Raw genomic sequence first — 144,179 nt, forward strand, 5'->3', positions numbered from 1 at the left:
GCTGTTGTTTTGGACCCCCCCAAAAAGGTTGGGGTTTAGATCAAGTTTTGTAGTATATTTTTTGATACACAAAGATTCTCATTGCTAACTGAAAGTAAGCATCGCTGGTACTCTGAAAATACAAGGTATTTGGGGTACTTTTTAAGAAAACATTTTATGAATGTTTGTGGACTGTGCTCTTTTGACCAATTTAAGTGAATGCAGCTACCCTGGGAAGTTGAAGGCTTGGTTTAAAAAAAATAACGTAATGCCTGAAAGTACAAGTTCATACAAAGGGAGTCTGTTCCATTGTCTGCCCCTTTAAGAAGAGAAATTGGTCCAGACTTCTGTTCAGGAGATATAGCGCTGAGGCATATTTGTGTAGCTATTGTACAAGCATGAATAAAAGGCTGTTTTCTAAATGGTGATGAGATGCCTTTTTAAAGCACATGAAGACGTTTGTTTTGTTGAGTTGTACCCAATGCAAAACGACGTCAGGTAGAAGCAAACAGAAGTGAGCATCAGCCACATTTCAGACGTGAATACGTGGTGCTCGGCAGCAACAGCTGTGCCCTGATGAAAAAAGTTGATGAAAAAATGGCCAGCATTTGCAAAGAGAGGGGAAAAAAAAAAGTTATCACCCCAGCAAGAATTGTTGGAGACCAGATGTTAAAATCCAGTACGGTCTGTTTATTTCAGAAGAGCGTGTTGTAAAAAATGTTAATCAGGTGTTTTAATGCAGTTTGGGTTGTTCTACTTGACTGTTTTAGAGACTGATGTTATTGGTATTAAATCATAAAGTCAGCCTGTTACAGATCCATACAGAAGTAATAGCTATCAATACAGGGTGAAATTATCAAAACCAGTAGGAGGGTACTATGACTTTCACTTGCATATAGCATGTTGTAAATACAGACGTAACACAGAAGAAAATAAAGAGAAAAATTGTAATCAGGAATCAATATGAAATCATCCTCCCACATATTGGCAGGAATGTTTCTTCGAAAACTATAGTGGGAGCTAATGGAGAAAAACATCCTGGGAGAACCAAGCAGCACCCTAACCTGCACACGTAACACTTCGGTCAAGGGAAAACATGCTAAGTTCAATTTCGTACCGCACAGCTGTACCAACATAAATCTAAAGTAATCCCGATTAAATAGCGGCTTAAACTCGTGTAACTACAGACACAACTCGGGGCAAGATTCAGGCCTCCCAAGCTCCCGCCGGACTGGAGAGCACGATGAGCCACGTGGCACCAGGGAAGGCTCTTCGGTTATCGTTTCTCTTCAGAAGAAAAATGCTTTGGGACGCAACCGTCTGGGCTGGTGGCAGGTAACGGGGTTCTTTTGGACAATGGGGAAGCGCCAAGTCACAGCCCAGGCAAGAGATTGTAAGCATACAAGATCTGTGCTCAGAAAAGGTGGGGCTGGAAGCCTTTGCTCCCGATGTTGGAGGGCATGGGGGACCCCAGCCCAGGCAGCCTGTCCTGCTGGGACCCCGCGTTTCTAAAGTCACGGTGCCTGGGCAGGCACCTCCCAGGGGTCCCCTCCTCTGAGACAGCGATGCTGTGGTTAATAACATGAGCTTTTCAACGCTTCAGCGCCATTTCAGCCCAGCTCTATCCTTAGACCACGCACAGAAGTGCTGATACTAAACCAGTAGGAACGCTTGTGTTCGAAATGCCAGAACCTTTGACTGCTCGCAGTAAAGAGAAATCCGAACTAAGTCTGCATTAAAATGGAAAGCAAAACACAGCGAGCCTGACTGCACCATCTATTCAAAACATCAGAGATAGCAAACAGCGGATGAACATATTTTTAGATGCTTTCCATTTCATAAGGTCAAAGAACTTCACGAATAAAGGGGTCCGACAATATTTTTTGCTTTAGTGTTGATACGAGAATTTTACAAACCACGGCGTGTGGAGAGATAGGGTCAAAAGCTAGCATCTTTTACAGCAGGGTGAATCCTAGCATTGCTCTGGCTATAGGGACGATGTCGCAAAGGAGAGAGCAGAGCCCTGCCCAGCCCTGAGCGACTTACCCTCTGCCACGCAGCAGTGGGGCTGCGCGCATTAAAGTCGGTTCCAGGGAGTTGATGTAAGCGCTGGATCAAACGATATGCAAGCAGACAGCAGAGCGCCAAAGGTACGGCGGTGTCCTGACAGAAATCCTTTGGTGGAAGTTTAAGGAAGCATGCGACACTATATTTTATCTTCTGCTTGGACTTCAGAAAAACAGAGGATTTTGTGACTGCCGAACCAGTGTTTTACCTCTTCTGCTCCTGGATGTTTTTTCCTTTTAACCTTGTGCTGCTATTTCAAAAGATATTCAAAGCAGATGATTTTACAGCTGCTCCTGACTGAGCATAGCCTAACAAATTTACCTTAACACAATATAATATAGTTTACCGAAACCTCAAGCAGATACAGACATCTGCCATACATAGGACACCTTTCCCGTAAAATGTTGCCGACGCTATACCTGAAATACTAATTTTCAGTAATATTCACCTATCCCCTTTCATGTTTCGAAGGTGTCAAGATGCTCACACCTGTTAAATGTTATTTAAAATGATTTTTCGTTAGGTTTTCAGTGGTCTTCATTCCAGAGAGAAAATTAGATTGTAGTAAATAAGATGGCAAATGAAGAGGTACTGGGTATTGAAAATAGTTTTTTTTTCTCAGTCAGGTCATACAGCTAGCAACTCAGCATTCAGAACAGCGCGTACGTGCGTGTATGGGTGAGCACCTGACGCGCCTGTCAATACGTTCAGCATATTGACCACAAGCCTCCCCGCCATTCTGTTCTGATGAAAACGTCCAAGGACAAAGCCGTCTGCAGCGGTCCAAATTCCCTCAATGCCTTGAGCACATCTCTAGTGGGTCGTGTCCTGTTACTGGTTTTATCACCTCTGAGCTCCAGAGCAGGTCTGGCGTGCGTGGCCCCGATGCGGAAATGGTTAATACGCTACAGATGCCATGATCGTGCAGTCCATGACCAATGCAACCGGTAAGAAACGACGTGTCATCTCCAGTGACTCCAGGCATCGCACGCCGCAACAGAATTCCAGGTAGCCCCGGTTGCTGTGCTTGGAAACAGCTACGTGGTAATACCGGCACGCCACTCTTAGCTGTGACCTTGAACTCCCAGATTCGTTCCATGAGAGACCTTTCCTTCCGCTAGCTGATCTTTGCTATTAACGCCGTGAGAAAAAAATGTTGGTGAATGAACAGCAACAACAGAAAAAATCTCAGCTGAATTAAATTATTATTTGTAAGACATTCTGAGATATTGATCTGCTTGACTTATAAGTAATTCATGCAGTTTAGTGCTGAACAAAAGGTACAATTTTAAGAAAATGTGCTGTAGGGCATAACTTGTAGAATAATTAAAAACTTAAAATTACTTCTTTTGACTTAACACCTTCACTTTCACTTCAAAATAATGGTACATGACTCAATAGTATAATGACAAGAGGTTTATGAATAAAATTAGGAACAGGTTTTTTGCGTTAGGCCTGTGAGAATTTCTCTTGTATAATCGGATCGATACTTTGCTTCTCCCTTTGACTTTCATATACTGCGGATCATTTAAAATAAGTAGACATAAAAGGAATAAAGAAAAGGCCGGTCCATTTATATATTCAAACACAGCTATGCTTAGAAAAATTTAGATTCAGTTACTTCTCTCATAAAATACAAGCTTTTTCTTTAAAAATGTGAGCATGACAGTCTGTTAAAGGTCTTCCTTTTTACACTGCCATCCATCCAAATTCTTGTGTTGGATTTAACTGTATTTATAATGCCATAAATATGGGTAGGAAGGGGGGAGTGGTGAAAGAGGAAGATTGATAGGAAATGACCTTAATAAGCTTTACAGATTGTTTAATCTCAGGAAAAAAAAAATAAGTTAGAAGCTAAAGATCCATTAGAAATACGCCTAATTTGTGGTTTAACCCTGTGTTTGACATTTAACTTGGTTTTACCGATTCCATAATCCTTCTGGTCTTTGAGCCAAAATATCTTTTAATTAAAAAGCTATAAATGTGCCCCTCTGGCCATCTCTTAAATCTGCAATCCTCTTAAATTTCCCCTCAAAAGCCTAATCCCCTTAGTTCCTTAGAGAAAAACCCTGGCTCGGCAAGGCTGTGGCACGGCGCCCAGCAGCGCTGAGCAGCCTGGCCGGACTCTGCGCCGGGCACGCAGGAGCCTCCTGCTCCTCACCCGAAACAGCTCCGTGAGTCAGGAAGAGCGTAAAGGGGTATGCGGAGGGTCCTTCTCCGGCTCACCGGGTCTAACGCCACCGCTCTCTGCTCAGCGCACGGAGGGGCGTCCCACCGAAACCGATGGCAGGTCCCCGCTGGCACGGTGGGATCCAGGGTCTCACCTGAGGCGTTGCAGAAGCCTGAGCAGAGCAAGACTGCTGGTTTTTGCGCGGCTCAAACAGCGCCATAACTCTCCGCCACCCGGCCTGGACCCTGGCGCGACTGCTAAACATCAGTATGCCACTCAGGCAGGGGAACAGGCCAGGTTGCTAAATTTCTGGTGTGTCAAACAATGAGTCCTTTCTCTCCAGCATCATCTTTTTAGTAACCATTATACCAGCCAGATCCTTCATATAGACCAACAGATAAATCTTGAATAGCTGAGTCTTTGGATTTTTAATTTCCAGCACATACTTTTAGTATCAATAGGAAATAAAACCAGCCACATTAATTCCGAACTGTAGTTCAAAAGAACTGAGACAAAAAGTAATATCTAAGAGATATGCAAGGGAAAACTGGATTTTCCTGTCTTTGAAGAAAACACATTTGTACTTAACAGGGGAAGAAAAAAAAAAACGGGTTTATATGCTGTGCCAAATTATTGTTCTGTCGCAAAATTAAAAATCAAGATTAGAAGCCAACCATATTTCTCAAACATGACATGTTCTCTACACCATATGCTCTGAAGAGAGATTCATTTAATTGTTTGGAACACGTCCATATAGTTGTCAAATTCCAGGACTCCACCCAAAGTCATGTAATAGGTTTCTTCAAGGTGCATGGCACCACATTATGCTGTTTTCCAGATCTGAATTACATTCCTCAACGTAAAAGACATTGACAGCATCTCAGTCTGATAATAAATATCCAACCTCAGAAGGCAATGAGAGCCAGATCAGTGCTTCAGTGCTAAAAATGACAACACAGAATAAGGTCCTTAAATCATCCATATTAAATATAGAGAATTAGATACCTGCGAGGGGTGTTTACACTAGCCAGCCTGCTGGAACACCAAACCCAGCCAGACTAAGGGAAATTGCGAGTCAAAAAGCGATAACTAAATTACATGTTACAGAACCCAAATTATCTCCTTGGGAAGCAGTTATCCACATCCAAGCAGGCTGCCCGATATCCAAAACTGGACAACCAAAGTCTAAGCAAAACACCAGCCGCATGCAGCAAAAATTTCTCTCTGCTCTTAGAAGCATCCTAGCCTGCTCTAGGATGGAGGGGAAGTGGAGAACAAGCTGAGTTATAGCAGCGTACTGTGTGTTTCTGGGCCAGTTACACTTTGGAGTCTGCTTCCAGTACTGAGATACAAAAGTTGTTTTTTAGGAATACAGTTCATTGTTCACAAATCTACTGTACACTGCGAAGTGAAAAACCTGTTTCAGAATTACCTGTGAAGTTTGGGAAGAACTGCAGAATCCATCCTGTACAAGAAGAGTCAGCCATTACTGTATGCAATCGCTGAAATAACAGAAACCATCAGCAAATGTTTAGCTAGAGATGGTAGCAGACTGAGAAACAGTCGGCAAGGGAGCAGGAGGAAAAGCACGTCAGGTCTCAAAGTCAAAGGCACCATAAGCTGGGCTCTGGTACCCATCAGGACAGGCTGCAGAACCCTCGAGTCCTGCCATGGCTGAGCATTCACAAGGGGAGAAGCACCAGCTGTCCAGCACCTCCCTCAACGGCGGAAAAGACCGTGCTGTAGTTATACTTCAGGAATTAAGTATTATGTAGTAGCATTATTAAGTATTACATAGTTTACTTTGGGTTTCTTTTCCCCTACAATAAAATGTAGTTTAATACCCAAATGCATGCTTGCTTGCTGCGCCTGTATTAATAAAGTAGCGTGGCAGAACCGGAGGGTGGAGCAGTTGATGCCGAGAACCCCACGTCCGTGAGGTATCCTTCTGCTCCGGGGGTTTTACTTCGGACAAGCGATAGCCTGGTTCCGTGGGGCTGGCATTCATGAAGCGTTGGGGCACACAGGTGGGTGCCGGGAGCACGGCTGTGAGTTTGCTTCCGCTCAAAAAGAAACCAACTCAAATGCTGCGAGCTCATTCTTCAAAGTAATCCACAATGCAGTCAGCGTGGACTGTTTTGAGGTAAAATGCTAATGCAGGCTCATCCTGAGAACTACAAAACTTATAAATGTTATTCTTTCCAGTGTTTCTGGGTGAGGATGTCCCACCAGAGTTTTACTAGCATGCCTTTTAAATTTGAAACCATTGTTCTTGCCACCCATCAAGACCTAGCAGAAGAGCAACACTTATCAAAATCATGTCTTTCATAAAACGTTAACAGAAAATATTTGTGAGGGATGGAAAAGGACCAGTGTTTATTTTGGCCAGGCTGCTCACTGAATAACAAACAGCATCTGGCTGAAACAAGAACCTCCCCAGCCTCGGGAAGGGCTGACCACCTTTGTTTTGGAAAGAGAAAAAAAAAAAAAAAGTAGGAATAATTATAAAGTGCAACACAAATAAAAACTGTTCTTACTCAGTAGCAAACGTTTTTACAGAAAGTGGAATAAAACCGAGTTCAAGCTCTCTCCTGTCTAAACGCGGCTGAAGCCCCCCTCTGCCCTGTTCTTCCCCTTGGGGATGCTCAAGTGCCCCGGCTCCTGAGCCCTTCCTTACCTGACCAACATTTGACGCCGTCTTTCCCCGGCACGCGAGGACCCCACTTCAACAGGAAAGGCACGAAATACCCAGTGGGTGCAGCGGGTCGCTCCCGGCTGCAGTCGAGTCCTCTCGGGCAGGGGAGGGCCAGGCTGCCGCTCCGTGGGAAGCATCCCGTGCCAGTCCAGCCGCAGGCTGCGATGGTTGACCTCGGGGCTGATGGCTGCACACCCTAGGCGTAGAAGATTCTAGCTGTCTCTTTAATTGCTGATAAGAAAACCTGACCGGAGCTGGGCTGGTTTCTGCAATTCCTTTAGGGATTGTCTGGGTAATATGGATGTATAACCACTAAAACCTGCAACCAAATGCACAGTCATCATTCTTTTGTCTCCTTACCTTAGATAACAACATTATTTGGATGCAAGAATACAGTTTAAAGAAAATAACAGTGTTTTTAAAAGCCTTGTATCAATCCCTAGCGCTCATGCTCCCTTTATCAAAGAATATTAAATATTCAGTTTTGTTCTGAGTTAGGCTGAAGGGAGACATACTGATTTCAGTTTTAGACTTCTCTTTATATATTCGTGGACATTGATGTTCTTTTGAAATCTAACAGCGTATATACTATGTTAATTTACTTTATGTTAGGCTTAATTTGATAGCACTAGGTGCTAATGAAAAAATTCTCAAAAGAAACCCATGAGTCTTTCTAAAAATGTGTTTCTGTACATCAACATCCTGATATTTACTGGCATTTTTTCTGACAGAAAAGCACGGGATTTAACTGCGTGCCTTCTGTACTTTCTGCATGATTCTGCTTCTTTGATCAAACCTCTATTTGCGTTGTAAATAGTTTACAGATAAACACCTCAGAGGATACTTTTTTTCTGTGCCTAAATGGAAATGACCTTCTCTGAATTACAGACCAATACCTTTCCTCTTTTCTTTGCTCATTGTATGAAAGCTCTTAAAAGCATTATAAATCGTTAAAAGCTAATGGGTCCCATCTAGTTTTTTACCTTCAACACAGCTCTAAAAATGGAAGTTAAATTATATTTTCTACTTATGATTGGCAGTTGAACTGCATTCATCTCTCGCTGTATCTTCTTATATCTGTTCTTCCAATAAATTGCAACATCCACCTTTCACTACATTCAATATTTCTAGACATAATACATACATATTTATGTTTATCTTAAAAGGCTATGATTTGGAATGCTCCTGACATTACCATAAGTAACTTCTTCACTGTAAAATATCATACTAGTACCTAGCGTACATCAAACTAAAACCTACGTGGATCCTCAAAAGGGAAGTTAGATGTGAAGCAACTGTTGGTCATCATTGCATTACAGTTGAGTAAGAGATAGACTTTACAACTGTAGACAAGGGCTTCCAAAGACCAGCTTGTTCTAGAACTGGTGGTCAACTACTAGAGTATATGTACTTCTGCATATACACAGGAAACCTAGAAAGGAAAGTGTCAATCAATCACACTGGTCATTTATATTTGTAGTCAACATTTATGCGTATTCAAATGGCCTAACCCATTACTTTTCACTGTATTAAGTGCTGCAGCACTATAGGATTCTGTTCTCTGTCCAAACTAGCATGGTTTTTATAGGTATCTCTTGAGGAAGTTCTACATCTATATACACTGAACTCCCGTGACATCACAGAGAATGAAGGCAACCAAAGACGTCATTCGGCCCGTCGTGCTAATTCGTTTACAATGACAACACCGAGACAGAAGAGGAAGCTGGAAGAGAGATGCGCGTCTTCAGCTGCCTGTCTACACAAACATATTTCTCTTTGGCATCACTAGTGCTCTGACCACATGTATGGATTTGTTTAGACTCAAACCTGAAGACAGACAAAACCATTTTCGGCAGATTTAGTATCTCGCCTCAGAGAGAAGACAGTTACTGTAAATCACTGGCTAGGGGACTGATGTTATAATCTTGCTCTGACTTAGACAAAATTATCTATATCTGTATCTGAACGATCTGAATGAGCTTGTCAGTGTATTATCTGGGGATAAGAGATGGAAATTGCCACAACCTCCATAAACGGCGGTGGTTTTTGGATGTCGCACAATCTGAACAAACTATTTCCCTCCTCTCTCGCTGTCCCAGAAATGCTCTTACTGAAACATTATTCTTAGGACAAAATACATTAAAAATCTAAACCACATTTATCACATAACATTGTATGTCATAAATACTGATTCTAAAGGAACTGAAAGAGCACAGAGGTTTTGATCTGTAGCTCTCTCTGTAGGGGTCTCTGCTAGGAGGTTCTCACACACAACGAAAATCTTCCATTTTAAGCTGTTTGGGCTGAGAAATACATCATCTACTGCATAAACAGTGGCCAGCACTCTGCAAATACAACCAAAACCTGATAAAAATATATAATATAATAAATAGAACTGCCCACACTGTGCAAGAATTGCAGTTCTCTTTGGCTAGGGCTGTCCAGAAGAGGTATGCTCACAGAAGCATGTTGTGGCAGACCGGGGCCTCTTAATCTCTTTTTACGTTCTGAGCCCCAGGAAGCATATGTGCTGATTTTGTGGTAGCTTGGACAACTGAAATGATTCAAGGATTAGAAGATATGACAGAGGAAGAGCAAGCAAAGGAACTTAATTTACACAGCTTAGAGAAAAAGAGATTAAGGGGATATAAAACTGTATAAATATCTTCAAGGATTCAAGGAAATAATATCAAGGCAGGAAAAGGATTTTGTATGTTACCTAAGAAAGGTTAATAAATTTACTATTCCAAAACTATAAATAGAAAGTTTTGGTTAGAGAGCAGAACAAAAATGGCTAAAGCGATTAACAAATGCAATGGTCAAGCAGAGAAAACAAGTGAGGCAGCTGCACCGCAACCATAAGAAAACGGCACAACGTAAAGATTGCTTGCAACCGTGCAATTAAAAGAGCCTTCAAAGGGCAGGGAATTGATGGTAAATCCCAGTTCTTATTCTGTTAAGATGTTTAGGAGCAAGGCCTTCTGAACCTAAGAAAGTTTTTGTGGCTCGCTGTGGAATTGTTTTTCTTCACGTGAGATACGGAGAAGCCCAGAAGTGCCAACTGTTACAGTTTTAATCGTGTTTTGCAGTATCTAGCGTTTCTTCTTGAATTTTATGTATGTGAAGACCTGGCAGCCTCTTTTGCCATTTCACCTTTCTGAGCAAAAAGTAGGAAAATACTGTCTGAGCACTTTGGAAGGACTTCCAGAACTGAAATAAAATTAGAAACACAAAACCAAAACCATTTCTTATTCAAATTCTGCCTACGCTATAATTCTTGAACACATTAGATTAGCCGTGTTGGAAAAGCTAATGAATGATCCTAAATGCAATTTTTCCCTGTGTAAATCCTTGAAAACAGTTAAGTGTTCATGAAAATAATAGTGTTCTTAACAAAAGGACTTAAGTCAGCCACAAAGGAAATCAGATGGATGTCTAGGTTGTTTTTTCCCCCTACCCCATCATCTCCCTATTAACTTTTGAAACTATGTGCTAATTCCAACTACACTTCCCAGAGAGGTAGTTCTTCAGTAGGAACTAAGTTTCACTAAGTTCAGCAGTAACGAGCAGCCAAGTAGAGAAGAGAGACTCAAACAAATACCCTCACCGTGCAAAAAGCAGACAAATAAATGCAGCATTATCTGCTCTGCTCAGCGCACCAGGTAGCCGATCAACAGGGACAGGGTGGCTGGTTATCCCCAGGCAGCTCAGAGCTGCCAGGCAGTGGGGTCCAGGGATGGGGGAACTGGCTGATGGGGAGACAGTGAAGACGGTATTTTGTGGAAGCTTGGATGCATTGTGGATGAGGACAGAGAGGAAGAGAGGACTTGAAACGTGCAGGGAACAAGACTTGAAAAGTTTCGCTGGCCGCAGAATGAATCTTTTTTGGTAGAAACTAGGTCGCATATAGAATCACAGAATGGTTTGGGTTGGAAAGGACCTCAAAGCCCATCTAGTTCCCGCCCCTCTGCCATGGGCAGGGACACCCTCCACTAGAAAACGTTGCCCAAAGGCCCATCCAACCTGGCCTTGAACACTGCCAGGGATGGGGCCTCCACAACCTCTCTGGGCAACCTGTTCCAGTGCCTCACCACTCTAACAGTAAAGAATTTCTTTCTAACACCTAATCTAAATCTACCCTCCTTCAGCTTGAACCCATTACCCCTTGTCCTGTCACTACACTCCCTGACAAACAGTCCCTCTCCATCTTTCCTGTAGGCCCCTTCAGGTGCTGGAAGGCCGCAATTAGATCTTCCCGGAGCCGCCTTTTCTCCAGGCTGAACAACCCCAGCTCTCTCAGCCTGTCCTAAAAATAAGTTTTTCTCCCTTGTTTCTGTTACGTACTGAGCCTTTATGTAAAGCCTCTGGAGTGTATATTCTTTAATCTAAAACCTTCTAACCCACCTTAAAAAATTAAGGGCCTGTATTATATTGATTCTTCTGTTTAATTCCATGTTTTGAATAATACATCACAGAAGTGGCAAAGCTTTTATGATATGTTGGTGTCATACATCATAACTAGCATCACTGCTCTAGTGATGTATTATCCACACAGTGGCACTAACCAGAAAGATAAATGCTGGTGTATGGACAGCTACGTACGTCTCTTGAGAAATAGGGATAAAGACAGATTAATTTATACACACGCTAAAACCCAGAAATAAACAAAATGTCTATCTGGTACAGATTGCATACTCCTTTCAGCAGGATGTATATACATCTCTACAAAAGAAGAATCTAGAAAGCCATATATTTGTTTTCAAGCCAAATATTCTGCGAATAAATCTTGATTCTCCTGAGTGAAAGGAGCTCTGGCAGGAGGGTACAACACTGAGCACCCTTCCCTTGCTGACAGGAGAAGCTGAATCAAGGATGGATCATTCCACGTGTTTTTCAGCACCTCAGCCTTTCTTCAAGAATCAATCCCTTATCTTTAAGTGTTTTCAGGCTCATGATATCTATGGTATCCACAGAAGCCTCCTTCTGCCAGCTTTCTTACACGCTGTATTGGTGCCATAGATAATTTCTGTACAATACGTTACGCTGTTCTGCCTTTGATTTTCTGTTTCTCTCGCAGGAAGAATAGAGCTGCGTTACTCTCTCATTCACGTTGCAAAAACTAAAGGCCATTATTTGCCTGTAAACATACTATTTTGTTTCAGCTGCCTGCCACCTTTGCTGAGCTCCTTGACAGTCCTGCACAGAAAGGTGTTTTGCAAAAGGGTTTCTCACTTGGGAACATTCACAGACCGTTCTGCTTGTCTGGGAAATAATTTGTGTTCCCAGCCTCGATAACCGTGAATTCGGGAGGCGCCGCTACGCAGAACAGCCACAACACACTGAGGTAATGGAGGAGACCCCTACCCCCTACTGCCCACCCCACCAGTGCCTGCTGCGGAACCCCCCACGCGAAACCCCCGAGAGATGGTTCGAACTAGTGCTGTCATTTTATCTGGTTCTTCTTTGTGTTGCAAAACAAACAAAAGAATGGGATTTGGGAAGGGAAAGATTCATTTTTATGACATTTGAGACTTGTCAGATAAAATAACTGCAATACATTTCCCCTTCCCACCTATGTAAATAAGTGTGCACGTGGTACACTAGATAATATTTAATTACCTCATAAACCACAATGGTTATTCCAGATTCTGTGGTCTGTGAGTGAATCGTATTAATTAGGGCAGGATGAATCAGCTCAGAACTAATGGACTTGACACCGTGCCCATCCTCTGAGCAGAACCAAACCCAAAGCTTTTCTGAGGCTTAATGTGCTTTGTTTGCCTTTATTAATTAATCAATCAGTACTAGACATGAAAATACCTCAAGAAAGATTTAAATTTTTCTAAATTATTCAAAACTTAGTCACTACTGTAAGTAGCTGTTATAGGACAAGAACATCAGTTCTTGTGAGATTTCTAGCCTGATTTTCTGCATTTGTGCCTGAGGATAATGTTATTCTCTTGGCTTCTAGCTTGTCACCTTCCCGTGAAATCACCAAAAATACTTAGGAAATGCAAAAGAGAACCAGCTATATGGAGGGGAGGGGGAAAGAAATTGCTCGTACACAAGCACATCCTTCAGCCAACTTCCGACTACTGAAATATCACCCTGTTGGAGTAAAATTAGTGGTAACAATTGATTTATCAATTGCTACTGTGCAGTATGTAATGCTAACAAGTTGGTCTGTCAAGTCCCTTAGCAACATTAAATCAGTCAGTCAGATGGTACGAGCGATAAGACGAGGCATATGATAATGGAATTTTCCAGATTTGTTACACTTGCTGGGTTTTATCTCGCTTTGTAGCACAACCCCTTCCTTCCCGCGCGGTTTCAACAACACGTCCCCTCGCTACCTGGCGGTCTGGAAAAGGCTCCATAACTGCTTTCTTGCCTGGCAAGTGGGAAGTGACGATGTGGTGGGATACTGTAGATCAATTAAACAGATGACAAAGGCAGCCTTTGGTGGCCGCACGCCTCTGTTGTAGGTTTAATAGTGTATGTACTGGCAAATTTGCCAGGTGCTTTGTATAAAACAATCAGCATGCAGAAGTTGTAAGACCATATTCTCATGCTTAATTACAGCAACTGTAGCTTCGGCACAGGTTAAACACGCTGGCTTTCAATTTCCAGTATTAATCAGAAGAAAACAATGAAATTCAGTCCAGTAGGCTTTCAATTCCCTGTCCTCGTATTGTGGTTTCATCATTCTCTCCTCTGAAAAGGTTTTATTCAGCCTCTGCCTTTTATATCAAGTCCTGTGAATCATCTGAAATAAAATACAAGCCTGATAATTTGTTATAAAGCTGAGACTGCATGTACATCATCGGTCCTGTTGCAAAATTATTTTGTAAAAATGGCTGCTGATGTTGGTTAGTTTTGTATTTGTTATTTTTTCCTTCTTTTTACGCTTTTGTATATCTGTCCCCAGAAGATCATAAAATTATTTTAATTAGGGATGTCAACTTCTGCCTGAGAAGCTGAGGGGGTAATTACATCATTTATATGCAAAATGGGTAATTTTCTCCCTGCTCTTCACCATTCTCTTCTTTCCATTTATTCCCCCGTATCTCCACTCTTCAGAGTTGAGCTATTTAATTTTATTTTGGTCCATCTGGAATATCTCTGCCACTCTTCCATTCAGTCTCAGCCACAAAAGTAGGAGTTACCTTCACTCTAAATCTTCACAGCTCTTTTTCTCTATGTACTCCTGGCTCCATTTAATATCCTTAGAGAGTTTAAGGTCCACCACAGACACGCAGAAGTGGCTTCCGACCTCTTGTGCATCAGTAACGTTTTACTACATATTATTAAAGAAAGGAAAATTACAGAGAAACCAGACCTGAATATGAAGGTTTATAAAAGAAAAGAATAGTGTGTGGAAAGGGAATGACATTTAGAAAGAACAGATCTAATAAATTTCAAAATGTCCTTAACAAACAAGACAAAAAAACCAACAAATGGGTGAGAACTGCACAGCAACTAAAATCACCGTTGACTGGAAAAGCAAAGAGTGAAGGGGCTCAAGCTGGAAGCAAGCGCTCCTCCCAAACAGGCAGTGCAATGCTAACTGCCGATGCCGGCGTTTTTCTGGCACCAAGTCCTTCTGAAGCTCTTAATTTCCTCTTATTTTTTGGAGTTGATTCATGCAGAGGAGGTAAACTTTGAAACTTCTCACTCAAGCTAAAAGAGACAATAATGTAGATTAAAACGGCACATATGAAAATGTGCCCTTAGAATGGAAAACACGCAGAAATGTGAAATCACTGAATTTTTCAGATTTAAGAACAAGTCTTTAAATCTGGGAGGAATTAGTTCCTAGTAAGAAACCAAAGACTCATGGGCATCTAGGACAAAATACCTAGGCTACTGAAAGATTCACTACTACTATATGAGTGAAGTCTGACTTTACCATAGTATCGCTCAATCCACACTGCCAGTGCTTTCATACTTCTAATCTCACAGAGAATCTTAATATGACACGAAAAGAGTCATTAAGAAATGTGGACAACTTCTGGTACGTAAGGAAAAAATAATTAAAAAAATAATTAATTAAAAAAAAAAAAAAAGAAAAACAAAACCCAGGAACTTCATTGAACTGTTTCTTTTCCAGAGTTTGCAAAGACCAGCATAATACAATATGGACAAAAAGGACGATCATTTGTTCAGAGGATTTTTTTCACAGAAGCAAGGGACGCAGCTATAACAGAAGATGATTTTGCTATTAGTCTGGAAGCAAATGTATATTTAAACCTTCAAGTTAGTTGGATCCTGAGGAAAGCTCAGAAAACCAGCACCCGAGAATATGCAAAGAAGAAAACTACAGCACTATGTAGGTGAACCAAAAGTGCTAATTCCTTTTATGGGAAGATGAAAATAAATGTTAGCTAAACAAATAACACATGATACTGAGGAGAAAAGTACTCTTGGGTGGAAGATATAGCCCATATGCTTGGTTTCATAATTGTACCCTTAACGATCAAGCAGAGGATCAGAAGAGAGATGGGAACATTGGAGAACATCTTTTAATGCATAAGGAATTTTTTAATAGAGTTTCTCAACTATCGCGCTGTAAGTGCCTCCTGGAGATGGGCCTAGATGCTAATGCAGAAGCTGGACAAGCTCCCACCTCAGGAAGTCACGAGGAGAGAGGAACAACCAGCACTGGTCTCTTCAGAAAGTGGAAAAAAGAAAAAAAATTGTATCTTCTCACTCATGTGCTGATCTCGGGCATCAGGAAGAGAAAGAAGATAACATATACTGTAGTTGAATGCTTCTTTTGTACCAGAGGGGCCCTAATTACGTTACCGTAGATTCAAAAATGCCTGAAGTAATTTTTTTTCAGACTACAACTTGGGTTATTCCCGATATCCCTGTTTTTCTGCTACAGATGTTTTAGCAGAATATCACAGAGCTGTTCAAGTGCTGGATTTAGACCTAGGTATAAACTGTACTAGTGAGTGAATTTTACTGTGACCTTTCCTATGGAAAAATTTATATCATACAGTTTTTCTAGTCTCTTGAAGAAATCATTATCATAAGCAAGAGGTGAAGGAGATGTAATCAGTTCTCTATTGAGCAGACAGTACAATTACTCAGCAGACTTTGGTAAAAAAAAAAAAAAAAGAATATAAGATCTACATATAAGGTATTTTGAGAAACAATAGAAAAGCTTGAATGGAAGTTTTAACAAGTCCAGGAAAGAGCTAGACTGCAGGTCTAAACCTCTTTTAAAAAAAGGAAATTGTCTTAAATTTTCATTTTCTTAAAAAGCAAAACCATGCTGAGAAGAAGTTAATATAGTCAAGTAGAGTAGTGAACTGAAATCATCATAAATATGCCTACCTTGGGCAAAGAAAGCATGTAAAACTCTTCCAAATGGTGAAACATATAAAGAAATAAGAATCTAATCCAGCAACTCAGCCCCAAAATCTTAAAGAGGTCTTGTGCTGAGATATCCCGGTAATTAAAGATTCTCACTATTAATTATCCATGAAATCATTACTTATTGCCCACGGTGGCCCTGCACCCTCGTTTACTCAATTCACCCCTCCAGTAGTGTGGCAAATATCCCAAAAAGTCTCAGCCTTCTTGCAAGCGAATAAAAGGCTATTATCGTCGTTAACCCACTGATCACAAAGAGGGAACTCTCAGTTGTTAATTGGTGCTGTAACACCGCCTCAGACCAACACTGCAAACCACCCTTGAGGTGCCTCGCCGGGAAGCTCCCGGGGCCGGTGGCTTAGTCACGCCTGACGGGGCCACCACCGCGGCCACCGGTGCGGGCACGGAGAATAGATGCGACAGCCTGGTGCCAGGCAGCTTGGTTCCCAAACGATCCCTGAACACTTCCCCTACCTACGCTGTGACCACCTTGAGGGCAAATGAGGAGATTCTTCTTTCAGTTTTATGTGCTGATTATTTATAAGGTGATGACTATTAAGAACAATTTCATTAAACCGTGCTCTGCTGAAATTGCGGCAAGATGTTGTTATTTTGTAGGATTCAAGTTTATTTAAACACCCTGCTCCTGCGTTCCAGCTGGCTGCTCGTACAGAACCATAACTAAGATTTGCACACTTTACAGCGCCTGGACTAAGAGACCCAGGGTGTTTTGTTGATTTGCTACGGTTTTAAACAAAACATGGTATCACCATCGGCAAACCTCTCAGGGGTTTTCTGATACTGGTCTCTCCGAGCTGATCTGGGCATGCCCCTACTTCAGGGACTGTCCTGTCAGGGAAGCATCAAGCTACCTGATTTTCCTTACCGGCGGGAGAAGGTAGCAGGGAGGCACTTCTAAAAATTTCCATTTTAGTTTCACAAAACCTACGTTCCTCTGTTGTCCCGTGTCTTTGCTCTGAGGTAGGACCGGTGCTGGCTATCACCAGGGACTCTGTCTTCAAAAACCATCCTTCTCTACTGACACTGCTACGTTACACCCATTACCGTGGTATCTGGTGCTGCGGGAGCCAGCTGGACTATTCACTGCACAATTATTTGTGCAAGTCTGACACTGCAAACACAATCGGTCGTTGTGCAAATGAAGGCTGTAATTCAGCAGAGCGCTTAAGTATGTATGTAGGTGCAGAAAATTCTGGCACATTTTTGCAGGCAATATTCTGAAAATCTGGTCCATTATAGGAAATGGGAAGCTCACAATTTGTGTCTGTTCAAACATTTCAGTGCAACCTCATTGATATACGTGCTATGCATGCCACAGGAAAAGAAAAAAAATACGTAACAAATAATCAAACAAATGGGAAAAATCAGAATACTCTTTTACCTTATTTCTAACTATTTCTGTGTTCAAACTACTTTGTTCAGTCTCAAAGCCGTAAAAATTAAGAATAAATTTACAAAAAGCATTGAAAAAATGAAGAAATACTGGTATCCTTTCAAGCTGAAATTACAACTTTTTTCTTAGCTTCATACCCTGAACTGCTGCTCAAACACAACTGTCTTTTCAGAAAGAAAAGTTTGTAGGTTTAATAAAGGATGATAACCCAAATTAACTTACATTTTCCTTTGCTGTACTCAGAGAAACTAAAATAGAACAAACCCAAGAATATGACTCCTTTGCCGGGTTCACATCATTTATCTCTAACTCGTTTCCTAGACTTTAGAATCAGAGATAATATGTCTAATATTTCCATCACCCCTGCCCTGAGTAATAAAAAACTGTTCTGCTACTCAGCTCGGATTCTAATTATCCCGTCTCCAAGGTTAATTTCAATGTGGAGCTGTAAATAGATTAATACACTGTGTTCAAATAAAGAAAACATTTACAGAAAAATCACCATATGGACCCTATTTAGACAGATGATCTAATTATCATAATGCCCAATGAACTGATGCAGGAAAGGTTTTAGAGCAGGATGCTTCTTTCTGGACTTTGCCCTCCCATCTTGTACTACAGTAGAGGTGAAGTTGTTCTCGGAAACCCTGCGACCGATACGTTCTCGCTGTACGTGACAAAATTTGTCGTTGGTAATGTGTAAGAGGTGTCCTTTACCTACAAATGAGCTCTAAGTCCCAAGGAAAGTCGCATTAAATAACGAGAAAAATAAGATTGCTAATGAAGACTGAAGAGGTAACTCTGTGAAAGAAGTTGCTTTAAGAAAGAAGGAAGGAGAATGATTATAATATTACAAGTGACAGCCAGATGTACGTCAATATGCCTAGTTTTAAACTAACCACTTTAAAATCTGCCCCTAAATTGTGTTTGCACTTCTTTTCAGGCTTTCTCGCCCCTCTTTGTATTCTTCTAGAATTTACTTATGGCTTAGCCTTCTTACACGGACAACACATGACAGGTAGCCAGTTATTTTTAGTATGAGGCTAAATTATGGACATCTCTGGGAAACACAATCATTCACAATCTTTACAATTCAAAAGCTGTTTTTATCACCACAATGTGTACAAATCATAAGAAAACCTCCTAGTGTAGCCAATGACATAACCTTAAAGCAGAGAAGATTAACATGTAAACATCCACAGTGTCCTTATCCTTACAATACCTGTTCACGATACCCCACAACATCTGTGCGCAAGCAGCTTAACCATCATTAAAGTGCAGTGATATATCATGGCTAAGAGAGATCTAAGATTCAATTTGAATAATAATAAGGCATTTACTCCCTATTAGAAAGGACACAGCGATTACTTACTCAACCACCTATGTATACAGATCAGCAGCGTAAGCAGAGCCTAGAGCTTTCTGGAGGGTTGTTCTCAACAGTAACGTGGGGTTAAGCCTTTAGGGAGCCTGCCAGACTTTCTGAGCTTGGAGTTCAGTTTATATCATCTAATGTCGCTTAGTGGTTGCTGGACTACCAAAGCACTTCAGCTGGAATACATGAACCATGAGTGCAATAACATTAGGTGAAGAGGAGAAATTTCATCTATCTTAAGTTACTTCCATTTGCCAATGACCAAAGTCTGTGGCTGATTGCAAGTTCAAGTTCTTAGCTAAGTTGGTTCTTGCCTTTTGGCTCCAAATTCTTTGCTTTTATTGTGGATCGCAATGTTTAGCTAATTACAGCCCTGCCCCCAAATTTGCTGTTCTAGAGAATATTTCTGACTACAAAACGTGGAAGATTTTAAGAGCTATAAAATAGCTTTCAATAACAACCAACACATATTCTCTTAATTGCTGTAAATTCTCATTTTTAACAGTCCATATTACCCCACAACTATATAAGGTACCCACCTTAGCAGTAACAGGCAAAGAGTTTCAGTCAGAAGCAGAACCTCCTTGACTTCGGGAGCACTTGAGTATGAGTGGAGACCTGTGGGTGGAAAGATCTGTCCGCAGGAGAACAAGCTTTTAAGTTAGATAAAGATTCTGCAGAGGTAATTAAATGAATCATCGTGAACAATATACTCACCTCTCGCTAGGAATTGCCAAGATAAAGATGTAAAATGAGTACCCATTTTTTGTTTATTGTAATTCTTTTCAATATCATTGGCAATCTTGGAAGGCAACCTGGGACAACGTATGATTAAAACTTTATATTTTAGTAATGACTTCAGTTGTTTAAAAAGCAGAAGACACTGCAGTTAATGATTTTATAGGAAGTTAGAATACATTACAGTATTTTATATTATGAATTGTATATTTGAAAAAGCATTGAATGTGAGAGTAGAGCTATCTTCAGCTCACAGCTTGGACCTTTGGGGTTAGTTCAAGGCTCTCAGTGACGTGAATGGTGCCCATGTCACTGATTTCCATGAGAGCTGGACCAGAATCTATAGCTGTGATTCATTGCAGCACCTTAGCTCATAAGCAGGACAGCACAGTTCAATGACTCCACTCATTTGCTTAATGTTAAGCACACGCTCAAGTGTTTTCTTGGATTAGTGCCTGTGGGCAGAGTGGCTCTACATGAGCTGTATCCATCAAAAGAGAATGAAAGAAAGCACGTAGAATTAATGGTGGGAAGGGCACAGCTGCCTGCTTTATACATGGAACCTATCTGCATGCCCATGAAAGATATTAAGATTAAGACATATGACAAAGAGCAGTCAAATTTCCATCACAGAGCAAAAGTGACTAACATAATACAATAAAGCTTTTACCACAGAAGATGGGATTTCCCACCGCTTCGGAATTTTAGGCTATACCACCTTTGCCACGGGTGGTCTTAGCAAATAGCATGGGTGGGTGTGCAGGAGAAAAAAATGTGCTTTCTCTATGTTAACAGATGCTTCAATTTCTTAAGCATTTCTTTTCCTACAATATACAATTATGGAAGAAAAATATAACATCTCTACGATTTTGTAACAAGCCTGTTTCAAATGCACAACCGGGGTTTTTTAAACATGTAAATATTAATGCTGCAGTAGAAGCATTGGCAGATGAAAATATTTACAAGAAATGTTATTAACCATGGTCACTATATTATAAGCTTTAGTTTTAATTTACATCCGTAACTAGTGTTTTTGTAAGGAAAACAGTTTATTGGTTGGACTAGTCATTTGTTTTTAAAGTAACGTACAGAGGTGCTTTGAGACGTTCAGATTTTATATAATAACTAAAAAGGGAACAAAACATTGGCAAGAGATGCACAAAATTGCTTTCATCTTTTGTTTCCATGTTTGCCAGCTTTGCAGAGATCATTGTACCAAAATGCTATTTCACATGTTAAGATGATTCACAGTAGGGAAGCACTTTCTTATATTATTTTCATCAAAAGGAGCTTATATTTCTTTTGCCCATCTGAATATTACCATTAGGCTGCTAATTTACACTTCGGTAAAAAGGGTCAGGAGTATTCAATTTTTTGATGACTTGATATTAGCTTGAAAGAGAATTTTTAATAACTCTTATAATTTGCCACTGTAGTTTCACTATCCAGTGCCTTTGAATTATATATGTTTTATAAAACAAAACTCTGGAAGAATTAATATTTCAAGGCGTTAAGTCTTTCAGATTTAAGAATAGCCTTTATTACTGTCACCAAAATGGAGGGTCTCCTATCTCAGTGATAGCACCTTGGTATACTCGGCATTCAATGCTTATTGCAAATAGAAATGAAAGCAATAATGCTTTTTACATCAGCATTCAAAAGTATACAGACCCTGTTTAGGGTAAGGTGTCCTTCAGCACTGTTTCTCCTCCCAGAATAAACTCAAACTCTTAACGGAGTTAGCAGCAGCAAGAAATAAGACAACGATCGTTTTCCAGGAGACTGTAAAATATTCCCGCCAAGTACTACAAGCGATATAAGAATCGGTTTGTTCAATTTGGATACCGTCTCAGGAAGAAACCTATTTGATCAGAGGCTTTTATAAAGTAAGGATCAAATCATCTCAGTTGATGAATTGATTGATGATGACAGTTGGTCATCTGTAGTCCAGCTCAAGCAAACAGAGGAGATTGGTAAATATTTGCTGCGTGTTAAGGGAATTGCATTGCACAAAAGTGCCGTATGTGCTTACAGCGAGGATAATGAGAATAAAGTACCATTTTTTCTATCGTATTGACATCAGGTCAGATCTTTCACCCTTGTAAATTGTCCTAGTTGCGCTGCCCATAATGAAGGTATGGACAATTTGCAACTAGTGAAGATGATGTGGCCCATAAATTCGTTAATCCTGAAGAACGTTTATAGTCCAAATGGGGGCAATATCATAATAGGGAATTGACAGGCCTTCTGTTTGTTTTGCTCAGGTAATTAATTATAGAAGAGTTGTAAGACAACAGTCTTCTGCCCTTTTCAATGTTCTTTCACGTGTGAAGAGCTTAATGATATAGTTAAATATAACTTCTATTGCATCTAACGCTCATTTATATTGTTAAGTGACATGAAAGATTCTCTGTTTAGGGTTCACGGAGGTTTTACAAGGCTTGGGTGGGTTCTGCCATGAGTTTTCTTGTCCTTCATCTAAAAACTGAAGGAGAATGAGGGTGAAAGAAGAAAATAAAAAGTGATGCTTAATCAAAACCACAGGATTAATTCCCAGGCAGATGTCTTTACTAGTTGAGACGTAATTATAGGAAGATGAACCCAGCCACAAAAGTGAAAGAAGCTCCTGAGGTACACAAAAGGTATTTCTGTCACCAGAAACAAAGATGCTGCTTAAGCACAGGCAGCAGGAGCTCGGCACAATTTGGAAGTGTAAAGATCACGGCAGCTCGTGCCCTGCCAGCTCCCTCCCCACACGGACTATATCCGCACTGAAGAGTCCTGCGCTATTTCTACATACGGACCAGCGTCTTTTCTCCTTCCACGTCTGGGGGCTAAGGATGAACCCCACACAGAGAAGGGAGGAGGGGACAGAAGTGCCAGACGCTGCTGCGGCAGCCTGAGGCGGATGGCCAGGCGCGGGAGGCACGCGGGGGCCAGGCTGGTTCCAGTCCTGTGGCAACACAAATCCCGGTCACTCCGAGGAGGAAGCTGCACGTCTCTGAGCTAACACGGCCACCCTGGCGATAGCTCCAGTTCTCGATATCCTGCTGTACAGCTGGTTATTTGACAATATCTCCGGCCAGCGGTCAAAGTGAGGAGGATTTCTTCCCCTGTCCATTTCTAAATGTTTTTTATATCTGGATCAGCTGAAATGCTTTTTCCTTTTGCAAATGATTCACTAAAAATGATAAGGGCTGCCAAAGCCTCCAGGCTAGAACTCCTGTTAGTTTTAAAACTGGTTTAGCTCACTTTTTTTTTTTTTTTTTTTTTAAAGTGGGAGATGGCAGGGCATGGCTAGGTGTGCCTGTGTATATCTGCCTAACATGATCGTTATTGTTCTGTGTCTGGTTCTCCAGTGGTTCATTTAAACGACCCCTTCAGCTCCATCCCAGCGGCTCATTTCTCACAATCTTTGCTTTCCTTCCCTGATTCACCTGTCAATATCTTCAGCTCTTTCTTGCTGTAGCCTTGACCAACTCCCTGTGTTAGTCATCTTCCCTCACCACCCACTTGCCCCGATGCACAGATTAACCCCCTGACCCAAATCCTCGTGTATGGCCCACAGAGAAACGGTGGCACGTATCGACTGTTGGATATGAGTCACTTCTTTAATCTTGCCCCCAGATCTGTACTTCTCTTGTGCTGGTCACTGAATCCCTTTGCAGTCCTCTGTTAAGACATTATACGCAATTAAAAAGGGGATGGCATTATTTGGATTCTCTAGACAGTGACTGCAGGTGCCTTGGTTTCTTTTATTAGGCTGAACCACTCGGTGCTGAAGTGGGACAAATCAGCCAAGAGTGCACCTGACTGGCGTGCCACTGTCAATAACCTTACGGCTCAAGAGGAAATCGTTCTGGTGAGGATGACGGTATTCAGAAAGATAAATACTTTCTGGAAGGAGCGCTAGACAGTAGCTGGAGCTTATACTGATGTGTTAGGGGAGACGCACAGACAAATTTCATCTCGTTTCTAAACTTGCACAAGGTGCACAAAGCCGTATTTGCACTCCGTGCTCTCAGCGTATCTAACGTGTCCCTCTGCGCACCTCCCGAGGCACCGGGAATGGAAACCTGGGAGGAGACACCCAGAGCTGAGCAAAATGAAGATACATGCCTCACGTACCTAATGCCATTAATGTCTTGTCCTTGATTCCTGGCAATGGCAATTCACCGGGATTAGCACATGTAAGACCAGAAACCCTTATGAATGTGTCCCCACCTGGTAGCGTATCAAGACAGCATCACAAAAGCTTTTTTTTTGGAAATGACAAGCCCAGAGCAGAAACCACTGTAAAAAAAGACTCCTCGAAAGCATGGAGCTTGTTATACAGTATGTTATCTATTTAAGTAAGAAGTTTAGTGACTGTTTTGGAAGAAGTAAGGAATGCCTGTGCTTGATGGCATGCATTAACCAATTTATTTGCATTTGTGTATTGAGATAAATGGCAGAAGAAAGATCTACAGGAATTTATACCCAGCGGTATAAATGACCCTGAGATGGTCTTATAGAACCAAAGACAACTGGAGCCAGAAAGACATTAGTCTATCTGATGGAGGTAGTCGATTAAAAAATGTGTTGTATTTAAAACGCTATGTCTGACAAATACACTTGGATCAAACGACTGTGTAAAAACCTCATCTCAGATTGCTGAAAGCATCCAAAATAAATATTGCTGGATGAGGGTTAAACTGCATCTTACCTGACATGTAGTAAACCCTTTTTTACTCTTAATCTTATTTGACACTTTACAACTTTTCCGGCCCCGTACTCCCTGACTTCTCCAAATTCCAGCTTTGTCAAGAGGCAGCCCTGCTGCAATCCCAGATCTGCCTCAAATCTCTGCCGGTCCCATTTGTTTCCTCTATTGCGTATTACGCCTGCTTCTTTACAGGGTGAATTTGGCAGGGGATAATCTTGTTAGCCTGCAGACAATCCTATTTCCTGGGTACGGTCTCTTCAGTACAGTCTTACCAATGACCCTGTTAAGGATCACCTCACACTCACCTTTGGTCCATTTTGTTAAGTGAATCATATAAAGTCTACAGCTCCCCTCTGGAGAGCAATAATGGCTTTACCAGCCAGCGGCTGAAATATTTCACTAAACTACTCTCAAACCTTTGAACCCCATCTTACAATAAGCCATTGTTATAAATACTAATTAAGTAATATATTTTGAGGGAAGGAGTTGGAAATAGGTACGAGTAAAACAAGAATTACCACAAAAGCAAAAGATGAATGGTCAATTTACCTGCAGCAGGAGGTGATGCTCGATGTTCCATTAAGAGACATTAAACTTCTTGGCTAATTATACGAAGCAGGTGAAGGAGGAAATTTCTTAGTGAGCTCAATGGGACATTGATTAAGCCAAAATCCTAAGATCTCCATCCCCAGTGCAGGTGAAGTGTTTAATTTTAAGGAAAAAGAGTGACTGTTTTATTCAGCTGGACTCCACAAAAGCTTCAGTAGATCAGAGTGAAAGTATTCACCTGGTTAAAACTTCAAATTGGAATATAATTTATTTCAGCCTTGTCTTTAATACATAGTAAAAAAAATAAAATACCAAAAGCACTTTTCTGTTACAAACTATGACATCGAACTCTTCTACACATGCTGAGAGACGTCATGTTGCTTTGTTTAATCTTAAAAACTCTCATTTTTTTATTGTTTGAATTTATATACAATCTCTACTCTGTATTTTACTTTGAAGGTCTTAAACAGATACTAGAAATATAATGGCTCTTTGGCCACATTTGGCCACTGCGCAAACACTTAAAAATATGTCTAGAAGTCTAGTAGATAGCACTATAGGGAGCTCCGGATATTCCAGTTTTCTAACATTATGTTTAACTCTGGTACATGAAATCAAGTGTTATGACCTTCAGAAACTGAATAACCGAATGAAAGCAAGAGCAGGCATTATATCTTTAAGTATAGAAGAATATTTCTGGAGTTTTTAACTTTATCTATCATTAATTATGTGCAAATTTCAGGAAAACATTTTGTTTCCTAAATTTGAAGTACTTATTTCAAATTCAAGACCTTAAATTATTCTATTGTGAATAGTAGGAGAGGTGAAGGATGAAAGTTTCGTCTGCTTTGGAGTGACTTTCTTTTCCACATTTTAAATTGCAGATGAAAACCCAAACACTACAGATACGTACCTGGCCTAAAGCATGAGCGGAAAGCTTTTACAACTGAAAACCAAATGAACACAAGTTCATTTTGTGAGATAAAATGTCAAAGGGGTGAATTCTATCCTGTAGAAGCAACGGTGCGCTCGTGATAAAGGAGTTCGTACTGTCAACAGGTTTTCACCAAATGGATTCCCAAATGCTACAGTAGTATCAATAAATGCACGACACCAGTGGGAGCGATGTCCGTTTTAGGATAAGTCGTACATTAAATAATGATTATTTTTGTCTTCTAGACTTCTCTTAAATGATGGGTATGAGTAAGTTTATAACTCAAATGTTTGAGTTCGAAGGCGGCACGCAGGCATCATCTGCCTCTCGTAAATGGTGACACAGCATTATGCTCTACAAAAAGATTGTGACTAAAATAGCATGAGAACCTAACCTGCAGAAAAGCAGCAGAAAGCAATCTAACGTGACAGAAATACTAATATTTTTTGAGGGAGACTTCCAGAACAGAATGACTTTGATGATTCTGTCTCTGTCTTTATTAGATGAAAAGAGCACATATTTCTCTGAGAGATGCATATCAATTTTATCCTTCTCCCCTGGTAATCATTCAGAATTACAATTTACACTATCCACAAAAATGTAAATAGTGGAAAGCTTTGCTGCTTGCAAAAGCAAGGATCTATAGTTTGGCATTTTATTCCAGCTTGACTTGAAAAACTCCTGGACTTTGACTTAGCAACACTCGCTGTTAAATGCTCAATAGCTGGGACTTCCTACATTAGCAAATAGAGAGTGGAGAGCGCTGCAACAGACTTGCAGAGTGAAACAAGTTGTGAGTGTGACTTACAGAAGTGAGGAAAGATGGACGACTAAATGACTTATTTTGGAGGTCGGACTGGTACAGAAAACCAGAACTAACACTTAAAGAAGCCATTACTAGCTGTGACGGTGAAAGCAAGTATTGGTGTCAGCTGAGAGGTGAAAATAAAGGACGCCATAAATGAAGAAATGCATTAGATTCAAATACTAAACCACTGAATTTATTCAATTGACTCGAATGTTGAGATTTTTGCTTTTTGAAAAAAAAAAAACCCTAACCCATAATAATAGCAATTCCCCCTTTTAAGGAGAGGAAAGTACCATCACTTACTACAATGATTGCTCTTGTTAGAGGTATTATTTGTTATAGCAGCTTTGTCTGAATGTCTTCTTACTAAGGACTGACTGATCCATAAAGATACCCGAACCATGGTAGTTCCTCTCTTTTGCTACTAAATTGTTCATTGCAGACCTCATATTCATTACAGGAGATGTAATTTTTATAGAACCCTTCCCTATTGAGGATGTTATCCTCATTACAGAAAACTGTTCTGGTAGCCATGTGGTTTAGTATTTTATGTTTTACAAATTCTAAGTATTTGCTACCACAAATGTTGCAATTTATTTATTTTCTGATTTTTTTCAGCTTGAACACATTTGGATAATCGAGTCAAGTATCTAAGTAGCCTATCAAATCTCATTAAAATCGTTGTGCCCAGTTTATATGCCAATAATGTGTCTATGGATCATATTTGCAATGGTTCGTTAAGTACGTGTCTGATTACTTATGTCATATGTGCTGCTGTTAATCTACTTCTATTTCTTTTTCATCTACTGCTATTTTAATTAGTCAATAGAAGACAAATTCAAAAACACGCCGACTCGGATGCAGAACACCTTCCAAATGATATCCAGGTTTTCATGACCTCACCCCAGAAACACCAGATAAGGTGGCAGGTATTTTAAGGGGAACTGGAAGCAACAGGGCTCCGCATAACACTGGGGTGCTGTGGGTGATGGTGGGAAAGACGAGCTAAACTAAGAGCCAGAGTCCTGACCATCACCACGGGGTTGTAGATGGATTCTGCTAAAGACTGAAATACTCCAAGTAGAAAACACAGGTCTAGCATGGACACTGGAGCATCCCTTCACGCCAGGATGCCTCTCCCTATTGTTTCCTACTCTAGCTTGCCAGACACTTGCTGCCTGAGGAAGGTAGTTAAGACTTTATGGCAAGCGCAAAAAAGTCACAGCAGCAGCGACGGTTAGTCGTGTATATATACATGATACTTCAAGAAAAATATGTGTAAGCAACTTGGGGTAAAGATAACCAAAGTAATAGTTAATAAGCACTAGGATACCGGTCCAGTCAATCTCTGACCCCAAAGAAGAGAAAAAGATCTTTACCTGTGAGCATGCCTGACAAACCAGGAGGTCAAGAGCCACCCGTGGTGGACAAAAGAGTTATGACACAGTAATAAATAAGGGAGAAAAGATCGGGATTGTAATACCGTCTGTATCTCCAGTTACCTTTCAAATGTCAAGCACGCTGACTTTTTTTGGTGGGTTTTGCTGCTTTTTAAACAATTTGGCAAAACACAAAACTGCCACCAAGGAAACGGCAACTTCATTAATAGAAGTAAAACAGGATTAAGCTTATAGATATGTGATATGTAACAAATTTTACCTTAATTGCATACAAAATGTTGAATGATAGTATTTCTATTTTGTACCTAAGAAATAAAAGGTTTGTTCACGTCGAAATTGAACATTGTAGCTTTCTTCTGAATGAAGAACAGTATTACAGGGGTTTTTTTTCCAGATCTGTGGGACTCTAGAAACAGTAAGTTATCATTACAGAAGCAATTCAATTAAAGTAATCTTTTGAGATTTAATAACTATTTTCTGTAATGATCACAACTGTGAGAGAGGAAGATACAAAGTGTTCAGTTTTATTGCAATATTTTACACTCCGTTTCACTCTGCTGCCCCACTAATTTATAAGCTATATGTTCAAGATTGAAAAAAAGAGGCAAACTCAATTATAAACTATGCAGCACAAGGGATATTCTGTTTTATATTTATTCTGGTCTAATTCCAAATATATAAAACAGGTTTTATGTTCTTAAACGTACCACACTAATCATTTAGGGCCAGGAACTGCTATTCTGTGTAAAGACAGAGACTAGATTTAGTCCTGTATTTTAACTATAGCTCTGCGTGGAAGCTGTTGCAAGATCAGCAATCCAAGCAGGCAGCCTGAAAAGAGCCCACACATGAAGACCATCCTCTGCGAGTCCCTAATACAGAGTTACGGAGCCTTTATTACAGCCAGAGGTGGACTCTGGGCTGGCAGAGTCCTGTCTCTTTGTCCACAAGGAAAGATGTATATATCCACCGTATCTGCAACTGTCTGAAGTTAGCAGCCAGTTCATATATCATCTAGTCCAGAGCCAACCACCTTCTGCACGGGCGGGAGGTATTTTTCCTCACCGCTAGGTATTTGGCACTAGAATGACTACACAGTTAGTACGGAAAATTAAATGACAGCCTCTCTACCGTTCTCAGCTTCCTATGAAGCACTGCTGTTTTGTCCTTCCCCTCTCTCCTGCTGTGCCCTTCTGTCCTCACCCTCTGACTTTACCTGTGACTCCTTATCCTCAGTACTCTGCTTCTCTACGGTTTCACTCTCCAGCCTTCACTTTCCCTCACTCCCTTGCCCAGTACCTTCCTCCATATCCTCCATCAGTACTTCTGGTATGTCAGATGGTGCCGATGAGCTGACGGACCACTTGTGCTAAACGGCCACCCCCACCAGACCAATCCCTGTATCCATCCTCAGTGGACAAGCAGGACCTGTCCTAGGCACTCCTGGAAGCACATGAAGCTGTATCACGGGACAAAAGCATCCCGCAGACTACTACCACAATACCACTACAGCAGCTAGACAGAGCCTGTGCCGCGCAGAGACCTCAGAAACAGCATCTCCCATGCCCAGAAGGGTTTCGTAACCGTTGCGGGGAAGATGGGGAGCAGGACTGAAGAGAAGAATTGAGAATTCATCCAGACAGGGGAAAAGCTCAAAAGGTTTGAATGCGGTACAGTATTTCAAAGCCAGTTCCCACATACTGGTCTGTGCAGCTGTGAGCAGGAGCAGAGGGTACAAAGTACGATGCACTCATCAGCTCCCTTCTGAGAGCAGCAACAGCAAGCAGTTCTGGGAGGGATTATCAATAAAAGCCTTTGAAGTGATCCCTACTGCCAGGAGCTCACTTAAGTGACTCACTTTCATTCCCAACATCCGAAGAAGGATAGATTAGCATTAGATGTAGATACAAGAAATTACAACGATGAATTCTGAGTGCCTGCCATGCGAGAAATAACTATAACTCAGAGAGGAGACAACAGAAAAGAAATACGAAATAAGGACTGCTCACTATCTTTTCTACTAGAAAAAATGGGAGGCGTGAAACAAATTAACATGGGGTAGGTTCAATACAAACAAAAGGAGCTATTTCATCAGGCAGCATGTATTACGCTGCAGAACTCAATTTAGTTTTCGAAGTCGGCGGAGATTCAAAAAGCAATTAGACAAACCAACACAACAGTTATCTAGGAAAGGGTGTTTAACACACTGGCATCCCCTCTGACTCCAGAAGCCTGGATGATGAGAGAATATTCTACGAGCATCACTATGTGCTTGCCTTGTCTTTAGTCTTCCCTAAGCTTCCCAAACAGTCGGCAGTTTCTGTAAGAAACAGAATGGCCGAGAAGGCCATCGATCCCACGCGCTGTTCTCGTGCTTTAAAAGTCAATGGAATTAACTCATTCTGCTTCACGCATTTGAGAGTAATGACTTTCTTATAGAGCAAAACAAGTGCCCTGAGTAGTTAATAGCGCTTTCTTGCCTCCCTATATCACATTTTCTGAATGGGCATTTTGGAGCACAAAGATAGCCTATGCGCAAATCACCCAGCCCGGCATCTGAGAAAAGCAAGCGTATAATAGAAAATCAGGGTTGGCTTGGTGTCTTTATGAGACTGCTAATTTACTTTTCACTTCAGAGCTATGATAGTGCACATTTTTGCAAAGAAATTGTATTCAGGGCTCCTTGGGCGTACTCCCAACAGAAGGATGATCTGCAAAGATACAAGAAGAATAATCCTACCATCCAGAAGAGGGCAATGCTATCAAAGCAGCTCATAGGAGGCATGGATACAATCTTCTATTGCTAGCAAAAGGATATAATCTCTTATCACTAGGAAGTAAATCTAATACAATCCTTATGACTTCTATATCATTCCCAGAACAAAAAAAAACAACAAACCAACAAAAACCCCAAAAACAAACCAAAGCAGCAGCAAGGAAATCTGAGGTTTGCAAATCTTGCTAAAGTTGTCTTTTCCCCTAGAAAATTCTTCAAACAGGTTGGTAAATAGCAAACAGTCCTTTTGAAGGACTTCAAAGGCCTTCCTTTCAAATGGGAGGGGCTGGCAATCTCCCAAAAGTAGGCTTACTACTATTGTACTGCCTTTCTTTGCTTCTAAGAGAGAAAAATCCAGTCTGCAGACTGTGCAGAAATCAAAAGGGCACTGAAAACCACAGGGAGCGACCCCAGCTAAACGGAAAACAAAAGGCATTGCATTTTGCCTCCTCACACCAAGGGCACAGAAATCTTGCTTTTGTGATCGAGCGCTGATTTATTTCAGAAGTTTCCCGAGTCACTCAGCTGGTTTTGTAAGCGTACATACAGTCCGCACAGACTCGTGTGCCACATCACGACAGCAGACAAAAGAACAAAAACGAACAGGAGAGCAAAGCAAACAAAAGCTCCGGTGCTAAATCTCGGATGCATGCTGTTTGTCTTTATCGAGTTTGTCAAATCCAGGTTCTGACGCTCTGACATGGGTACAGAATGAAACAGTGCTCCTAGTAGTGGCAATGGAAGTAACTGTGACCAGGGGCAAGGTTTTGGGTTCCCACAACAATTATTGTGCCACCGAGAATATCAATGCCTCTGAAGGACCAGGTCTTCAATCTTTTTTACTGTTCTTTAATGATTCATCTAAATAATGTATTCTGTCATTTAATATTTCATTTACTTTTGTGATCAAGTTACATAATGCATACATCAAATTGCACAGCCTGCTGATTCTTCATTGACTTATGTACATATTTTTCTAGTCAAATTGTTATGCCTACAATAGAACAATTTGCATATTTTAATAATCAGGAGGCATAATTTACTACTTTGTTTTGCATATTTTAGTTGCAAAGATCTGCGTTTTGTTGATCCATTTCTTCTTTTAGAATTTCAACTGACTGCACCTTCCGGGATGAGTTACTGTACACACATTAACTGCTAACATTTTACAAAGCTTTATTTAACGGAATGCCTATTTCAGGAGTTGGATGTCTCGTGTGCTTGCTGAGTTGCACACCTCACCAGCTGAACGTGCTTCAGCGGAGATTTCCAGTCATGACACACTTTCCCGTATTCTACTGCACAAATGCATGCTCCAGGTTAAATTGTATGTGGTTCTGGTGAAGACCAGAAGACCAGCTTCGTAAAACAAGACTGAGCTGAAAATTTAAATGCAATCTCATAAATTCATCGGATCACAAAATAGTTCTCCTTAGCGCAGTTTCATTGTGCTTATTAGAAATGGATTGCACCATCCATAAACCTATAAAAAAATCAATATACGTTTTACTTTTAGATTTTTTTTTTCTTTTTTAACATATGGACGAGCATTTGTCTTTTAAGTTCCAGTTCTTCTCTCGGAGAACACGATGCACACTAACGTGGTAAGAACAGCTAACAAAACCTCACTTGCTCGTGGCATACATCTGGAAGTCTGCTCTCTCTCGCAGACACCTTTCACTTTTAAGTGACAAACTAATACCTTTTCCCAGAACGTGAAATACAAAAAAAACTCAGGTCTGAATGTCTTAACGCCCAATACTCACCAGAAAGACCGATGCTTCTGGTTGCGATCCAGCCTCTTCCCAGGACAACTTGCGTCTTTTACTTTTTAAGACAGGTATGAAGAGTCACTGCAGTAGAAAACAGAGTTGAAAAATACATGGCTCAAGTAAACTAATTTCACATAGAACTTCAAATACAAGTATACATTTTAGTTACTAATGTTTAGATCAATAAATTTGTGTGTTTTCAAAACAAATTATTGTGCCTCAATAGCCAAGACAAAATATGCTCAACTTCATGACAAGCAAATATTTAAATTATAATTTTTGAAAAATTGTCCATCTGTTTCAAATTCAAAATCAGGTGTCATTGAGAGACAAAGCCTGGATCCAAAAAACCATTTTTTCAGTATGACTTCTTCCAAGGAGATTTCAAGCGAGTCAATCAACAGGTTGCACCACAGCAGTGGTGCTTTCAAATTTCCGAGTAGTTTATTCAGGCTAAAATCCTGATCTTTATTACACACAGTATCTAAGGGATACTTCCTAAACTGTTGAATATACATGGTGGAAAACCGTATTTCTTAGCACAAATGGAAACAGGAACAAGCGTGAGCGTGCACACAGAGTACCACCAACAGCTAGTTAATAGTATTCTCCATGGCCCCCTCAAATGGCTGCTCAGCAAAAAGGATTCACCGCTAGGCAAGGCAGCAGTGAATGCAACGCTTCGCTGCGTGACAAGCCTCCTTAGTACATCTTCATCTAATAAATAATTTTAGGTTAAGCAACACCTTCCACCCCTCAAAAGATAACTGCAAAGCCTGGATTAGCAACTTCTTGAGATCAGAGAGAAAAGGCTCTGATTGACTTCTGTAACGCATCTTGAAGCGCCTCTGGTTTTCTTTTCACGTTCTGAATGGAGAGCCTGGAAACCTCTCCGCTCTTACCTTAACGCGGGACCAGACAACACCTAATGACGACAGCGCCTCTTTTCTTCCTGTGCAAGTACAATGCCCTGTACAATAGAAAAGAGTAATTTAAAAAGAAGGCAAACTGAAAAATAACACCTCGACTATTCTTCCACGTTCCTCAAATATTGCACAAACTCTCTCACGCTCTGAATCAACCTTGCTCCAGCCAAATCCTTCCTTTGCTCCAAACCCCTGGAAGCGGCCGCGGCTGGTTTGTGCATTTGGCAGACGGCAGTTTCGGAACTCTCAGCACAACCCATTTAGTGTATTTTCAGTCTGAACTGAACTTGGCTATGACGGTCATACAGGCTCATTCATATTTTTTAATTGTTCATAAGATTTGAACTGGGCTTTGGTAAATTTGTCAGGCCAAAATCCCTTAAAAAAAAAGTGTACATTGATATAAATTGTGTAAATATCTTCACAACACAGTTCTAGTTTACTAAATTCATCCCATTATCATTTAGACAGAATTAATTACTGTCTTTTCTTCTGTGCAATAATCCTTGTGAGCATCAGTATTTTCAAAACTTCTGAATTTTTAGGAAGTCATTCCCCTCTAAATCCCCAAAATTGTGGAATATAAGAAAATAACTGTTCTGATGGGAGCAAAGTCACAGCACGTAATTACCCAAAGGGATTTTTTTTTTTTTTTAACCAAAACTACATATTCCAATTCAAGGAAAACAGGAACTCAAAAATACGTATCAATGAACAGAGAACAACTAGTAATTCTTTCCAATTTCACAGCATCTAAGATTCAGTCACGTATTACAGCTGCAGCAGCCCAGAAGGTGCACGGTCTGGGACAAGCGCAGAGGAGCCAGCATCTAGCCCTACTTCAGCCTGTGCTGCTGGTTCTTTAACTGTCTGCATTTCCAAAATTGTTAAACAAATCTTAATAATTAAGTAGGTCTGAAAAGTTTCTTGCAGTGTAAATCACCTCCGGCTCAGAGCACACAGTCCGTGCAAAACTGAACATGCCACGCATCATCTACCAACCATATCCACTATTTGACTAAATCTTAACTGCCTTAAGTGTAAATACTCATTACTCACTACAGTAAACGAACAGAAGTTTATAGATAAAATGAACTTTGAGAGGCAGCTTTCGCTAGAATGCCAGGGATTGGACTCTTACCCTTGATTACCATGTCTTACCCATTAGTAGCCTTCCAACAGCTATGGCCCAGTAAGGCTCCAGAAGACGAAACTCCAGTAACCCACATTGGCATGCATCATAGAAATTTGAAAAGCAAAAATAAAAAAGCGAACCTGTTTAAAGGTTGTCAATATTCTCATGATTATGTCTTCACATCTATGCAATCTTTAAAGTGTCAGGGTTTTTTCCCCCATTTCTTTTATGCTTTTAACGCAAGCTTCAAGTAAAGGCAGACAACTCCTTGTGCCAATTTCAAAATCACCCAGATGAAGATTGGGTAGATGACATCACAATTCATGTTTCTGTTATTTTTAATTGGGTGATGCTCAGATGATACATGATGCTCAAGTGCCAGCCTTTTATTAATTAGGCATATCTATCTTTCCCTAAATTCCGCACACTGAGAGGGCTATTAAGTCTCTTCAACAGCCCACCACATAATTATATGGTGAGGGGAGAAAGAGTGAAAGCGTTCCATCAAGAATTACGTCCACACTCTTAAAACGCACCCCAAGTCAATAAAGGAGGAGGAGTGCTAGGAAGAGGAGGATGTGAGCCTAACAAGCCTTCCAGAAAGAAGAAATGGGATGAAGATATATTAAATGTAAATGGAATTCCATTTTTAGCATGTGGTCAGTGATGTATGAGCTCAGAACTGAACTCATACTGCGTGAAAAATAGGAATGGCTGGAAATCAGCTGCGCTACCAAATGGAAAATCTCAGAAGAAAGCACCACTATTGCTCAGCTCGGCAGATTTACATAAGGAAGAAAATATCTCTTCTTTTAGCAGCTTGCATCTATTCTGCTCAGCCTAGCTCTACGCATCAGGTGTTTCAACCTGGGTGCCAAAATCACTTGAAACAGAAAACATGGATCCTAAAACAACAAAAGGAAATGGGAAGGCTAAGGTCAAACCAGGTGCCCGACACATTTAAGTAAACCAAAGCACCGTCCAGAAATAAGAGCGTGCTTAGAGGTTAAATGTATATTTTAGTATCTCAAATAAAACAGGCTTGATTTTAAAAAAGCAGTAAGGATAATATATCTCGGTTGGAAAATTATAACCTACACGTTGACCTTTAAGTACTCAGCCTGAAAGCCTCATGTGTGCATGTTTATTATAATCTTTGTTTTAAATAGGCTGGAATCAGTTTCTAACCTTTTTTGTCACAAATTAAGATTATTTTAAACATTTACTTAAAAGGATATGTATAATTCTTTATAAAAATACACAGTATTAAGTGTTCCTTATTACCATTTCTCATTTTACTCTATGCAAGCTAATGATAATACCAGGTTTTCTCCTTTCTTTAAAGGTTACAAAACACAATGCCTAATAAATCCGCCCAGCTGTTTCATATTCAACTATATCTACATTTATCCCTATTTAAATACTAAGCTTGAAAGGTTCAAAGCAGGAATCTCTCTCAAAAGTCAATTTTAAACGGAATTACTGTCTTGGTTTTTTTTGACCCAGTGCAAAACTGACAGCTTCACTTCTCTTTGGAAAACAAAGTTGAGAATTGATTTTATCCCCTTTAGAAAAATTCTTTTTTTTCATAAGATTCATTTTTCTGGTTGAAGACAGAGCTCTCAAATGAGCGTCACTATTGCAGGCCACGGGAAGTTCGTCTGCAACATCCTGCATACTCACCTGCAGCAGAGTGGATGCAAAACATCATTTTTCATTTGAAGTAAAGGAGTGTAAAATGTGTTTACATTTAACCACATAAATCACCTGAATCATTACCTCCCCAAGATTCTACTAGAATCCAGTGTCTAAATGAAGCTTCATGCCCTTTGTTTTGCCCAGTCATAGGCCATAACGTCCTATTGTATCACCCTCATGTTCAGTTACATCATGACTTTTAATAGAGGGCGTTGAGAAGTCACATTGCCCTTGAATGAGTTAAGAGTTTATTTTAGCACCTTGGAAACGCAGAAGCTTTCAGAATACTTAGATGATGTGAGATCCATGTCCCTGTGCAGCTCTCCAACAGGAAGAGGATCATCACTTCTTGCAGCAGTCAGTAACTAAGTGGATGCTTAGTGTGCAGAAGCCCCAATGTTACCATGAGCTGAAAGGCAGCAATGGCAGCTAATCTGCACATGAAAGTGCAAGATGATTTTTTTTTTTTTTTAAATTTTCTAGGCCTTTACAGGGCTAGTTGTCATCTGACATGCTTTTCAAATTAAGAGACCAGTTTCCCTGCTGAAAATACCTCAGAGAAAGCAGGCAATACTTTAAAATTATATTTTAAAGGAGAAGAAATAAGGTACCCACATTTCAAAATTTTAGAAATGAAAACAATTGAGAAATCGGAATCCCAATTTCTGATTGTACTTACATCACTTCATACAATTATATTGTAATATATACAGAAATAAGCCTTCAAAAATATATATATATTATCTGGAATGCAAGTGAAGCCTAGCAACTTATCATACACTTTTGCTCAAAACTGCATAGAGGAGACCCTTGAAAATCACCAATGAGCTCAAATTTTTGGCAGACATCACAAAAGTAAAATTCACACTCTTTGTACATGAAATATCTGACCTCCAGGTAGTACGGCCCTTGCCTTTCATTGTAAGGATACTTACCATATTACATATAGCGCATACAGCGACTATGGGACGGTTCTGCATTTCTTATTACTTGGGTTAGTGTTAATCTGTTTCCATGAATACCAAAAGCATGCCAGCCACTATTTGTGCCCATTTGATACAGGAAATTCACTTTAAAGTGTATTGAAGACGATATACAAAACACGCTGTGTAAATATAATAAAACAGTGGGGGAAAAACGTGCTTCTAGCCGAGCCTTGCAAAGCTGTTATTACAGATGAGTATACCTCTCTGAATACCTATTGAAGTCTGTTTCCATTATATTAATTTTATATGCTAAGGTATAGAGCAAACAAAATGCCTTATTGGAGGACACCTATCTTAACATTTTTTAGGGCCTTTGATACCTCTTTTGGCCATCACTTTTGCTAACTGCACAGATTCAGAGCCCATTTTTCAGTTATAAATGGTGCTGTCAGTGTCATAAAAATGACTCCTGCTGACTCACCTGAAATAATACAAAGGAATGTTGAACAACAAAAATGTGAATACTAGAAGAAATGTTTATTTCTGAATTCTTACACTGCTTGGGAAAGAAAATCTTGATTCATGTAAGAAAGCAGAGAAGTTCAGTATTTACAACACCTTTAAACTGCTTAGCACGCATTGCTTGATGGAGAGAAAATAGAAACCAAATTTGGTGAAAGTTTGTAAAAACTGAGGAATACTCAGAACAACAAAAAAAGAGTAAGCGATGTATTGTTACATACAGAATCATTTAACTCTTGAGTCTGCAAAGGATTTACTAAGTTATTCGATGAGCAACTTGAATCACAGGTCAGGTCATTCCATCGAATCCTGTTAGTGTATACAGGTAAAGAAAAAGGTTCAAACGTACGTCAATACTCAAAACTGAAGTATTACCTTCAATACACAACCTGGTGGACAGCATTCAGATCAAGAACAATCTGAAATAGTTAACTTCAGATTTATTTCGAAATTATACTTCAGTTTACCATTGCATGAATTAAATTCTTTATCCATAAATTATAACATTAGAAATAATCTCAGCCCAGCCAGAATACACTACACCAGTAAATTATACATATTTGTAATTTATATTAAATTGTAGTTTGTTGTGCATTTCATTTGACAGATTTAATATCTGCGGCTTCTCAGTTTTCCTTTTCCTCTGCCTTTATATAATTTCATATTTGTTTTCCTAGTTCAGGTCTCTGATCTGTGGCCCATCCTTGCTTTCCTCTCTTCAATAATTAAATTGCCGCCGTCGTGACTGAATCACGACTATGCTTTTCATTAGAGCAAGCCTATTTTTTAACTTTGCTTTTGTTACAGATTCATGAAATGCCTTTTGAAATTTTTAAAGACGACACATACTTGAAGAACAGATTAAAAGCAGAGGAAAATGAACAGTAATGAGCTCATTTTCAGAGAAAAGAACTCATTAGCATGCCGCCTCTTTGATTTCTGTCACAAAGTAGTCCTGGGTGCAGTTCCTTTTGTTGCCTTCAGGAAATGTCCTGTTGTTGGGGGGGAGGGAGTGCCTTTAATAAGTATTGCTTTTAATGAAAGATCATTTTATCACTGAAGCCCCAATTTAGAGGTCAATTAGGGGAAGCAGTTCACTAGTATTTTGAATTTTCTTTTTCCTATCCTGTTTTCAGAGTCTCCTTAAAAGACTGGTGTGGTAAGTGGTTTCATCACCACCCGGGGAGGATGGGGGGGAAATGAGATGAGGCTAATGTTTCTATTCTGCATCTGCAAAAGTCATGATCTCTCAAAAATTTCATTAGTGTGTTACTTCAGATTAGCCGATTGTCTAGTGGCTAGGTTCCTTATCTCGGATAGAAGCGCAAGAGTCTCGAGTGCCCATTTGAAGTAGATCGATTTGGGGTGGCTCCTTTTTTTCATTTAGATGAGAAATTATATCTTGGATTAAGAAAGCTTTCCAATGAAAGCTGTTTCAAGACATAAGTTTCTACAAATTGACAAAAAAGAAGATTAAAAAGGAAGCAAATGGTTTCAGTGAAACATTTTCCAGCCATGATTCCCTTGTGGTGAAATATGTCCAACCAACTGTAGTCTGAAGTTTATGCCTAGACTCTGCGTTGAAGACCTTTCAGCTGTCTTTCTGTGTATCTCTGAAGATGTGTATTATCTACAGTCATCACATTTTTGTGACAGGAAAAAGTGCTGAATCTTATTTCACACTTATTTACATTGGTGAAAACCAGAAATTACCTCACTTATGGCAAAAACATGTGATGGAAATATCTCTAATTAAATTCCAGTTTTTCATAAAATAATCACATTCCTCTCATATATATTCTAAACAATAACAATATAACATACTCCCTACAAATAAGTGAATAAGAATTATATCCTGGAAACAGAGTATAAGCCAAATGTCTTTCAACTGCATGAGAAGTTTATTACTGACTTCAGTGAATTTGGAATCAAGTCCAGGTACAACAAGAAGATTCCTGGTACTGTGAGTACCAGAGTACATAGGCATCAGATGAAAAAGATTATTCTCAGGCATATGAAAACCCACCAAATTTTCCTCTCAGCTGTGCCTACACAACCTCTATTAGGCTGCTCAAACTATCACAAAATTAGTGCATCACTTCTAAAACAGCTACTTAAAACTGCTGAAAAAATTCAGATCCCAAGGACAATAATGCTGACAAATGCACACCATCTCCTCCACAAAGTAGCATATCTAAAACATGCGCTAATTGGCGTTCATGCAGTCTATTCTCTTCAGCATCTTAAATAATTATTGGATTTGCCATTTTTTCTTCTCTTAGCCAAGCTCAGTGCCTAAGAGGCATAGTGAAGACCAATTACCTTGCTTTTAGTCTTGTTTATAACCATGTATTTTACTGTGTATTCATTATTACACGCTGTTTAAAAATACCACTGAATGTATGCTCTGTATTGGTACGTGACAAATAAAAAGGTGCCATTTTTATTTTCTGGGAACACAAGTAACAGACGTTTCCAAGACCAGCTTTGTGAGTCATCACAAAGTTCTGTTTTACAAAAACTAGTATTTTACATTAACTTTGCTCACAGTATTTAACCATACAACTAAATAATTTATGAAAATCCATAAAATGGAAAATTAATGTAAAGGTCACTAGGCTATCAGAAGAAAAAAGTGACCTTTGGTGCTGGAAGTCATTGGAGATTTCTCCAACTCTGCATAGATATATTATGCAGTGCTTTACCCAAGACCTTTTAATATTAAGTGTTTGGCTTTTTTAAAAAATAAAAAGCACATATAAATGTACTTATCCATATAAATCCTTGTCCTGGTTTTGGCTGGGGTAGTGTTTTGTTCCTAGTAGCGGATATAGTGCTGTGTTTTGGATTTAGCGTGAGAATAATGTTGATAACACACTGGTAATTTGGTTGTTGCTAGGCAATGTTTACACCAAGTCAAGGACTTTTCAGCTTCTCACACCACCCCACCAGCAAGAAGACGTGGTCAGGACAGCTGACCCCAACTGGCCAAAGAGATATTCCATACCATATGACATCATGCTCTGCATATAAAGTCGGGGAAGCTGGCTGGGGGTTTAGTCTGTGGCTCAGGAACTAGCTGGACATCGGTGGTCTGCAGGTGGTGAGCAACTGTGCTGTGCATCTCTTGTTTTGTATGTTCTTTTATTATTATTCTCTTCCTTTTCTGCCCTATTAAACTGTCTTTATCTCAACTCACAAGTTATACTTTTTTTTCCCCGATTCTCTCCCCCATCCCATCGTGGTGGGGGAGGGAGCAAAAGGCTGTGCAGTTGTTTTAGCCGCCTGCCGGGTTAAACCACGACGATCCTTTATATTATTTGTAAGACTACCAAAGTGAAAGACACTGATGAACAGGACTACATATTATTTTCCAAAACAAAAATTAATTGTAAAAATTAAGTTTAGTATTTTATTAAATAGACTGAATACTGTTCTATCATTTTATCAGTCTCCAGCAGTAAGCTTACTTCAAAGGTGAAAATGGGATTTTCAGGATTTTGCCCCAACCACAACATCCTCAAAAATCAAAGGAAGGACAAATAGGATTTTATGATAGATCACATCAGATATATACTTTGTTCACTTGCTAAATACTTTCTTTTATCTTCCTCGTTCTTACTCAAAGTAGAAAGAAACATTTAGTGTAAAAAAAAAAAAACACCACAAAAAAAAAACCCAAACACTTTTTTTTTTTTTCTTCTTAAAGAAAGAACCCAAAATGAAAGTAACATCATCTGTTAGTCAGTTGAGGTCAGTGTTCCTTTACACACCAGTTTACTTCCAGTAGCTTCTCTTTGCTTACGCAGCAGAGAAAGAATACATCCTTTTGTTTCTCCACTGCCCCCATTTTAGAAGACAAGATGCCTGTGAAAACCTCCAACTATATAACTAGGGATATCTAAATAGTTCTGTAATTTTGTCTCAAATCACAATTTTGCAGGAATCCTTTGGGTTTCTATGAACAGCCAACTATAGTAAATTTTTTAACGTGTCTTTTTACATTATTCTAATGGCAGAGGTATTTGAAGAACTTTCAAAATACATTTCCAGTCTTGACACATTACATAAATAGGTATTGCGTATTAACACACTTTTACTGACAGTGATGTCACAGCAATCAAAATATGCTTTATGAAATGCTAAGATAAAACCAATATCGTACAGTTTCCTTAAAAATACAGGTGAGTCATAGAATCATAGAATGGTTTGGGTTGGAAGGGACCTCAAAGCCCATCTAGTTCCAACCCCCCTGCCGTGGGCAGGGACACCCTCCACTAGACCACATTGCCCAAAGTCTCATCCAACCTGGCCTTGAACACTTCCAGGTCCTCCTTATCTTCTACCTCATTCATTCACAGTCATTCACATTCACAGCACTTCACAGCCAAGCCGAGCAGAATCAAGGGTGTAAATTATTCCCTCAGGAAGGGAGACACTTACCCATAGCAGCTTACCCTTGCTGGTGAGAAATGGGATGGCAGCCACTGAAGAGAGGTCCTCATAATCCAGAAAACTAACTGAATACAGCTCCGCAGTGAGATGGGAAGAAAATAGGTAAGATAATGACAGTGGGTTTCCACTTCTCAATTTGCAAACTCCGTGCAGGTTTTCCAGAAGCATGGCTCCCTCTCTGACAAATTCAAGCACGTGAAAACCCTTGGGCTTTTCTAGTTATCTTCTCCTTGCTTCTCAGGAATGGCCCTGGAATTGAAAGCTGCTGAATAATAACCAAGCAGATTTAGTCAACCTTTTTGGTTTTCAATAGTTTTATGGAATTTAGAAAACAAAACAAGCATGAATGGAAGTACAGGACAGCTAAATATTCTTAGGAAGAAGGAATACTTAAAAAGATTTGTTCATTTAGAAATGTTCAGGTGACTTATTTGTGGAAAATACAGTAAATAAAAGAACTAAACTGGGTTATCAGTCTAGTTCTTAAGAACCAGCACTTCATTTTTTTCCTTATGATTTTCAAAGCGCGAGTGACCTTGTTAAAGGAGAACAAGAAAACTGCGAATGAAGTGGCTGGAATAAAACTACTGCCAGTGGTTCTTACAGGACCAAGGAGTCCTGACCTAATCTTTAATCTTTTACACAAAATGAACCTGATCTTCAACTTGCTGCCATGAATAATTCACACATTCTCCAATTCTTTATATGGAAGGAAAGTTTTCTTTTTGGAATTATTCCAGCGTGTAAAAATCGGTGAACTCAACTATACAGTAATCAAATCCTTTCAAAACTGGAAGCAAAACTTTCTTTAACCAAGACATTAGGTCAATCTGTCCATGTCAGAACTACATCAGTAAAGTTAGCGTCTTGGTACATTTCTGACTGTTATTTCAGGTTAAAAATAAAATTCATTCACCCAAAGCTGTGACAACAGGAGTAACCAGCCTCAGGGTCATGGAAACTATCTGTTAGTTTGCTGACCGCTTTCACCACGCATTTTTGCTGCACTGTATCACCGAGCCTTGCTTGGTGCTGAACATATGACAAGGTCCACTTGTGTTGCTCCAAGTGCTCTCTTCCTGTCCTTCTTTTCTCAAGTCTCTGACCTTTTTCTCGCTTGCTTGGTGCAATCAAATTTCACGTGGCCACATACAACCAGTTACATTAACATTGCTTGTGCAATTTTTTCCCTCTAAAATCGATACACAAGAAAACTGTAAAAGCTTTAGCTTGGCTGTAACATCAGCTGTTGTGCTACCACAGGTTCTAGAAAGACAAGGAAATAGCCAGGAAGTTGGGGGTTTTAAAAATGTACACTTTCTTTGGTCACTGGCTACTGAGGAAGTCCCTTTCAGCTCACTTTTTCTGCTGCACGCTCCAGCTCTGAGGGAGACTACAGGAGACGGTGGTAAACTCCCATAAGCACCAGTAGAATCAGAATTTAATTCATAGTGTATGGATCGCATATAGAATTACTGAGAGAAGCTGGCTGGCAGCATTATGATACACAACGGCCCCATTCACTGCTCAGACTCATTTTATTATGCTGCCTGGGATACTTCCTTTGAAGCCAGTGAATTGGGGAAGAGACAGAAGACAGTAGGTAGGCAGTTATGCTGTCAAAGAGCTGATAGAGTTTATTTGGCCTTGCTCGGAGCCCACGTACTTTCTAGGAACGTAAAACAGATGATGGTGGAAAGATAAAGCAAGCGCCGTTGGTACAGCGTCCCATTCGGACTTGGACAACCCACCTTCCACGTCATTTCCTTGGACGGAATTTAGGCACCTAAATATGACTGGGGAAATTTTGAAGATTTTACTGTGGATACAAGATCAGCCAAACATTCAAATTCCTGCCTTATTTTAATATATTAATACATATAAGCAGGATTCATTTCTTCCATTCGGTTCAGTAGCATGAAGTACACATTGAACAATGACCTGCAGCTTAAATGGGAAGAATGATCTGAGTGAAATCCTGGGCAATAATGACAAAATCCCAATACATTTCAGTGGGGACAAAACTTTTTTTTTTTTTAAATGTGTGCATTCATTTGGAATGCAAACAACAACAACAAAATCTATTGCACAGGATAGATCTCGATCTCTTCCTCACAAGTTCACACAACAGTTCTCTCATCACCCATAAACTCATCTGCCTACATAACTCAGGGATCACTCTGTTTTCTGTTCCCATAAGTTCTAGAAGACACTGATTTGTGGCAAGTTTAAGTTTGGATCTCTCTCCTGTCTATTCAGATTTTTCTCTAAGGAAAGGAAAACCCCTTTGTGGGGCAGAAGAAACCCCCAGCCCCCTTTTGGATTCCAAACCCAGAAACATTCTGCTGAGCAGCGTACAACAACTTCATTCCAGCTCATGGGTCTCCCTCCAGCCAGATTTTTTTTTTTTTTTTTCTCTCCACGTTTGAGGTTTCAGGCTGCAATCTTTTGTAATCCCAGCAGAGGGCAATATAATTAAACCATTTATAAAAGGCTTTTCAAGGCAATTGCTGTACGAGCTCCTCCAGCGTGCCTCAGGTTTTGTTACTGCGGTGGGTTTGGGTCCCCATGCCAAATGTTTTAATATTAAAACTGCTTTTGATCCCAGAAAGGTTCATACTGTTTATTTCTGTTTTACCGCCCAAAACGCACAGGTACATTCTCAATGCCTGAAAACATCTCTCAGGAAAATCAAGACCCAGCCCTCTTCGCTACCATTTTTTCTTGTCCTCAGCCACCCATCTGAATGTAAATGCGGTTACAGTATGCCTTACATCCATAAGAAATCTGCACATTAATATGTAGTTTTAAAGTCTCAGAGGTACCTCTCGAAATGGATTAATGGGCAAATTGGAAGCAAATCAATTGGAAGCACATGATAAATGTTATTTAATTCATTCTATGGCTTTGCTATTCACACACATTCATCTGTGCAGGCAGGCACTCACATACATATGAAATGAAACCTCACTTTCAAAGCGTAACTGCAGGGAAACCTGCACTGAGAAGGAACAGTAAAGCGTTATTTTACAGTACGCAAATTTATGGGTCACGAGAGATCATGCAACGTTTGTAAAGATCATCCCAATGATAAAGCTCTGTGGTTTTATTTACTGAAGTCTAGATACATTTAGACACTTAGGAGTTCTTAGAAAGATAACCAAAGCGCTAAGACAAGAACAGAACAGCCACCTGGCAGATTTTAGAAAATCTCACAATACAACGAACCGTATTAGAGTTTCATTATTCATGAAGGAGCAATATCCCCTACCGAGCATTATAACCAGTCAAGATAACACCAAGAACAGCTGGCAAGTCTGTCAGTGTGATTTCCCTCTCCTTGAGTGTAAAGAGACAAAAGTATGAAACAGCTGGAAAATATATTCAAAGTATGATTGGCACAGTGTCACAATAAAAGTGCCAGGTAAGCCGATTGCAAAGCAGTAGCTTTATTTATTTCTCATCTAATTTGTAACAAGACTCATATGTAGATGGAAATGGTAAATATAAAGCGATAATGCATTTCTCTGTATCTTTACATAGATTCCATAAATGCAAAAAAAAAAAAAAAATCTTGTGCTGAAAGTACTTCAGTGCAGCATTAAAAAGAATTAAAAAAAAAGTTTAAGTCTTCTCATCATTGTATTTCCTGTGTGCCTGTATGTCTGTTCATGGTTTGCGCAACAAGAGGAGATTGCAAATTCTGCCGTGAGTCAAATGTTCACAATAAAAAGGCATTCCGTGGCTGCAGAGAAAGAAGTAGCTTATGCTTATTAACATATACATAAATATATAATATATACACATATATACTGTACCCAGTACAATTCAAAGCTCAGCAGAGAGTTTGCAATGGTATTGTAATATAACCAGTAAACAGTAAAATACATCAAGAAACCAATATTTTTAGAAGACAGAAAAACCCTTTGCACAAAATGCTCTAATTTGTGAGTAGACCACAAAAATCTGAGGGTGAGCATCTTTACGTCACAGGATACGTGATACCGTACAGGAAACTGCGTGCTCCGTCTCCTTGCATTTCCAATTCATTTCCTCATCAGACTGAGAAGAAAAACTTGTGAAGAAAGAACTGATATCCCCTACTCCTATTTCACCCCTTGGCAGGTCACAGAATCTAGCATCCGCTTGCAACTGTAAAATGGCTTCTTTATTTTCATGGAGATAGCTATTATAGAAGCAAAAGTTTCTTCTGTACCCCTTTTATCTGTAGTGTTCTGCTAGCTTTTGTTCACATGAAGAAGCCAGAAAGGATTAGATGACTCGGTCCATTAGAGGTTCGCAGGGGAGGAAAAAATGTTGTCTTCCTTGTGCTGAAGAGTGACTGACAGGAAGATAAAATTACCAAAATGCTTATCAGAGTACCTCTATAAGCAACAGAAGTAATGGTGCCTGAGAGTTAAAAAGTTTTTTGACATTTAAGAAGTGAAGTTTCTATTCTTGCAGGTCTTTTAAAAGTGTAGCAGGATAAAGAAAAAAAAAAATCCCTGACAGAAAAAGAAAAACAACATTGATTTAAATCATCCTGCTTTGGGACAGGAAGATGGACTTGGTCTATAAAGATCCAGCTATATTTCTCTAATTCCCATAGATCTGTGTCTTCCAGCTGGATTCTTCTTCAGTAAGATGCTAATTGACTGAAAGGCTTTGGTTTTTTCCCGTTTCTGGGATTCTCACAGTCTCACTCACACATACAGTTATTCTAGTGTGTGTGGAAACTGAGAAGATGGCTTAGCCTGAATCAGGACACGTTTTTTAATGAACCTTTTGTAAACTCGGCATCCTTCAGACCACTACCCTTTTTAGTTAAGACTGCCATCAGTCAGCAGAGCCTCACATTTTTAAGGGTCATTCCTGTAAGAAACATGACTAATTATTTTTAGACAAAATACTTTAGATTTCAGTTGAGTTTGACCCTTTTGTTTCTAACATTGACTCTACGCTCTTGGATGCATCAAAGCTACTGTTAGATTTGGTTGCATATACACAGGCATCACAGAGGGATGATTAATGGTTTCTGTTCACGTGGCATTGCCAAAACTCCCCTTTCCTGTGCAGCGCAGCAGCAAAAAGATGATATATTGCAAGGAGTTCAGAGTTCAGAGAATGCCATCTAAATTAATTACCAGTTTGGAGAGACTGATTCATCAAGCAAACTTGAAATAATTAAATATGTAAAGCTTTGCCTAAACAAGACCTACTACAGGAGAATAAACGAATCATCAAACGCATATAAATATTTTAACATCGATAAAGTAATCTCAATTAAAAAGTCAGTATTTGCATATCTTAACCACACTGTGGCATCAGAGGTCATGACATTTGCTTCGAACGAGATCTAACTGCAGCCTAAAGGGTAGAACTGCACAGGAACAAACTGAAGAACCATCAGCTTAGCATTAACAAAACGGTAGTGTAGTTCTGATTGGTGGCAACCTGCAGCTGCTCAGAATTAATGGTTACACAGCAGTGCCCCATGCTTGCAGGAACATTGCAAAAAGCAGTGGCTCCAACTGAATTTCAGAGGCATTAAGAATGAAACTTTACCTTCCTCCTCAGAAAAGCAGCAGGGTGCACACTGTAAAAGGCCATCCCATTTTGAGCATTTTAAAAACCACTTTGTATAACAAGGCAGAAAATTCACTGGCAATTCAACGTGGACAAGGGTGAAAGGAAAAAGTGTCTTTCAAGCTGGATGCCAGAAAAAACACCCAAAAGCCCAAAACCTTGAAGAGCTAGTTAAAAGCTGAAAGACTTTCTTTTCTCCAGCTATAAAACGCTGCTCCAGACTCAGACACGTAAAAGATGGTGAGAACACCTTTGCTATTGTATTCAGTGATTTGCTTTTTTCCTGAAATAAGGTTTCACATACTTATGCTACAGTTTACTTCTTTTTATTTATTAGCCTTAAAATGTCATAATTTGTGCACTGAACAAAAATGGTATCTTACATCTGGTAACAATCACCAACAATAATGGTAAGAACTAAATATACGCCCAAATGTACTGTTCTGGTACCATGGGAAACCATACATCAACATTCAAGACAATTGAATGTTTATCTGATTTACTGCTTCATTGCAAAAGAAGATGTTTTTTCACTTGTTCAGACACAGAATTTCACTCACGTTCATTTAAGTGATCCAGAAAATATCTTTCTGTTTTCCACTCTCAAAATGGCCTAGGCATCTAGTGATTCTGTTTCATAAAACCCATTTAATTTAGAGCAGCAGATTTTGTATAGTTTCTGGTTTAACTCATCATTGCATATCATTTCCATATATTTTCATTTTAGAGAAGAATAATTTGGTCGTTCTTTCATGTTCTAGCTAATAAATATAACTTGCTAAAGTTTTATGGTTTGTGGCTTTTTGCATAAGATTGCTTGTTTCTTTTGAAAAAAAAATCTACCCTTAGTGTTATAACGATACACAGTTAGAAAAAAGACTACTACTATAGTTTTAAATAAAAACTTGCATTGTATTTTAAATGTTAGAGTTGCCAACTTTGGCTGCGTAATTACAAAGGTACGCGGTAGCATTAAAATACTCAGTTGGGAACGTTACATGAATTCAGAGCGGAAACGATGTAACCCCAGCTGTCTAAAAGCGGTCTGTCCGAGGGACCTAAGATACATCCCCCGGGTGCTGCGTACGGGGCTCACAAACTGGGTGTGTGTCTTGGTCAGCGCAGAATCCAGCACCACGTCGTCTCTTGGCCGTGCGGGAGCATTTCCCTCGGCCCCCGTCTTGACAGCTGTTCCTTGGAGGGGGTAGCCCTGGCTCACCCACTCGCCTGCTGCTCTCCTAATGCTACTGCTGACTCCTCGGAGATTTAAACCAACTCCTTCTCAGGTCTCGATTTTCTATTTTAAAGCATCGCACGAGGATGAGGTGGGAGAAGGAGTCATAGAAGAGAAACTATACAGAAGCACAACTTTCCACATGTTTGAGTATATCATCTCTTTTTAGATAGTACAAGCCAAACGGTTAAGGAAAAAATAAGGAGAAGCTCTAAACAGTTACCTGATGAGTTTCCCCAGTGGTGGAGTCCAATTCCCTTCTCCGTGTGGTCACGGCTGCTCCAAATCACAGAACTAGTCAGTCAGGCGCAGTCTCGTGTGAGGCATAGCCCTGTAAATACAATTTTTGCCATTCCTAGCAGATGGTCACAGGCTTTGTGATGACCTGACCCAACAGTGCCAGGTCCCAGGGCTCGGCTGCACTCGCCGGTGCCCCAGCCAGATTCAGCCGTGACAATGGGCAAGGGACCAGAGCCTCCTCTGCATGGTTAATAATTGTTAAAGCATTATCCGGACGGCAATAAACTCTGATTTCCATGTATACACGCACGCATATATATGGGATGTCACCTTTTGCTGACAGCAAGAGTTTGGATGTAACAGAGCACACAGTCATAAACATCAGGAGCTTTTATTCTTTTGCCCAAATGTTCTTTAAAATGGCTGATAACAGACACATTCAACCCCCTCTGAAAATAACAAAGCTTTGTTTTCCTCTCAAACAATTTTGATGTTTCTGGTAAGCAGTTTATGCTTTGAATTTCCCTTCTGCATCAATTATTCACTGGAATGAAAGAATCTACTGGAGGGAAAGAAAAGAATCCACCTCAGAGTATTCTTCCACCATCTGCTCTTTCATAGAGATGGCTGTCAAATCACCTTCACTGAAGTACTGAGTTGCACGGCAAAAGTGTCATTCATTTTTTTTAATCTTCACCTGAGATTAGAATGGGGAAATCACAGAGGGTTCATCCATAGATAACTCATCTCACGGGACTCCTCTGAGAGCACGTTTTTTCCTTCCCTTTACCAGTGCTGAAGAGCAGCACATCTGCGGCGATCGTCGTCCTTGTGACAGTTACGCGACTGAAGCCGATAAGACCACATAAATAATATCAATAGTGCTTTGGCAGTAATTCTTTTAAACATCCAAAATATGGAGAACTGGGCCAGGGCAGGCAAAGTGAAATTTGTTCTTAAAGATTAAGATTATAGGACGTTGTTCTTTTGATGTGTTTCAAAACGGACAGCTAATAAAGTATACCTCACACAGGCAGGAAAAAGATTGGGAAGACGGAAAATCTGAGGAAGAGCAACTGCTGACAGCATAAAACCGTTCAGAGTGTCTGAGACAAGGCAATAGTATATGAAACACTGAGACGATGTCATGGTGTAAACTGGAGGAATGGCATTAAATAAAATGTAGAACAGACAAGTACAAGGCAAGGAACACTTGCAGAACTATTTCAGCTGTTTAAACACATTAAATTAGATGAAGCAATTGCCTATGGCACCTAGAACAAAATGATACTTTCATAAAAATCAATGAGTGTTACCCGCTGAGTAAGAACAGGTTTCCACTAAATGGTCAAATTCATATCTAAATTATAGTTCTGTAAAACTGAAGTAACCCTAATAAGTCAAATAACCCCAATTATTGTGATTACATATATATAATTGAGTAGTAACTGACCATAAGTGTTTGATTAGCAATGATAGCTAATTGAAGATATCTCCCAACATGCAGCAGCAAAAGTTTAAAAATAAAACAAAACAATTCCGATGTTACTGAGAAAAGATTAGGGAATGACATGAAGGCACTAGTTTAATTCATTTCATGGGCCAAATCCATTCATTACTATAACTGAAAAGAGAATTACATAGGATATGAATTTATTTTTGGTTTTAGCTGTTGTTTCTTGAATTCCAACAGCATAGTTATTGCTACCATTCTAAAGAAGGCACATTGGTAAATAGATTAGCTTGCACAATATAATAAACAAGGGGAAGACAGAAGAGGAAGAGTCTTACCCCAAATCTTCCCACTCGAAAAATGAATTTCTTAGCTCCCCACCACCAATAGTCAAATCTACTGTCCTGCCCTGTGCAGTGTTGCTCGTTTGATTGCCATTCTTCTTTCCTGTTAAAGGTTGGAGAACACATAAGTGCATTCCAGACCTAATACATCACATTCCGGTAACTCAATCGCACAGTCATTTACCGTTTCACAGCCTGCATTGGCATTAAAATTCCTTTCTTATTTCTGTGACAGAGACTGTAACAAGAATAGGATTGGTAAACCAGGAAAGTGTTATGATGGTGATTGTAATAGGGAAGGGGTGGGGGTGGGGGGGGAAGTAATTTTCCCCTATTCTTATACTCTAAAGATTACACTTGTGCTCCTTGAATGATAAGCAAAGAAATCAGTGATGTTGGTAAGAAGCAGAAATGTCTGAGAATAGTAATTTATAAAGATATCAGACTCCTCTTGAACATACATACATATGTAACCAAACTGACTTTTAATTAGCATACTATATCAGAATTCTTATACAGTCAAAGTGTCAGCAATGTTAATTTTTTTCCAATGCAAATTCAAAGCAAAGCATCATCTGTGAAACTGCTGCAATGGAGCAGAAACAGGCTGGGTACTTTTTTCCCCAGTGCAATTTTCTGCCTTAATGGAGAAGCACACATTAAAAGCTGGTTCATAGCATTCCAAGATTCTTTGTAATATTCTAAGATTTATTAAAGATGATGTGGTATTTCTTATGCTTTTTGTTCCAACTTTAACAGAAATTATTTTCAGCCAAACAAGTAATTGGATTTTATCTCTATCCTGTGGCATTTCACTTGGACTAAGGTACTGAGACAACACACTAACAAAAATCAACTTCCAAGAGAATCAAAGAAGGATATATGATAGACAGCTTTGTTCCAAGTTGGACCAGCTCATGTAGCAATGAGTTTTACCTCTGTTAATGAACAATAAATGAACATTTTTCGTTGAACGCATTTGATTTCCTTAGTGGTTCTTGCTCACTTTTTCAGTTTGTAGAACTTCATACACTGCAGTTCCTCACCTGAAACACAGCAATGAATCAAATCAAGCATGACTAAATGTCTTAAATTTAAGAAACAGATCATGAACATTTGAATTACCAGCAAAGCAGTTTCATTCATTTCTAGTGAAGTTCGAAACATTCATTCTCCATTGGGTAACTGGCGATATGAGTATCACAGAGGTATCAGTTTATAAATGTTAAAAATGCAACTACTCCTGCAAGCATCTACCACTGGCTGTGATCCTGATGAAACACGAGATGTACATAAACATTTAACAAAACACCAAATTCAGTGAACATCTTTTAATTAAAAGTACTGTAGCCAGGTTTTTTAGACTTCTCTTGATGGATTCCATAACAGCTTCAAAACAGCAGGAGCCATCAGAGAATCAAACTCTATCGTATGGAGAAGATCATGATGCATCATTCATGTTTTTAAACCCTACATTCTGAAGTAGGATGCCTACAGAATTGTTTTTGTGCATGTAACTCTAATTTATGCCTGAATTAACTAGGATTCCTGAATTAAAAGCTGTTCTCCCTGTAAATCAAAGGAGCTTGATCAAATAGTACTTTCGTGACACACCTCCATGACTCCGCAGAAGCAGTTAGTACATCATCTAAAAAGGGTTTTGAGCTATTGTCACCCCACCTACACGCATACAGTCTTGCTCACGACTACTCAGATGATGGATATTAGTATAGTCTGAGGTCTAGATACACCAAGACCTGACACATACAAAGGTCTCCTCCACTTCTGCAGGAGGCATCATATTTCCTGCCGCTTTTAAGGTCTTCTAGAAGCAGCTGAGATTTTCTACAGTTCATAGCTTTCCCAGTGGCTCCCATTCCATGTTGGTGTTACTCAATGCCTTGTGAACGGAACCTCACTATCTGACACGTACTTCTTATTGATGGGCAGATGCTGAAAAGGCACATGTTCTAATGCCAAGCCTTGGAACGCTCTACCTACCTTCTTGGATCCTGTCAATTGGTTTGAAATATCATTTGGGCACTCAAAGGGGTGGGGGAGGAAATAATCTCTCTTACTTCCAATAAACGGTTCCTTGTTCCAAATCCTCTTCTCTAACAGCCGAACCATTGTACACTACGTAACCAGATAACCCTACACTCCGTACTCAGTACTATTACAGACTAACATGTTTAATCAATTGTCTTAAAGTTTAGGAATTACTGCAATGAACATAATTTGATATTATCAACTAAAACTCACTATATCCTTTTTAATATAACCTCAACCTTTAAAAGTAGAATTATTGTTTTTAATTATTTTTACTTTGTATTTCAATAACTCGTATACATATTGTCAAGGTCAGGACACAAACAAAACACTGCATAAGCAAGTCTGTAAATTAATCCTATATATAGTTACTGAAATAAATTGAAATCTGGGAATAATTTTGGAGAATTTTCAGGTGATGACATAGAAAGTTAACAACGCTGCAGACAAAATACCTAAAAAAGTTTAGGATATAGCTATAAAAAAAAAAATATCTGTTTTTTGGATTAATGCCATCTTACCAAATTAAATAATTTGGCTCTACAGTATCATAAATTGGAAGTAGATTAAATATACCTACTTTTTTTTGATTAAAATTGAAATCATCCATCAGATATCACTTAAAGCTACAAAAACTGTTATATGAACTACTCACACCTTTGCTTTTTGCAGAGTCACAATGCATAATCCTTCTTGCCACAGAAGAAGAAATAAAATAAAATATGGTGGCTTTCAAAATATGAGTTTTGAATAATCCTTAGATTTTTTTGGTCTTCTGTCACCTCCCCACAATTGCCCAGAACAATTAATTGTGAATGTGGCACCTGTAACAAGTGTGAGAGAAAGCAGAATGGACTTAGCACCAGGGAAACTTTGAAACTGTTCTAAATGATATATAAGATGGATGATCGCATTTTAACCCTCCTTGTTTCTTCCTTTTTCCTTCCTCAGATATATTCACTAGAGGTTTTTTCCAAAGCCTAGACAGACAGTATGTAATATTTCATTCCAATATCTATCATAAAAATATTTTTGATTCTGTTATACATTATGATGTGTTACGTGTACAACATGAAAGTCTTTTAGGATATATTTTCCCTCTCCTGAAGTTACGTATTACCTCTCTTAACCTTAGTAAAGTTATATGCACGTATCTGAAAGCAAATCAGAATATATGATTTTGGAAGCTCTGTAATTAGAAAATTACAGTATTTTTAAAACCCAGAGGCACCATAATTAATTACTGTTCTGTACATCTTTGAAAGTTTTATTAATTTTTTGGTTAAAAGTGAAAAAAGTCATGTTTTTTTAACACTTCAAAGCTTTGTGAGAGTATCTTAACTTTTTAAATAATTAGTTATCTCACCCAGGAATGACAAATTTTTCTAGGGCAAACATACTTTGTGCAGCAGTATGGTAAAAGTAATGTTGTACCCTTGCACATTTCAGTGCACGTGGCGGGGGGTGTGTGGGAGCAAGACATTGGAAATACAGTATTTTTGGCATGGAAGTTCAGTAATACTTTGCAGCGCTTTCTTATTCTGAAACGTTCTTTTCATGATACAATGCTAGCGAACTTAACTGGCTTACTACATCTGAATTTTGTTTGATTATTGCTACATTTGTCATTACACTTCCATTTCCACACATTTATGGGAAAACATTAGCCTTGCAGAAGTCATCCTGAAATCTGAATTGTACTAAAACGAGAAGTAAGGAGAAAACTGACTGAATGTCGGAAAGCAGGCTGCCTCCCCTTCTCTGTACGGAGTTACTCTGTTCTAACAAGACAACTTTTCATTCAACGGAACAAGTAACAGACTGATGTAGATAGGTCATCAGAAAACTTCTGTATCTTCTACTGTTTCACACTAGTCTGTCAATTTTGTCCTCTGTGATTATTTAAATCTAAAAAATAAATAAATAAATAAAAATATGTGATGAACACTTACTGGTTTGGTGAATGAACTAAAAGTTGAAACACTAAGGAGCCGGACATCTATATCCGTAAGACTGTAATTAGTGCTTTGGAGCTGTGAAGAACTGTAGTGTCTTGCCACATCAACTGACAAGGTAATGGAGAGGACAGAATAAGATAATTCATATATTATCACTAGAGCTTGTCTCCAGTACAAGATTCACTAAGCTGGAATGTATTATTTATGCTATTTTTGCAGATTATGGGTCAGTGCTTTCTGATTATATTACAAGCAGTTTAGAGAGATGCCTGATACACTCTGAAAAGAAATAAAACTGTCAGACCAGTTGCTTCTAAGGCTTTTTGACCAATATCAGACATCAAGATTGCAAATATCACTCCTCTAAATATAATTTCTTTTTTTATTATGCTGTGCAATCAAATAAACACAGGCTTTGCTTCTTCTCTTCTCAAGAGAGAGAGAAAATTGAAACATCAGAAATTTAAATCAGAAGTCTTTTAGGTTTACGCTGGCATTTTAATAATCACCTCACTGTATCTTAATGTGTCATCACAAGGGGCAATTTTTCACCTACTACACCACCTACACTATTTTAACATAAATCTCTCTTTCACATGCTTTATACTCCTCGGCCTTGTACATTTGCATCACAAGTATACGCTAATGCATTCAAAGGATTATCCAGCCTACTGTTCCACTCTGCGCGATTGTTAGAGAGTTGCTCTCCTTATCTGCCTGCACTTTATCCATGTGTCTTCTAATGCACATTCAGGGGTTAATGATGACAGCTTTGGGGAATGTAATTGGTACCTAGTGAACTACGCAAATCTACTATTAGACAGGAGTAATAATGCAAGTAGAATACCCTTGTTTGCCTAGACATAAGTTCTAATTTTGCATTAAATAGGGAATAACCCGCAAGTTTTAAGTTTCCAATAAAAATAGAACATACAGTAAGTAATTGCATTCAAAATACTAGAAACTTCCTTTTCCTAGCTTTCTTCAGTGGTGTGTGTGTGGGGGATGATTTACTTTTCCATTGAAATGGGAAGCTATAACTGTTTCTCTCTAAGCTTCTGGTAGTTTAGAGCTATTAGAAATATGATGTCACTTTTTTCCAACACTGCTCTTCTAGAACCTTCCGGTTTGTTATTTTTGCACCATTTTGACCTTCCATTTTCATCTGTGTACATTTAGCCGTGGTGTAGATTAGGCCAGCTCTTTCCTGTAAGAAGCCACAATGAGTTAGCTCACAGTGAACAGGATTTAGCCTTTTCGTCATCTTTGACAGATGATTTCTATGTAGGACCAATGGTAAGGGGAAAGTCCTTTCCCCCTGCAGGATCCTCTGTTGTTGGTTACAACTCACATGAACCCTCCAATAAAGGTTATCATTTTCTTCACACATCCAGAAGGATCATTCTCAAGTCACCTCATACAAACAACAGCGTCAAACTGCAAACGCAGGACACCATACTCTCTTGCAAAGGTTATGCGGGCTGCACCGGCTGTGCTGGAAGAACCCAAAAGTTCTGAGAAGAACACAGTTCTGTGTTTCTCACGGGACACGCAGACTGCTAGTTGTGCAAAGGGAGCTTGCAAGTGTCATGAACTATATATAGCTGCTTTTCTCAAAGAAGTTGCAAGCTTCTCCAGACACATTTCACATAGGTTAAGATTTCAACAAGACTTCACAAACACGTGTTGAGATACAGAGATAAAAAAAAACCTAAGACAGCAAGGGTAAAATTTTACGGACGCTGCTCCTCATCTACAAATACATCCTAAATGTAAGAAACTCCCCCTACAAAAATGAGGTGTTTATTACTGCAAAAGTGGTTTATATAGACAAATTTACCTTTTCTGACGTAGAGGCATTTTGTTGGAAGATTCCCAGTTGCCCATAATCTCTTCCAGCCTCCACTCACCTGTGTGAAGAATTCAGGGAAAATTAGTAGACAGTGGAAGAAAAGCTTGTTAGTTAATGAGCTTAACTTTTGAAAATGAGTAGCATGGCCTCTTTGCAAATAATTTAGAGTAAGATTTAAGAATTTTTTTCAAGGCAAAGCATTAAAAATAACCATTACATGCAGTTATTCAAATTGTGTCTAATATTAATTGCAGTTGGTAGCACAAATGGGACGTCTTCTTTCAGAAAAGGCTGCAGGACAAAGCAGTGGGATACTCAGAAAAACATGTAGGGCATGAAGACTTTATATGTTTGCTGATTTAAGTACTGAGTAACAATGACATTAACATATTTCTTCTGTAGAAGAGATGAAGCAGGATGGTCATAAGAACTGCCTGCTGACATCAACTCTTAGTAAAAAAAAAAAAATAAAACTTCAGGTACTTCCCCATTATTATGGGTATTATTTCAATATCTGTTTTGTGCTCTGGTTTTGGTTGGCGAGAGATAAACATCCTGTGATTTTATAGGCTTTAGAAGAGCCAGACAATATCCTCAGGTGGTTCTAAAGAATACATAGCAGTTCAATCAACAGTATTTTTCTCCTAGCATACTAAGTAAATATAAAAATTTATCCAAATAGACAGAGATACAAGCTCTTCTTCTGAGGATGAAGCTTTTACTTGACAAGGAAACAAGAAACTTTTCGAGTACTTACTACTTTAGCTTCTCTCTAAAGGATATTGGTTTAACAGAGAATTTACCCACAAGGTATTTTTAATGAGCTACTCAAAAGATTTTTGTGCAAGAAAAGTTTAATACAAAGGCAATTTGTCTTAGTAATTTACATCTGGTTTCTATATACTCAGGCTGAATTCACTTAAATATTTATTCAGCCTTTTATGTTTCCTTTTGGCTAGAAATAAAGTGGGTTAAACTTATCTAAAATGCAACTTTACTCAAAACCTGTATGAATACTGTATGTAAATTTTTTGGTCTGATATCTGTTCACAAACAGTTGCCCAACTTAAACACTGTGAGGGAGCACATAATAAATTAATAAATAAATATATAAGCAAAAATTATGGAATTGAGACAGAAGGAGAAGAACTGCAGTAGGAAAATCAGCCCAGAAGAGACATTCCTGGCTCCCAGGACACTGTTCAGCTGATTCTCAAAGAAAACACTTAAATTTTTAATAATAATGCAGATGCACAAATTGGGCCATCTGGAATAAAAGCAATAAGTTTATCAGCCCTTGGTTGCAACAGCTTTTTATCATGCACCATATGGAAACGATTATTCAAACCTTATACAACAAAACATCTGATACTTTAGTCATTTTGTATTCTATAAAAATACAGGCGTCTTAACATGCAGAATGTACTGTATGCTCAGTAATGCGCGCATATATATATATATATATATATTTTCACACTTTGGAGAGAGGTCAAACAGAAATGTGGTCTATGAAACACCTAAACATGCAGCTGAAATCCAAAGCATTCAAAAATACTACGTAGCATGCTCTTATAAACATTCTGGGTTTTTTTTCTTATAGAAATGTCGGAAACTTTTGATAAGAAACAGAAGAGTTCATATTTGTTCTAAGCTATCACTATAAGCACACAACTATGAAACGTAAAAGTACTGCAATTACTTGATGTACTTCAATTTTAAAAAGCTGCATTTCATTAACACACAGCAGTATCTATAGAAAAAAAAAAGTAAAGGAATCTAGAATATGTTCAAATACTATTATTCATTACTTAAATTAAAAAAGCTTCTTAAGTCATGTCCCACACTCTGGAAAAAAGATATTATGGCTGTCACCATGATTCTGTGTTGAGCCTTCCTCTTGCATTGTCCCAAATTAAATCACTGTTTGCTGCAAGACCATGATGTAACATAGAGACACAAGTCCACAAAATTTGCTTCTAAAAGTAGGGTGATCAGTACCAGAGTATAAAGAAGACTAAAAAGATGTGATCTTTATTTTTATCACTATGTAGGTTGTAACAGACAAAAAGGTGAAAATAAACATATTGACCAACATGGAAGCTTTCTATTTTATCCTGCTCTTTTGCCTACAAATTTGAAAAATGACAGCCATATACTACTGAGACAATTCAACATCTTGGTATTGCTCTGGATGGACTAAGTCCTACCAAGATCAATTGGTTAAAATACCACAGCAGTTCAGAAAACCATAGCAGACACCTAAACTTGTTTCTGCTCTAAGCTAAGAACAATTCATAGGAGTCTGACCAATACAAACAGAGAAATTTTGCCTAAGCTTTGTTTAAAAAGAGGCTCCTTCAGGTGAGGAAGGGATTTTCTGCACATACCAAAAAAAGATATCAAGCCCACAGTAGCAGAAGAATATTTTTGGAACCATTATTTATTAAACCATACATTTTAAGCAAAATCGCCAAGCTCTAAAAATTAAGAAAAAACTCAAATCATGGTGATGCATTAAGGCTTGTGTATATGCATGATAATTTAATTATGATAGATTGAAGGAGTTCCTTAGACTAAAACAAAAGTCACACAGATAATTTGCTAGCAGGCTAACATGTACAAATGCGTTTAGAATGTATGATATAGCTCGGTTCAGCTTCAAGTTTGCCCAGGGGAAATTTGTGAAATTTTGCACCTTGAAAAGAAGATAACAATTTTCCATGCACACGCACTGTGAAATCTTCAAATATAAGGTGTTGGTTTTGCTTTAAGCTTTACTTTCCATTTTAGAATTTAAAAGACAAAAAGTAATTTGTCTTTAAAATTCAGCAATCCATAAACTTGAATGGCCTAATAATTGTCATGTTAAGGGGAAAAAGTCTCCAGTTCAGTTTTCAATACAACTTGCAATAATAGTCAATCAGGAGGATTAGTTTTATGTTCAATATTATTTTAGGAAACTAATAAAGTTCAATTAACATTCTTAAACTGTTTCAGATAGAAACAGTAACATAACTGAGGTATAATCAAGATACACAGTTTAATAAAGAGCCAACAGTAAGGGTAGTTTTGTTTGATTTCTTAAAGTACATTGTTTTAATAATTTATCCTCTGGAGTTTTTCAAATTTAGAAATTTTGGATGTCATAAAAAGTAGAAATAAAATTAATCTTTATGTACCGGATTATTTTAGTCAATAGAAACAATAAGAAAGGGGCCGTCTAATCCTGTATTTTTGGTCTCATGAAGTCCTCAGTGGTTCATTTGAGTAGCACGCAGCTGAAAATATTGCTAAGACATTCTACAGTCCAACACATGCCTTGTTGTTATAAACAGTGATTACTAATACAGTGCATTTGATACTGGGCAAAACATTTGAAACTTCTTAAAACTGCAAAAAAGGTGATTATATGCAAGCAGATTGCGTATTCTAGAGAAAAGAGTACTAGTGAGTCTGAGAATATCATCAGAAGAGAGGACTAGTAACTTTTCCATATCTAGGCATGTTAGAAATCATTTACCATTTACCAAGAAGCTGATTATCATTAAGAATGAAATGAAATGAACCTAGTGCTGATCATTGAAATACTCCAATTATGTGATAAAAATGAAAATGAAACACTTTGAAAAAATACGTACAGATAGAAAAAGATTAGAGCCTGCACAAGAAAGCATATTTGACCGTTTGTTTGATATTAGATAATGAATGTCAAAGGATCAAAGATCCGAAAAGGTTTTAATGTGATTATAAAAGATTCACCTTAAATGCCACTGAAAAAAGCCAATTTCAACCTGTCCATCATCTATACCTGATTGTTAAGGGGTCTGCAGACATGTAAAAGCTCTACCTGTGTGCCTACACGTTAATATGAGCATCCAAATATAACTTTTGCGGTCTGCCCAGAAGCTGACATTTGATATTTAGACCACCACAGACCAAATCTTGAAAAAAAAAAAAAATACATACATATAATCCAGATATATTTACTTACACAAAATAATAGCTTTCTTAAACTAAATAAAATAATAAATTAAATGAAATCCCTACAAATTAAAAATAAAGATATCAATTTCATCTCTGGAGAGATGCTAACATATTTATGGCATTTAAAATACAACTGACCACATACTCAAGTTCCCCAAACCTACCTCATCAAGCTGCTCTATCAATTTTTTCTCATCCTCAGATAAGTCTTGCTTCAGGGACTTTGTTCCATGCCATTAAATATTATTGGGCACTATTTTCATCTGAATGGTTTTCAGGCAGCAGTTCCAGCTACCTGGGACTGATCAATACTCCAGTTTCAATTAAATGCTGAAGTACATTAGTCTTCCCATCTCAAACTGGGTGCTGGTCACCTGTACCTGCCTTCCTGGTCCTGATGATAACAGTGTTGCTTAGAATTTCATCCTTGCAACGCTCGTTCATGCTGATGAAGCCAAGAACAGATGATACTACTTAGCTCAGGCTAGGCACCCAACACATGCCTTTACTTCTTCTGACACCTGGGCTGGCTTAGTAAGGTGCATCAAACAATTCTTTTAGTGACCTATCTGTATGTTTTCTGACATCAGCAACTACTTCTTTTCACTGCCTTTGTCTAATTTTGTCCTTTTCTCACTCTTTCAACTGCTGTTAGAGAAACACTACAGTATTTTCCTTGTTTCTTCCAACAGGAGCCCCACCTGCTTTTGCTTCATTTCTTACCTATACATAAGGTTTTGACTAAACTTAACATACCGCATTCGCCAGCTCTGGGATATGATCATTTTATCATCCGTGCAACTCTTTGTCCCCAACGTATCCACAAAGAGAATTAATAACATCTACGAATGGCTTCCGCCTCTAATGCGGACAAAGTCCTCACCCTGGACAAGGCTACAGGTGCTTTGCACCAAGAGAAGAGCCCTTTCGCTGTGAATCCAATGCAGATGGAACACCACAGTTCTACCCTTATTTTAACTCATAGTTTGTAAAGGGAAGATATCAACTCGGTCGTCTTTCTGAGGCATTTTGTAACAGCAGAGCAAGAAGCCTTTTATGTAGTTGTATTTAATACCTGCATACTTTTGAGATATTAGTGCTTTTGTGATCAGCAGAATACAATTAATGGTCAATACAACACTTGAAACTGAAAAATTCAGGGTCCCGGAGTGAATTCATAGACATAACACAACTTTACACCTAGAGCTGAATAGATTACTGAACTTAACTATGAAAGGCAAATTAACAAACTTCGCTTTACACACTATTTTGTCTTCCAACTACAAATTGCTTACCTGAATTTTGTTCATATCCACAAAACGTCCACCGAGATTCCTGACTTCTAATATCAAATTACAACCTGCACTGGATTTGAGACTACACATTAACATGTATTGCCTTGACTGGCTAAGACTTTCCTATGTGATTGAGGTCTAACTCTAGGAAAGACTGGTTTTTTTCAGTTCATTTCTCAATGCAGATACCTTATTCATACTGCAGCCTCGCTCATCCAATTATCTAATAGTACATAGCACAGTATATTCTATTTCCTCTATTATTTAAAGCTTGCGCTGTTGTGCATTGTCTTTCGCTTATACGAGTGTAAGAGCTTTAAAAGGAGGAACTTGTATCTGTAAAAGCAGAGTGGCATTACTACAGAGATGCAGCTTAGCCCTACTTTCAGTTCCACTGTACATCATGCCGGGAGTACACAGGGTGACAAAGGACCTGAAGCTTGACCTGTGTTCACAGATATATTGATCATGATAAAATCCGATTCATCTGAGCATATTTTAAAATTGTAGGTCCTGTACGCCCATCAAAACAAACCTGGAAGGCTTCTCAGAGCGCTACATAACATTTTTAAATTACATCACATTGTGCTTTGTCCATAAAAATCTTTTCAAGGATTCATTGCTAAGTTATGTAATCCCCTTAGCTATACAGCCTAATTATTTTTCCTTTGTAAATGAATGCTAGTTCTGCCACATTCTCTTGAAAAAAAATAGGAAGTTTCATAGATATTGGCAAAGAAAAACTAGACTAATTTTTTGCCCAGATTCATCTGCCACTATGTATCTTGCCATCAGGAAAGCTCTGAAGGAGGCAACAAAAGAGATTGGGAGGAGAAAAGCAAAATAAATATTGAAATAATTACAGCCTATAAGAAATATTCTTTTTTATCGGGGGAGTTATTAGAATTGTAATGGGCTTTCTGTACAGTTATTTTTACTAAAGGTAGCATTCCTGTTTCTTCTCAATGCATTAAGAGGCTAACACTGAAATTAAGGATTAAATCTTTAACTTTTACTGAGCTACTTAAGCATTGGAGACATTTAACAGCTTTCACAAGTTGTTTGGTGTCTTATTGGGTTATGCCCTATGCAGGAATTAGCCATTATGCAGGTGTCAAATCGCAGCACAATATAATGTCTGTGTCTGGCCTGCCTAACCACAGTTATGGCTTTCAAAGCTCACGCGAGATTTTGCCTGAGTTAGCATTATCTTCTGGCGGTCCGCAACATTTTTAAGGTAAGATATCAGAAGAATAGCAAAACACAGACCCCTACTTAGCTCCATACACGTCATGAAAGAAAACAAAGAAGAAAATAGCAGTTTTATCAAGTTGACCATCATCAGAACTGCGTGCTTACAGCATAAAATATTGTTCTGTGCATATGTATATGTTATACCTTTTGTACCTAGCTGTACAATGATTCGGGTCATAAGAGCAACTGTCATAATACAGCACACCCTGCAATGGCTCACACACAATCTGTCACTACTTGCTTTATTTGTAAAGTTAATGTCGGCCAGAACCTTGGCAATATCATTTGCTTCTTTGGAGAGCGTAATATGATTTTTAACTTACGTGCGAACTCACCAGGGACAATGCAACTTTTCTCCTCAAGGACATCTCCCCCGGTAAGGTAACACTTCTCAATAAAACAGTGCAAGGTGACTAGTGGGAATACGTCAGTGACTCAGGCCTCTGCTTCTGTTTTGCTCCATTTGCGTCTGAAAAGTTATGCTGTCTTTATGTAAATACAAAGCAGGAACAAAAAATCAGAGCCAACTTCAGCAACACCGATATGTCATCAACGAAGCACAGCAAATGAAGTCATCATTGTTGGCATCCTACCTTAGCTTCAGTGAAGAAACAAACCACGACTCATTTTGTCTGGTTTTTGTTCCATTCTTTATCTCCTTGGTTCTGCACTTACCTGCAAACCAGAAGCTGACGTAGCAAGGTGCGTTAAAGTGGTAGGACAATAACAACTCTCTTCATAAAATACTATCAACATTCTTGTTGCTTTTCACTGATTTTGGGGTTTTTAATTTGTTTGGGGTTTTGGTTTGTTTAGGTTTCTTTTATTTTTTTGTGTGAGGGGAGGACTAACTTTGGCTAGAAATAATATATTAGCTAGAAGCATTCAGAAATTTTTTTTTTTTTTTTTAAAATCAAGCAGCAATCTTCATTCCTTCCCTCTAATATTTAAATCAAAAAGCTCTGCACTTACAAATACATAATTCAAAGAAGAGATTGCTAACAAGATGTAGAATGAAGGAACTTCTGTCACTAGCTCAGTTTTCAGTCCAACTTGGTGGGGGCCAAAACTCATCACAGGAGAGTCTGCGTTCAGCGAAAGGCAGAATGAGTCACGGTTTCTTTCTCCCTCTACCCCAAACGCCTTTGAAATGAGTATGTAGTGCCTATCCTATGCGAATTAAACTGATGCCTTGATAATCAAACGCATTCTCATGACTGATACAAACAGATCAGACAAAAGATTGATCTTACGCATAGACTCTCTAACCCTAAAACATAATTAAAGAGGCTCGCAGTGAAGCTGGAAGGCCCCCTCTGCTTCTCCTGATGCTGTCTTCTTGTGATTAACCATTGTCGTTCTTCAGCAAAAAGCTGTCGTGGTACCCAAGCGTAGCAATCCAGCAGCTCTCCCAAGCATTACAGGCATTCAAAATGTAGGTCAGCTTCTCTGATATTCAAGAAACATAACTTATGCAATAGGTTTTTCTATTATGTCATTGTCTGCTGTTATTATTGCAGCAACTGAAATATTTAGCACACAATTTATGCAAACTGTACTGAAAAATTAATTACACAAGACTAAAGTGTTTTCTTTCAGGCTATCTTAATGTACAGTAGAGAGAATTGAAGAGAGAGAACAAATAAAACACAGTATCATCCACAAAGTGCAAACAAAACACAGGACTAATATAAACATTAGAAGAGTCTTGACTTTACATAGTCTACGAAGCTACAGGTTTACTAAAGTCTACATTTTTCCAGAGCCGGTAGTTTGTTTCTAAAGCAAATTTTTATTCACATTTTCCATTGTTTATCTTGAAAGGTACCTACCAATGTACAGTGATAAATGTGACAAGGGCATCCAAGCAGTTCTGAATTCTGCGTTGTACTATTTGCTGTCTTTAGCAATATCAGTTTCAAGATGGAAAAAAAACCCAACCCGACAAAAAACCTCAGATAAAGCTCAATGGCATTACACTTTGTAGTAAACTTATTTACTTTCGCTCATATTCCAAGTAAACTCTTAGAAATGAGAGGCCTGGAAGATCTAGACATGTAAATCTTAAGTCTGCTTAGCACTGGTTCCACAGTTTTTTCACCCACTAATTAGTATTTCAGTAACACATTCTTTGTGTTAAGTTCTCAATTCCTTCCTCTGTGTCTTCAGCTGTGCTTGGAGAACAGCAGGAAAGGAATATCTAGAGTTACACTTGACAGTGGTGTATTTTCAGGAAATCATTGTTCAGCGGTATTATAGCGGGACTGGTATTGGTCATGATTTTCTCTGGTCACATATTCCTTAACAAGTGGAAACATCCAAGTATTTGGAATAGTTTCTTGTTATTTCAGAGTTCAAAATGGAATAATTAAATGTTTAGTGTATTAGTTTCAATTTATGAATTAAACTGATTTAGGAATATTCAAAATATAAAATTTGCATTATTAAATGTGTAGCAAGTGATCTGAACTATGTAAAATGTTAACTGAATGACGTAAAACTTTAAAATATCTGGTTATGTCCAGCTGATGACTGTAAAATTCAGAGGGAGAAACAACTACTCTGCCTATAAATTAAGAGAAAATCAGAATGGATGTTTCCTTTAATATTATCACTGAGCTCATCCTATGGTGTAAGATAACAAAATACACTCTGAATATGTCACTATTTGATCTTAAAGGTTGTGTAACAGACAATTTCAATTATTCTTCCTTATCTGACGAAAGTATTCAAAAATTGCAAGAGATTTTTCAATTTGTCAGTCTCAAATACATGGAAATGTTGAAGCATGTCACCATAGGATGGGTTTTGCTATGTGCTACAGTTGAAAATAGCTCTTTTTCTCTCTCACAGTGATTATGTCGTTTAAGAATGATAAATTTGAGGAGATGCAAATACACTCACAGTGACTGAAAATAACTTCTATTTCTTCCACAGTCTGTTTCATTTATACTTAGTCTTAAAATTAAACCTTCTATGGATCAAAACTTGTAAACATAATAAACATTAAATAATAACTTTTGTTAAAGACGTAACGATTAATTAGCCAGTCAGATATGTAACTTCTACCAAAAAGAATTTGCAGATAATATGGAGGAAGTTATTATTCATTGTTATACATTAGCTTTCAAGTACCTGACATCAGTTATTAATTTCAGCAAACAAAACTATTTTGATTCTGCTGCTCTTACAATAAAGAGGGTCATTCCTCAGGAAACTGGAATCTCTAATGAAGATTTTAAACTTGACAAAAAGCTCAACAGAATGAGAATTACTGTAAAAGAAATATGAATACCAGGAAAATCAATGAGTGAATACGCTTCACATTGCAAAATAATTTAACGTTCTTCCGTCTAATCCTAGTCTCTCAGTTTCTCAAAGTTTGTGCAATTAATTACAACCAGTCTGCCCCAAATATCCCCACACAGTAGTTGACTAATCATTCTTGGACAATTTACAAGATTTTGCTATTACCTTTGTTAAGAATGAGCACTGACCCAAAATTATTCTCTATTCTTCATTTAAAAGAACTATGTTGATTTCAAAACCCCAAAAAGATATGGAAGCATATTAAAATTTGTAACAATGATTTAAAAATAAACAGATACTTATGACAAACAAACTGTGCGTTTTAGAACAGGAAATTATATTTAAGAAAAAAATGTAACCATTTACTGAGGGAAGCAAGGACTCTCTGAAGCATCCCTTAGAATACAGCACTGTCCGTTACACCCTACGCATTTTGGGGATTCTGCTTCTGTGCATGACAAAAGTATTGCCATCATCAGGACTGAACACTGAAAAGAGACTTACCTTTGGAGAAGAGCCTGCTTAATTAATGCTCAAAATATTTACCTCTTTTCATAGTTTACTACTTATTATAGGAACAATATTTCTCTGTGTTTTGAGGATAAATACATTAACATTTTTTGAGTAGGAACGCATCTGGTAGCAACTCGTAATAACACCATTTATTTGAATTGCCTGCCATTCAGTGATCAAAACAAGAACGCACTCATACAGCTGTTCACGAATTGTACAAGACTCCCAATATTGCTTATTCGCTGGGGTCGCGACTTATCTCCCATGCTCACTTACAGAGTAGCTACAGTATTTCTATTGTGAAGAAACTTAAAGAAAGGTACACACTCGTGTTCAGCCTCTACCCTTGGCCTGTTTTTCATGGATTCTAGCACGCTGTGAATTCAGCTACACAGTTATTTTGAAATATGAGAGCCTTCTACGCTTGTGCTTCCAGGCATCTTTTAATAGCTACAGTGTTCATCTGGAGAGGCATTATGCCGTAAACAGCCCTTTCTTCTCACCTTAACCAGACTATTGTTTAACATACACTTTTCAACCCTAACCTACCCATGAAGTTTAGTTTAATTGGATATACCTGAGCTCTTAAGAAAAAAAAAAAAAGTATTAAAAGAGAAGTGAGATTTAATTTTAAGAGTCAGGATCTAAACTTTTATGAAAAAAACCCCCAACTCTCAAAATCTAAACGTTGTGTTTTTCTAAGACTGGACTGGCAACACAGACCTCTTATTTCTGTTCCAGGCATTGCCATAGGCTCCATCAGACATACCTTATACTAACACAGTAGCTGAAAAGAAGAAATAGATTACCGTTTCTCTTTTCTACAGAAGTATTGTGAAGCTTCACTGATTGATACTTACCAAGCATTTATTTCCAATGACAGTTTCCCAGTATCTTAGCTCATAGAACTTTATTCATTATTTACCTTCATTACAATTCTTCTAAGACAAGTTTTAGTGCCATTTATAGCTATCTTTAAATGAAATCTTTAAGTATTTGTATTTTAAATACTATTAATGAATACAAAAATACAGGAATTTTTTTTCAGTGGCAACAAAAAGTTAGTAAGGGTATTTTATAGTATATTTTTCTTAATATGTTGCAGTGCAGTAATTACAGTTCTGTAGTCTGTAATTATACCTACAGCCATTCCAAGGAGTTGGACTTAATTCTGGAGACATTTAAGAGACAATGTTAAGCCTCGCAACTAAATATTGAAGTATGGAAAATAAGGTTTTTCCATACGGGTATGACATCCTATAATGTAAGGGTTGTTCGGGGAGGAAGGGGTTAGGGGTGTCTGACTTTTTCCATCATTTGTTTCTCCTTCAGATGTACCCACTAACTGGTGTCTGCTTTACAGTAGATACTCTGATAGATGTCCTTTGCAAACTCTAGTTATCTAGAAGTTAATCCTCCAGGGACAAAACTATTTCAGTGAAAAAGCCATTTATCTACTTTTAAGATACTGCTGCTTATGAGAGTTTGTTTGGTTTTCTGTTTTGTTTTTAAAGGGGGCTATTTAAAAAAATCCAAAACACCTCAAAGGCAGTATTTTAAAATATAAGACTACCAGCAAGGACTACACAAACACTTTAAAATAAGTATACAATACACTTATCATTTCTAGATAAAAAAGCATTACAGCCTTTACATTTACAGAAAAGTCTTAATTGTGTCTTTACCTGTCCTAGTCCTGAATATCGACTGTTGCTTTGTATGATGCTTATAGGATGGGAGGAGCTGGAGGCAGGCATTTGGCTATGTGGCTGCATTTCTCTTATCACTGCATTTTTTATTTTCTATAATACCTAGAAATATTAGATTTAATACCATTAGAAAAAATATTTGCATATATATATTAAAAATAGCAAAGTGTCATAAGAAATATTTTCAGACAACTACATAAGAAAACTGTATCAAATCAACAGATAGCATTCATTAGACAAAAAAAGGATGATATATTGTTTAACTGGCTACAAACATCTGATTGGATCTATGATGCACTAAATTATAAAAGTAAAAGCAGTATAGATCTTCAGCTAAATGCACCACTTTGCTACAGGCATCCGAACAAAGAAAACTGGCAGAAAAAGCTGAAGGGGAGAATATATTTTTATGGAGAGATTAATCTTTTGGTTTTGTATCCTGGTAATAGAATCTTCATATACTGCATTACCACTTTGTTTATTAGTAGCAGATGCCTATCTAATGTCACATTTGACCTTAAATTTATTGCAAATTGTACCTACTGGCTTTTATTTTTTAAAATGAAAGGCATTTTCTAAAGTTGGATTTGTACATTAACAGTTACTGAAACTATTGTTGGGGAAAAAAAGGAAAAGTTCTTATCAACACAGCCTTCCTCTGTCATCATGAGCCCAAGGAGGGGGTTTAGATTAATCTGAGCAAAACAGAACTTTTAGAATATATATTGATTTTCTTCCTTTTTAATGCTCCCATAAATCATAATCATCATGTGCCATGCCTATGTGCCCTTGATTCTGCTAGCTATAATCTAATCTTATAACTCAAGCTCTCCAGAAAAGAACATTTTTCTTATTTTTTTCTTCTTACTTATGCATTTTCCACTGCATCCCCTCCAGCTCTTCCCCCCCACTCTCCCAAGAATCTAGCTGATTGGAGTCAGGATGATAGCATCTCAAGGTCATCCAAACGGATTGATAAATAGCAAGATTGGTGTGAACTCTAGGGTGCCTACACATGTATTCAGTAGGGCTTTTACAAAAGGCGGTTAGAAATACTTTTAAAAGGCTCTCCCCAATTTTTCTTTTTATTAACATACTGAAGTCTTTGCACCCTTTACACTGAGCAAACCAATTAATCTGCACCTCAGATTGTTGTACATTATTTCTTCTGGTCTGTACTTGAGAGCACCTGTTTCAACTACACAACTCTACAAGTATTTGAGGGATGTAATCTTTTTTATTTTAATGACATTCCACCGTCCCAAAATGATGGCAATTATCAAGCCTGTTTTGGCAATATAGTGACCTTCCTCATGCTAGCATATCATTCCATAAGGAGAAAAACAAAACAGCAGTGCTCTGTCGAGAGAATTAGTCTCTCAGTAAGGTGGGGGCTAGACTCAATATTTAGCAGCCTTACTGCAGAGAATGTTTTTATACACCATACTTAGGAGTAGAAAAAAGGGAAAAGCAGGACACGCTTAACCAAGAGCAGACTGAGACCGTAACTTCATGAATCGGCACTTATCCCATGACCTAACCTGCTTTCAGAAAGAAATAAATCAAAAAATTAAATTAAAATTAAAAATAAAAATAAAATTAATCCTCCTCCTGTCCCTTCTGTGCCAAACTCCGTCCCAAAAGCCAGCGCAATCACTGGCACACGCTGCTGCTTCATCGGCCACCAGCACCGGAGCTTCATTTGCTGCCACCTGAATTAGAGTTTACCCTGACCGCACGTACACTGGGCAAGCAGCTTTGCCCTTGGATCCTGCCCCTCAGTTTATCCACTGATGTCCTTTACAGTGCTTGAGGAATCTGCCAAACCAAAGGCTTATCACTGAAACTCATCTCGATTGAATAATAGCAGTTTGACACCTTTCTTCTCACCAACTTTGAATTCTTTAATGGAAATATCATGACATTATCCAAAAGCATTCACTAGCTGAGCTGAATTAAGTAGACAGAAGCCAAAGACAGCAACCCCACAGGAATTTGAACAGAGAAAAGACTTCTAATTTATGCGGAGATTAAAGCATGACTTGCTGGCAAGTCAAATTGACCAAAACAATTAGGATTTGATTTTATTCTATTCTGCAGAGGTGCCATTACCTTTTCATCAGGCTACTGTGATGCTCAGTAGAGTATTGCTTTTTATTTTTCCCTCGGAATAACAATTGTTGCATTATGAGTTGCTTAAATATTCATTCAGGCTCGAGAGCTAGGAAAAGTACCCAGACCAAAACTAAAATCTGATGAAGCTCCTTTCATTTTTATGGTGGTGTAATCAAAGACGTGGAAGAAAAAAAAAAAAATCAACCACCTGACTGCTAAAGTAGGGCAGAGCCACAGTGCGAGCCTACACAGATCCAGAGTGAAAACAATGGAAATAGGGACATAATGAAAAATAATTATCTCTGACTTGTTCACTTTGTTGATTCATTTTCTGAAAAAGCTGAACCTGCTAGGTGAACGTCATTTTCCCGCTAATTATAGATTATTAAACTAAATGGTGTATTTTCTACTGTCCTATGTTCCAAAGTTTGTCTTCACCTTAAAAACATACCTTTGAAGATTAAAGATGCACACTTCATTTAATATTTCAGGCTCGAGTCTCCATCGCCTAATGTCTTTTGTAGCTGTCTGCTTCAGCTAAGCCTAATACGCTACCATTCAGATTCAATAGCATTTTCAACTCGCACTGTGCTGATAAAAAAAGCACCCAAAAACCTGCACAAGATGTACCAAAAAGAGAATGAGAATGCTTATGCGTAAAAAAAAAATTAATGTTCTGATAATAAAAAGCCAGGCCACAGATTCAGAAATGTTTAATTCTTGGAATACGTGAGCGGTCTCTAACACCGAACTGCTTTAATGATCAGACCAGATTCTGTGCACGTTGAGTTCTGTCTGCCAACTTCTTCCCATGATATGTTCCAATTTACACAAAATATATTTGCACATACAAGAACCATGATGAGTTACAGACAGAATTCAAACCAGTCATATATGTCACCCTCTCTTCCCAGTTTTATCTCATCACAACTACTGACAAGATCAAAAATGCAGACAGGTGGGCAATGCCAGAACATTACCGAGCACTCCACAACACATGAAAGGGGAAGCAATCTACACAGTCCCGGAGCCAATGAAGAAAATTACACTCCATTGCTTTTTCCCCTATGCTTTTTTAATTTTTCTTTTCTTTTTTACCCCCCCTCCAGAGGGGAAAGGGGAAGAGGAGGGGGAAAGGGAAGCAAAACAGAGGAGTAAAATCGGCTGATAAGAAGAGAAAAGCAGTTAAGCAGGATTCGTCTCAAGGTTGCAAGGAAGGAAAAATTTTAATCTTTCTTCCACTCACATTCTCTCCTTTCTCTTTTTCCCTGATTTTTCCTTTGTTCCTCCTCCCTCTCCTACACACAGACCACACAATCCAGCTCCAGCGTGCATCACCGACACTGCCAGCTCCCACTACCTCCCCTTTTGCCCCAGTAACCCTTCTTCCATCACTGAGTGGCCATGATGGCTCTTCTTCCAGACTCTCACTTCTCATTTTGACCTCCTTTATGCCAGGGACAGACAAGCAGAAGAGCACACAGTCGGAGGACGGTCTCACCTCAGTGCGAAGGCACTAGTTTAAACCGGGCTAGCTAAAAACCAAAACAAAACTAGCAGATAAATGCGTTCATGTAAGTCTTCCCAGTGTCATTTAAAACAGGGCTGGGGTATAGCACCTCACACCATGTATGAAACACCTGTGAGATTAAGTCATTGCTTTGTTTCAAACATTTTGAGGTTTGATTGGTCACATATTTCACTTCTCTAGTAGATAGTAAAGTTACAAACTGAAGAAAGATAAAATGGATAGGTCCATCAAAATTCAGTGTATAACCAAGGTGGGAGTACCTGTGCTATTACAGACTATTCAAGACATTAAAATGCTGACAATTCATTCAAATGACAAGGACCATAACGAGATGTGAAAATGGCAAAACATCAATCAACTCTCATGCAAAGACTGCAACTAGATGAAGGAAAGCCATTAATTTAATCTCATTTGGCCAATTTTCTCCTCTCTGAAAGGAAACCACACATCTACACAATGCCCTCACAGAACACAACAGCTAGAAGAGGGAACTAACCAAAATAAGCCTCCCAGGAAACCTCTGAAAAAGTTATCATCATATCGGATTCTTCAATTTATTCCCATGAAGCAGATCATACCTCAATTCAAATATTAAGAGCTTATATTTTCACCTAGATGTATTTAAAAAAATATAAAAATCTAAAGTATTTAAAAGGGATGACCAGATAGCAGTATTCCTTTTTCAGACCAAAAATCAGAGACAGCCTTATTGATCTGACCAAGTGTTTACACAGACTTCGTGTCAAGGCTAGAAATAGAATCCACGTCTTATTTCACAATATGAGGTAATACACATACACCAGAGACATTTTTCACCTAACATCTCCACCAGGATATTAGATTTCTAAAAAAGTATCTATATTAAAAGACCATTAAATTTGGAAATCAAACACTGAAAATTCAGGAAACAGGAGAGCTGATGTTGCCAGTGCTTGATCCTCTTCTGCATATGTTTTATGCTGTATTTTGTAATTTTAAATGAACAATAGTCTGCTATTTTTGGCCCCGAGTCATAGCTGTATAAGACAAAAAATTTAATAAATACCTACTCACAAGATGGAGCAGGTGTTCTTTTTAAAAAATGTCTGCAATAATATAATGAAAGAAAATATATGTAAAGTACATTTAAAATTATTGCTGGGGGTCACTTGAAAGCCTCCGTCACCACCCTCAGACACTCACAGAGAAGAACGTAAGCTGCTAGGAATCAGCGCTACCAGGACTGCAGGACTGAATCTGAAAGTCTCAGACATTAAACAGTTTCTGCGTGCACTTTAAAGTGTTAAAATTCAGGTTGCACCGAATTTAAATTCTGTCATTTCCTAACTTTGGAGAACTTGATTTCTCATTCTCACTTTTTTAAACATATTTGCTACTGCCATGACTTTTAAAAATGTTTAAAAAGCATTTAGACACCATGTCATATTTAATAAATTCATTTACAAAAGCCTGTAGAAGGTTAAATGAGCTGGAGACACGAGTTTGTTCAGTGTGCCTCCATAAATTAGCAAAAATCATATTTAGGATTTCAAATCCATATGGAATTTGATCCAAAACATAATAACAAAGAGATGGCCTCTTTCAGAAGACCAGTTATTTTTCCCCACTGGCAGTACATGCTGCAGGCTAGATCTTTTGTATACACATGCACACACCAGCTATTCAGCAAGTGAAACCTTTGTTTTTCCTACAGGTTGGCATTGGCATTTGCAGTCCTAGGCAGATCTTGGGCCTCTGGCAGAGCCCCCCTCCCTGCCGCCTGGGGACCGTCACACAGCGCATCACACCTGATAACCCCTGCTGCCAATAATACCGCTTCCTATGGCAGCTGCACAGGTAAGTGCAGCTTGGAAACCATAGTAGCTCTGCTTGTGGAGCACCGAGGGAACATTCCCATGATGGAAAACCCCATAATCATAATTCCCATAATCATATTCTCCTCACCCCCCCATTTCACACACTGCTGTCATCTGTTTACCCAGCATTTTCGTACTTTTATTTCTTGTAGTCCGGATCAACGGCAAAAAATTCTGAAGGGCTATGAACTATGCAGCGCTTGTTTGTGAAAAAAGCTACCGTGAGCCACTAGCCACAAAAATTAAACGGACTATACGTCATGACATTAGCATATATAACAAAGATCTGGAACTGAATGCAGCTCCAAGCCTCTTCCACTGAAATTCTTACCCATTTTTGATGGAGAGGTATTTTACACCATGCCCAGAATCTTGACTCACAACTACTATTGTGAAGAGGCTGCATAGCAGGATTGAGAATCAGTCATAGTTTGACACTCCATTTTAGCAGCTGTATTGTTTACCTCTCGCTGGCACTGACCAAGTCTGGAAAGCATCAGATGAAACTCATGTACAGAAATATCTCATGGTTTCAGGTGGCTTGTATTTGAATATTGTTTTCCCCGTTTGTATTGTTCTAAAGCTTGAAAGAATAGTATTTATAGGAAAAAATCTATGGTAGAAATAAAATTTGAAGTTATTTTAGACTCCTTCATTGTTGTGGGGTGGGTTGTGGGGTTTTGTGTGGTTTTTGGGAGGGTTTTTTTTTTCCAAATCAGACAAAATTTGCACTCATTATAAGAGTTTCTCCCCACTTTTACAGGGCAAGGTAAAAAGAATGCGTTCTTTGCCTGTTATCCTTGTCTTTACGTGGCTAAAATTTTCATACGCTCTTGCAAAAGTGATGTTAAATGAAGTAATATCTCTCCAGCCAGCTTCTCCTGAAGACTTCCTGCAACTGCTAAGAAAACGGTGCATCTTATCAGCTGCAGTGTGTCCAGGCAGCATAAGGAAGATGAAGTAGAAGGAATTTCAAAATGATGAAAAAAGGAAAAAAAATGTTGATATTGCTGTAGAAACATGAACTCAATAGCTAGGTCCTAAGAGCGCTTTCATGGGACTATGTTTGTGTACTAAGATAAACTTGTCTCTAAGGCAAAATAGAACAGTCTACGCAGTAGCAAGTCTAGTTTGATTGATGAGTGTTCACACAATAGCTTACATCTTTTCACGTACGGAGAGGAACCATACACTTTCAGCATAAATAGGCAGAATGAAAGAGTTCAGCGTGTGCACGGATGTCTCCCGTCTGTTGCCAAAAGCCGCATCTCTGATAACAGAACGATAGCTGAACTCTGCATACAATGAGACTTCGCAAAACCCCTGGAGGATAGTTTATAAAAGGCAACAGATACTAGTGTGCTGTCATTCCCTTTAGTACTGCTAATGAAGGTTTTAATTCTCCTAGACTATCAGTTATGAAGTCATCCTGGGTACGGAGGGAGGGAGGACGGGAGAAAGTTGCAATGCTGTTTTCAGTTTGTGTTTACATTTAGAAGGGGACCTGGAAACCTGCCTATCAGAAGGGACATGCCTTGCTTGGAGCGAACTAGGAGCAAAAGCAAGCTATGCGACACCTTTTTATCTCTTGAACAAAGATAGGAGAGGAATATGTTGTAATGGAGGAAAGATATCAATGTTTGGTTTCCTAGGTGATTAAAGAGTGGCAAACCGTAAAAAAAGAAAGAGAGAAACAGATAACAGTAAAAGACATACAGAATGTGAAAAGGAACTAAAAATCTGCAGGAATCAGCACTCTACCAGTAAACACCCTGAACATACCCATGGATTAAAATGTTCTAAAGGTAGTTGGAGGCGGAAAGGACTATTTTCCTGTTCAGAAATACACTTCAGTATACTTCTCAAAATAAACCATACTGCGCTGTGCAGACAAAGAGGTCCTAAATTCTAATGCTTATGTTATGTGGCACAAATTCTGGGTGCCTGGGAACATTCAATCCTTTGTTCTAATTAGGTGTCCGTATATATTACACAAATAGCATAAATGCTGTCAATCTCAGACATGTCTTGATGAATATTTAATGCCCACACATTTCTTTGTACATCTTAAATATTGTATTAGTATTAAACTGTATTAATCAAGCTGAAAATGACCAAACCTTTTTAAATGTAATTCCAATGCAAAATGTTCTTAAACTGAACTCATGGAAGACCACGTGAACTATGAAGCCATATTGACACAAAGAACCAAACTAATAACAGAGTATTGCTTGCCTCCTGATTTATGCCTATTAGGTGTATTTTTGGTTGGTGGTTAAAACAATTTTAGTGTAATATTGAAACTATAGCTACTAGGAAGCTATACTTCAAGTTTTGAAGTCCTGTTAAACAGCAGCCTACATTTTAAGCTATTCCAGGACACTAAACACTCTAAGACACCTATTCTAGGACACTTTTTACTTGGGTTGTTTATTTTAAAGTTCTACAACGGTTAACAACAGAAAGATTATATTAAGACCAAAAAATCCAGAATGACAGTGAAAAGTATATGGGACTTGAAATTAATGCTCAAAAGCCAAGTATTATATGTATAAGTTGCAATTTAACATAGAAGGTAGCAAGAATCTGAGCTGTTCCAGCCGTTGCCTCTTTTCATCAACTAACCACACAGAAGACCGCACAATCCAAAAGATATACCGTGAGGGCAAAATTGTAGCATCGTGACCGCCCACCTCACCGTCTCATCTCTGGGCCTGATGCCTGTAGGGATAGTTTTTGACTGTTCATTTCTGTGAACTTAAATTATGCCCTGATAAGTCTGAACTGTACAGAGGGTCTACCTGCCAACTTGAGCTGACTCTTGAACAATATCTATAAACCGTGGGTTTCTGCTGTCTCTTTTCCACGTTCTTTTCGCTTTCTACTTTATTCCCTGCCTTTTCCTTCTCCTCTTTTTCAATCTTAAGAAAAATCTGAGTCCACATCCCCAAACTCTCTCTGTGTCGATAAGCTGAATGCCCTCAACAGCTATACATTGGCATACCCCTCCAAATCCTACAAGAGAGGATAAATCTGTATGCAGCAGCCATCTTTTTAAAGCAACGAGGTTCCTCACTCACAGCTACCAGCAGAGCTACTTTTACAAGTGCTTGCATCCAAGAGGATCAGACTCCAACAGCAGGAACAACTCTAGATTTATCTCTATTAAAATGTCACCTTTGCCCAAAAATTTGTTTTCTGTCCTCACGTATCTCTTTGAAAAAAGCCAAACAGGCTTATCTTCTTTAAAAAAAAAAAAAAAAAAAAGAGAGAGAGAGAAAAAAGATTCTTCTAACTTCTCTATTTTCTACACAGAAAGGGAAATAGAAATACAGTAAATATAAAAATTTTAATCTTTTGCCTTTCACGTGCCTTAATTACCTTTTTTCCCCTGTACAAAAGCGAGTTAGAAGTGGCTGTGGCCATGCAATCAAGGTGGCTGAGACATCTTTACTTGGAAGTCGCTCACATTTAACTGTTGACTGTTGCATACTGTCAGAATAACATTGACTCTTTGGGACTATCTGCTCATGTACAATTACCATAACTGACAACTGTTCACAAGAACAGTTCTCACTGTAAAAGCCAGTAATGCCCAAAAGCACAGCTCCACAGCACTGCAATTTTTACCATCCCCTCAGGATCGCCTGGGGTTTTCCTTCCTCTCCATGTCCCAGTGCTTCCTACAGCATTCTTTCACATACAACTCAATTTTTCAGCCCTTCTCTTTCTTTTCCTATACATCTTAACAAGTCCTATGTCTGTCAAAATCTCTTCCTTAATAGCATAAAGCCAATTGTAGCTCATAAGTGCACAGTGTGGAGTACAGACTGTAATTATGGGCTGAGCACGCTGCTGAGCAGAAGTTAAAATACACACTTTTGTGTGGCTGCGTTTGACCTAGAAGAGGGAAATCCGGTTCAGAAGACAGAGGCGTAGGGAACATAGTTTTCTCGATGGCAGACAAAGAAGGTAAGAGGAAAAGCTACTAAGCGCAACATGGGAATGGGACAACAAGGGAACTCAAGCTTAGATATCTGGAGAGGATGAAGAGAATCATTATCTGTGTTGCAAATATGCATCAAAGACTTATAGGGAAACACAGGGAAAACAGTACAAAGCCCAAAAGAAGAAAGAGTTAGCTTTCTCTCTGTAAAAATATGCAAAGAATAACATTATACAAGAAAACCAGCGGAGCTCTGGAGAGCTTCCACAGCAAAACCACACATATAACACAAAGATTTTTGTCCTATTTATTTTCAGAAATAACACTCCAATTCCAGCATTTTCCAATTTCAACATCACAAAAGCCATGCAAAGCAGATTGAAAAATCAAATGAGAGTTCAAAAACTCTCCAGTACACCCAGCAGTTAAAAACTTTTTTGTACTATTTATATTCCTGCTCTCTATTGAACAAAATTTCCCACTGTTAAGACACTTAATACAACTGTTTTAAATATGATGGATACTCAAATTTATTAACATTTCATGCCTACATTCCTAAATATAGTTTTAACTACCTGTTCACCCACATGTTGTTATTGCAATCCTTTCTCACTCATTCAAAATTAGCAAAGACAACAGCAAGTGTTTTTAGAGTAAGAAAGCATCATTTTTTTCCCCTCCTGTAAAATAATACCAAATTTCATCTGGTGTCAATAATTCTGACATAACAGGGGTTGCTACCACTAGGCCAAAAGATACTAAAACTAGTATCTTCTGTCATTCAAGATTGTCTGGTTTGTATAGGTCCGCTGGAAATTCTCCTTAATTAATATACCACCCTTTGATACCAATTAGCACCACCTGGAATAAGATTTTCTGGGAAACCTGTAAAAAAGCTTTGCCTTTGAAGTCATTCTGAAGAAAGCAGTATATCCTTAACAGGACACTACAAGCTTACAATTCATTTTTGTCAACAATGTTAAAATTCCTTTCTTAGTTTTTAATCTCACCTCACTACTTTAGCATCAGAATCCTCTATGTTCTTTCAGATGATTTTATTGATGTTTATGCATGTACCTAAACACGTGGAGCGTCCCAAATACAAGTGTGTATCTCAGCGAGCCTAATCAAAACTCTTAATTTATTTGAAGTGAGATTTTAAAAGTCTTTAATATTTTACCCAGATAACCCTCTCTCCACCTCCACTTTTTCACTGTGTAATTGTACCCTGGAGCTGCAAAGGTGGGAACTAATCGCAGGGCTCTTGAGAAGTCTACCTCGGGAGAACTTACTACCCTTTGACTTCTCTTTTCTCACTGCTTCCAGGTGGATGTAAGAGTTTGGAAAGGCACAAAGAATATGAAATCTATGTGGCAAGAGAAACTGCTGCCAACTGAGGAATTTTTTACTGATTTCCAAATATTGTTGCTAACAGAAGGGATAGCGGTGCTACCATGGCTAACCCTGAAGGAAGAGAAATAACACAAAAGGTAAACAAAACTAACTGAGCTTATCATATGAAATTATATTATTGTCCTTGCCCAATGCTGGACCTTTTTAATGGCTCAAGAGGGTGATAACCAGTTTGTGTTGGCCATTTCTGATACGTATCAGTGCAGAAGCAGTCCTTCGGAGGACAGCTGAAGCAGAGTGGGCAAAAGAAACACCATAAGCCACAAAACTACTACTCAACTAATTCTGCAGAAAGTTAGAAACCATCCCTTCTCTTTTCCAATATTACAAGAGATTAATTTATTGTGACCATTTAACATACCTTAATGAAGTGCCATAATGTTCACTTGTGTAATGATCTCCAAATTATTTCCCCCTATAATAACACTATGCCTTATACTTCAGTTTTTTACATGACATTTAGACAACTTAGTTCAAATAAGACCTGAGACTTTAGAAGTATGTAAGTTAATAAAAATTCCTTTGAAAGAGCAGATGATGCTGCTATGATATCAGATACACAGTAAGATGCTTGCAGTGATGTCTGTATAAAAAATAATTCACTAATTTCTTGGAGTTACATGGTTTGATAGAATAAAACACTGATCTATTCTGGACTTCAACATTTTATTTTCATTGAACTTCTTAAAAATATGTAAATATTTAAAATATGTTAGGAGATTAGCTGAGCTGGATACAAAGTACAGTGCCATTTCACTTCACTTTCTAGTTCTGCACACTAGCATTCAGTTCTGCAACATTTTTATCATTTTTCTGTTGACTGGCACTGGGAAACATCCACTTCATTCTTAGCAGCTTCACTCACTGAATCATTTTCAATTGTGTTGAAGCAAAGTGTAATGCAAGTGCATAGATGAAAAATCATTACCTGACTACTGTGCAACTTTTTCTTTTCTTTTTTCCTATTCTCCCCCCCCTTCTTTTTTTTTTTTTTTTAAATCCATTCCCTGCATTTCTCTCAGACTTAGACTGGATGTTTTGTTAAGGAAAATGTGCACACAAACAAACACTTTAGTTTCAGTACTGTTTGATTTCTTCTCTTGTAACAACTTTTTAGGGTGCCAAGCTACATGCAACAACTTTCATACAACTTTCATTGTCTAAAGTCATACTTAACAGTAAGCTACAAATGAAGTGATTTTTTTTTTTTTTAAATAGCAAATGCAACACGTTGCAAAGCCTCAGCACACACTAATCTTACGCATTTTTTTATATTACATCCTTGTGCATATCTGGCTAAAAGTATGGAAATGGACTGCTCCAGAAAGCAATTCAGAGCATAAGCCTAACTTAAGTGCTCTGCATTTACCTCAGGAGAACCTTCTCTATGCTAGGTGACTATAGATAATAGACTTGGACATTAGTTCTAAAGAAGGGTAAAATGGATATTCCCCAAAAATAATGAAGAAAAGTCCTCTAAGACTGGGGAGAATCTGTAGTGGGCATTGTAAATTACTCAATAATGGAAATGACTATGCCAGAATATAGACAAAAAAACACCCCAAACCAACCAACCAAACAAAAAAACCACTACACAAAGCCACCAAGAAGTAAATGCATCTTATCATCATTCTCCATCATCTATAATAGGTGGTACTAAGTTATGTCTTGCTCTGTTTCCAAAGGTGGATCACAAATTCCTTATGGTTTTTGACATATAGATTTACAAATGCTCACAGAAGAGGATGGAACTAACGTCCTCCTGTTTCTACTGCCTTTAAGTGTGAATTTGAAAGAGAACTTTTCAGTTGCTAACCCATTCATCTTAGTATTTATTTATAATTCTTTATAGGCAAGGGTCTTTTTTTCCCCTCTTCTAATTGTAGTGATTTATATTTGAAATAAAACTTATGATTTAATCAGTGATGAAAACCAGCTGCAGACAAGATAAAGCATGATAGTCTGATACAGAGCACAGATTTTACATAATACAACAAACAGAGGAGCAGGGTGACATCATAACTGCCATTATTTCTAAAGCTGGGCTGCCTGACTGAATGGTGAACTAGAAATTATCCAAAATTAAACCAGGAACAATTGCAGAAAAGTAATTTCCAGTGACAATGAGGACAGAAGTTTAAATGAGAGAAAATATATTGGTCTTCACTTGGACAATATTGACAAAGCTTCAGTTCTTCAATCAAGTCATTTCATACCCACACAGTCTTCTATAATCTTTTGAATGGAAAAAAAAAAAAAGAAAAAAGCGTGTTTTCATCTTCAATGAAAATGATATTCTAAACTTATAAAATAGGAGAACTCTGTCACACAGGTATCAGGTACTCAAGACTACCACACCAAGTATGTTTCCATTGTGTAAGCCATGTGTACGTGAAAGATATTCAGCACTAAAGTTTGCAGCGTATTGTACATATGACCTACAACGGGAACCTACAACGATCATCCAGTCCAAGTGTGTATAGACACTGTCTGTCACAGCTAATAGATCACAAACGCTCTTTAACAAAGCTACAATAATAGTATACATTTTAAGCATTTATGTTTTCTCAGGCCCTATTTAATGCATGTGGAAAACTCAATCACTTTTCTTCATCTCTTAGTCAATTTTTTTTTCCAGTTCAAATTCCTACAATACTAGGCTACCTTCCTCAGCTAAAAATTGAAGAAAGGAATCCTTGTCAGGAAATAATATTCGTCAAGAATTGTAAGGAATTGAAAATCAACAAGAAATAAAAAGCAGATGATAAAACACTAGCAAAAAAAGAAAGAGGGAATGTAAATTCACTTTTTCAAGTTTTCACTTTTGTAAAACAAACCAGTTCACAGGAACAGGAATGAGCCAATCATCTTTTCATTACAATTCACGCATATCTTGGTGTATTAAATATAATTCTTTTTAATTACAATAAAACAAGCAATTATCCCATTAAAATTTACCTGTGCATGGAAGGGACAAAGTTCACCGCTGAGACAGGGCAAGGAGACCTGAGAGGAGCAAACTGGCTAACCCACAAGTGTAGTATTTTTAGAAAAGAATCTCAGCCCTGCCAGAAACTGCTCTAGTGCATGATTTAGCAGAGTGTTGAGCAAGCGGCTGGAGCTCTGTACCAATAGCCCGAAGACCTGTGCCTATGAACGCACACAGGATCACTTCCAGAAGACACAAAATGTTTGTGCACAGTGGAGCAGGAGAAAGAGCTACAGTCCCAGCGCTCGTTTGCTTTCCCTTTGACTAGGCTGTTCCTAGCATGGGATGCGCCAGAAACGACAACAGAAAGAAAAAAAAAGTGTTAAGATTTTCGCAAACGAGAAAATGCCTCAAGGGCCTGCAATGAACTTTTATTATTTAAGAACAGAAAAACAGCTTTCTCTGTTTCTAAATAGCAGGAAGAGATAGCCTTCCAGGTCTCAGTGAAATCTGGAGAGAAGTAAACTAATCCTCTCTTCAACTACAGCTTTGTGATCAACCACTAAGAAGTGAGTGACCAGAGTTCCCAATTCCCGAAGGGAACGCAGGCACTAATCTTTTCATCTCAACCCTTTGTGCACACACAAGAAAAAAGACAATATCACACCCCAGTTCCTTGCAGGGGAAAAGGGGTGTGGAGGAAGTATCTCCCAGGTAGGAGATAAGAAGATGCAAACTTTTGAATCCTGAGCTAAGGCATAAAGAGTAGCAAGTACCAGTATAATAGAAAAAACAAAACTTCTGAGGGTAAGGGTTAAGGGACATTAAGCTTAATGGCTAAATTCATTGTTTGACTTTCCACACTCACAGCCCCAGAAATATGATTGGACTTTTCTTGCCCCTTTTGTGTATACATACGGAGCAGAAAAAAAATGCATTCTCTTTTCAGAAGTAAAAGCAAAGAAGATCCTTCATCAATGGGGACTTAAGAAATTGACGTTCATCTGTAAAAGCAGTTAATTTGGTACGTATATACAAATCCTAAAACTGTAGTCTTGGTCAGAGACGCTCTTTGTACATATCTGTATATATACACATACAAACAGCTGCAACAATTTTTTGCAAATAAAGTGAGACAAATAAGCTAGAACATTTTCGAAAATAAGCTGCTATACAGGAATAAATACCCACATTTGTGAGCAGTGAATTTTGATCAATAACAATACAAAGCCGTATGTCCAGAGTTATTAAGCAGATTGGGAAAAGACACCACAGCGTTAGCAAGGCCCACGCATTTTATTCTGCAGCAGCAGAGAGCATCCTTTAGGGCTGAATAACCACAGATTCTAAAGTACAGCGGGATTATTAGAATCATCTAATTTGGGCTTTTTTCCCCTCTTCCTAATTTAAGATCCTTTTGGATAACCCAACTGATGCTCTTCATTTTCTCCATTGAGGAAACAGACCCCAGCCGTCCGCGGGTGCCTGTGGCACGGCTAGAAACGGCTCTCGGTGCCTGGGGCTGCCCCGCTGCCCCAGATGTGCAGGCACACCTTCGCTCAGCCCTCGTCACCTGTCTGAAGACACTGGTGACTAACGAAGCAACGCGTTTCCCCAGAGTCAGAGATGTGCTTGCACATACATACGCACATTCAACTCACAGAAGATTTAAGTATACTGCGCGTTCCTCAGCCATGATCATGGATATGCAATCCTAGGCTTCTAATAACGCCTAAGACAAGAGCGATTATTTTATTATTTTCCTAAAAAATGGTGTAGAAAACCAGCACATCACAGGCATGCTCTAATTTTCATTACTGTACAATTCTACGCATACACATTTATAAGTCTAAAATTGAAGATATAAATATTTCAAAGAACCAATACTCAATTACAAACGCTCTGCTTAGGAAAAAACCCACCTTGTATATTGTCGCATTTTTGGGGGGAGCTTTATTCTGTATTTCACCACATTTCAGTATTTCTACAGCAAACTGCACAAACTCTGTGTAAGGAAGACTTCAGTCACATGCAAAAGATACATGCAAAATTCAGATATTGAGATGGAAACAGGCTTTTGCCTTTTGACAATCTGATCAGAGATTCATATTAGGTATCAGCATAAGAGCGTTTGTTGGCCCGTATATGAACTTTATTACCAATGCAACTTTTGCTATGCTCATTAAAAAGCTGTAGCTGAATTAAATGGCAATTCAGAAGATCCTTGACCCTGAAATAAACAATCCTGCTGCTCCTATAAACTCATTACTGGGCCTAGGCATAAAAGCATGGCTTTTTTCCTCCTCCTGCTTTTTTCTGAGTTTCTAAAATATCCAGAGAGCATATTTGACACAAAATTAATACTAGCTGTTCTCCAGAATGACTGGTAAAAACATAAAATTTTTGTATGCATGGCTCTAAAATGCGTTTCCTTTAAATTCCCCCTTGCACAACCTCTGTCAGAGCAAAACCGTAAAATCAGGATTCTTGAAAATGGTATTGGTAAACACATACCAGTGCAGTTAAACTCTAAATTAAAAGGAAAACACACCAGAATTTGCCAAAGAAGAGAAATGTAACAAATACGACAAATAAATAAATGCAACAAATTAAATACTGCTACATTCCTCCTCTGTTTCTCTAAGCACCAGATATGTTACCGCTATGCACTATGCTTCAGCCCTGAGTGCATGCAGTGTATTTCTCAGAGAGAGATGACGGTTTCATTGATACAATACTATGAAAACTGGCTCCTACAGGAACCATCTTGCAAGGAAAACACCCAAATATGGCTTAGTGGAATTTTAATAGCTGGAACATAAAATATCACTGATTACCTTACAGAACCAGCAGCTGTCAAAAGGAAACAAATCACAGCTAACAACCCATATACTCTTAAACTGTACATACTGAACACACACTAAAATCCTCAAACTGTATTTTCATAACCTATACTAGATGTACAAACCAAATTTTCTATATTTAATTTGTTTCAGGATGATTATTTGTCCAGAACTGATAAATGGAGTTACGTTTCATTGTAAATAACCCTTATTTATTCCAAGCAGGAGCTGACTACAAAGAAGTCAAATCACTTTTTCTGCCCCCCATGAGAAAAATACACATTTTTACTACCAGTAGAATACTTACCATGGTTAGTGTTGGTTTATTGTGTTATTTATGAACATCTGAAGAGCTGTAGGCCAGAAAAACAGATGCACACCAAATATAGGTTAGCCAAGAAAGGGAACGACCGAGGCAGCGTAAGGCATGATGTAAGGTACTCGACGTATTATCAGCGGGCGGCAATAAGCCACTCCAACAGACTAAGTTTTCGATGGATGCAGCTGGAATAGAACAGGGAAAACTGTAGCGTTTACAGCCCCGCTGAGGTCAGTAACAAGCTTTCCTCCACCCACAATGGACTTTTTTTCCAAGTTATTTTTTCCTCTGTTATTTTTATATCAGATCAAACAGAATATTGCATGGATACATGTGTGTCACATTAATGCATCTAGTCCATTTTTGCATTATATATGCACATGATAAACTTATAGAATGACCTGAAAAGTCATCTATAAAACTTTCAGTCAGCATATTGCTGATGATTTCTCTGGTTTGTATGCCCTTCTATCTGCTTATAAATATCCCTTTCTCTGGATCTGTCTTGTTTATACAGAAGAGCCACAAGTATTCTGTACATTACATATAAAATTGTAAAATGAATAGTGTTTTAAACTTACAATGTCATGGTATTTTAATCAAAAGCTATACAAATAGTTTTCCAGTGAGGTAATGCTTTTTATGTGTACTTGACAATGCCATTCATAAGTAATTGCTGTATTAATAGCTTATTCTTTATAAGTAATGACTATATTTTAATTTCCATGCATATATGCATCAGCTAATTAATAAAGAAAAAAAATCTTATATGCACAATATTATTCTAGTAGGAACATCCCAATCTAAACAGTTGCATCTCCAAGTCTTAGTTTAGCATCTTGAAGACTATGCATATAGTAAGTGGGGAAAAGTAGGTGGTTACTGGGTCTTGGATAGAAAATTGTCACTTCTCTGGGCTTTCTGAACTCTGCTACTGAAAGATACACACAAGTTTTCTCTTCTTTTCCTTTTGTTTGTTACAGGAACCCATGGATGGTCAAGATTTCTTATTTGGATGGAAGGCAAGAAACCTAACAACATGGGTAATCAACACAGAATCATAGACTATCTCAAGTTGGAAGGGATCCACAAGGATCATCGAGTCCAACTCTTTGCAGGACTACCTAAAACTAAACCATATGACTAAGAATTCCTGTAGCAGGAACCACCTGAACCAGTAGAGGACAAGCCTTGCAAGAAGCAGTGTGAGTGCAGCAGTGACCCAACCTGAGCTGGCTTTGGTGCCCAGTAACTCCACACAGCACACCACCTCTTCTGTCCTGAGTCACCACCATAACAGGCGGAACCCACTATCATGGACTAAATGAACTCAGTGGACATTTTGTGGACATTTCACAGGGGTGGTCCATAGACTAGGGGAATAATGGCTGTATATTATATCAAAGGATTGGGGGGGGGGGGTTAATGAGGATGTGTTGGATAGCGTGGTACCTGAGCATGACGTAAATGGTATGGAACAAGGGGCGAAGAACATGCTGGTTGTGACTGGGATAGAATTAATTTTCTTCACAGAAGCTAGTATGGATAATTGACTAGTATAGTGGCTAGTGCTGAAAACAACATTGTTGATGGCACAGGGATGTTTTCGTTACTGCTGAGCAGTGCTTACACAGAGCCAAGGCCTTTTCTGTTCTCACCCCACCCCACCAGTGAGTAGGCTGGGGGTGCACAAGGAGTTGGGAGGGGACACAGCCGGGACAGCTGACCCCAACTGACCAAAGGGACATTCCATACCATATGACATCATGCTCAGCATATAAAGCTGGGGGAAGAAGGAGGGAGGGACATTCAGAGCGATGGCATCTGTCTTCCCAAGTACCCGTTAAGCGTGACAGAGCCCTGCTTTCCTGGGGACGGCTGAACACCTGCCTGCCCACAGGAAGTGGGGAATGAATTCCTTGGTTTACTTTGTGTGTGTGTGCGGCTTTTGCTTTACCTATTAAACCGTCTTTATCTCAACCCATGAGTTTTCTCACTTTTACCTTTCTGATGTTCTCCCCCATCCCACTGGAGGGGGCGTAAGCAAGCTGGTGTGTGGCGCTTAGTTGCTGGCTGGGGTTAAACCACAATTGTGAATCAGGGTGGGTTTTTTTTTTTTTAAATACAAGTTCAGAGATTATAATGAATATATTCTTTTATAATAATTTTCTGTTTCACATGCCAACTCCAAAAGACACATCAGTACTGATGTGACATCATATTGATTTTAATCTGAGTTTAGCTTCAGGCTTTATATCATATTTTCAGAATTCATTATAAATAATGATTGGTTTGAGTGTGCATTACTTGTGCTTTATGATGGCTAGAGTTAATGGGACTTGGAGCTATTTTAGTTCCTATTATCTTGCTTATCCTGGAGGTTTCTGTCCTCAGGCAATCAAGATAAAGAGGTATTTTGGTCCTCAGAGGGCATTGTTCCTGTAAAAAGGAAGCTATTGATGATGATATTGCAAACACGCACAAAGCGCCTATCACCATGTCTGTGCCTATTTTTTGAAATCTAAAAGTAAATGCAAAAAACATGTGTTCAGATTTGAAGATCGACTACTAGTTTTCCTCCTTCACTTTTGTCATTACACTTGGATAATTATTGCCAGTATTCCGTATAAGCACAAAACCAGTGCAACAGACTACAAACGGAGACACGCTTGTTGAGCCTTTCTCGGGGGCCCTTTCACCATAGATGGCAAGTGGACCTATTATATTCTGAACGCTGAACAGCCGGTGTAGAAAGAAGAGCTCAGATAAAGATGCTTGCCATTTTTTGTCCTGCTAGCGGTCAGAAGATTAGTAACTCTCTTATGCGTTTACACTAAGCTGCAGACTATTCTACATGTTTAAGCCCGCAGAGATACTGTTATACAGATTGCTACTGCTAGAGGAAAGCATCAGCAACTGTGGAACAATCCACATTTCAGGAGTGCAGTTTTTTTTACTAGGTGACAGTAAAACAGACAAATAAATCTGTTCTTACAATAGCTGCTGCCCTCAAGTTTCTTCACCACAGTGACAAGATTCTTGTGCAGTATAAAGCTTAGCCAGTCATTTCACAAAGATTTTTTTTTTTTTCCTACGAAGATAGACTAAGGAAAAAAGAGTGGGATTAAAAGGCAGATCAGGGAATGCTTGAGCACGCTTTGTACTGACGGTTGCCCAGAAGAACTTAGCGTTTCATAAGGAAGCCGCAGTTCAGTAAATGTGCACGCGCGCACACACATATATATCTGTGCGTATGTACGTATAGATCATATAACTATAAAACTATAAATACAGGCTACACTTTAGTTCCTCCAGCTTTATAAAATAGAGGTTTTCAAAAGGAAGTTAAAAGAATAAAGATCTCATGTTTAATTATTTATAAATATTATATTCCTGTACATAATGAAACAAAATAAAGTGGCTCACCATTCAGGCTCACTGAGGTTATCTAGGTTAAACACCAAGATACTATGTAAAATAAACAGCAAGTAAACAAAACACTTTTTTCCCCTCAAACTGCAATACTTCAAAATATTTCAGGGCTACAAAAACAATCCTCACACTGCTAAAAAGTTTGTTAACAAACCAGTTCTGTTGTTCTTATTCAGGTAAGATTTATAGCAGTTTAATATATACAACCATCACACAAGATAGTTAGACACGGTGGGATTAAAATGATCCACAAGAAGCATCTTGAAAAACAGATAGTAACGTACTCAGGGGGGTAAAACAATCAAGTGGAACACTCTGATGGGGGGGGAAAAAGTCATTCCAAAGAGTCATAGTTTAAAGAAAATAAGTCATAACATGTTCACAGGCTGGAAAAGAATTTAAGACAGTACACACAAATAATAGAAACTGTCTGTTATTAGCCAGCCATCTATATATCCACACGCACCAGTGAAATAGATCCCACATGAACAGAAAGAGATCAAGCAAATTACTACCGAAAAAACCCACAAACCTGGTAGTGATGGTGCTCTCCATTTTCTCCTCTGAGAGCTACAAAAGAAAATTTTATTTATTGGTTTTCATTCATGCCAGTTGAGTACACCCCCTCTTCCCATACAGCCTGTCTTCCTCTTGACTGAAACCAATGACGATATTACAGCCCTCCGAGATAATCTGGAAGATGTTGCCATACATTACAACAAACCAAAACACTCCTAATTAATTTTCTAATTTTTTTTCCACGATATAAAAATTGCTTCTGATGGGCACATTTTCTCTTGATCAAAGGAGCATTTTAAAGTACCACATTTACTTACTAGAGGCCATTGAAACTGAAAAATGTGAGTTATGAATATTCACCCAAATGTAATAATTTCCCTTCTTTGAGTTTTTAACTCTCATCCGACCCTTTCCACTATTTAAAATCTTAATCAGTTCTTTGGATCTGATCGTTCTGGGCAGTGTAAAAATAGTATTAAATGTTCTGTGACATGCATACCTGTGAGCGAACACTGGTTTCAACTAGTGTGCCTATAGATGCTCCTATGAAGTTTCTACAGAAAAATCCAGTTGCACGCGTTCCTCTGACACAGATATTGCCATAGTACACATTATGGACAAAGCTCACGCAACAACACTGAACCTGGTCTTCTAAGCTATTTCCAAATGAATAATTTATTTTCTGTGTCTCAAGATTAACAGCAGCATCTGACCAAAGAACATAACAACACCTTACACAGACATCCCAGGAAATTGGGGCAAACTTATGACTATTATGTTTCTCACAAACATATTATCTGCTTTTCCAATTACTGTGTTGTTTTCACAATACTGGCACCAGTGCTTCTTCCATCTGGGTCAAAAATCATAGAATAGGGAGGAGATATTAATGGTACCAACAACAATGAAAGTGAAATAATTTGCCATGTTTTAGAGCTGCATTATAATGTGTAATAGACTTTTTAATAACATGAAATGAGACTGATTTATAAATCTCTAGAATGACAACTGAAAAGGACTTAGGCTGGTAAAAAACAAATGGCAACTAATGTGTCTTTCACGTTGGCTGTGGCAGTGATTTACTATGTTGTCTGCAATGCTAAATATACATCATAAATCCCTCCAACAGAAGCCTTATTATATTCATCCATCTCTTCCCTATGAGCCAACAATTTCTTCTTTCATAAGCTTTATTGTATAAAAAGGAGCTCATTATATAAAATAAAATGCAGGCTAAAGCCAGTGATCTTACATTAACCTAATGAGGACTTTATCTAAAGAACGCATACTGGAGATACCCCGTGGTTATGTTACTGTTAAAGACTATTTATCGAGTGACAGTGGGAAAGCTCTTTTTGTGGAAGATAAAATGATACAGAGCTCTTTATAAACCTACATCAACTGATCAGTTTTCTGCTTCAGTATAAGCTATTGTATACAGTCTACTACATAATAGAATTGGAAAGAAAGATCTCAACAGTTTGTAAAGGAGCGTGTCTACAAGGAGGAATTATTTACTGACTGAGACAATATGAAGTAATTAGAAAAGCAAATGGAACCTTAATGGAGAATTAATATTAGTGTGAAGAGGGTCTCCTTTCAGTCAGTTGACAATGAAAATTCAGACATTCAGACCACTGACCTCCACATTTGGTGTTTTTGAAGCACCCCGTCCACTGGTCAGCACATGGGCAGTGGCACCATGATGGGGACATGCTCTCATTCACAGCAATCTCCCACCACTTAACTCCTGTTCTGTGAAGACAATTTCATCAGCTACTGGAAGAATGAATCAGCTGGCCATCCACAGATGCAGTCTTGAGAGGCTGCTGACTGGTAAAGGGTGGGAGGAGAAGGCATTAGCCTCAACAATACCAAATGGATGTTTGGGAAAGGGGATGCCGGTAGGAAATGATGATCAATGATGTATCACCCATATCAGAGAGAGACAAGCGAGTCATCATACAGTTGAGAGACGGGCTTGCTCCTCAATAGTCTCTCAAAACACTGGAATTTCAGGCAGGCAAATAAAGAAAAGGCATCTTCTGCTTTTATTGTATTCAGAATATCTGAGGAATGAGATCCTACATTCCTGTTTGAAATTTGTACCACCAGGATTACTTTTTTTCACCATTGAGTTCCTTAGACTGCTGAGGCAGCTGGCAATGAAAGCAAACATTCCTTTACTGCTAGCGTGGCTGCTTTTGGTGATTTTCCAAAAGAATGCTGCATAACTGATTTTGCATGCTTGACAAGATACACTTTTATAGGATTTTGGAATGACCAGGGATGTCTTTGTGGCCCTTTAATCTCATCACACTTTATGCAGAAAAATTACAAAGTCAAAAGAGGTTTACACATATCACTTACAAAATGAAAAATCCTTTTTTTGCCTTTTAAATTGTTCCACATCTGTTTTGGAGGAATAAATCACATACTTGATTGAAGGATAGGTTTCAAATTTACTTTTAACTACATGTGTCTAGGAGTTATTGGAAGGGAGGTTTGATAGTTACACTGCAGAATACTTTTGATTTATTAATGCAGAGGTGTTAATTAGAAAGAAAGATAATGATGTTTCCAGCAGTGACAGTAAGGCAATTGCTTCATTCATTAAAAATGGTTTCTTATTAGATCATGAAAACAAAAAACAATCCGAGCATTTTATGTATCTGTATTTAACTTTGTGTGTTCAGGATTTATTTATTTATATAATAGAATCAACCTCAGAAAGATGGTTATTTGTGATTCTTTTTCTAAACAAAAAGATAAAGACATCTGATCACCACAGTTCTTGAAGTCTAGAAACATATTATAGAACATTTCCTCTTCTTAAAAATGGTCTACATTTCTCTAGAAATGGAATTGGTTTTCTCCATATCTTTGCTGTGTCCTCTTTTTAATTTCTTTTGGGGGTGGGGCATGGGAAAGGACACCAAAACATAATAATTCTTATATTTCATCTTTCCACTCATTCTTATTTTTCCTACCCACTTCTGCAACAAAGAAATGAGATGTACTAATGGTTCTGAATGGGTTTACGTGTGATGAAGCCCTGCTTTCCTGGAGATGGCTGAACACCTGCCTGCCCATGGGAAGTGGGGAATGAATTCCTTGTTTTGCTTTGCTTGTGTGCGTGGCTTTTGCTTTATCAGTTAAACTGTCTTTATCTCAACCCACAAGTTTTCTGCCTTTTACCCTTCTGATTCTCTCCCCCATCCCACTGGGGGAGAGTGAGCAAGCGGCTGCGTGGTGCTGAGCTGCCGGCTGGGGTTAAACCACGACAGCCATGCTCTTTCGTTACTTCCCTATCTAACTCCTTTCTGCACGTTGCATGTTAGTTCTCTTTACGTTACATTCCCTGAGCCACAAAGACTAGAGATACTAAATATGGAAACCATGCATATACCTATTACACATTATTCCTACTTCCAGTAGCTAAACAAAACAACTATAGTTTTGCCTTGTCCCTGAAGAAAAGGAAGGAATACAGCACTTAGTAGATCCCAAATTTCCATCTTCTACGGCATAAATACATACTCAAATTCTATGTGTACAACTGGAATTTTAATATAGGCAATTGATTCCAATTCATGCAAGCAAAATGATGCATACTGGCACCACACATATCAATCACATATATACGGGAAATAGGAGACAAAAATGGTATCTATGTTACAGAGCAGTGTGATGGGAAAAGTCTTCGTAACCTTCTCCCCTTAAGCCTGCACTGCTTATATAACACGCTTCATAGAGACTTTTTTTTCCCCCAGAGAAAGACTTCTTTTTCCCAAAGACTTCTTTCTTCTTGTATTGCCACAAAACTGCCGCTAAAAGGCATATAAAAGGTTTCGAGTGCTACAATATCCAACTTTCAATTGCTGTTCAATCTTCCCACTATTCTGCCAAAAAAATTATTTCAAGCACTTTTTGAAAACTTTAGCTTTATAAGAGACATGATATAATTTTACTTAGCAATTACTTCACCTGGGTGTCTATCCATCTCCTTGTTATATTTCAAATAAATTACAAAACAAAGCTAAAAACATAACACAACTGTGCAATCTGCTGTGCCACAAATTACCAATACTCTGAAAAGAGAACCGGGGTGCAAAATTGCTACTTTTACTATTACAGTTATATGTTCAAGACATCAATGCCCCCCAAAGAACTTAATAAGAACAGCAAACTTAATTATACTTAAATTAATTTTAAAAAGGAGGAAAGAAAGCATCTCGTCTCCCAGAAAAAGAAAGATAAGATTGGAAGTTAGAAGTGTAATCGTTTGCCTAAATACAAAAGACAAAAAACCCCCTGAACAAACCCTGAAGTCCAAGCACATAGATTATAAATAAACTGCACAGAAGTCAACAACATTATTGCAAGTATGTTCTTGCTCACTGTCATTTGTCTCTCAAATTACCTCTTCCCTTGACTGCTTTCCCTTACTCCATAAATAAGAGCCAACGATTGCTGGGACAGGGATTCTTCGTATTTTATCACTTCCAAAGCTATGGGCACAGCAGGCTCCTAATTCCTGACAACAGACCCTCAGGTGCTATTGCCACAAGTAGATTAATGTTCTAGGGAACAAGAAATTAAATAAGTAGAGGAAAACCAAAAGTGCACATTTTAAAAGTATGTGTGAACGTGTGAATATCTTTGCCATTAAAATACGCTTGTTCTCTAATATCCACAGTCCTACTTCTTATAAGTCTACAAGGACGTGTATTTCCATGTGTGTCTCAGGTTTCAAAGAACACTGGAGCAAATAAATGCTTGCAATAAAAATCGCATTAAAAGTTTTCTCGTGACTGCTGTTATGCTGGCTTACCGCATGCTCAGGACAGGATTAGTCTCACCTAACCTTAGGCATGTGCGGCACAGATGCCTGCATCTGAACCCCAGCTTCTCTGGTAGTCAATAGAAACAGATAGACATTTCCAGGGAACAATTCTTCTCTTTCTAGCAGATGTCTCAGATAAGTTGTGCCCTAAAAGTGCCTGTATCTCTCCATTCACTGTAAGGAAAACATAGCATTATCATCCCAGGCATAGGTGTTTATACTGGTATCTACATTCACTAAAATGAATTCTTACCCAGAAAGACTAACAGTTCTCAAGGATTTACCAGCTGTTTGTAGATCATCTGTGAACAGTAAAAAAGAATCATCACAGCATGACCGCGTTAACTGAACAGGGAAACTACAAAGTATTTGTATACATCCACTGAAGAAGAAACTATGGATAGTGACCTTTCTGCAACGACCTGCACAGGAAATATTTGTTTACTTAAATGTTTTATCAAAGAATTGCAACTAACAGGTAAATTTTTCACGAATGGGCAAGAAGCAGGATTATTTGCTTGAATACAGAGTTCAACAGAAGGTGTAAAAGCACTTTTATGAATCTGCTTTTCACAACTTTCCTGTGAAAAGGAGATTATGACAGTTTTACAGATGGGTACATTTAAGTACAGAAATATGAAGTGTAAAGCCTGGCTAATAGGGCGTTATCTGCAAAGCTAGGTAAGTACCAATTTTCCTTTCTGTCCTATTCTCGGAATGCTATGTGACACTGACTTTCTGGAAATGATACTTCACAGAATCTCTCTTAAAAAATAAAAAAGAAAGAAAGAAGCCAGCCTTTTCTCGTTCCCAAGTTTTAGTTAAATGTGCATTCTTTAATATTTAAAAATGAACTTATAACCAGTTCACCAAATTCATATGCTTTGAATATTCCCTCAAACTGATTCATAAAGCACGAGATAACTAATTCACTGACCTTAACTCCATGATGAATGTGCTAAACTTTATCAGTCATACCTTGTGCTGCAGGAGCTCTTCCACCCGAATGGCAAATATACTCTGCCTTCCTTCATGTTTGAATGGTATCAGCAAAGAAAGAGTTGTCTGCTTGATTTGAGTTCGTAAGTCATTCTTCAAAGTGCTCTGATTTTTTCCCTCTCATATTTTCTCTGGCTTTTCACCGTGCATTTGGACTGGGTCCTTAGAATAGGTTACGCTGGCAAAGCCTCACCTAGTCAAACTAAAGGATGTTGGGTTCTTTGTGGCAAATACATCCTAGTGAAATACATCCTAAAACAAAACCATAAACTTTTTTACACTGCTGTCTGTATCTGAAAAAACATAGTTAGAGTACGTTATTATATAGTGTAATATCTAGTTATTGCCTGGTCATTTTGCATTTTACCTGTGCTGGGCAGATACAAGTCTGGCATAAAAGGCGACTGTTCACAGGTTGCACTGGCTCCCTACCTACAAGGCTGAGCTCCCCCTGAAACTATTGTGTTTGTTCTTGTCAGTAATAGGAAGGAATTCCAGGGTTTTTTTTGTGGTGGTGGTGGTGGTGAAAATTTACCTTTCTTATTCTCAAACTAAAGCATCTATCTTTCACCATATCAGATTTCAAAAAGAGCTTATTCTATCATTTACTTTACTCTTTGCCAGTGTACTACTATATAGGGGAAGGGTAGAAATGTTTTGGGTTTGGTGGGGGTTTTTTTTAGAAGAAAAACAGTTAATAAGTAATATTAAATGAAAGTAGTAGCATGTCATGGTTTTACCCCAGCTGGCAGCTGAGCACCACGCAGCTGCTCGCTCACTCCCCCCATTGGGATGGGGGAGAGAATTGGAAAAGTTAAAGTGAGAAAACTCCTGGGTTGAGATAAAGACAGTTTAACTGATAAAGCAAAAGCTGCGCGCACAAGCAAAGCAAAGCAAGGACTTCATTCCCCGCTTCCCATGGGCAGGCAGGTGTTCAGCCATCCCCAGGAAAGCAGGGCTCTGTCACGCGTAACGGTTACTTGGGAAGACAAACACCATCACTCCGAACGCTGACACCCCCCTCTTCCTCTTCCCCCAAGCTCCTTATAAACTGAGCATGACATCATATGGTATGGAATATCCCTTTGGTCAGTTTGGGTCACCTGTCCTGTCTGTGTCCCCTCCCAACTCCTTGTGCACCCCCAGCCATCCCGCTGGCAGGGCAGCACGAGAAGCAGAAAAAGCCTTGGCTCTGTGTAAGCACCGCTCAACAATAGGTCCATAGAACAAAAACATCTCTATCAATGCTGTTTCCAGCACGAATCCAAAACATATTCCCATACTAGCTACTATGAGGAAAATTAACCCTCTCAGCTGGAACCAGCACATAGCACATTCTTTTATTCTTTCAATTATTCACATCTGATAAGTTTCATTTGCAATTCAAAGGGGACCGACAAAGTTCTCTGCTACCCTAGATCCATGCTCTAGAGAGTTCCACCTTTAGCGGAATTTCTATATGATCCAGAACTTCAGAAAACCAAACGGTATTGAAAAATAATGCATCAAATAAATACAAAGATAGTGCAAAAGAGCTTAAAAGATTAAATTAAATGAAGAAAGTAATGACCTCAGATCTCATTAGCAAAATTAGCTGAGAAAGAGCTGATGGAAAAAAAAAAAAGAGAGAGAGAAGCTGTCCTAGAATATTTTACTAGTTTAGGAATAAGTGTTTTGGTGAAACTAACATTATTTATTCACATAGCTTTTTTTCCTCTGTTCAGAAGGAGTGGCAAAAAGTCCTATTTTCCATTTGTGATAGAGTTAGGAAAAAGAACCACAGAATCTTTAGTATCATTTCTGCCTGTATCTTCAAAGGACTTCAGGATTTAGACTGAGAATAATTTAAATGTTGAAGCACGAAGCTGAGGATTAGTATCAAGAATTCTACACATCAGAAAAATGCAACTGTCCATCAGAAGAGCAAAGCTCAGTGGGCAAGAGGCAAAGTGACCTTGGGGCTGGTCTGAAAACTCAGAGAACACCTAAAAACCACCACAAGCTTCACCACTTTCTGTTCCAAGATCAAGAAACACTTTTTGACCTTTCTTTCTCAGAGCTACACCGCACATTGTACACAACTGAAACCCAGAAGCAAGCCAGCATGCAATCCGATTCCCGGGGGAGAGAGAAGGGAGGAAGGATGGATGGACAGAAACCTGCGTACAAAACACATCTATCATGCTGTGATTCACTGCACTGAGGAAAGGTGCTCAGATATCAAAATGAAGGGTGCAGAAAAAGAATCCCACACAAACCAGCAAGTTTTTATTTTTTTTTTAGTAACCCCTAAGACACACTGGTAAACACACCGACTCGGGGACATCACCAGACTCGCATACAGCTTGATCTGTCAAGTGCTGTAAGGCACCAACAGACGCATTTAGCAAATTTCCTATTTAACATATTTGATCTCTTACAGAAAGCACCCTACAGTTAGTTTGTCAAAGAGGGATAATAATTACAGAGTTGTGTCTTACATCATGGTTACTCTGCGAGACAAATTTCTCAGACGCTAATCTTATGTGGAGTACATTTACTTGAAGCTTTATTTAACGTGTTTCTTCTGACAGATTCTATCAGCAGAAGTAACTGTCATAACTATAGCTAGATCATAAATGCTATCTCCCAAAGAGCGACCCCTAAATCAATATTTACAAGTAAGCTACAAAAGGTCTCAGAAAAAGCCTATAATCCTGCAATATTGATGGGGGAAAATATGTAATTGGCTCCCTGGAAAGCCTTATCAGACGACAAATATTAGTTCACATAAAATTGTCCAATTAGGAGGAAAGTAAGAAAAAGAATAATTTTCCCTAAGGTTTTTGTTTAAGTTTTTTGTCCAGTTAAATATCACCAATACGAATATCATTGGCAATTATTACTGAGGTAACTCATGATCTCATATTTGAAAGCACATTTCAGCTTACAAAACAAGGTTTCAGGATTGCTAAATATTTTTTTTTCCCTAGGATTTTCCATTTTTTCTACCAATAAGGAGAAATTATTGGATGGCACCACAACAAAAATAACTTACTTGCATGACTACACAAAATGCAGGAGAATGAAGAACAAAATAATTCACATGGCAAAACACAGATGAATTTCAATCCATTTACACAGTGGGAGCTACAGGAGAATTTTTGAGTGTGTGTGAATAAAGTTACAGTTTTAGACGTGGTTTTTTGGATAGTTATAGTATTTGAATCAGTCATTTAAGTTATTCAATCATTTACAGCCACTGAAATTTGTCTGCACTGTAAGGTGAACACGAAGTGCGTAGATCCAGTTTTCCCTTCCCCTGCACTTCAGTACTCATTAATACAACTGACAAGATAAACAACGTGACTTAAACTCGGTGCACAGGCAAAACACCAGGTTTTGAGGGACTTGCAAGGCCACCTTCAGCACAAACTGGGCATTCCCTATGAAAAGGTCTGAAGTTGTGATGAAGCAGCATTTTCTAATGAGAACTTTGAGGATCGTTCCTGAGCTCTACTGACACCTGATAGAAAACTTTTAGAATAGCTGTTATGCTGATGTGTGTTTAAATATCCTAAATACATAGGTTAGGAATGAAGAAATAAGTAAGTCCACAAAAGAGTTGGGGCGGGGGGGGGGGGTGGTGTGGAGAAATAAAAAGGATTGCATTTCTGTGGTTCACCAATTCAATTCATGTTGCATTTTGATATGTTTTTCACAGCAGATACGTAGCCACCTAACAAACGCATAACTAGCCTGAACTTCTCAATCATGTCACTGAATGACTTAAGTCACTTAATTTTCACTTGAGAATACGGGCTTTGAATGCACACTATAATTGTATAGTTTAGCAACATTTAGCTATTTGAATAATAAAGCAAACAGATTGTTTGAAGAACATCAATTTTACATCAGTCCCAGTATTTCAGTTTTCAGAAATGCTGTCTTCTGTTTCAACACATTAGCATTTCTATGATTTTATGATCATTTCTACGGCAAGGTCAACGAACCTGACAAAACCTCCAAAGTATTAGTACTTAGGCAAAGTCCACCTTCAATCATTTTGCAAGACTTAAGCATCAATACAACATAAGCACGTACACCCCTCTGCATGAGCATAACACATCTTTTCTACACGGTAGCACACGGGCAGATGCCTCCACAAGGGTTTTCAGAATGACTTCTTGACTTCTGCTAGTACTTCAGCTGACGCTAAGGATCTGTGTTTTCTATGCCATCCATCTATACGGACCATCGTGAAACATGCCTCAAAAATAAGGACAACAGAAGTTTGGCTTATGTAATTCCCACTTAAAAGCTAGAGACGTCAGACTTATTTATGTGTCCCTTTTCATTATACAGGTCAGCTAAAAACCAACAAGGTACTTGGCATTTTGTGCACTGTCTTTACTGAAATCTTCCTTTTTAAATCAAGCCACGTGAACTGAGCGCAGGGATCCCAAAAACTGGATGATTTTAATTTTCAGAGTATCAGCTTGCATTAGGAGTACTTATGGGAAATTCTCTGAGATTTATAGCAGAGCACCTACAGTTATAAGGCTTCTCTCACCATTACCCACCTCTGTTTTGGGACTGGAGCAGTGAAATTATTCCATGAACAGGAAGGAATTTGCCAGCCAAACTGCATTCCAGACTAATTACAACCACCTGGTACATGGGAACTTCGCACATGTGCTGAGAGGTGAAACGAATGTGCTGTCTTTTTGAATGCAATCAGCAATAATGTGATTTTACTTGCTGCTGGGTTGTATTAATATATTGGCAAAAGCAAGAATTTTTTTTTTTTTTTTTTGAGAGGAGAGGAAAACTAATACTGCTCACATAAGAGAGGAAAAATTCTTAAGAAATTCAATGTAATAAATTAAATTCATGCCAACAAAGCAGAGATTTTGTATCAGGACAGGAAAAAAGAAAAAAAAAAGGAGAAGGAATATGAACTAGCAGCATAAAAAAAGAAAATTTTCCTGACCCAATAGCACACAAGCTCAGCTTCTTTAAATCACTCAGTAAGTCTTATTTTGTTTATCCAATGAAGAGGGCCAAGCTTTTTCACTTATGCAGTGGATGTCAATTCCAGTATTTACCGGCTACATTATCTCACCCAAAAGCTGTTAAATGGCATGCAGACATCTGTGTTGTCCTGCAGGTATAGGAATCTTGGCAGATTTTCAGAATAATTACAAACCAAAAATATAATTTGGAGAAAGAATCATGAGCATTGCAACTATGGCTTTTTGGTCAAGCATATTACTGCATTTTGGACTATACTACAAAGCAGGTTACTGTTACTTGAAAGCAGAAAGTGGAAGTATGTTAAACAAACCATACATAATTTAGGTTCAGTGAACAGGTTGTACACATCAGAGTTTGTCAGCTGTTGGTCAGACAGTCAAGTTACACCAAACAAATCCTTCTCGGTTTGCAAGGTAATGCTCCTGTCATTCACTCAGTGGGTTGCTTCTCTGCTTGACTGAAGCTGTCTCCTAGGTCCCCGGTGATACGTGACCCTCAAAAAAGCTCTCGCTAAATGATGCTACCAAGTATCAACTGAAGCTTGGGCATTTCAAGAAACCCTGGGGCACTGAATTAAGCAACATATTTGGGGTTTCAAGACATGCTTTCATTGTGATGCCACCCTGTATCGTATAGAATAATAGAGATTTTGCAACACAAGAAACAAATGCTGATATACATGAAGAATATATGTGCATGGCCATTATACCTTTATGTGTCTTTGTTTCCTCCCCCCCTTCTAACTGAAACTTGTTAGTTCTGAAGAATTAATTACACTAACCAAAGAATAACTGCAGAAAACAGACACACATTAAAGTCTCCACATTTTATAAAATTTGAAGAGTGAAGATTTAAAAAAACCCAAACAAAACCAACATAAGAAACGTCCCACTAAGATGAGTGGTCTATCAAGATCACAGTGCTGAGAGAAGCAATACAAGAGTCTGTTTAGGAATTCCATACAATCTCAGCCACTTTCTGTAGTATATCTCCCTTGTATTTTCCAGGTGTCCACAGCTGTTGGGTTTGGGATGTTAGAGGGTTTATATAACCCTATTCCCCCGAGTATCTGCTGCCCATTAATTTGTAAAATCCTTTTTTTGGACCTGGTGGTTCCTCTGATTTTAAAGTTTACTGACTTTAAAGCTAAATATGTATCTCCCATAGTAATCTAAGCCATACTGTTTTTTAAAATGGCATTTTATTCTACAATTGAAGATCGAGATGTGTTTTAATAAACTCCTTGATGGCTAGTGAGAAATGAAGTATTGCTCCACCCATGTATTCCGATATTCAAAGCTAGAAATGAAGTGTGAGGTCTTTCTTAAGCATTCATAGGCTTGTAATGTTTTAGGAAATATAGTTTAAAATGTAAATGGCCGTTTCATTCCAGGTGTTTCTGTTTAAATTGTGGGGTTTTTTTCAGAATACTTTTAATATATTCATTCAAACAGATTTTATTCTGGTCATTTTGTATCAAAAACAGGTAAGTATATGCTTTGATTTTTAATGAGCAGAAAGTTGTTAGCCATTTTTCAGAGACGAATGTGACTAATTTTATTTTATAACCTTGGCTAATAGATAATTAGGTGTTTCACTCAAATTATCTCTGACACAGCTGGAGGCAAAGTGGGAGGAAGCAAAAAGCTGGCTTTTGCCATAAATTTTGTACTATCAGCTTCTGAACACCTCTGTGAAGCAGCTGATAGGAAACGCTATATTGGATATGCATAACCTGTGTTTGCGTTTTGTTAATAGTATTCTCAGTTTTTAAGTGAAGAGAAGCTTCATAAAAAAGATATGCAGAGGAGGAGGATCTCCCATAGAGATCATTAAGTGGATCACTGAAGCTGTACAAATTTCAAAACAAATTTCCTGGATCAGGTACTTCCTCAGGCTTCACACAGAGTGCACTGTCATCCATTAGTATTATTACTTTAGTGTAATCCCCTCACAACGCAACAGTGTAAATTGTGACTTGCCTCAGTCCATCTCCCTCCACTTTAAGATCAAGAGAATTATTCATGCATGGTTACATACCTACTACTGCAGTAACTGCTCCCTCACGCCAAGCATCCACCTTTCCGTGATTTTGTCTGGTGGCCACCAGGTAATTTTGTGCTAGAAGAACTAACACCACAATAGTATGAGCAATTCTTAAGCCATCTAAACCAGGAGTTGGGTTCACGTAGTACTGTGCCTAACACAGGCCTGGGTACAAAGGAGAACGTACCCACACTACACCAGCACAAGGTCTTCTGCAACACAGCACGCAACGTCAGCAGCTCTCACGATACCCAAGAGTTGCCATTTACGTGAAGTTATTAGCATCTGAAATATTTATTCTTCAACTAGCACTTTAAAAAGAGCATCAATCATATGTCATCACAGTTGATTTAGTGTAGTGGTCTCAACACTGTATGATGACACATTAGAGCAGACAGAAAGTCAAGAAAGAACCACCTACATTTTTCTTCTATTTATCCAATTATCACTTACCAGAGCTGAAGGACATACTGTCTCTTTTGTCTCATTTCTGCTCTTTGGATCAAGGATGCTGCATGTTTGTTTTTATATTATGTTGACGTGAGATTGCAGAGCATGACAAGTTTAGCTGAATTTAGAAAGCTGGCCAGATGCCAATATATAATTTCACATTTATGCAGCAGATTATGTATTGTGCTTATGTATTATGTATTTCCTGTCACAGCCTAGTAGCTTCTTCACTAATTATTTTTCCCATCTTCTGCAACTCATGATTCTTTTCTTATAATGTCTAAAGTAAAAATCTGATTAGTTTCCTAGTAAATACAATACACATTTTAAAATTAAATAGGGAATCAATATATCAAAAAGGACACACAAAAACCACAAAGAAAAATGGAGGCTAATTATCATCAAGCGTACAGAAGTGTCTAATCAAGAGACACGCACGTTTTGGATTACTCAGACTCACCATTAAATTTGCTCATTTTACTGGATGTAGTATTTGTGTTTTGTAGATAGCTAATACCTGGTTACCTATAGTATGGCTTCGTCAGTACCGATACCTATCTTTTATACATATTGGTATATTTATGTGTTTGCAGTCTTTCAATATCAGGTTAGCTTTTTTTCAGAAATGGTGCATTTGACAACAGTCACTTTTGAGTGACCAATTGCACCAACATTTTGGGAAAAAGTTAAAGATAGAAACCTCTAGGCTCATTTAAGCAGCATCTGCAAAATTTAAGAATAGTTATTTCTAAAACAAAGAAGCATTTTTACCTAGTAACATATCCATTCCATGGTCAAAACACTCCTACCTTGGCATAACAAGGTGACCAACGGATGTTAAAAGTATCATCTCTGAAAAGCCTTTCTCAAAACAGGCCCCCCTTGAAAACCTCAGAAACCTGCTACATACCCTCCTACCTACAGCCTCCAACTTACTTGACTTGTCTTATTCCAATGATGAAATAACGATTCGCTTACATCATTTGCACATACACAGCATCATCAATAAAACAGTGATAAGTATCTTCACTAAATTATTCATGTCAAAACAGTCCAAACTTACAAACATCTTACCAAAATTTCCCATTCATCCAATATCACACATTTCAATACATTTTACTGCTTTTTTTCCTCAGACAATGAAAACACGTACCTTTTCTTCCTGAGTCAAGTACCAAATTACGTAGGTTTTCCATGATGTCAGCCTATCTTTATTGTTGCTGCAATTTTCAAAACCAACAGCAAGCTGCTTTACTTTCTTGATGTCATAGGATAAGGGTTCCATGATCTCGCTTGGTAACTTTAAATATCTAATAGCGTTCATTCTAGTGTTTGCTAATATCAAAAAACAAAAGAGAAGATATTTTTCACATATGAGTCTTTCATTCGTTCTTATTGTTATATGCATGTACAAGTATTTTTATCTAGATGCAAAAACTACTATCATATCTTCCCAATGCCTTAAAAGCCTTTTTTCCACCCCTCTGTGCTCCTTGCCGTAGTTCTCATTTCTCCCATGCTTCTGTACAAGTCAGCTTCTGCCTCTTGGCAACCACTTTGTTTGACATTTTCCTAGCCAAAAACAACTACCAAATGATCATCCCCACTTCTATTGATCATCTGGCATCCATCCAGGTTCTCAAATCAATTGATCTCTTGCTGCTTCTGAGCTCCAAACAATTGATAACATGTTTTGCCCTGCAGTACCATGCTGCTTCATCCTCTGCTCTCTGCAAATTGATATTACGTTTTCCCCAATTTATCTACTGGCGTTCTTCCAAGCCAGGGAATCCAGTAAGGTTTTTAGCAGAACTTTCCTTCCTCCTGTGGTTGGCTGTGATAGCTAAATGCCCAAATGAGTGAAGAAAATAGCTTATCTCTGAAAGCTAATAAGGATTTCTTCTGCGAAACCATCCATGCCAGCAACTATCCCTAAAGATAAATTGAAACAATGTCAATAAACTTTTCTCAGGTAATGTCTTCAAGAAGGAAAAAAATGAGAAAGAAATTGTCCTTCACTCAGTTTTGGCAACATGGAAATTTCAGTCTGCTCCAGAAGGGTAGATCTCTTCCAGGTCTGAATTTCTCTACAGAGATTTTTTTTTAAAAAAAAAAAAAAAAAAAATCACTTCTTAATTTCTCTCCCATGTCTTTGGAACTTCTGCAGATGATTAAGAACTGCACATAAAGGAATAAGCACTACTTACACATGGCCTTCCAGGTTGTCTGAGATCCCTCTTTTGTATCTTATGGCATTTTAAAGTGTCATTTAAATGAATTATATCTGATCATATGTAACAAGGATGCAATAACACAGATAGGTGGAAGCCATTTCACACTTCCACAAACAGGTGTTGCTCCAAGTACAGAATTTGCATGCATTGGTTCAAAACCTGAGGGGTTTAAAGTTAATATATTATGGAAGTTGGTGTAAAGTTTATATATGGTCAGGGTGAGATTCATGTATATATTTAATCAGCAAATATTTTTTTGTTTTCTAAAGTAATGCTATACATTTAGTATAACATCACACAGCTATATATTCATTTGCAATCAATAGTCTAGCAAGAAGGTACCCGAGTTTAACGTGCAAATGCCTGTTATCAACTCCGTTCACGTACATCTGTGTCCTGCCTTATCCTGCTTTGGATATTTATAGAGCTGGAAACTTTCTGTAATAAATATCTCGAAACTTTCAGCAATGACATTACTCACTAGACGTAACATTAATGCTACAGGGAATAAAATGCTTATCTTTGAATTCTACTTTATAGAAGATGAACTAAGCAATCAAATAATATATGCATCCAACTTTGGTACTGTGACCACTTCTCCCCACTGATCACATTGGGTGGTAGCTTGAATGCTCTTTTAATCTAGAAACACAAATTACGAACAAGTCCACCAAAAGCACCAGAGGGTGAGTTCTGACTATCGTCAGACTGTCCATTCAGATGTAAGTATAATACAAACAAAAACATACTGACATTTCATAAGAGTACATAATGTGAAACCAACACTAAAGAGTGAATTTCTGTTGTTCATGTGATTAGGTATGCAATAAAAGCTCTACCTATCTCTGACGGATCAAATTAGATAATATTCCCCATCAGTGTTTAAACAAAGTTTATCCAACTTATTGCTGACATTACTTTTTATGAGCTGCTTAAAATAACATTTCATATTTAAAATATTTTTAGTTAAAACAATCTGAAATATATTAGTCAAATGCTGCAGTAGTTGCTGCAAAGCTGGTACTATGTTTCATATGTATCCCAGGCACACAGAAACATTCCTGTTTGATTTTAACTCATCTTACGTGTGCTGGTTTTGACTGGGACAGAGTTAATTTTCCTCACAGAAGCTAGTGTGGGGCTGTGGTTTGGATTTGTGCTGAAAACAGTGTTGATGGCACAGGGATGTTTTCGTTACTGCTGAGCAGTGCTTACACAGAGCCAAGGCCTCTTCTGTTCTCACCCCACCCCACCAGCGAGTAGGCTGGGGGTGCACAAGGAGTTGGGAGGGGACACAGCAGGGACAGCTGACCCCAACTGACCAAAGGGATATTCCATACCATATGACATCATGCTCAGCATATAAAGCTGGGGGAAGAAGGAGGGAGGGACATTCAGAGCGATGGCATTTGTCTTCCCAAGTACCTGTCACGCGTGACAGAGCCCTGCTTTCCTGGAGATGGCTGAACACCTGCCTGCCCACAGGAAGTGGGGAATGAATTCCTTGGTTTACTTTGTGTGTGTGTGCGGCTTTTGCTTTACCTATTAAACCGTCTTTATCTCAACCCATGAGTTTTCTCACTTTTACCTTTCTGATGTTCTCCCCCATCCCACCTGGAAGGGGAGTGAGTGAGCAGCTGCGTGATGCTTAGTTGCCAGCTGGGGTTAAACCATGACATTATGTCATGCACAATAAGAACTGAGCAGCTAAAAAAGCCCTTATAAGACAAACCGCCTCATTCTCTACTCCTGGAGTCATGAGCAGATCTAAGGAAACCAAATAGCCCCCTTGCACTCCCAGCATGGACAGTCAGAGATTCTCGCCTTTACAAAGAAAAAAAAAACCAAAAACAAAAACAAAACACAAAACAAACAAACAAAAAACTAGGAAAGGAGGACAGAAACTAGCTGAGTGAACAAAAGATCATATCAAATTTTAAAATTGCCTAAAAGAAACAGTTTCTAAAACACTCGGTCCTTGCCTGAATCAGCGAAGATGTTTCCAAAGTTAGTTATCTGCCTCTGCTAACTGTACATACTTTACAGAAAGCAAAGCAACAGGGTGACTAAAGCCTCATTGAGAAATTAAACCTCTCCAATGAATTTAAATTTGTATCAAGACATCTAAATTTAGGATATTATCACTGACTAATATCTATACCAATTCCTCCAGTCCTGCTTGACTGACATGACTTAAGTTGTTTACTAAAAATAGCAGAGAGGTCTTATACCAATGGTAATTCCCCAGCTGCCATTAGTTCCTCAATACCTAGGAACTCTGAGTAAGCCTGAAGAGCTCCATTAACCTAATTTAGTCATCAATGATAAACTCCTAGGTTTTAACATATTTTAATTATTTCTTTTAATTATTTAATCTATTTTAAAATAATTTTAGAATAAACCTTAAGCTCAGTCATGACATTAATCATTATTTGCCTCACTGTTCAGCTTAAAATATTACTTGTGTATGGGTGCAACCATTATGCTAAACAGTCAGAATCACTGTCATGCTTAAAAACTGCTGTTGTTCTCACCATTCTGAAAAGGGATTTTTAGGGAAAAAGAAGAAAAAAAATCACTAATTTACATGAGCTTATCCTAATTTTACATGCAAAAATGTTATCCCATGTTTTAACTTACTATTTATAAAGAACATTTATTACATCGAATAAAATAGTTCCAGTTGGAAGAGACCCACAACTGTCATCTAGTCCAACTGCCTGACCGCTTCAGGGCTGACCACAAGTTAAAGCATGTTGTTTAGAGCATTGTCCAAATGCCTCTGACAGGTTTGAGGCATCGACCACCTCTCTAGGAAGCCCTTTCCAGTGTTTGACCACTCTCTCAGTAAAGAAATGTTTCCTAATGTCCAGTTTAAACCTCCCCTGGAACAGCTTTGAACCGTCCCATGACTGGATCCCAGGGAAAAGAGCTCAGCAGCTCCTCTCCACTTCCCCTCCTCAGGAAGCTGTGGAGAGCCATGAGGTCACCCCTCAGCCTCCTTTTCTCCAAACTAGACAAACCCAAAGTCCTTAGCCGCTCCCCATAGGACATTCCTTCCAGCCCTTTCACCAGCTTTGTTGTCCTCCTCTGGATGTGTTCAAGTACCTTAATGTACTCATATGCTGCTTTTAACTACACTTCACTGATCTTTCTCTTCAAGCTTCCCATTTCGCTTGATCATAGCCCAAAAGAAAAACTAGTGAGCTGAGGAGAAAAAAAAAAAAATAATCAAATGCTCAAACATAGAATTAGGAATATCAGAATAGTCTGCATTTTACAGTTGGAAAATAAAAGGATGATAAGTGAGCAATAAACTGCTCCCGCAGGAAATGAGGTGTCAAAATAGTATGTATTAGTAGGAATATCACAGGTAATATATTTCTGCAACTCAGGACTTTTAATTCTATCTAGATGACTCTGCTTAAGCTGGGTACTGCATTTCAGAAAAAAATAACAAACAAGACACAAATAAGTGTCTTCAAGACTACAACAAGACTGATAAAAGCTGTATGGTTTATAATCATATATGAAGAAACACTGAAGGATTTTTTTTGCTTGGTCTAGAGAAACACACCATCAAAGGACGCCCTGCAACAATTTTCCACCATTAAAAGTCTATTATAAAAATTTCAATTTAATTCTTCTCTATGGCACCTGGAAGAAAAGACAAATTGCATTCTACGTACAATTAAAAAAACTCCTTAGTATGACATTAGGAACACACTCTGACTGTAACAAAGTTAGGGATTACAGCAAGCCACCCTTATTTAAAGGTGTGAAGAACATACTGGACACACATTTGGTAGGGTTAGGGTTACAGTTAGAAATTAGATCATGCCTCATATTTTTGCAGATTGGGATGGACAACTCTTCCCGTCAGATATTGCTATGTATAGTTTGTGTGACTGTGACACAAGTAACAAACAAAAAAAATGGAGCCACAATCCTGGCTTTTTTTCATTTTTGAAGTAACAGAGAACATAAAGCATGTGTTGCATTTTCCAGCTGCTAGAGAAGGAGAAATATTAGTATAAAATTTCTCTGAAATCTGTACAAGATGATAAAATGCCTTTGAAATGGTCTTCTGTTTTTCCATGTTATCAAATCATATATGTTGTTACAGCATGGAGAGTGGCTATGAAGGACAGAGTATAGTTTGCTATAGTAACCATTATTTGCATTTTTTTAAAAAAAATATTTTTTCTTACGCTTATCTATTTATATTAGCACCTTAACGATGCCTTTGAAATGTGACCAGTGCAAGTGTTACGTGTATTTCTTTTAACACAGCTGTTAAGGTTACATGTAACCTATCTGCACACATTGAGAAAAGATCTTTCTTTCCCTTGACAAAAGTATTAAACTCCCATTAATATGAATAGCAAACTTGAAAAACTTTTCTGCTAAGTTTTTCAAGATCACAGGGTGATAAGCTCTAAATGTTCAATACGAGACTATTTCAGACTGAAAAGCCATATAACACTCAGATTCTGAACATTCAGACATAATATCCAGAGAAAGGATCACATGTAATTTAAGGGAAATTGCCTGAAAATAAAATCAGCTGTCAGCCTCATTAAAGATTACTGGCACAACCATCCAAACACACAATGGCATTGACTCGTATACAGTAAACCGGGCATGCAAAGAAACACGTATCTGTGAAATAAAACCCAAGTGCTTTCGCTAAGGTTTTCTGTTATACCATGGAAGTATCAGCTGCAGTAAAATGAAGCAGCACTAAGAAAGGATGACGCAGAATCACAGAGGGGCTAAGGCTGGAAGGGACCCATCCATCCCCCACTGCTCAAACTAGGGTCAACTAGGCAGGTTGCTCAGGACCACATCCAGTTGAGTTTTGAATGTCCAAGGATGGAGGCTCCACAACCTCTCTGGGAAACTTGTTCCATTATTTGACCACCCTCACAGGAAGAGTTTTTTTCCTATGTTTAAATGGTTCTTATATTTCAGTTTGCGCCCTTTGCCCCTTGTCCTTTCACCACTGCGAAGAGTCTGACTCCATCCTCTTAGCGCTTGTCAGGAGAATTAAGGAGACGTTATTTTGCATGCACAATCATTTACAGAGAAAGAAAGAGTTGGGTATATTTACCTAGGAACTGATCTTTATCGTATTCATATATCTGCATCAAAACTCACAGGATATACATAAAGAACAATGATAGGGTGTGGCAAGCAAACAGTATTATTATTCCCATTACAATGGACACACAAGTCAATTAAGCGACCTAGTCAGTTAATGCATACCTGCTTAGCAGAGATGCAGTAAAAGCCACTCAAGTATTGTCCTTAAACATCTTTTCTATCCAGTAGCTTTATTAAAGACCTTTCTAAAGGTACTTGTAGAACCTGTGTCAACTACAGCGTAGTAGAACCAAGCCTTAGGCTTCCTTGCATGCATCCAAAAAACAGCATAGTCCTCGAAATCTGTCTGCCAAAATGTACAAGCTCCTTAATTTATTCTACTCACACCTCATAGTTTTGCCTTCCATGAACTCTAACTTCACCATTACACCACATCTCTGAGTACGAAAACAAATTTACTGTGAAAGTTAATGAAAAACATTAAATAACAATTCCTCCACTACCAAGATCAAAGTGAAAACATACACCCTAGAACATCAAACTGCCTTCCCTGCTTTCCCACTTGCCAATTATCTACCATCCATTACGTAACCCACCTGACACATTCTACAGTGAAGTTTCATGTTTTACTGATATTTGAAAATATGGGAAATAGCACAAGAAAAAGCTAGTCCTGCTATTGAAATTAAAGGACATGCCATGATGATTATTCTATTTATTTTACTTTGTTACTGTACATAACAATGCAATTCTAATACTTAAGTGGTTGGTTTGTTTGTTTTAACATGTAGACAAAATATTTCCTTCAGCATCGTTAGAATACAGCAGTGACCTCCACACACAGAAATTGTGGAATTCATAAAATCTGATTTTAGGAATCCAACACAAGAAATATCCAAATGCAAGAGATTTCTAGCAGTTTATTTTCTTCTATTTGTAAATGCAGGAAGACACCGCTGTTCATTTACAGCTGGATCTCTTTTTCATGGTTCTCTTCACATCCATGACAGCTAGTAACACACACATTAATGAAAGTTTAGTATGATGAATCAGCAGGTGTAACTGCAATATATAATAATTTGAGAGCCTATATTAATCATGGTTTGGAAGTTAAACAGGAATGCAGTGTGTAGGCTTTTTGTTTCATGTATTTTACAGTTTCAAGAGGGGTGAATGGCTTACCTTCACCATCAGTAATGGCGTTTTTAAAAAACCAAGGATTACCTTAAAACATGCTAACAAATACGTTAAAATCATGTTACAGCACACCAAGATACAGGGCTAGAACACTGCGCACGTCTGTGCAATCTCTTTTCTACGCAGCATGATTGGTAGTAAGAGCTTGAGAAATTAATGGCATTAACTTCAACCATAAGCAACAAGAGAATTTGTCTAGACTCACCATAGTTTTTACTTGCTAGTTCATATTACCATAATTAAGCTTAAAACAGCTGCATCTACTAAGCTTTAGTAATTTTTCTGAGATATATAAACAGGGTAAGAATACACTGCAGTTACAATTTTTAACTCGGTAGGTAGCTGAAGTAAATCCGTATCACAATACCAGTATTTATATTACTTCACAAGTGTTTCAAAACTGTCAACCTGCCTTGATGAAAGAACTTAAAGATCTGTATTTGGCTAACGTGTTAAAACGCCATCTGTATTCTCAGCATGGACTTAGACCAGAGAGACAAAAAGAGCTGTCTCCAGATGCCAACTGGGACAATCAAGAAGCATTAGCAACCTGCGGATACTTCAATCACTGAAGCTATTGACAGGATAGTTGGATCCTAATTATTTCTGGAACTAGAATAACTTTCTGTAGCTTAAAATGAAAAAAGCTGGTACTTTTAAAAAAGAAAAAATATCCAGGCAGGATTAGGAAATTGCTTAGTTTTATTCAGAACCCATTCACATTGTCTCTACCTATCCCAGCGCTTCCTGCATATATATGAAATACCCTTACAAAGAATTTAGCTGAGCATTTAGAAAAATAAGGCAAATGACATTATGAAAGTGGACCTGTAAGACGAGTCGTGAATCAGAATGCTGACAAATACCCACAATTGAAGGTGGTGGGTTGGTTGGGTTTTTTTCCCCAGGAGAACTTGTGAAAAAAAGTATTCCATCTTCAAAAGGGACAAGAGGACCAAAAGGGAGAAATATCATTAGGAACCATGACAGTTCGGAATATGAGTAAGACAGATGCCCTGTTCCTTTATACTAGGAAGAGGAAAGTGAGTTAGTATGGTTAGTATAGAATGCTTTGACTAAGGATAACATCCTCATTAATAAGCACTTCTGGTTTTTAAGTTCTGACAGAAGCCATGTGATGGTTGAACAAGCAAGACAGTTCACAAAGATGCTCGAGGAACAATGGACACCATAAAAGAAGCTAAAACTGTATTTCTCAGAAACAGTGACAAAGTATTTTGATTTATGGAGTATAAAAGACAAAGATGAGCACAGAATTGGATTGAGTCATATATACAAGTGAATACATGAAATGTAAGACCTTGTGAACAAACCCAAGAAGTCTACCCATGACAAAAAGCACAGAACTTTTTCTTACTTCTGAAGAATAATGTATTTTTATAACTCTCACAAACAAACTGATTGAGGTGCTTATTTCTCTAACCATTGCTCTTGATGTTTCTACTGCATTCATCCCTGAGCCTCATTTTTTTCAGCTCTGCAGAAAAAAACACCAGCCTAAAGTTTTCTGCTTTCATCCCAGATCAAAAAAAAAAAAAAAAAAAATTATTTGCAGCTTTCTGTTTCTGAGCATATAGTGCCATCTATATTCTCAGGATGTTTTCACAGTCTGCATGAAAACAATTACTTTGCCTGTCCTAAAAGCTCAGCACATTTAAATGCATTCTTTATTACCCAGATCCTAAAATACCACATACACAAGGATTTTCTAAAGTGACAACTGATTAGGACTGTTTTGCTTTATGGGATGCTAATTTGAGAATCCTTCAATAGTCTGGAGTGTCAAAAAGTATTAAGCAGACTCCTTCCTGAAATTAAGACTTTTAAAGACACTTCAGGACAGACACAAATTAAAACATTTTACATTTTTAACCAATAGCTGTGTGTTTTCTTCTGCATAAACCCTGTAACATCTAGCCATTAAGAAAAAAAAAAAAATGAACTACTTGGAGATTCAAAGTAGGCTCTGCAGAGCCTACTCCATTCTGTACCCAATAGGAACACAGTTGTGAAGGTCAACCTTGCTTCAGGAATTTGAACAGGAAATGAACATATATACAGAAGGACTTGTCTCCTTTTCAAGCTGACAATAGGAATAGGTACTACCCTCTGAGTTCAAGTTTCACTGGAAAATACGAGTTTTGCAAATCAGGGCAGGTTGCTGGAGCTGAAACAGCACTGAGGCCCAAAAAACCCACCCCGTGCTCACAAGCAGAAAACAGGCCTGGAGACCACACTCCGACATTTCAGAAGAAACATACAGGAACCTATGAAACATGCAAGACTGGAGAAGCAGTTAAACTCCTTTCTTACAATGGCATTAGAATTCCTTCAAAGTTTTTTTTATTTGGGCAGTCTTCCATTCAAGCTTTGTATCCTGGCAAAGATGAGCGACAGACATGGACCGCGAAAGGAGTGCTGAGACTTCACTTGCCTAAGATCATCAGGACGCTGAGCCAACCCAGAAGACAGGAGATTCTTTGCCACTGCAACTGCATCACTCTATATGCAAGACAGGTATAAAGGCGGATGAAACATGGCATAAGGAGCCTTTTCCACATGCAACAGCAGTTACTGTGATGCAAGAAAAACAGTAGCGTTAAGTACAGGAAAGTAAACGTCTTCTCCTTCTCTCTTAGATGGATATACCCAGGCATACAAGATAAGCCATACTCCTTGAAAATATGGACTGACAAATACTCTTTACCTTGGAAAGCATTTTGCCACCTGACTGCAGAATTCCTTGACAGTGGTGAGAGACTTCTTCCTTTAAGGTACTTCAGCTTCTACTTTAAACATCTGACTGAACATTTTGTGAGCGATACAGGTCAATGCCTTAATAACATACTTGACAAATAGCAGTACAATCTCAGCAAATGCATAAGAACATAATTATAGATGTGCCATGAGCAGTAACAGCAAAAATATGAATCAAATTCAAACCAAGTATTAATCTTGTTTGCAATTCTGTTTTCAATTTTCCAAATCATCAGATTAAAGTACCACAAAAAGAAATTAGCAATGAGAAAAAGCTCATTAGATCATATTGTACATCTCCTTGGCAATACAAAATTGCTCTCTACAGCAAATATCTCAATGTTTTGTTCTGAATGACTGAAGGGAAAGAGATGCTACCGATCTACTGCGAAAGAAAAAAACTTCTATTGAAAATTTATTGAGAGTTGTGTCCTTATATTCCATCTAAATTTTCCTTTGCTCAATTTAATCCTATTTTTCACATCTCCTCAGACCTTCTGTAATCTTTAGGTCCTGCTCTATGACTGACATTTACCTCAAACAAAGAGTTACCCTCTTACTGGATGACATAATTGAATAATTAAGCACAGAGATTTTAGGGTTTGTGCCTTTTACTTTTTAGGCACAGATGGACCTAAAATAAGTACTCCAAAACTGCAAATGGAAGTTTTCTGATTATGTTAACATTTTAACAGAGGCCAAATTATGAATTTGGCATTAACACCCCCCAATATCTATGAGAAATATGATTTCCTAAGTTTGCTTTTGACATTTTAGTGGTCATGTCACACTGGTATCTCAGAGTCATCCTAATATTTTTCTAAGATACTGGCTGCATTCAGTCAAGCCCACAGAATGTTATCTGATCTTCCTTCATGTTATTAATTATTCTTTCCATTAAAACTCACTTTTTAGGTTTGTATAATACCAAGATCAAACTAACATTCATGCAGTTACTCAAATCTCATTACCTTTTTCATAGATGTAAAAAGGTTACTAACATGTATCGACTGGACTGTATTTTCATAGCTTGAAGTTTTTAGGTTTTTTAAAGTAGCTTTTAATTCTACAATTAAAATATAGATCACATTATGAACACAAAGTAAGGTTAGCATATTTTTATTATGACCATATAAATCATATGCATAATCAAGTTATATTTTATAATCAGCATATAATTACTTTTTTACATAAATTTCCACTGGTTGCAAACCATTTACTGAAATAGCAGTTGAATTTTAACGATCATCCAATAAAACACCGAGATTTTATTACTCATCCCATGTTTCCCCTATAGAAGTTTGGCTGAAGGAATAGATGTTATTTCCTCAAAGCAGAAATATTTTCCCCCTGAGCACTGTTTTTAAGATGTGGCAATATGATTAACCTGCTTTTAAAAAGAACCGTCAGCCTGTGACTATCCTTATGGTGAAGGGTTTTCCCTTCTGTATCTTCAAACTGAAGGTTATCTGAAATGAATCTTTGGCAATAATCTTATTGATAAGTCTCCATCAGCAATCACCTGATCACTGTGGGGTGAAGCAGTTTAACCTCAATCCTACAGAAGGGTGTGGTCTAATCCCTTGCAAAGATTTTGTCTCCCAACTGGATGTCCAGGTCAAAGACAGTAACAGAATTTTATATTGATCATGTCTTTCATCTGTCCCTTCCTTAAAGAACTTGCCTTTGGTCTTAGACAGAAACATCACTTGAGAGTTTTTTTCCCCTTCTTTTTTTCACTGCAATATTTTTGAGTATGAGCGGAATGGAAGATCTATAATGGCATGATGCTGAAGCTAAGAATACACTGGCCAGAAAACAACAAAAATACAGCACAATGAAAGGCAACACAGTGCTCTGAATACCATTTAAAGAAACAAAAAAACCACAACAAAACCACTTCAACTTACAGAAATATCAGTAGTACAGATGAATCACCTAAATCTTACAGTCAAATAAACAAACTATAGAAGATAAATAGCAGTTCTTAAAGCTCCATTGCAAAACTCACCTCTCAGTGCGACGAACAAGAGTTGGAGTTACCTTTCTTACTAAGACTGTTTCTGTCTTCCTATTTGGCATGCAGTTATGATAAGAGTAACATCCTGAAAGTAAGAGAGAGAGATGTGTGAGCTCTGTGAAACAGAGGATCTACATTACAGGCTCAGTTTGTTTGAACAGCTTAATTTTACTGGAAATAATTGTGCCAGTATTTCAACAACTATCTTCAACTCTGGCCCACTTTTCCCATGTCCCGAGTGTTCTGGAACATAAAGCATCTTCTGCTGTATCACACAACGCCGTCTGTCATTTTAGCTATGTGGAACTTGGCATACTCGTACTGATCTCTACTTCACGTGTGTTCTGCCTATAACTGAGATTCTTTTGATAAACCCAACTTTTAACTATCATTCCAGGTAACAGAGATAGAAAGGAAACAAACAAATCTATTAGAAAAAGGGAACCTTCTTTTCACTCTTCAAACAGAGAAACACCATTCTATGTAACCATGACAAGAATGGACATCACTGAATTCTTTAACAGCATATTCTCCCATAACCTGGGAAAACACCAAAAATATTATATTGTAGAATAATGGAAGATCTTTTATCTTGAAAAATCATAACCTAATTCAGCTGGAACTAGTTATGTAGCTTCTGTCTTAGTGACAATCTCACATCAGAGCACTCAGGTGGAAAAAATCTCCATAACTAACACTGACCTACAACTCTCATCAGCAGTCTGCCAATATGATCACTCTGATAATTTTGTATCAGTGTTGTTTTATTTGAGGGCTTTACTACAGCATCAACTCTAGGAGTTACATGATTTGAGAGGCGCTCAGCTTTCATTTTTAAGCAAAGTCTTCAGATCTCAAGATTCACAGATAATAAAACCAGAAAGGAATGGTGTGGTCATTTACAACTCCTGCATATCACTGTAGGATTTCCATAAATTTATTCAAATTTGAAACAGAGAATAATTTTTGAAGTGAAAATTTCTTATGATAGAGATTCCATCATTGCACGACTTTAGAAACAGGCTTGAAAAGATTGAGTCCATCTATCGAATTCAGAAATAAGAAAAATACGTATGAATATATTATTTCAAGAAGTAGATTTTTTTTAAAGCTACTTATATATTTTTATTTTTGGCAGTAGAGATGGTTAGGGAGATTTGATTCATAATTTGTTAATGTTACTATGTTTGGAGTTGAGAACTGTATGCCAGTAAAACTTTTAAGCCATACCACATACAAAATATATCCATAATAGTTTAGCCCTGTAAATTAGTTCTTCTCACTAGAACATAGCTAAGAAGGCATTGAAGAGATTAAGATTTTTTGACATTATATTGTTATATGGTCACCTTTCTGCTTTTATGAGTTATCACATTAGCTGCTCTGGTATTAACAAGCTATCACTTGCTTACTAGTGAAATTATTGTCAGAGAATGGATAGAAAAAGAAAGAAGTTTCAGATTCACTCATTTTTTTCCTCATTCAAATCCAACAGGTTATGATGATGAAGCAATACTTTCCACACTTATTGATAGCGTATAGGTACATACGTGGCAATGGATTAGAAGTAATCGACAAATATTCACTAAGCATTTGTCAAGACTTTTGCAAACAAGTCTGAGAAGCTTACGTTACAGGTTTCAAAAAGGAACAGATGTTAAAAGAAATAAAAAACTCACAAGTAACATCATTGTCAATTAGGAACAAAAAAGTTTTCTGCAAAATATTAAATCCTTGCACGACTTTTACATCGGATTAACCCGTGCTTCAAGGCTTTCGTTGACTGCTGGAAAGAGCGGGATGCAGGAAGAGTTGCTCCTTCCTCTTGATGTATAATATGGTTGCTGGATTTGTTATATATTTAATTCACTTTCTTCTAGTTACTGAAAATCAGCTGAGACCAAAGCTGGGAAATAGCACGTGCAGATGGGCGCTTCTAGAGACATTAAAAAATCTTTAATGTATAAAGAAATTGAAGTGTCTCACTAGTTTATCATCCTTCCACACTAAGGTTGAATCAGTAATTAGATTATTCAATTCAAATTTAACTAAGGTCAGGAAGACAGAAATAGTTGAGGCTTGTTTTTTCTGTATAAACTCTGGGTTTGGTCAATCTCCTAGGACTATATCAGACCTTTCCCTAACAATTCCCAAGCTGCTACAATGATCTAGATTGCTGAACATGTCCTTGATATCTTCTGATCTCTTCCTACGGTTTCCAATCTCTTCCTTGGTTGTAACTATTTTATGTAATGCTAGAAGGGTTCTTTGACTTGCAATTAGTAGAGCTTGTTGGCTAAATACATACTACATGGATGTCTGTGATGGCGGCAGATTAGATTCAGTGACAGGGTTTTTTTTTCCTCCCCCAGTCCAAACTTATCACAGAAAAGACTTATTAATACAGCCTGGAATATTGGTATAATGAGGGTCCTATTGTTTTCAATGGTTAGCAAAGAAGAAACTTTCATTCCAGTTTGCAATTAGTGCAAACAAAATTTTGGTATGAATCACCCTCTTCTGCATAGTTTGTCATAAATGTACGATTGTGGCAGGTTTTCCTTACACCATGATTTTCATCATAGACTCTGAAAAATCTCTTAAAGTACAAAATAAAATCTTACCGCAGTGAAAAACCTTCAGATATTTTACAGGAATAAAACTAAGAACTCCAAATCTTTACCTCTGTGTTCTGAGCATCCTCCCCAATAGACTAACCTGAAGTTAAAATTAATGCTATATAGGTACATAAAAATGCTGTCCAAACAGAGGGCAACAGTAGTTTTGCGAGATTCCAACAATGCTAGGATTTCACCTTGTGTAACTAAGGGCAAAAAACCAACCTCACTGATTTTTGATAATGTTGACCGCTCAGATTTAGAGTTGTAATCACAAGAAATTGCAAAAGCAATGCATATATTATCTCTGTTTATTTTCTAACTACTCGAACTTGAAAAACAGCTACTCATCATGCTAGACTTTACTATCTCAACTCCTTCAACTTTATGGTCTTTTAAAATGTACAATTCAATATTCCAGAACACATTCCACCCCTTCTTTGCCATATAACCTTCTGAAAAAATAAGAGTACAAAAATTGAAGATAATAAGGTGATTGACAGACTCACAGGTTTCTCCACTGGGGAGAAGAGGATGCAATTCTTCACGTACACTGGTCTCTAATATTCAGAAACTTTAAAAGCTCATACTTCAATATAAGAAACTTCGAGTAATTTAAGCAAGTAATAATCCATTAGAGAATAGTAATTTCAATTAAATAGGACTTTAATATTTAACAAAGTCCACAGAACTGATGACTGGACCAAGTCTTATGCACTGTTACTGTAAGAATTTCTTTACCATGACAGTATAAGCAGCTCTGTTATTCTAGCCGTTTAGTTGTAAGGCATTTATGAAAGTCATGCTCTTCAACTCTATAATCTAAGGGCACATAATCTAAATTAAAAGTCAGATTTAGGCCGAGGGAACAACTTAATACACAAGCCAAGCAACTATGCAATAACTGGAAATGTCATGTAAATATCAAGAATTATTGACCTTGGCTTTCATTCTTAAGTATTTTCTATGTATAATATTTCATTACAAGGTATTATGAGAATTACAGCTTCTTAAAGACACACACAACTTCTGATTTTGTTTTCATGTGGCTACTCCACATTTCCTTCCTATGATAAAAAAAATAGTAGTCTTCAAATCAAGATCAATACGGATTAATAAGGACCTTAAGCTATAAACTAGTACATAGGCTTACGGATCATTGGAACTACGTTGAGTTTGCTAAAAAGCAGAGGGAGAGAACAGCAGTGTCTGTAATTTGCTCTGTAGAAATCTCTACTATATAACATACCTTTTCAGATTTCAAATGTTGGATTTTTAGGGCAATTTTCTCAAAGGAAAATATAGAAGAGGTTTGCATACAAATGCTTCTTTTTAACAGAATTGCCTGTACAACTTGCCCACACTCATCTCATATACCCCTTCCTAACCAAAAGAAAAGGATAAGAAAATTCTTGTCAGGAGAACCTATAATAAGTTAAATTAAGCATTAATCATAGATAACCTTAAAGGATGGATGCTACAGAAGAATCAGATATCATCCATTTAATCTTAATGATTTAATAATGAAACATTTGCACTTCAACAAAATTTCCAACCATATCGATATAATTTATGGTGTTTTAATATAAAAAATCTCAACACGCAATGTACTTTTGGGACATTTCTTACACATACAAAATTCCTATTAAAAATAGAAAATGTTTCACAAAAATCTGCAGGCCTACATACATGAGAACTCGTTATCCAATTCTCATGTAATTCTGTTATGCATTCTAGAGGTACCATATGCTATAATAAATACAGTCCCAGGATACTCTAGTACACATTCAGGCAACGACAAATGCTTGTTTCTGAGAACCTTGCTGCAGTTAAAATTACAGGTATAGTCGATTTGAAATTTCTGCCTCTGGGTCTTTTGCTTTTTTCTTTTCCTCCCCTCCTGAAATTTGATGCAAAAATACATGTGGCAAGTCCTTTTTACTCATATGAATGTGAGATACATGCATGAATAGTATATGAGGTGTTTTATATGGTATTGCCTACTTTATTCCCTAAAATAACAGGGCTTCACCACTGGCCAATAATTTTAAGTAAAATTCAGCTACTACTTTTTGCTTCAAAAAGAATGTAAACATAAAAGCTTTAGCAGTTGAAACTTTGTGAATGTGCTCTGATTCTTTGGTCCGATTTTTAAATATTTCATTTTAAAATAATATAAGATCTATAATGAAATAACTGGGTTTTTTTCTATCTCATTTTATTGTTCTATCAACATTTTAGGTAACCTTAAAAGATCTTATTTAAAAAAATAATTGTGAAAAATAAGGGTAAAAATGGAAAATTATTACCCTTCTAGTTTGGTAAATACCACCCCTTTGGCTTGTAATGACCAAGAATATATACGTCTCTACAAAATTTAGAGGAACACCCTAAATCCACCATCAATTGTTAAAATACCTTCTTTAACGAACCTCATTTCTCTTGTAGAGTATTCCTTTAGACTGGAGGAACTTGTTGGTAACATAATTCTTAGACTAAACACTTATTTTGGTTATGTTTGCTGGTCAAGGAGGCTGGTTAGAGTGGCAAAAAGACACAGCCGGCTTGCATGCTACTATTTCAATTTACTAAGTGCACATGAACATGCTTCTATTAGATCTAAAGGTACTTTTGTTACAAAACAGTATCTGCTCCAGGTTGTTAATGTAAACTCTTGAATTTAAAACAGAACTGCATAGTTCCTTTTGTCCACTGTATTTACAGCCTGGTTTTATTCTCAGGAAATAAATAAATTCTGGTAGATTTTCACCCCAAAGCTCTGTCTTTGCCTTTTAATTGCATTCATGCTGTTCTTTTTTTCTTATTCTATTTAATGCAATAACTATGAATTGGGGGCAAAATTCTCCCTTTTAACTGAGTTTATGCTTTGGAAAGGAGAATTTTGCCTTGTTCACTGCAACATAATAAAATGCTTTCACTGTGGCTGGGAATAGCCTGACATATAAATTATATCAAACACTGAATATCCCAGAGAAAACAAAACAAAACAAAAAAAAAAAACCCTGTGCTACAAAAAGTTTGTTTTTGTTACTACATTTTCCAACAGAGACTTAAATAAAATCTGAACATTTTTTCAAATCAATATATAAGAAAAAAAAACACTGTATGAAACGTATACTAAGACACACAAAAATGAAATGTTCAAATTAACTCTTAGATATCTTTATACTTTTTTTTTTTTTGTTTAAGTTCTCTAAATCATTCTCCCTCGAGTTTCCTACTTCCCTCCATTAACAACACAGGGAATTTCACATGTTCTAATCCAGAAGGCTGCTGAGGCATAGCAAAGCTGTGAAACTATCTCTACCCATGAAGTGTATGAGATATATTATGGGCTTAGACTGTATATAAGATTTCTATAGAAAATTTAATCTCTGAAATGCTCCAAAGGTAGAGTTTTAAACTATCCTAAAGACGGGGAAGCCCCGGTTCCTTCTTCAAGGTTGTTTCTGACTGGAGAAGGCGAGGGAAGGGGCAAAGAAGGAAAAACAGGGGAAGGTGGGCTAGATGCATGTCCCAAACTGTGTACTGAATGCTCACTCGGCACAAGCCAGTGATAACGTAACATGGAGGAGCAGAGGGGAAGAAGACATTAGAGCATCTCACAACCTTTCTTCTCACAAGTCTGTGATAAGAGTGACACTTCCTAGAGTATAAATCTGTTTATAGAAGAGAAGACTCACATCGCTACTCAGCAAAACACAGCAAAGCCACTTAACCTCTTCCAAGAAGAGGTAGCACAAGGTGAAGGATACCTGAAAACCTGACTTCCTTATTCAGGTTTCGGTATAAAAGCAAAGCTATGTAGAATTGTCCCAGGAGGAGTACGACAGGTAAGTAAAACACAGTAAGACTGTGGTCAGAACAAATACCTGGAAGGAGTGGAAGAAAACTTACGAATTCTGATACTTTTTTTGGAGAAGAACAAGGGTTACCTTTTATTTTCTTTAAAATACATCATTTCACAGTCGTAAAGAAACTGGAGCTCATTGGTATCCATAAAATTTACTTCCTGGCAGCCAGAGCATCCACCTGTGGAAGAGAACATGTGGGAAAACACACTCATCACACTCTGTTTATGTTGCTTCTAAACATTTAACTTCTTGATTTTATGCCAGCATAAATGAAGGTTTTATATACACACACAGGTGTATATATATATGTATGCATATATACACAGACAGACTTCATTTATGCTGGCTACACATACCTATGTATGTGTATATATGTACATACATCTGCCCCACTAAAGTTGCAGGGGGCAAGAAAACCATCGCCTGCCTATTTACTCTGAGTAGTACTCAGAACAATGAAGCTCCAAAGTAGAACATGAGAAAGTGCACTGGAATCGACAAATCTTTCACTCAAACACTCAGACATCAAATCACTGCTGTATATATGGTCAAGTCTGGCATCTCCTCTCTTTTAATGATTTTGGTCTTACTGGGTTGAAACACAAGGAAATTCCTAAGCTTTTGAGCTATATAACGTTATTAACTCTAGAAGCTTCTTAATATAACAAAGTAACAACAAGTTTAAAAAAAAAAAAAAATTAAGAAAGCTTTTTCCCAAGCTAAGTTTACTTAGACCAGGAGGTTTGAAGTAAACACCTTTCATCTTGAAGCATGGGTTGCAGGGAAAAAAGAAAACTGTTTATTACTTGCAACAGTTTTCTTGAGTTGCTTAATGCAGATTCACTTAAGTAAAAATGAATCCTCCTGATATGCCTTTCAGCATTCTGAGCTTTAATGATGCCTAGCACAGCAGTGTAATTAACAGTACCAGTGATATACAACAATTCTGTGCTTTCCAGTGGCAGAAACAGAAGGCTAATGCCAGATTGCTTGTTAAAGGTACACCCGGTTGCAAAGTACACCAGATGAGACAATCCCCCAGTAGCCACGTAATGAGGTAAAGACATCTGTAAGATTATTTCGGAACTCTGAATGTCAAGATTTAAAGTCTTTGGTGATGCTGCAGATGTTATTATCGTCATCCCTGCAGCCGTTGTCACTGGAAATAGATCAGCCCTCCAATCAGACTGGACTGCAAATGGCTCAAACCTTGTTTTTCCTTAAATGCCTTACTACACAGCTATTCCTAAGTTACTTAAAGCAGTTCAGACTAAGTTAAGACAAGATAAAACATTCCTTTGCATATGCTTTTCCTTCTGAGAATTGTGCCCCATTGCTTTAAGAGAATGCTAAGTGATCATTCAATAACAGAAGAAAAAAAGAAACAAGAGAAAGTGAGAATAATTCCACTCAATAACGGAGACACACCATCGTTTACGATACTACTACAAAAGAAATACAGGTTCTGGGGTGGGCGGGTGGCGGGGGAGGGAGAGAGGAGTCAGAAAATTTAGCAGATGCACTGAAAAGACTACGAACTATGAACATGATAATATTTTGGAGATCAAACAGCATAATATTTAAATAAAGTTATCAAAACATTGCTTTCACATTTTGACTGAAGAAGCAACAAAGATAAAATATCAACCATGTAGAAAGGTTTTGCGAAACCTTTCAGAAATGTTTTTAGACCTGAAAAATATGCTAGGAATGAGCATCTTTGTTTTTGTTTTTACTTTCTGGTAATATCAAAACATCAAGGTATTGGCAGTGGGGAGAGAAGAATCTAATTCTCTTTTAAAAAATAATGGCACTTTGCATCATTCTGTCGTGGTAAAATAATTTATGCCCACTTTCAGACCTCTCTATATTGGCACTGTGATGTCTTGTAGTCTCAGTGTAAACGTGGACAATGGATATAAAAAGCTGGTATGAAAGCTTTACAAGAATGCACAGAAAGCCAAATGCTATCTGACAAGGAAATTAATTTCTTGAATTATAAGTCTGTAGTCTCATTTTCTTCTCACAGTGGTGAGGAAGTTTTCAGCTAAACGTAGTGTTGAAACTTTTTAACGTTGTAATGAAACTTAAGCAACAAGATCTTTTTGTAAGGAAACCACTAGGCTCTTTCCTGCTCTTAGTGCTGTAAAAAGCCAAAAAATATTGAATTGCATTCAACTTGTCGAGTAACAAAATTAAATTTTATAGTGCATCTGAATTCATGCTGTAGTAAGTAGGACAGATGTAGATAGATCAGTATTATCAATGTTTGGATTCATATACATCTAAACTGATTGACTTAGAGCTAAAATGGTAAATTTTCATGAAGAACCTGTATCAGTTACTCTTTGCAACTAGAATACACTGTTATGAGTCATATTGTCATAATAACTCTTAAATTCAGCCTGCTTTTAAAGCTCAGTAAATCATTCACAGTAAACCATGTGATCGATTTCATCCCACTTCAGTTAATGAATTGTCCATGACCTAGTTATTCTTGTCTCTACTTAATTAAAATAACACCCATAAGGGATCTGGTTCCTCCAAAACATCTTAACAGGTATTTGCACCTACAGATGGGTCTCTAAAAGCTTGCTTTTATTTACATTCATGTTGAATGAAATGCCTTCCAAGCAAGACTGGCAAATATTTAAAGTCTGTGGGGTAGTCATTAAGCATATCTGAAACATCTGTTCAGCTTGGACATGTAGATGGTATGTTTCCATTCAAAGATTAGAATACCATAACATGGTTCCAGTGCAGATATTCAAATTTAGACTTCATTTGCACTGTCTGCAAAGTCACTCTTAAATAAATGTTATTTCTACATTCAAAGCAGCACATATATTTTCACTAGTATCTATAGAAGAGCTTTAGTCTGGCTGAGGCAGCTAAATAACACTATCTTTAGAGGCTATTTTTTGACCACAAGCAGGGCACCAGAGCTACTTGGAACATTGGTAAGGAATGAAAAAAAAAAAAAGTGTTCATGGTTGGCATGTTAAACACCAAAATTCAGCTAGTATTTTAACAATGTTCAAAAACCTCTGAGTTAAAATCCAAATTAAAAGTTTCTGTCTTCATAAAACAAGAGACAATGATATTGAAACAAGAGGAAAAAAAATTTGTTTTCATCTTTTTGCCCAAATGAAAAATAGATGAAATTTGTTTGGGTTTTTTGTTGATACTTTTTAATAAAAAATACATAATATTTATTACAGGCATGAAATATTTCCCTAAATTTTAATATTGCACCAACTATTTGAAAAGAACTACACACACAGAATATATAGGACTGTGATAAGACCCAACTCAACATCTATTTCAACACCATGCTGCCCTACTTTACTATTATTTGAGACATTTCCCCTCAGCAAACCCCTCCATAACTAATTCAGACCTCCCATATTTCTAGAAAACTATCTACCCCCTTCAATCATAAATTCATAAGTAAATCAAGACATTACCAGTAGTCCATCTCATTCCTAAGACATACATTATATGACTCTTACACACATAACACACATAACACACATGAAAGAGAGACAGGCAGATAAATAGATGCAGCATGAGTAATTTCAAAAGTATTCGACCTTTGTTTTTACTTCTTAAGCAGTAGAAAGATGTAAATGTAGAAACTTCTCTTATGTTCTTCATGGTATTCAGAAATGTCTCTGCCTAAAGATATTTCTCATTTACTCACTGGTTTCTGGAAAAAATATGTACATTCAGTTAGACAAAATATGATTCTTTGTTAATGTGCTGGTTTTGACTGGGACAGAGTTAATTTTCCTCACAGAAGCTAGTGTGGGGCTGTGGTTTGGATTTGTGCTGAAAACAGCGTTGATGACACAGGGATGTTTTCGTTACCGCTGAGCAGTGCTTACCCAGAGCCAAGGCCTTTGCTGCTCCTCACCCCACCCTACCAGCGAGTAGGCTGGGGGTGCACAAGGAGTTGGGAGGGGACAAAAACAAACAAACAAAAAAACCCCCAAAACAAAACCGCAAACCAAAACAAAAAAGCTGGGGGAAGCTTGGCCAGAGGGCTGCTGCTCAGAGACCGGCTGGGCATCGGTCAGTTGGTGGTGAGCAACTGCTTTCATTTGCACCACTTGTCTGTCCTGGGCTTCATTTCCCTCTCTTTTTAGTTTCCTTTTCATTACATTTTAAAATTATTATTGCTGTTATTGTTATTATTTTATATCAATTATTAAACTGTTCTTATCTCAATCCATGAGTTTTCTGACTTTTAACCTTCCAATTCTTTCCCCCCGCCCCTCTCCTACTTGAGGGGGAAAGTGAGCAAGTGGCTGTGTGGTGCTTAGTTTCTGGCTGGGATTAAACCGTGACAGTTAATTACAATTAAAATCTAGCTTTCTAATTAAGGATGTTAGAGTTCATGGAATTCTTCCCTTCCCTTCGATAGCGCATTTTACAAAACCATATAATTAAGAGCATATGACTCTCAACCTTGTTATTCTTTTACACTCTGAGGAAAAAAATACACCAACCCAAACAAAACAAACAAACAAAAAAATCAGTCTTTGCAATGCGAACATCCTTTTCTAATAAGAACTTTTTTCTTGAACATTTTTATGCATCATTTTGATATTTTGGTATTTCCAGGATTTGTTTTTCTAAGAAAATATTTGTCCTCTCTCTCAGAGATCTCTCTAGATCTCTGTAAACCAAAGCAGCTGAATGCAGAGGATTCTACATTCAAAAAATGAAATTTATTAATTGTAAGGCATAATCTAGAACTTCATATTTAGGAAATTTATTTCACAAATTTCTTTATAAAATGGAAGAGTTAAAAAACCTGATGGAAAATATTAATACAAAGAAATCACACAGTTGAATTAGAGGGTGTTAAAAGGTAATTAAGAATGCAGGTTTATTCTCAGTTTTTTGATTTTATTTTTAATTTTTAAATTAACTAGGGCAAGGGTCTACCAGAACTTCATATGGGATTTAAATAATCAGTCGGGAATCTGCCTCTGTACTGTGCTGCCAGTATCAGACAATGAATTTATCTGTTTAGTTTCTAAAGTAGCACAGTAATAATGTTGATAATGCAAAACTTCCCCACCAACGCCCCTTCAGAAAACTTAATTTTCCTATTCAACCACTGCAAACTATCCAAGTCAAAGTTAATGTGAGTGACAGGCATGGGGTATAAAACTATTAGACATTCATTAGAAATGTTCTGTTGTTGATTTTCTGGGTGAAGATGTACTTTTTATGAACTAAAAGGCTGCAAAGGGGTTTACATCATACAAAAAAAAATTATGAAACTTCATAGAGTCAAATTCCTGAAATGTGTATTAAGGTGAGAAAAAAATACATACCTTGAAAAGAAAGAATTCATTAACAGGCATGGTTCTAATGAAGAAAACTGTTGAAATATGAACAAATTCAGTCAGGATAGACTTTTCAGGTGATTTTTAGTTTGTTTCCCTAATTGACAAAAAATAGCAATAGGGAAAGGAACTGATTATGAAGTATCTAAATTTCTTCAGCGGAGAGCTTATGAAAGGAATTACAGAACAGGGAATAAAGGCTCATTAAAAGGTTAAGAAGTAAAAGTGTCTACCTTTATTTACATTAGATTTTTTTCATTAATGTTAGGCTGTAACACTGCAAATAACAGAAATCAATTACATTTTATAAAAAGAAATGGTGACCAACCACATCCTACAGGACGTTGCATACTGTGTGGGTTAACAGAGTGGACCTGCCTTTAATCAGCCAACAATAAAGAGAACAGCTGAACAAAATGATTCTAGTCAGTGGTTGGCTATTTACTCTCACTATCTTTAGCCTTTCTCAGAGGACTCTTATTCCCAGGGTCATTCTGCCAAAACATTCAAATTTCCTTTTATCATTTTTCTCCTTCAGGTTTTTCTTCCTTTCCTTTATCCTTCCTATTCATTCATAGGGTTTTCTCTTGAAAGATGTAAAAATTATGAGTAATAACAGGATAGACGTGACTTCTGCCAACTCTCATTGTGCCATTATTTTGCAACCCAGCCCCTTCCTATTCATTTCTCCTGATTACATAGGCCCACACTCACCAGCTGAATGTAATGAAACTCTTTCATATAGTTAAAAGCAAGCAAATGCTTGAGATTGCCTTAACCTTTTCCTTTATAAAGGCATGATGAAGGAGCCTCCTTCAATTGCCAATGTCATAAGCAATCACATCGTAAATGTACGGACCTTCATTTTGTAACTCATTGCGTATTCTCACACAGGCACTACTTCTTTGACTGTTTCAGGACTTAATTCCCAAGACAGTTAAAAAGCATAACTGTAGCTTGCTTTTAATTAAATCAGGGGACTACTTGTCAAAAGTGAAATGAGAGGTGGGCTGGAGAATGTAGCCTCCTCCTGTCATCTCCTGGCCACCTGAGCCAGACTTGGTTGAAGTTGCTGGAGTTTCATGCAATTTTACTACTATTCTTTAAGTGATTGTTATATAAACCCCTCTGTCAGGAATGTATGTTTTCACTGTAAATATTTATAAAAGAAAAATCCTTTTTTTCATGAGAGACTATACAAAAGGATTAAAAAATAATGCAAGCTTTATCAACTCAAAAGCACTGTAAAATTCAGAAGAACCAACTGAAGAAAAGATAATGGCATATTATTTTAAACGACTAAGAAAGATCTGGTCTTTCATAAAAGTAGCTGCTTTTTTTTTTTTTTTTTTTAGGGTGCAGGAGGGAGAACAACAATAATTTCTTGATTTCTGTAAAATACTAAAAGCTCTACCTAACTCAGATATTCTCCCTACAGCTTGTTTGGGTTTTTTTGGCATTTCCTCCCATCTTGCATATTCTCTTCATAACTGCATTCATAATCTTTTGACAGAATTTTCTCCTCTATTGTAAATTTCAGTTTGTAGAAGGAAAATGTAAAATACAAATGAAGCTGTGCTGTATCGAAGTCTCTATATATGCAGAGGAGTGTTTCTTCCTAAAGCGTTTTCAAAAAAAGGGTCCATATATTACATGTTCTGCACAGAATATCCTAGAGTGAAATAAATAAAAGGCACCAAAAAAAGATATCAAGAGAAGTTTTAGCTGTGGCCTATTTGCACCCTGGATGCACCAGTAAATTTGTTGATGTCCCTAGAGCTAATCAAACCTCAACATTTCTTATAGCTGAAGAATTCATATGGCTTGGAAATTTCTCTTAGTCCTGAACAAGAGAGCAAGAACGCAAATTAAAGTCAAAATAAACCCCTCCAAACTTATCTAACAAAATCCTCCTTCTTGAGATACAACATTCCAAAAATTTTCTGTCAGTTTTCTAAGACAAACATTTTCTGATGGTAAATGTTGAAATTTTTTTGTCTAAATCTACAATTTTCTTTTATCTTTTGCAGGGATTCAAAAACACTGTCAAGAGGGGAAAATAGGCAGTAAAACCAGAAAACAAGTTGGCAAAGGAGTAGAATCACATATGGACTGCACACTACAACACTCATCAGGGTGTTACTATTTTGGTTTCAGAGGGAACAGAAAATGATCAGATAGCCTACCCCAAATTTTACTGCTACTAGATTATTGCTTCTGCAATGACCACTATGGAATACATATTTCCCTTTCTTATATCATCGGGACTAAATCGACTCTAATTACCACCATTATGACATATTTAGCTCCCCCTCCCCGGCCAGCACATCATTCTGTTTATTAACACCTGCTTAGTGTCTATTTTCCATAGCAAACCCACAAAAACCCCAAGAGAAAGGAAGTTACTTGAGCTGAACTGAAATCTCAAACCCAAAACAATTTCACAAACTCTTTTTCAGAAATAAATAAAAAGAAAACTTCTATAATATTTGATTTCTTCTATAATGGGATTTTTCAGTCAAGAAATTTCTTTAAGGCAAAGTCCTATATGAAAAAAGCACAAGTATCAACATTCATAACTCATTTTGAATTATCACAGCATTCATTAGTACCCTTGTGTACGTCACATCTCTGCCTGACTTACTATTACAATAGGAATTAACATTTGAGATTGAAAAGTCTAGCCAGAGAAGCAGCTGTGATAAACCCTAGGAGGGATTTAAGTTATTTATACTTTTTTATTATTTTTTAAATAGTTTGGCTTTTTTTAAATAAAGAAACATTCTTGCAGGGCCAGTTGTCATGGCCTTGATGCAGGAATTATGAAGGAAAATTCTATGACAATTTTTAAATATGAGGTCAAACCAGAGAATAAAATGGTCCTCTCTACCTTAGAACGTGTGGGTGAAACACTTTTTATTTTTTTGATTAAAAAAAGATCTTTAAAGAGCTAAGAATTTCACACAGTCACTTATTTTATCTTTTCTCCATCTCCTCTCACTCATCTCCATTATCCACGTGGCACGTGCTGCCTTTCAGACTCTAAGCTCTTTGAAACAAGGGCTGTCACATTTTATATGCCTCTACAGTGCCTAATACAATAGGGCCCGACCTAGTTAACTCCTAATCAATAGTGCAATAGAGACGTTAAACAATTATCACAGGACTGTTGCATTTCATACCGCACGCACCAGTTCACTGAGAAACCCAGCTGCAATACAAGGCTACATCTGTTACACAAGGCAACCCCAATAAAAAAAAAAAACAAAACAACTGAGATTTTCATGCATGAAAGCATCAGGAAAACCTGGTATTAACAATGAATAAAGCTTATATGGAATCAGGTAGCGATTTATAAACATGCTCTTTCCATTGTGTTCAAACTTAGCTGCGCTGAAACCAAACTTGGATTGCAGGTATTTTTATTCAAAGTAATTAAAGCTCTACTGCACTGCTGAGAACAAATGTGTGCATATCAAAATACTTGAAACCAAAAAGAAAACTTTACTCTTTACAATAGCAAGCACTTTTAAATTGCTTTGCCGTTTAATTCCACCTCAGTTGCACACAGAAATTAACAAATCTGCTTTCAGACATCCCTGTTATTCTTCATAAAGTCCCAAAGGTGTCTCAGTGAAACTAAATTTAAAGCATGTTAAGTGCATTACAGGAAATGTGTTCCCAAACACACAGTCCAATTAAGTGCCAAACGATGCCTTCAAGTCTCACCCATGTAAGCCACACAAGGCTAGTGAGACTTTACAGCAGAAATTTAAGGCAGAAAAGAACACTCATTATTTGGTAAATCATGAAGAGAGATATTTTTCCTAATTGAGTTCTTTCCATTTTGAAATTTATGCTGTGCTACAGCTTGAATTACCAATGGAAAAAAAATTTAAAAAATCTCTGTAAATCAGGAATTGGTAGGGGGAGTATGAAGGATGAAGAGATTTTTTTATTGCAGGATTCAACAGACAGAAAAACAGAAAGGAGTCCCCAGAACAAGCAGTGATTTGGATTCAGAATGCCTTTCCTGTGCCTTTGTTTTGTGACTCCATCAGGTAGAATTTTGATACATATTCTTTAACACAGCTACATATACATACAAACACAGTAAGGGTAGTATCGGGCCTCTACTTCTTTTAATTTCCTAGAGAAGGAGTCTAAATGTCTGTTGCCTGCAGCACCAGTTTTGAGTTAGAGAATACAACAGAGTTTTTGCTTAAATAGCGAGTGACCAAACAAACACTGTACCCAATTTCATTTGGTAAAAAGGTTATATTCTAAAATGCTAAAACCCAGTAAACTGTGTTCCTAATCATCACCTCTGTGGCATTTGTAGTCTAACACGCCTCTATCACACTGCTGCTTAAACATATCCTTTCCAAATTCAGAATGCCTACACTGTTTAGTCTTTCCTCATACATCAGCTATATCACAGCTCTGACCACCCTTCTTGACTGTCTTTTTTTTTTTAAGAGGGTTCTTCAAAATGGTGTAATGAAAATTGAGCTACTCAGAATCTGGTTAAGACACTTCCAAGCTCTTATTTTCATGCATAAGTGTTTGGAACTGAATTAAGAACAAAGCAGTTGTTTTGATGTCTATTAGAACAAGCAAACCTTTACTAACTTAAGAAAACACTAACACTTTGCAGTTTAGACGTGTAGGGAATACGAAGCAATGTTCCATTGTCTCCTGTGCAGGCTCTGATCTGCAAATCCTGCTGTTTTCATGCTACATAGAAACACGCCCATCTCCTCTCAGCTGAAACGAGCAGAAAACCTTCCCGGAGGCCAGATGGTACAACCGTTCACATGAGCTTGCGGCAGTTTCTGTTGGTGCTTCAGATTCATTTCCTCCACGCAGGTAGACTTGCAAGATTAATGTACAGTTTTATACATGTGTGTGGTTTTGGTTTTGTTTTTAATATCTGTATGTATCTCTAAACAGAGCTGATGAGAAAACTGAACTAAAATATGACGACAAGAGGCCATTGTCAATAGTTTGCAGGAATGATTTGGTTGATGAATTTAGCCTTTTTCTGTTAATGATTTTTACAAATTACTGTGTTAGAGTCTGATTAATAGTTTTCAGCTAAATGAGTAAGAAGCTGTGATTATTACCAATCTCTTCCAATGTCTACTCTCTTGGTTTAGTATCTGACCTCTCAATACCAGCAAGCAGTACATAAATTGGGCCTGGACAGCATGGAAGGGTTTCAGTGAAACTGGAAATCCTTCAGTTTAGGATTTCTAACATTTCACTTGGAATTTGTCATTGATTCCATTACATGAAGACTAAACATGACTTTAAAAACTATGAATTTAAAAGGCTATTTGACCTATTTCAATGTCTGTAACAAACTAAAGCAAACATCACTTGCTACTTCACCACACTATTATGAAGGAAGCATGGGAAAGCACTATAAAAATCCTACAAGAGATACTATTCTTCTAGCAAAGCAATACCAGAAGAGTAGTCTTCACAATTAAATCTGTCCTTTACTAGAATTCTAGCTTAATTTTCAGACCACAGAAGTCTGAATAGTATTAAATAAGCAACAATAGTCTCAAGGCACTGTCTTCAAGTGGGTGCTACTGAAAGAAAGGCTCTGTCACAGCATTTCCCAAGCGTTACACACATTCACTTGCACTGGCAGATGGCACATTTGGAGCTCAAAGGTACCTTCTCAGAACTCAAATGCTGATCTCCTGGAGACATTTTTGTCTTTTGTGGTTTTCTTTGGTTTTATGGTTGGTGTTTTGTTTCGTTTTGTTTTTTTTTTAAATAGAGACTACGTTTACAAATGATGCAAAATATCACAATGAAGACTACATGTTGATTAGATCTACACCTCAGTAAGGAGGAGTTGATTTTCATACCCTTACTCACCTTCAGCTGCATTTCACTGTGTGAGTAAACCCATTACCTTGAAAAGGACTAGATTTGAATTCTCAAAATTTCAGAATCTGACACTTTGTATTGAGAAGCTTGACTTTTTTTTTTTTAATTAAACATACATCCTTAGCAATCCAGAGTAACATCACAAATAATAGTTCTTCAAAAATTAAATGCCTTGCAAAAGTGTTGTGCGTACAGCTTACATGCAAATTAGCAATCCCAGATAGTTCTACTTTGGCAAATGTTTCAAAGTATTTTTTTTTTCATTGTTTTTGTATATTTTGCTTATAGAAGAAGCTTTAGGAGAAACCAGATAGCCCCCCAAAAAACAGGGCGTAAGTTGCCAGCCACCATGCAGAACTGTTGGGTTTTTACAAGTTTGTATTGTTATTGAGCATTTCTTCCAATTCATCATCTGCTAAAGCAATTTAGAGTTCAGCAGTATGTTTTGGTACAGCGGCACCTTAGAATTTTTGCAGTCTTTTATTAATATCCTCCTGCAGTTCTGACACATTGTATAGTTTATGCAAGCTACTTCTCATGAGGCTTCCGTAAGCCAGAGAGGAAAATCTGCACGACCTGCTGGAACGCACTTGCATTATCTCCATTGATACCTTGAAAGAATATTTACGTGTTAACAGTACATCCACTTCTGCAGCAGCGAGGACAGAAGTTCAGCACTGAGTCAACTAAAATAAAGAACTTTTTCTCAAATAAGTAGGCATTTAAATGATAGATAGTGCACATCGTTTTGCCCAGAGTAAAGAAAGATGAGATTTTTAAAGTCTCAGTACATAGGTTAGGCCTACTGGAAATAAAGTCTAGGTTTAATCTTCTTATCAAAACATTTTGATAAAATTTTGGTCTCTACTACTGACATTGGATATGAAAATTAAAATCCATTGAAGTTAACTAAATAGGCTCTGCATTTTGTTATTTTATCTCAGTTCAAAAACCGGAGCCTCTGACTGTGATAATGCTTCGAAAATAAAAAGAAAGCAAATCACTTTCTCCATGCATGGATTATAATTTATCTTTTTTGTTTCTCTATTTTCTTTTCCCTTTTCTCTCCTATCCTTTGTTAACTGCAGGAAAGATGAATCATATCAGGCAATTTGCACTTCTGTCTAAAAGCAGTGATAGCTATGCCTGTTCTCATCTCCTCGGCACTGAAACCCATGACTGGTTGCAGGAAAAAGCACTCTTTTCAGAGTTGCCCTTTTGAGGTTGATAGTTGTAATTTATAGGGAACACAATAGCTTGATGAAGTCATAGTCATTAAAAGGGACCAGAATTATTTTAGGTCACTTCCACAGAGAGCTAAAGGATATTAACATCCATAATATCAAAGCACAAATTCATCAGCATAATCAAATAGGCTAGTTCAAGTAATTACTCTTCAAAAACCATAATCACAAGTCCTCTAACTAAACCTCAATTCCTCTGTAACCCACATTGATACCACTGTGGCTTTTTGTCCTCTTGTGGCTAGACCACAAAAGGCTTTTATGAGTCTTTTACTGCCTGCAAAACATAAAATTATAAATTGAGCCTACAAAATAAAGTCTTTTAACTCAAGCAATAAGGGATCCAGGATTCTTTCAGAAGCTGAAGTCATAATTTCCAGCTCACAGACACTATATACAGTTGGTCAATAAATACGATGGATCAGTTGAGTCAGTGGAAAACTATCTGCAGATCTCTTCACCAGTCAACCAAAGTCACTTCAAATCGCAATGCAATCTATGTGTTAAAAACAGTTCACCTCATTATTGTACAAGAATCTTCTTCATACCCCAAGTTTTAGGGAAGAATATAAACTATACCTCATGGAATAGATATTAAGACTGTTAAAAGTCCAGTGTTACTCTTAGATTTCAAGGAGGCACTGACACAACACCACGTTGCTCGACAGAAGACAATAAAATATGCACTTGAATGATGGATTATTATGTCTAATTACCTTTTCAAAATGTATAAAAGATAAATGTTTATTTGACAAGAATGAATAAAAGAAACATTAAGCTTCACTCATTTTTTTAGATCATTGGGAGATTTAATAACTGACTACATTGGTTAATAGAAAAGAGTTGCTAAATTATATAAGACATACCTTATTTCATTCACATTTTCATTTTCACAATCTTCTAAACACAGTAACACCACATTTTGTCATTTGTATTGCTTTGTTTCACTCCTAGTTCACTTTTAATTGGAGCACAATACACTCAGGATACGTGCATGTGTACCTATATGTGTATCTGTATTTACTTACAAAAGCTATTCTTAAACCCTATTCCTCTGATTACCTGCAATCATCCCTATAGTGTCTTTTGTTTATTAAGAGGGTTTGTCTCAAAGACAGCCTAAGGTTTCTGACTACTACTGCAGCTTATTTTCAGAGAAGAAAAGAAATAGGTAACATGAGCTATAGCTGGAACAATTAAAATAATCTCTTTTACTTTTCCAACAGAAAAATAAATAAACAAAACCCATAATATTTTTGGTACCATTTTGCAGAAGATATATGAACAGCTTAACTGGAAGATGAAATGGAAGACCACTAGAAGGTTCTTTGCAAACTATGTTGAAATGCTTTAAATAAACAGTTTTAACTTTTCTGTAAGATACTTCACCAAGTACAGATTGCATTCTTCAGGCCACAAGAGGTACGTTAGCAGAAATCTATAGGAAACAATACACACAAACCCAGTACAAACCATGGGTACTTTACCTATCTTGGTAACAGATTTATGGAATATCTTTTTGTTATTCATTCCAACTCTCAAAGCAAAACATTGCAGAGTACGGCAGTAGGAAAGGTTTGCCTTGACAGCTGATATGAAATAAAAGCCAATCCAGAAATAAAACAGGATTTGGTGATATTGCAATCCTCTTATTGAATATTTAATTCTATTCATAGGTGGAAAATAGTATTAAAAAACTCCTTTTCTTTTTATGGTCTGGGTTAGATCACAGAAACTGAGTACTGCCTCAGTAATTCTCCCATTCAAGTCAAGTGGGAAAGCAGCTGAAGACCCCTAGAAACAGAGGGACTAGCCCAACATCTCAGGCAGCGCACACACAAGAACCGCAGAGTGTGCTAGGTTCTGGCATAACAAATACCTAAGCTAGAACTAGAGCTGGCACAATCCTCTGTCTCTGTGTTTGATACAAATAGAGGAGTCAAGTCCTGGAAGCATGGCATGCAGAAAACTGAGAAAGGAACTTTCATTTAAATCTTGGCTAGAAGTCAAGATAGATAAGTCACAATGTTGAGGAAAACAAGCCTTTTTATTCCTTAAGTGCAAGCAAGATTTTTTTCAAAAAACCATCAATCATCAATTTCTCCCAGTGATGGAATCTACCTGCAATGTTACCTACTGACTAATTCAAAAGAATGTATCAATATCCCTTTGAATACTTGGAATACATCTTATAAATGCTTGAAATGGTGGTAATAATTCATATGTAAATATAACTTCACCCAGGTTTTTAGTGATATATTTGAAAAACTGAGTGGCATTAATCAGAAGCCATACCTGCATATCATTTGAATATTATCAAGAGCCAAAACTGAAAACACTTCTCTATTCAGAGATGACAATATACTAATTAGCAATATATTTCACTAACACTAAAAATTCCTTCATAATCTGAGAGCTTTAAAGGTTTAAGTCCTGTAAGAGAAGAGATACAAGCACTATTATAATACAAAAGTACACTTATGCTTAATTATGCCATGGGGGGAAAAAAAAAAGCAACACAACAATGAAAAGAAACAAAAAAGTGGAAATGCTCCAATCTAGCCAAACCTACTGAACATGGTTTAGTTCAGGGAGCATGGCAACTTTGCCAGACTTAAATACGTCATGACACGCACATCCCTAGATATCTGGGTAGAAGACAGAGGATCTTGTATTACTTTTGGTAAATGTCATTTCATAGCATTAAGTGATTTCTTCATTAAAAGCTTTCTTAGCATGTGTATTAAGCATGTCGCATGCCTGCCTACCTGCATCCATTCCCATGAGTTACCTGAGCACTTAAGAGACAGCAGCACAATTTTGACACCAGTGCAATTGGTACCTGGCAATGTGCACTTGCAGCCCAGAAAGCCAACCGTATGCTGGGCTTTATCACAAGAAGCATCGCCAGCAGGTCAAGTGAGGTGATTCTGCCCCTCTACTCTGCTCTTGTGAGACCCCACCCAGAGTCCTGCATTGAGCTCTGGGGTCCCCAACATAAGCAGGACACGGACCTGTTGAAGTAGGTCCAGAGGAGGGCCACAAAGATGATCAGAGGGCTGGAGCACCTCTCCTATGAGAAAATTTCTACTGTAATAGAAGAATTGAAGAAGGCAGTGAGGACATGGAACCACTAATCAGAACACTACAACAGACTTAAAGCACATTGAGAAGAAACATGAAAAGAATACGGACCTTAGGTAGGGACTCAAGCAGATCCTTAGGGACATAAAAACTGAACAGCTCAAGATGAAGCTTTTCAGATATGTAAGGTTATAAAAGCTTGAACTTTTCAGGACTCCAATTTTCTATTCATGATCGAATCCTCCTTACAAGGTTATGCTTGCACTAAGTCTCAAGAAAATCAGCAAAGGAGACCTAACTGTTGACATTCCTCGAGTCTGCTTGGATCTCTCTTGGTAGAGATGAGAGCCTCCTCAGCGAAGCCACAGTCACAATTTGAGAATTACTGTGTGATGGGGTTAAAAGTATTGAATACAACAATTGCTGCTTAAAAAGGGTCAGCATATCGTGCTCTGATGATGCATTACATTCAGTACAAAAGAAACAGCTCTTTACAGATAAAAACCCCGATCTCTGCTCTTAAATTAAAAGATGAACAAAACAATAACAATTACACAAGTGTGTTGTTTTTTTAAAAAGCAGGACTCAAACCACATCCTAGGCTTCCTCTCTCTCCCCCCTCACCAAAAGCCCTATCCATATTCTTCTCCTTTTTGGGCTGTTACTTACATAATCCTTATATAAAAATCTGTAACTCTTTCCCCCTAATGTTACCAAACCTTACTAATCTCTGCTGCAATATACAGCTCCCTGATGAACGTATGTTACAGGATCTCCCTGTTGGGTCAATTTACAGAGGATACAAATCATGACAGCCCCCAACTACCAGGTGTTGTTGCTCAAGATGCACCCCTTTATGCTCTTCTCTCTAGAGTCATCTTCTTCAAACTTGAGGACATCATTCCACAAAAAGGCTGATATGTGCACACGAAAGTGCATAAATGTCTTTTGTTTGTGTTTGGTTTTCCCTAGGGCAGTTGCTCAGTTACAAACCAATGCCCCCCACCCATCAACCTAATCCTCCTCACCAAATAGAATAGACATTTTCTGTAAATAGGCCCCCGCCCTCCCCAATCTTTATATGCAATAGAAACATTTCCTTAATCTAGGATGCGATTGCATAACTCAATCCAATGGCTAAAATATGAAGTCAGCAAAGCTAATAAATTAAAATGGCAATTAGGAAGATAATTATAAATAAAATCAAATAAAGCATGTAAATGACAAACTCTACTTGGGGGGGGGATGGCAGGGAGAGTTCCAGAGGGGATTTCATACTTCATTTCTTTTCTGAAGGCTCAATGTATTTTTTTTTTTTTTAGTGTACACTTTTCTGCAAAACCCATTCCATGAAAAGTTGTGATATTTAATGTGGACAAACAACCTTAGGAGAGAGAAAAGAACTATATTCTAGATCTCTTTTTAGTCATCTTAAGACAAATAGGGGCATATGGGATTCTAAGCAAAATGGAAACCGGTTCCGTTCTGCTTAGAATACACCTAATATGACTACCATCAGGTATTTAAGAGAATTAACAAACATTTTTGACAACCACACTCTACAGGAAAGGAAAACAGGGATTGTCTGAAACAACAGTGAACACGCACACACCTGAAAACATCAAGAAACATGGCAAAAGCGAGGGAGGACTAGAAAACCTTACGAGGCATGTAGACCTTGAGACTTGTAATTGGGAAAGCAGCATAAACTTCAAAGTTAACGTAAAATGCTACAAAGCCAGCTACCAGAATCCTCACGGGCCTGTAAAATTCTCAAAAAGCTAAACTAATGCTGAGCTGCAGAAGTCTTACCACATGAGTATAACACGTTTCCAGCTGCAGCACAGAGCCGAGCCTGATACAGAGGGAGACGTTCACCTTCTGACCCTCCAAAGGCATGCAGTTTAGAAGGGGAAAATCTCTTTTCTTTCTCTCTCATTCAACTAAACCTAGTGCTCCTGCAAAGTGTCCCCTTTTTCCCCTCTTCCAGTTGAGAACAATTACTTGACTCATTGAGTCATTTTATGCATTATACTCCAAGAAAGCAAGTCATCCTATCTAAAAGATCATTCCAACAAGGATTAAGAGCCTCAACTTCCCACACAGGCTGTCACTCATTTGCCAAAGCAGTATCTCAACAGGCATGGCAGGTAAACACAAAGGGAGCATCACAAACATCCATAAAGGAAGAAGCTGTTGAGGGGAGGGAGGACGACACAGAACCATGACTGTCACAGGCAGCATAGCTACAGTCAAAAAGAAAGCACAGCATGCATACAAGAAACATTTTAAGTAATTTTATATTTGGATCTCTCTCATGAAATCTGTTTATAATTACGTCTTTATTGACTTCACAGAAAAGAAATGGAATAAAGTGGGAATAAAGTATTTTATATGTTAAAAAATCATGGGAAATAATACATTTAGGTGTGTCTGTAAAGATTGTATATATTCACAGTATTAACTTGCTAAAAAATAATTATAAAAACTTCCAGACAAATTTCTAGAAAGGATGCATCAGGCATCTAAAAAAAATCCTATAGGACAACATGATAACAGTCTTCAAATAAGTAGATTGCAGGAATGAGAATGAATACTCACCCAATAAATATCTCCATCTAACAGTGAGGAAAGGAGGAATAAAATTGAAAGGAAGAAAATGTAATTTGGCCAGTAGAACTTAGTTCTTAAAGGCAATTTAAAACTGGAACAGAATGCTACCTGTGTAGGTCTCCAAGAATAAAAATTCTTAACAGAAATTTACATACAGGTGAATCTATCATGGGAGAAAGTATGGACCAGATGACTTCTTTAGGTCTTATCCAGCTCTATTTTTCTATCATCGTATGATCATTTTCTCCACCTTTTAAAAACTTCAAAGAGCTGAAGCTGTTTGCTGCACAAATTCAGCAGTCTCTGGGCAGAAGACAATGCACCAATTTAACAGTGTATTTTGTATACATTATTCAGAAACATTACTTGTACTCCTAACATTCCGTGAGCACTGGCATTAATTTTTTTCCTAGTGGCTTAATGTAACAATGTGATCTGAAATAGAAACCACTTTCCTACTCCAGAATAAACATTTTAATTATCTATGCAGCACTTTAATATTACAATGATAACATCTTATAAATTTATGTATGAATAATCATCATATTGAATGGTGCCAGACTGTATCCTTTCTAATGTTAACAAATATCCAATTAGGGATTAAGTTGGGCCCTGCAAAGTCTATTTCCAGAAGACAAAAAATCCCAATATACTAATCAGACTGTGCTGACAAAAACACGTTTAAAAAACCATATCCTTTAACCACAGTGAAAAAAAACCCAAACAATTATAATTCACATTCTCTCTCTCACACTCAATGCTGTTCCACTGTGCAAACAATTCACTGCTTCATATCTTAATTCTTGTTTCTGTACGTTCTAAAGAACAGCATTACGACAGCTAACGTTCTTGTTTCTAAGATGGAAGGGTGAAGATCGCTGAAGTGTGCAAAATGCATACATTTCAGTTCCCAAGCCAGCATTAGGGGCAATTACCACCAAACTTGCTCTGCCTCCAAATTCAAAAATGAGCAGTACAAAAATTATCTCAGGAACACACTAAAACTACAGAATATACTTTTCTCACAAATTCCTGGGCAACAAGTCAACAGCCCAACTTTATACCAAGCCCTGCCAAATACAGAGAAATTCCACATAGGAGGAAGGAGAAAAGCATTCCATCCTTCTTCAGCATAAGATGAGCCAAATTGACAATCTCTAAGCACATATTTATTTTTGACAGAAACTTTAATGCAAATTGTTTTAAATAAAATTAAATAGGATCTTAATAACATGCATATTCTTTGCTGAAGCCAGGTCAGAAGAAATATGCCAGAAAGAACTGTATCACCCTCTACTGGAATCAAACCTACGTTTTTTTAAAAAAATGTGTAACAACCTGAACTTGTTAATCTGTCCAAGCATTCATGTGCACGTTTGAACAATTACAGACACAAACTATTCTCAAGACAGCAAGTCAGATGCACTGTTGTTATTCAGGTTAATTCTGAGCTCCTTACTGAGCTTGGTAGTCAGCAGCTGCTCCACTTTCATGATAGCAACAGCAGTTGTGCCTAAGGACACAGTCTTTCCAAGTGTCATGAGATTATACTGTAAAATGTTTACAGTTTCCTTAGTGTTTAGTTACAGCTCTCCTGGTGTGCGCAATTGTTTTCAATCAAAACAATGCTTCCTCCTGTGAATACCGTAGGCCTTCACAACGGAGCCAAACACAGGAAATCCTGCACCACCTTATCCAGAACAGTATTAGAGTGATGAAGCATGGAGCATTTAAGAGCGAGCTAGGAAAATGATCATATGCAATACGATGAAAGTTATTACGTCAGCCAGCCGAAAGAAGGTTCGTCACGTGAACGCGCGTTCAGGAAAGGAACGCCCTGAACACCGTTAGCATTCCCAGGTTCTGGTGCAACAGGAGCAACGCACCTGCAGTTTCACCACGCTAAAATATCGCAGCTAAGAAACCAGAAAAAAGGGAACCAAAGTTCCAAGTACCTCGCTTTTGACAATGAAGGTAGACACAGAGTAACGAGCAGCCTTCTCTTGTCAACAGATCACGTTACCCTCACCAGAGAAGAGCTGCATTGCAACTACCTGGCAGCACACTTTCATCCTAGTAGAGTTACTATTCCTTTAAGGAGTAAGAGAATCAAGAACATAAATATTTTGTTTAGTAAGTAAATACTGGAATAATAGAGATCTGGAAAATATAACCTGTTTATCAATTTCAACAGAAACCCCTTCTGTAAATTTCACTTTATCATCTTAATCTGCCCCAGTAGGTATATCTACCTGTCCTTTTAAATACTATATATATTTTCTTTGCCATAGTAATCTGAAGAAATTGGACTGTAAATTGCAATGACGCATGGGTCACATTTTATATTCAGACTGCATTCAGCTAAAAACTATGATTTCCATTCTAACTAAACAGCATGTTTACATTATGGTTTTGTGAATTATGTTTCTGCTGCCTAAAAGCAAACGAAAAACCTATGAATGGTGTATGTACAGTCTGTTACATTAGGGGAACCAGAAAAAGGACGTGGCTATCCAACAAGGTACCACCTCCAACATCCTTCATGGAGCACAAACCCTCAAGCCAGGACTCTATGACCGCTATGAACAGATTAAAGACAAAATGCAGTTTCAAATCTCTCTTTTTCTAACAGGCTGTGTTTTAGAGATGGTGGTTGCAATAAGCGCTCATACACTGCA

At 37.9% G+C, this 144,179-nt stretch overlaps 1 long non-coding RNA gene across 2 annotated transcripts; it reads right to left on the reverse strand.

Moving 5' to 3' along the window:
- Positions 1-51,960: 51,960 nt before the first annotated feature.
- On the reverse strand, positions 51,961-86,221 carry LOC129206202 (uncharacterized). Of its 2 annotated transcripts, none has more exons than XR_008577043.1 (4): positions 86,146-86,221; positions 64,010-64,160; positions 57,130-57,199; positions 51,961-52,328 (listed from the first exon to the last, which is right to left on the reverse strand). It is a non-coding gene; the product is annotated as an uncharacterized LOC129206202 (long non-coding RNA). The 2 variants fall into 2 exon arrangements; XR_008577044.1 differs by lacking the exon at positions 86,146-86,221 and adding an exon at positions 69,182-69,308.
- Between the last annotated feature and the right edge of the window lie 57,958 nt (positions 86,222-144,179).

This window comes from Grus americana, chromosome 4 (genome assembly GCF_028858705.1).
Source record: "Grus americana isolate bGruAme1 chromosome 4, bGruAme1.mat, whole genome shotgun sequence".
NCBI classification, from domain to species: domain Eukaryota; kingdom Metazoa; phylum Chordata; class Aves; order Gruiformes; family Gruidae; genus Grus; species Grus americana.